The sequence below is a fragment of the Rhinichthys klamathensis genome, unplaced genomic scaffold (assembly GCF_029890125.1).
Source record: "Rhinichthys klamathensis goyatoka isolate OS25496 unplaced genomic scaffold, OSU_Roscu_1.1 h1tg000011l_1, whole genome shotgun sequence".
Taxonomy (NCBI): Eukaryota; Metazoa; Chordata; class Actinopteri; order Cypriniformes; family Leuciscidae; genus Rhinichthys; species Rhinichthys klamathensis.
Genome location: NW_026606564.1, coordinates 4,256,419 through 4,400,597, shown reverse-complemented (window position 1 = coordinate 4,400,597; position 144,179 = coordinate 4,256,419). Strand labels below are relative to the sequence as shown.

The 144,179-nt window shown below is 38.8% G+C and overlaps 10 protein-coding genes across 11 annotated transcripts; 5 read left to right on the top strand and 5 right to left on the bottom strand.

The window, feature by feature from the left end:
• The first annotated feature begins 12,065 nt into the window (after positions 1-12,065).
• On the top strand, positions 12,066-19,611 carry pter (phosphotriesterase related). The gene is made up of 5 exons (XM_056264514.1): positions 12,066-12,139; positions 13,825-14,269; positions 15,488-15,753; positions 17,669-17,809; positions 19,382-19,611. Exons 2-5 carry the CDS (start codon positions 13,838-13,840, stop codon positions 19,590-19,592), a joined length of 1,050 nt encoding a protein of 349 aa, XP_056120489.1. The 5' UTR covers positions 12,066-12,139; positions 13,825-13,837; the 3' UTR covers positions 19,593-19,611.
• A 4,314-nt stretch (positions 19,612-23,925) lies between these two features.
• On the bottom strand, positions 23,926-26,251 carry c1ql3b (complement component 1, q subcomponent-like 3b). The gene is made up of 2 exons (XM_056266802.1): positions 25,476-26,251; positions 23,926-24,394 (listed from the first exon to the last, which is right to left on the bottom strand). Exons 1-2 carry the CDS (start codon positions 26,031-26,033, stop codon positions 24,215-24,217), a joined length of 738 nt encoding a protein of 245 aa, XP_056122777.1. The 5' UTR covers positions 26,034-26,251; the 3' UTR covers positions 23,926-24,214.
• Positions 26,252-46,970: 20,719 nt separating this feature from the next.
• Positions 46,971-68,046, bottom strand: gpt (glutamic--pyruvic transaminase). Its single transcript, XM_056264431.1, is given in 13 exon segments — positions 46,971-47,319; positions 48,579-48,691; positions 48,780-48,935; positions 50,071-50,245; positions 50,891-51,027; positions 51,214-51,293; positions 53,103-53,346; positions 54,747-54,880; positions 55,348-55,456; positions 55,682-55,771; positions 67,159-67,348; positions 67,816-67,832; positions 67,834-68,046. Coding segments are annotated over 13 exon segments (1,725 nt in total). The 5' UTR covers positions 68,023-68,046; the 3' UTR covers positions 46,971-47,228.
• Positions 68,047-73,337: 5,291 nt separating this feature from the next.
• fuz (fuzzy planar cell polarity protein) lies at positions 73,338-74,835 on the bottom strand. The gene has a single exon (XM_056264464.1). The coding sequence runs from the start codon at positions 74,722-74,724 to the stop codon at positions 73,453-73,455; it is 1,272 nt and encodes a 423-aa protein (XP_056120439.1). The 5' UTR covers positions 74,725-74,835; the 3' UTR covers positions 73,338-73,452.
• A 4,253-nt stretch (positions 74,836-79,088) lies between these two features.
• zgc:92744 (uncharacterized protein LOC436846 homolog) lies at positions 79,089-83,057 on the bottom strand. The gene is made up of 3 exons (XM_056264501.1): positions 82,838-83,057; positions 82,532-82,607; positions 79,089-79,392 (listed from the first exon to the last, which is right to left on the bottom strand). Exons 1-3 carry the CDS (start codon positions 82,916-82,918, stop codon positions 79,352-79,354), a joined length of 198 nt encoding a protein of 65 aa, XP_056120476.1. The 5' UTR covers positions 82,919-83,057; the 3' UTR covers positions 79,089-79,351.
• Positions 83,058-84,295: 1,238 nt separating this feature from the next.
• selenot1a (selenoprotein T, 1a) lies at positions 84,296-90,386 on the top strand. Its single transcript, XM_056264490.1, has 6 exons — positions 84,296-84,470; positions 85,865-85,975; positions 86,192-86,318; positions 86,986-87,073; positions 89,478-89,644; positions 89,871-90,386. Exons 1-5 carry the CDS (start codon positions 84,340-84,342, stop codon positions 89,600-89,602), a joined length of 582 nt encoding a protein of 193 aa, XP_056120465.1. The 5' UTR covers positions 84,296-84,339; the 3' UTR covers positions 89,603-89,644; positions 89,871-90,386.
• A 1,925-nt stretch (positions 90,387-92,311) lies between these two features.
• On the bottom strand, positions 92,312-104,875 carry LOC130097552 (glutamate-rich protein 6). Of its 2 annotated transcripts, none has more exons than XM_056264444.1 (12): positions 104,582-104,875; positions 103,534-103,592; positions 103,162-103,275; positions 102,980-103,072; positions 100,564-100,733; positions 99,908-99,963; positions 99,205-99,374; positions 98,871-98,953; positions 95,023-95,178; positions 93,148-93,370; positions 92,713-92,995; positions 92,312-92,603 (listed from the first exon to the last, which is right to left on the bottom strand). In XM_056264444.1, the coding sequence occupies exons 1-11, from the start codon at positions 104,610-104,612 to the stop codon at positions 92,735-92,737; spliced, it is 1,416 nt and encodes a 471-aa protein (XP_056120419.1). In that variant the 5' UTR covers positions 104,613-104,875; the 3' UTR covers positions 92,312-92,603; positions 92,713-92,734. The 2 variants fall into 2 exon arrangements, with proteins under 2 accessions (XP_056120419.1, XP_056120427.1); XM_056264452.1 differs by having other exon boundaries at positions 103,162-103,272.
• A 2,810-nt stretch (positions 104,876-107,685) lies between these two features.
• Positions 107,686-117,734, top strand: wu:fi34b01 (cell surface glycoprotein 1). Its single transcript, XM_056267331.1, has 4 exons — positions 107,686-107,913; positions 115,268-115,390; positions 115,572-115,687; positions 115,764-117,734. The coding sequence occupies exons 1-4, from the start codon at positions 107,703-107,705 to the stop codon at positions 117,732-117,734; spliced, it is 2,421 nt and encodes an 806-aa protein (XP_056123306.1). The 5' UTR covers positions 107,686-107,702.
• An 8,858-nt stretch (positions 117,735-126,592) lies between these two features.
• On the top strand, positions 126,593-135,118 carry zgc:153615 (uncharacterized protein LOC777747 homolog). Its single transcript, XM_056264476.1, has 7 exons — positions 126,593-126,701; positions 127,830-127,948; positions 131,408-131,525; positions 132,384-132,584; positions 132,744-132,867; positions 133,138-133,231; positions 134,966-135,118. The coding sequence occupies exons 1-7, from the start codon at positions 126,672-126,674 to the stop codon at positions 135,054-135,056; spliced, it is 777 nt and encodes a 258-aa protein (XP_056120451.1). The 5' UTR covers positions 126,593-126,671; the 3' UTR covers positions 135,057-135,118.
• A 4,255-nt stretch (positions 135,119-139,373) lies between these two features.
• Positions 139,374-141,700, top strand: zmp:0000001127 (interleukin-12 subunit alpha; the record flags this gene model as incomplete). Its single annotated transcript, XM_056267319.1, has 6 exons — positions 139,374-139,535; positions 139,907-139,993; positions 140,960-141,001; positions 141,083-141,199; positions 141,294-141,335; positions 141,430-141,700. Coding segments are annotated over 6 exons (570 nt in total), but the record flags the coding sequence as incomplete, so codon positions are not given.
• Between the last annotated feature and the right edge of the window lie 2,479 nt (positions 141,701-144,179).

Below are 144,179 nucleotides of genomic sequence, written 5' to 3'. Positions count from 1 at the left end.
AAAGGCACTCTCTCGCGCTCTCTCATAACAAAGTGTAACGTTACACGATGTGACGGCTACATATACACTCACCGGCCACTTTATTAGGTACCCCATGCTAGTAACGGGTTGGACCCCCTTTTGCCTTCAGAACTGCCTCAATTCTTCGTGGCATAGATTCAACAAGGTGCTGGAAGCATTCCTCAGGGAGTTTGGTCCATATTGACATGATGGCATCACACAGTTGCCGCAGATTTGTCGGCTGCACATCCATGATGCGAATCTCCCGTTCCACCACATCCCAAAGATGCTCTATTGGGTTGAGATCTGGTGACTGTGGAGGCCATTTTAGTACAGTGAACTCATTGTCATGTTCAAGAAACCAATTTGAAATGATTAGAGCTTTGTGACATGGTGGAAGTAGCCATCAGAGGATGGGTACATGGTGGCCATAAAGGGATGGACATGGTCAGAAACAATGCTCAGGTAGGCCGTGGCATTTAAACGATGCCCAATTGGCACTAAGGGGCCTAAAGTGTGCCAGGAAAACATCCCCCACACCATTACACCACCACCACCAGCCTGCACAGTGGTAACAAGGCATGATGGATTCCTGTTCTCATTCTGTTTACGCCAAATTCTGACTCTAACATCTGAATGTCTCAACAGAAATCGAGACTCATCAGACCAGGCAACATTTTTCCAGTCTTCAACTGTTCAATTTTGGTGAGCTCTTGCAAATTGTAGCCTCTTTTTCCTATTTGTAGTGGAGATGAGTGGTACCCGGTGGAGTCTTCTGCTGTTGTAGCCCATCCGCCTCAAGGTTGTGCGTGTTGTGGCTTCACAAATGCTTTGCTGCATACCTCGGTTGTAACGAGTGGTTATTTCAGTCACTGTTGCCCTTCTATCAGCTCGAACCAGTCTGGCCATTCTCCTCTGACCTCTGGCATCAACAAGGCATTTCCGCCCACAGAACTGCCGCTCACTGGATGTTTTTTCTTTTTCGGACCATTCTCTGTAAACCCTAGAGATGGTTGTGCGTGAAAATCCCAGTAGATTAGCAGTTTCTGAAATACTCAGACCAGCCCTTCTGGCACCAACAATCATGCCACGTTCAAAGTCACTCAAATCAACTTTCTTCCCCATACTGATGCTCGGTTTGAACTGCAGGAGATTGTCTTGACCATGTCTACATGCCTAAATGCACTGAGTTGCCGCCATGTGATTGGCTGCTTAGAAATTAAGTGTTAACGAGCAGTTGGACAGGTGTACCTAATAAAGTGGCCGGTGAGTGTATATACATTCTGGATTCACTCTGCACAGGACAGAAATATGACATGTTAAAATAGTAACGAATTTAAAGCAATGTAAAGGCAGACTAATAGAATAATAGAAAAATATTCAAATATTCTGTGTAAGTGATCAATCTATTAGTCATCCTAGATCTGTGATTTATCATGTTCATAACATATAGTCATATTAGCCAATAACCAGATGGAAAATAATGTTTCTTCTTTTTCTCTCTTTTCCCTGTGTCAACAGGAGCTAACTAGCTCAAAGGCTCTTTTAAGAGCCACAGCACTGAGCATATTTGGCTTTGTAAGTATATGTTTTGACTAACTATCAGATGCATTATGTGATTAACATTGTAATGCATAACTTGCAAGGGCTCTACGCTTACATTTATTTTTAGGAGCACTTGTGTAAATCAAGAAACATTTCTGATTATTTTCAGTTGTACACTTTTTTTTTCAGGATTCTTTGAATAGAAAGTTCAAAAGAACAGCATTTAAGTTATCTGAAATAGAAAGTTCTACTGTTCAGTCAGTAATTATTTTTTATTTTTTTGGTTGTTGAATAAAATTAATACTTTTATTCAGCAAGGATGCATTATATTGACCAAAAGTGACAGTAAAAATATTTGTAATGCTACAAAAGCTTTATATTTCAGATTTAAGTTTGAAGGGCTATTAAGTTACTCAGTGTACCTTTTACGTAATTGTACATTCAGGCAATTAAAGGGATAGTTCACCCAAAAATAAAAATACTGTCAGTAACATGTTGTAAACTCATGACCATTTCTCACACATTTTCTCTGTTTTTTTTTTGTTTTTGTTTTTTTCAGATCAGCCATCAGTGGTTTACCGGTATGGAGGCCAGTCAAGACCAACTGGGATGCTTTTTCATGCTTCATGCTTTTTTTTTGCGTATTGTCATGATCTCTGCTTTGATTTGTTATGAATTCAGATTTGAATTCTCCTTTTGATTCTAAACTGAACTCAATGGCTCTGCGAATTGGGTAAGGGACAAACATAAATTACTTAATTGGGGAATTTGAGAGATGAAACCATGCTGATGACCTGGGTCTGTGGTAGAGTAGTGAGTTTGATGTGTTATTAAAATCAAGGTTCTGTGGGGTGCGGACTGATGTGGCAGTGAACCCGAGGTTACACCGTGAGTCAGTCCTAGAGCTTCTCCTGTATGATTTTAGGGAAAAATCGGGTCTATTGGATACGTCCAATATATTTCTTAGGCGCGCCGAAAGAACACCACAGACACAGTATAATCACCATGGGAAAATCTCAGAGTTGTGAAAAATATGATACGCCGGTGTTTTGTCAGATGAGAAGTTTATCTATGTATCATCTTTTTACTCTTTTAATTAATTTTATAACTGTATCGTATATCTCTTTTAATTCCTTATAAAACTGTTTTAAAGTGCCCCTATTATGCTATTTTAAAATTTCCTAATGTTGTTTTGCAGTCTCCTACAACAGGTTTAGATGCATCAAAGGTCAAAAAACTGTTTAATTTTCTCATAATATACATTTGCACATCACCACATTTTTCAATGATTCTCAAACTACTCGTCAGATGAATCAATCTCTCTAAATCCCTCCTTTTCACCAGCTATTCTGCTCTGATTGGCCAGAATGCTCAGTCTGTTGTGATTGGTTTACCGCGTACAGCGTGTGTGTCGAAAACAAAAATGCCCATTGCCACCGTAAACTAAACACAGTGACGAACAATGACGTCGATTTTACCATATCAATCCGAGCGCGAGTCCAATAATGAAACATTGGAAGTAGGGGTGTCCATGGTTAACCGATTAACCGTTGAAAATTGCGTCACCGAGTGAAACATTTTGCTCGGTTAAGTGGCGTCAATGGCGTGCATTGAATTTAGTTGTAATACATTTTTGCACCACAAGAGACCGCCAGAGCGCTCCCAGACATTTGTAATGTCCACAAGAAGTAGTCATGACCAGTTTTCTAATATGAAGCGGGCAAAGAAAAGCACAGCGTGGGAGCGCTTTAAAATCGAGAATGACGGGGCAAAATGCAAGTATTGCAATGCAGTGCTTAGATATACTTCAAGTACAACCTCGTTGTTGTACCATCTCAACAGCCAACACCCGGGCATCATTATGGTGTGTTTACACCGAACGTCATAGAACGAATAGAGCGTCAAATACGCGTCTATCGCGTCTAGTTAGACGCTTGAACATTCGCTCGAGTTCAAATTTTTCAACTTGCGCGGAAGACATTCGCGGCAAACGCGTCGCCCAATTCGCATCATTCGCAACGCCCGACGCGAATGATGCGTCTATTTGCGTCTTTGCATTGACTTTGTATGTAATCACTCGCGCAAATAATTAAATTCGCGTTCGGTGTGAACACACCATAACTGCTCTGTCCTTACCACTGCGTTTTATTTCTATAAATTAATTTCGTTTCAAATGTGGTCCAACCAGTTATTAAAGGTGTTAAAAATGAACTACCCCTTTCTCGTGTGTCTGTATCTCGGGGTTGCGGCGCGCACACTATGGTTAACCGAGTATTAACCGCTAAGGGCCTCGGTCAACGGTTAATGAAAAACTTGAAAACGTGCAGCCCTAATTGGAAGAACTCGTTATTCAACCCGAACCTCCATCACAAGGACGACTCGAGCAGGACGTTTCTCAGTAATACACTACTCAGTTTGAGGTACATTGTGAGATGTTGCAACTGTAATTCCTCAGCATCAGCATTAAAGGGTTAGTTCACCCAAAAATGAAAATTCTGTCAGTAATTACTCTCCCTCATGTTGTTCCAACCCCGTAAGACTTTCGTTCATCTTCGCAACACAAATTAAGATATTTTTGATTAAATCTGAGAGCTGGATCACTCCTCCATAGGCTTCTATCGGATTGAAACTTGCCGGGCCAGAAACGCTGCGCAGTTACACTACGTGAACTAACTAGAGGCCCACAGAGAAGGAAATGAATAGGTGAATAAAGTTTTTTTTTTTTTTTTTTTTTTTTTTTCGCACAAAAAGTATTCTCGTCACTTGATAAACTTAAAGTTGAGCCACTGTAGTCACTCTGACTATTTTAACGATGTCTTTAATAACTTTTCTGGCCCGGCAAGTTTCGATCCCTTAAAGGTTCTCTAAGCGATCCTGGGTGACGTCACTTCTTGTTGACGTTCGAACTATTGTCAAACTGAACGGAGGCAAGCTAGACCCTCCCTCCTCCTCATCCGCACACTAACCCCCCAAACCACACCCCCAAACCCTTCTTGTCGGTCATTGGCTGGAACAGTTTGTTATGTTTCGGGGAGCGGGTCGCTGCAGTTTGTTTTTGTTGCTGTTTGTGGAGCCTGGGCTGTCTACAGAGATCGCGTTTCTTTACAGTGTGTTCAGGGGACAGGCAGCCAGCGGATAGTGAGGAGATGTTTGCTGTATGTGACAAAAAAATGTTTTGGCCTAAAAAACGCGTGACATCGCTTAGAGCACCTTTAAGAAGCCTATGGAGGAGTGATCCAGCTCTCAGATTTAATAAAAAATATCTTAATTTGTGCTCCGAAGATTAACGAAAGTCTTACGGGGTTAGAACAACATGAGGGAGAGTAATTACTGACAGAATTTTCATTTTTGGGTGAACTATCCCTTTAACAAGTGCATGTCCATCAACAAACCGATTATTTTACTTGTACTTTATTTACAGAGTATTTTTCTAATTTATTGCGATGAACACATGGAAACTGTATCAATAACAGTGGATACATTAGCCGAGCTCTAGCGTGAATGACTGATGTAACATAAAACAAACCTTGCTCCATGCTTAATCTTTCCTCAAAGTAGTGAGAACGACAGACAATCTGCATTAATAGACACAGTTTTAGGTAATAGTGGCCCACAGCTGATCAGCAGAAGTATTTCAGTAAGACCAGTTAGCAGGAGACCTACACAATATAAAACTCAAAACTAAGTATTTGAACACCATCTTTCAAGAGCAAGCGGTTCTCGAATCCTGCATTGAACTCAGAGATTTGAGAAGCAGTCGTCAGTAAAATAAATGGAACACAGCAAAAGTTTAGGATTATACTGCTGTGCTATCATGGTAAAGATGAATTTTAACCACTGATTCTTCACATGCTCGTCCTTGAGTGGTGAAAAAAAAACTGGCTTAACGGTCACATTGTAAAGCACAGCTTCTTCTCGACATGATGCTGTCCAGCATCCACAGGAATCAGCTGCAGTGTTTGAGGTTCAAGTTTTCCCTGGTGTCTGTGCGCGCAATAAGTGGGCGGGCAATATGCTAATGTTTCATCTTGACGTCACAATGAAACGGCTTATGACTCGTTTGAAGAACGATTCATTTCATTGACTCAAGAGTCGACTCTTACGTTTGAAAGACAATAACTTTATATACAGTGCACTTTCAGATTTAAAACTTTGCAGGATGTTTTCATTCACTTAGAGCTGTGTTACACACTACATGAAAGGTAATTTTCAAAAATCCATAATAGGGGCACTTTAATTTTCCTTGCTTTTATTTTGTGATTATTTTAATTCCTTTCTTTGTAAAGCACTTTGAATTGTCAGTGTATGAAATGTGCTATTTAAATAAAACTGCCTTGCCTAATGTTGCATCACAATGTATAAAATGGATGTAATTGATTGTGACAGTGAATAAAGAATATGCTGATGTACATGGAATCAAGTCACATTTTTGGGAATTTATTAAATTCAATAGCATTCATGTAAAATATAAATTAAAGTAAATTTACTTTTTCATTCTGTAAAAATAAAGTGCAGTAATGGCAATATACTGTAAAATGAAAATGTGGTAAGGGCATCTTACTGTAAAATGAAATTACAGTAAGGGCATCATACTGTAAAATTAAATCGCGGTAAGGGCATCTTACTGTAAAATGAAATTACAGTAAGGGCATCATACCGTAAAACACATTTACAGGTAAGCTACTGTAAAGGGGAACTTACAGTAACTTACTGGCAATAGTGCTGCCAGTAAGTTACCGCAAAAATACAATAAAATGTCTAACAGTGTACACAGGGAACAATGGTCTGTAGAGAAATATATTTTAGTATCAGTTACACACAAAACTGAAATTAAGACCTATTTAGCTCACCTGCGGTGTGGGAAGTGTAGACTCACCACACAGTTCTCTATGAACCTGGGGTCTACCACCATTACATGCCTGAAAGAGGCACTCTCACTGACCAAGCCAAGGCGGGCCATCAGAATATCGTTTTCCACTCATCATGGGCCCAGCCTCAGGCCTGATGTAAGAAGCGCCTGGGGAGTCGTGAAAGCGAGGAGAGGGCTAAGAAATAATTATGCCCTCAGGGGAGGTGATCCATCATTAACGATGTGTGCGTTTGTGCTGGATGACCTCCCTCAGATCCCTCTTCTTGCGGGAGTCCCACCTCTTCTGCGACCTACTCCTCCATGGAGGGCTCTCTGGCCGCTTGTCTGGGCGTGGAAGCGGATCTCAGCGGTATGCAAGTCCCAAATGCAGCTGAGCGCGCCTTCGCCCCTCTCTGAACTTTCCAACCACCGCCTCCACGGAGGTGCTGAAAAGTTCGGAGGGCAAAACCGGCGAATTGAGGAGAAAGCCCTTCTCTTTCTCCCCGATATCGGCCAGGCTCAACCACAGATCTCTCTCCGTGGCCACCATCGCCGCCATCGACCGGCCGATCGAGGCTGCAGTTTGCTTAGTGGCCGGAGAGCAAGACGCAAGATAGTTCGCAAACGTCTCGTTGATGGGCGGCCTTGACACAAACCCATGTTCTCCTATCCCCACAACATCAGAGAAACTAGCCCGCTAATGTCGGTGGATACGGGCCGAATATGGGTTCTTCCATGCCCTCTCGATCTCCGTATGGAGATCAGGAAGGAATGGAAGGCTCATCTGAGCTGGTGGTTTATAAACCGATCATCAAGCCTACCGCGAGTGATCTTTCCCCTAATGCGCTGTTACGGCAACCTCAGCCTGCCCGCAGCGCGATCCATGACATCCACCAGCATACATTGGGCAGAGTGGCTCCCTCGAGAACTGCCGGTGCATGCTCTCCACCCAAACAAAAAACGCACATCTCGTGTGTGTCACCCAGCGTCAGGTATCTTGGGCACGGGTCTGCACACTTCTGGAAGCATTGCTTAGCTTTCTCAGTGCATTTCATTTTTATTTCTTACCTTAATCTCAAGTGCTTACAGACAGAACAGTCCCTGAAGACAAAAACGGTGATTGTTATGTTTGCAAGGCGCCCTTTTATACTTCCGGGTTGCACGTTAATGGAGTCAGCGGCTGTCGCCGGTCAATATGATTGCCGTGATTTGATAGTAATTTCAGACACCTGTTCCCCAAAGCGTCATCGACGCAGAGCGAGTTCTCTTTCGTAACGGAACAAAAAAGCCAGCGCCTGTGAGTGGAGCACGATCAACGAGTCGCACTATCCTCAATCTACCCCCGTGGGCTGTGCTCGCAAAAGCAGGCACATGCAATTCCATTAAAATGCCCGCGACACAGTTTCATGCACAGATATTTTTAGTTTCATTTTTTAAGTGAAGGTCAGGTTTGAACAAAGCAAATGAGAAACTAAAGATTTTTTTTATTGGAGTTGGTTATGATTATTTAAAGGTGAACTAAGTAACTTTTTTACCTTAACCGAACAGCTTTGGAGTCATTGTAATGTTTATATTACTGATTTCGTGTTGAATGGTGGTCGTCTCGCACCCCGCTGGTGCCTGTGAGCCGCAAAACCACCCTTGCAACTTGTTAGGAAGTATCGTGTGATATCAGGTCTCGCGAGGTAACGAATTGCTTTACGGCAAAAAACAGATCTGATAAAATGAGCATCAAACAGAAATAACCCGGCGCCGTATACATGTGGTGTTGGGCGCGCGCAGCTCTTAAAGGGGCCATACCTTATTTCCACTCATTACAGCGTCCATCCTACTGAACAGGTACCGGTGTACAGGGGGAGGGGATCCGGCCCTGAGTGCGAGCCATCTCTGCGTGAGTGCTATTCACGACAGTACAAGTACTCCACAGCGACTCTAGGGGTCGCTGTTTGACAAAAACGTAATTCTTACTGAGTGCTGCTTTAAAGAGTTAAGTATCAATCTTTAAATGTGTTTTGTTCCAATGATTCCCACATAAAGTAATTGGTTCAAATCACTTACTGAAACAATCTTTGTCATAAAATACACTTGTCTGTTAACAATGACTTGACAGTTTGAATGTTCTTGTTCACTTTTATTTATTTTGAAGATCAAGATTCCTGATCTTGACTTTGGCATGTCCCACACGCTCAGCTAACTTAAAGCTCCAGTCCGTAACTTTTTTAAGTTAAAAATGATCCAAAATAATTATATTAAAAAAAACTTATTCTGCCAGTGGTCAAAACTATCTGCTTGCCATAGCTAGATTCAAAACGGTTAGCTTGTAATAATGATTTTAATTCCAGTGGTACTGGTGAGTTTCCGCGGGAAATTCGAGCATGTCTTTGCGTCATGACGTCACACCCGTACACATAAAGAAGGAGTTTCGGCTAGCCGGCTATACTGCGCGTGACGAGATGTTTAGATGTATAGGCTTTTCTCGCAGCACTTTACATAATTAAACTTATGGCATCCAGAAAGATCCAAACAACAATCATCAGTGTCAACTGGAGATTCAGCAGTTATAAAACCCAAAAGACTTCGTACTTCGGATTTAAGGTGGCTAGAGAAAGAGAAAGAAACCGTCTCATGCGAACACAAGGATTTAAACATCGGCGGGGCTTTTAAAAAGTGTGTGAACTCCGTGTTTTGAAGGGGTTCGAAACGGAAGAAGAGACGGCTTTTTTCTGCTGAACAAGTAAGACATTTCAATAGTTCAATCGTGTAACAGTACGTTTTCTTAATTCACAGTTATGGAGTTTCCTTTGTTGGGCCTTTCTCGTTTTGCTATTATGGAGAATATCAATTCTGAACTACGCAGGTAACCATAAAACACATTAAATTTAACATTAGTCACGCAATGCTGATGTTGTTAACATGAACAATTTGAGAACAAAGTAGGCTATAATTTGCACGGTTGCTGTAAATCATGTTGATTAAATCTAACGAAGCTTATGTCGAATGCTTTTTCCCCCTTAGTTGGTCAGAACAAAAATGGATTTTACTTACTTGTTCAGAAGACATTTTCTTATTAGAATTCTTATGTTGGTCAAACTTTCAAAAAGTGAATCTGTGATTCTGTATGCCAGTATCCACACAGCGCGGTGACTGACAGCAGCACTCGCCTCAAAGCACTGTGTTCATCCGCGCTGTTTCATGCCGATTTACAACCCACGTAAAGATGATAATTCCGCGAATCACTGCAGTTACAGATTTCGAACAGAGAGATGGCGACAAAGAGGAAAAAATACGGACTGCAGCTTTAAGTGAGTGTAAAAAGTGACACAAAACTAAAATATATTTTTTTTAATTCTTATTTCTCTCAACAAGTTTTTTGATAAAAGAAGTCAATTTGATCATTTATATGCTATTTTCATAATAATATTAAAAATATATGTAGGCTACACATGTATGTTTAGTTTCATTGGGTTGGGGTGCCGTGGGAGAAAAAAAACCGCTACAAAGGGGTGCCATGCTTTCAAAAAGTTTGGGAACCACTGTGCTAGAGGTAGTAACAACTAAAAAGGCCCCAAAAATATCTGGCCTGCTTCACTCACAAATGTATGAGGAAGCTTCTGCCTCAAATACAGCTATTATTTTATCTTTTTTGGCACAGCATAAACTGAACTCCTCTCTCAACACTTCAGACGTGTTATGGGAGAACCACACGCTGATATGAATCTCCCAGTCTTGCGCCAAAGATTTGCATAAAGTGTGATGGGTCACAAGTCTATCAGGCAGAATAGAGTGATTATGCTGAACTAATTCACACCCAGGGCTGCAGCACCGTGTCAGCTTTGAATAATCTTCTGCATGATGCTTCTACAGATGAGTCAAGATAAACTTTATCCACCAATCAAGTGCTTTACTCGCTTGTTCAGGTGAGATACAGAAGTTTGTCAGAATATAGAAAACGGGCATCAAAGAGATGGTTTTTCTTCTAAGGTGTTTAGACATGGGCCAATTTTAACCGTCAGTAATTCCACTCAAATGAATGAATTATAGGACTAGATTGTGCAGTTAACTGTATGCAGCTGCTGGAATGCTAAGGCAATACGAATGTACAAATATTTGTAATGCCAATAAAGCAACTAAAACTGATTGCCATTCACTGATTATTTTATAATTGACATGTAGGCCTATAATTGCCTGTGTTGGACTCGCCATCTGTCCAGGGTGTTTCCCAGACACTGGGATAGACTCCATTGGCACTTTCCAAATAAATTATTATATTAACTGAGTTTAAACAATTTCCTTCTGGGTATAAAAACTGCATGTTTAACAAAAAGTGTCCCACTTTACCTGAATTCACCCTAATTGATTTTAGTGATCTCGTATTATTTGAGGTAGGGTGTCAGTTGTTAATTTTAACCTGAAATTAGGCTTTTCACCCCAAAATTAAAATCGTTTAATCGCCCTTGTGTTGTTTGAAACCTGTCGCTTTCTTTCTTCTGTGGAACACAAAATATATTTTGAAAAATGTTTTTGTCTGTGCAGTGCAAGTCAGAACACTGAAACATTTTGGGGTGATCTATCCCTTTAAATATAGGCCTACACTTATTTTTGATAAGGTCTTTGGTCTTCTTCACACATGTCAAATATATCTGGATTATTCTGTGATTTGATTGACATCCTCAGGGCCAGTGACTCATTTGGGCCATTGTTCAGCCGAACCACATCTTCAAAAATAATGTCTGATTATAATGAGACCTCAGATTGTTCCAGACATATATTTTAGTCTTTGAGGGGCTTTTTTGTTATTTGATGTGCCTGAACCTGGATTGCATTCTTGCTAATGGATTATAGAGCAAAAGCTGAATAAGACTAATAACAAATCAAATAAATATTAGGGAAAATCAGATTACTGACCACTTAAACATCTTACTAACAGTGTGCAGGCTTTTTATAGTTCCACAGTGGATGAATTAGAAGTGACATGAGACGCCAACAGCTGTTTGGAGTTGGAATTTGCAGTTGGTTGATATTTACTAGTCATTCATGCTCTCTCTCAGGAATAATTTTGTACATGAATCCCTGGTCAGATAACTCCCCAGGACCTGTCACTATTAGTTAGATCAGACTTGTACAGAGAAAATGTATTACGGCTCAACGTGCCACTTTAAAATCATGGATCAATGGTTAGATCAGGCTTATACGTGCACTTTGTTGCATACTAATTGCTTTTCCCAATACGGGAAGCAGGTTTGGGTTAGTCAGTTGATTTGATTGTAGAATACAACTTACCAAGATTTCTGATATCCAGGCTAACACATATAGCAAATTGTTTTCATTGGGCTGTAAAAATAGCATAGAAATGAAATAATGTAGAAGCACAACAATGTCAAACTAGTTCTTAAAACTGGCTCTTGGTCTAAGCTGGTTTAAGTTGTTTTCCTCCATGGATTCCCATGCAAACACAGCAATTATTGGTAAAACATATTCTACTTGTAACCAATCACAAACATAGCCTGGATTTCAGCTTCATAATGATACATAGTTTCCAAATGTTATGTTTCATAATAACATGCTTTATTTCTTTATGGCTGAGTGAGGGTGTATTTTCTGAATCCTGATTTCCACAAAGGGCCCTTATATAATAAGGTCACTTCTCAAAAACGGCAGTGAACAGAAAGGGGCGTGGCATAAGTTCAAAGTTTAAAAACAGGCTACAAGATTCTGTTTAAACAGAACCGCATCTTCAAACTAGAGGTAGGGTACTGCATTCATTCTTACTTATTTAATTGTAACGTTACTGTTTTAATTATTCTGTTTTCAGTGTTTAAATCTGAATGTGAAAGCTGTCTCGCGATATATGCATAAAATCGCGAGAATGTATTTGCTCCGTTGTCAGTTCTGGATCTGCAGACTCGAAGTTGAACTCACCTGCAGGTCTTGTTTTTCCACTCTTTGTTCTATTTCAATGTTTAATAATGAGCATCAAATTGCATTAGGCCGTATGGTTTTAAAATAACAGCTTTCGTCTGTTTTGTGACTTTTAACGGTTGTTATTGAGGAAGTCTCCCAGTCCGTGCGTGCAGTAGTCCTGTGCTCAGTTTATTTTAGAATGTCAATATTATGAACACGGTTGCATCTTATTTTGCGCATGATTTTAAACTAACTTTAAATGTTGCAGCGTTAAATAGACAGCAGGGTTTAGTAAACCAGGTATTAGGACTGTTAAAAATCTCGACGGCACGTGCATACATCTTCATGCATGCATTTGTTTACATGCATTGCAAGTGCATTTACTTCTGTAATCCATATTTGGAAATAGTAAACAGCATTAAATGCATGTTTGCAACGCAATGTCTGTAGTCTTCAATCAGTGCAAAGTTCGAACCAGCAAGGTGTGTCTAACCCGTTAAATGAGACACAGCCAAGATGAGTCATTTACAGTAACGTTAGCCTACAGATTTACACCAGCCAAGCATTCACTTCTTCTTCAAAAATGCAGTTCTTTCTTTCTTGTTTAAATAGAGTTGGAGGGGCGAAATTACCAAAATCTGATATCACAATATGAGTCATTTTATTTCACGATAAATATCATGATAGTTATTTTTGCATTAAATGAGGTTTTAATGATATTAAAATTTGATACCATTGAAATTTCATAATTCTCACCATTTTCAATAACATTTATAACTAATACTAGCCTAAAAACACTCTCAAGCTGTACTGAAGACTTGTAAACAGTGATAAAAGAAAAAGCTAAGCAAACAAACTACAATAGAACAAAGACACAAATGAAATAGATCTACCTGAAAAATGTCAAGCACTAGAAATAAGAAAAACTACATAAGATGTATAGTAATCAAATGTATATATATATATATATATATATATATATATATATATATATAAAAAAGTGTAGTCTTTACTGTGTAAATGAACCCAGACAGCAACATAATGACGGCCCAGATCCGGCCCACATCTGGGCCTTGTGGAATCCACGTGTACCAGATTCGGGCCGACACTATGTTGCTGTCTGGGAAATATACATTTATTCTTATAAAAGTTAGAAAAGTGATTCAGTCGAGAGCAGTGACAGATTTTCTGAGAATTATATATAATTCTCAAATTATATACAGTATGCAAATGTTTCTTAAATATATACATGCATGTGTGTATACAAAATAATTAGACACTGTACACACACATATATATATATATATATATATATATATATATATATATATATATATATGTATTATGTAAACAAACTTTTATTTTGGATGTGATTAATCGTTTCACAACCATAGTCCAAAATCTCTACCGGTTGACAAATTTCTACCGGTCAATAGTGTCTACCAGTATTTCGCCCACCCATACTTTCAATCAAATTTCACACTGTCCGAACAATATTCTATTAATGAATGTAACTGTTTGTTGGACAGGATCACCGAAACCATGTCTGAGCGTAGCGGTAAGGTGCAGACTGTGCTTGGTCTGATCGAGCCTGATCAGCTGGGCCGTACCATGACACACGAACACCTCACAATGACGTTTGAGTGCAGCCACGTTCCCCCAGCACCTGGAGATGAGGGTCTCGCCATAGCTCCCATTGAGATGAAGCATCTCCACTGGTTGCAGCAGAATCCATACAGCCACCAAGAGAACCTGCTGTTGAATCAGGAGATCGAGGCGGTGAAGGAAGAGTTGCTGTGTTACCGTAAAGCAGGAGGAGGATCCATAGTGGAGAACACCACCACTGGCATCAACCGAAATCTGCCCGTTCTGCGCCAGCTGGCGAAGGACACGGGTGTGCATGTCATAGCTGGAGCGGGGTACTACGTGGACGTGACCCACTCTGATGAGATGCGAAAGATGACCGTTGAGAAGGTTGGAGCGTGTGGTATTGTGACTACATCGCAAAACAAAACAGATGCCTTTTCTATTTTTAGAATGATGGAAATAGGGGTGTTGATGTTGACAAAAAAATTATATCTTGATTCTAGGATTTTTTTGATAACGACATTAGTCGATATTTTGACTAATTTGATATTACAGGCCTGTCGTGGACAGCGGACTCCCAAAGAGTTTCATATTCTTCATATTCTGTGCGGTGGTTAATTCACAGCAGTGACAGAAATTAACTCTTTTTTTTTTTTCATCTTAAACCGATTTTCAGAAGCATTTTTCTCTTATTAGATGTGTACATCATCTTTTGAGTTAAATTCTTACATTTATTACAATGACGAGACACTATAGCCTGTTCAATCCAATTAAATCCGTATCAACGAAATCTATTTTTGCACACTGAAGTGAAATAGAAGCTGCATCTTAAGGAGCATTTAGATGTATTTGCACTGCTTTTTGCAAAAATAATACTGAGATTAATAATTTAAAGATAATTTTTAGAAAGTTGAAATATATTTTTTAATGAATTGGCTCCTAAAACCACCTGTAGGTAGGTCTTAATGAGTGAGTCTTTAAATTATTCCTTAAACCGATTCGTCTGATTCATGTGAAATTTCTTGAGTAGGTATTTTGAGTAAGTAATTACTTCACGGTCACTAAAAAAGTATGTTCTATATACTATGAATATAATCTGGACGCACTACATGCGCCATGTTGTCATTATCATGTGACCTTCCAGCGTCAGTTGCGTCGCTTCACTGCCATTCACAAATCCTCTCCCGTGGCCTCATGGGATAGTAAAGTGTTCATCAAATAGTGTTCCGAATCTCGCTGGAAGAAGTCGGTCATCCGGGTACTTTTTGTCTACTCTTTTACGAGTACTTTGAATTCGAACGTACTTTTGTCACTTATTGTTTTTCGCCTACTATGTTTTCTACTACTAATGTATAGGGAAGTATGTGATTTTTGGATGCTGCCTCTGTCTTTATGAATATATCATTGAATCATTCAGGAACGAAACACCACTGTGTGTTGCTTACCACATTTCTGTTAAGGCTTTATTTGGAACTGCACTTTTAACTTTAGAATGAGACCAAAACAACAATTACGATATTGTCATAAACAATATATATCACACACCCCTAGAGGGAAATGATTTGTTCCCATTTCTCAAATGTGTCATCTTTTTTTTCCCACAAGCTTACTGACATCATTGTCAGCGAGGTGCTCCATGGAGCAGACGGCACAGATATTCGCTGTGGCGTGATTGGAGAGATCGGTACCAGCTGGCCAATCACAGAGAGTGAGAAAAAGGTCCTGCGAGCCACTGCTCACGCTCAGACTCAGCTCGGCTGCCCCGTCATCATCCACCCTGGACGGGACACAGCCGCTCCTGGAGAGGTCATCCGCATTCTGCAAGAAGCTGGTGGAGATATCTCCAAAACGGTCATGTCTCATCTTGACAGGTAAGAAGAGGTGGTGTATGAAACATCTGCACACTGGAACATGTGCCATAAATGGTTCCTATGAGGAAGAAAACCACAAAATATTACCAGCTGTCTGATAACAATATGTAGATCAGGGGGTCTCAACTCTCTCACCAAGGCAAAGTACAATAAAAACAGTAAAATTGTGACGTTTTATTACAATTTAAAAGAACTGTTTTCTGTTTTAATATAGTCTTCAGTGTCACATGATCCTTCAGAAATCATTCTAATATGCTGATTTGGTGCTAAAGAAACATTTCTAATTATCAATGTTAAAAAAACGTCGAAAAACTACTTACTGTTTTTGTGGAAACTGTGATACTTTTCCCCCCAGGATTATTTGATGAATAGAAGGTTCAAAACAACACCATTTATTTGAAATAGAATTTTTGATCAATTTAAAGCATCCTTGCTGAAGTATTAATTTCTTAAAAAAGAAAAAATTCATGCTGACTCAACTTTTGAATGGCAGGTTAAATCAACTTCTTATATCTTCAACTTATATCTCACAATTCTGAGAAAAGATGTCATAATTGCGAGATTTATAACACAATTCTGACGTTATAACACGCAATTTTGACTTTGTCATGCAATTGCAACTTTATATCACACAATTCTGACTTTATATCACGCAATTGCAACTTTATGCGCAATTTTGACTTTATAACTCGAAATTGCGACTTTATATCTCTCAGAATTGCGAGATGTAAGCTCGCAATTGTGAGATAATCTTTTAAAAAGAGATTTTCTTTCATAAAATGTTTTATTCTGTGGTGAAAACAAGCTTCCATAACTTCAGGCACTTTTGTGACCCAGGGTTTGTTTTTTGTTCATATGAAGGTCACAAAAAAATGACTACTTGTTAGTGGTACTGTGTCAGTAAAGAGATTGAGATATGAAATATGTAGGAGGTGGTGGAAATGACTTTGTGCTGGTGGATTACTAAATGTTCATGAGTTATAGAAAAAAGGACAGAATTTCCTGTGATGCATGCATGTCCACTCTTGGCCGAAGTAAGTGGACAAATTAAACTAGAGTGCGAAAAGTGTTTTTTAAGGGATGGACAAAAGTGTCTTGTTGAAGAAACTCCTGTACATTATACAATTCAATAACAGGCAAATTAGATACTTATTTTACACTATATTTACAGTTCACAAAACCTAATGTTTCGGTTACTTTTCACAATCATCTCATTTATTTGAGGTTTATTAATTTTAGAGAATCAAGCAATAGAGTGATTTTTTTGTAAGCCAACCACCCTGGTTCCCTCGACAAAACCCAATAGGATTTTACTATTGGCTTTTGGATTATTGCAGAAAATAACAAAAGTTTATGATTCCTATACAATTTGTTCACGATGATAATCTTCACAAATTAACCCAACTTGTATTAAAATTAGAAGCCTAAATACAATCGGAAAATATAAAAAGCTTAACATAGGCTATACACAGTACGAATTACACTACGGTCAAATGACTTCAATATCACCACCATTAAGGCACATTCACATCAAGTATGATAACTATAATGATAAGTATATTAGTGTCCACACCAGTGGATGATAACGTTCTGTTTAATATAAGTGCTCACACAGTTATGTAGTCAGTTATTCGCAAGCTCTTCAAAGTCGGGTGGAATTTGATAGCTGGGAAAAAAAAGTTGTTCTGAAAGTGATCTCGTTCTTCTCCGTCTTTTTTGTTATAGTTGTACTTGCTATTCTCATAGAATCAGAATGAGTATAGAATGGAAACAACAGTGTGAAAGGATAAAACGTGAATATATCTTGAGCTTGTTTACCACAGAACCGGAAGTGCTAAAATTGTAACTTTGTATCTGGATTTTGACCTACAAAAATATGTCCTGCCTTTAACGCTCTATTGTGTGTCCCTTTTAGAACCATATATGATCGTCAAGAGCTTCTGGAGTTTGCAAAGATGGGAAGCTACCTTGAATATGACCTCTTTGGCACAGAGATGCTGAATTACCCGTTCAACCTTCGTGTTGACATGCCCGGCGACAGCCAGAGAGTTCAGAAGTAAGTATCTGCCTCCAACAAGCACGCAGGCATTACATTAGATGGGTCATAAACATCTGGCTCGTTTTCTTTTTCTGGTTATCAGTACAGTACATGATTGTGGGTGTGTTTACACTTGTAGTTCAATTCGCTTGGTTCGTTTAGTCCGGAACCATCTTTTCAGAGGTCTCGATCCGCTTGTTTGGTGGCACCGGGGTTCAGATGGCAGCGTTCACACTTATTCAAATGAACCGCACTAATAGAGCAATCGCACCAGGGTTCGTTTTAATCAAACCAAACATGGCAAGTGTGAACACACCCCACCCTGTGTTTCTTTAAACATGCAAATTTGATTGATGCACAGATTTAATGAGACTATCCATTGTATATACTATAGGGATGCACGATGATATCGGGACAACATCGGTATCGGCCGATAAAAGCTTAAAATGACCATCATCGGCATCGGCCGATATGAATATTTCTGCCGATGAGTCTTGCCGATAGGGTGGCGTGTTTCCTATGCGCACGTGACGACCGTGAACGAAGCATGAGCGCCAGCAACTTAAACTTCCAACTAGGGGTGTGCCGTGCGTCTCACGGTTTTTGATCGTGGGCGATTAAAATGTCTCCACTATCTGCTTTTGAAGAAAAATCATAGTATCGTGATTCGTGCATTCTATCAGTTCAATTCTGGCGCCTTCATCTCAACATACTGTACAACGCGACGTACATTCACATCACATGTAAACGCAGAGGTAGAGTTACACTCACGGGACACTGCAATTCACAAAAGTTCATTGTTTGCATGTGCGTCAAAGTCTTGCTAGGTAAACATGTCATTCACGTGCTGATGCGCTGTTCTAACATCCGCTTTTCTGAGCGCGTACACCCGACGCTCACAGGAACTAAAGCCTGTCACAGCGCCTGCACACTGGACTAATCTTTCGAGTCTTATTGCGCTGATACTGTCAAATACACACAAGGTTTACATAAACAAAGTTGGTTATGTCTAAAGTGAAAGCAAACAGAGAAAATCTGCTTGTCAAATGCGTGTATATTAGACGCGTCGCGTTACTCGCGTGCAGTTCTTAAAGAGACAGTAATAATATTCTGCCGCTTGTCTTTAAAGAGATACTGCACCCAGAAATAAAAATTTTGTCTATCTAATGTTGTTTCAAACCTGGATTCATTTCTTTCTTGTGCTTAAATATACGATGGAAGTCACTGGAGTACAGCAACTGTTTGGTTAGCCACATTCTTCCAAATAACTTTTATAATTTCAACAGAAGAAAGAAACTTGAGAGAGTAAATGATGACAATTTAAATTTTTGGGAGAACTATCCCGTTAATGTTAATAAAACAACAAAACAGAGGAAATCACTCACTGCTCTTGACTGAGAACATTAATAGAAGCTTTAATAAGCTTTTTTTGCACTTAAAAAAAATACAAATATATCGGTATCGGTATCGGCATCGGGCAAAAATAGTTTGAAAATATCGGCATATCGAATATCGGCCAAAATCCTATATCGTGCATCCCTAATATACTATCAACAGATCATTGAGAGTCATTTTGTCTTGTTCCACCAGCTTAGCCTTTCTGATCAGGGAAGGTTATGAAGACCGAATCCTCATCGCCCATGATATCCACACCAAGCACCGACTGACCAAGTATGGCGGTCATGGCTTCTCCCACATCCTGAAGAATATTGTTCCCAAAATGTTGTCTCGAGGAATCACTCAGAACCAGGTGGACAAAATACTGATTGAGAATCCTAAACACTGGCTGACCTTTAAATAAATCAACTGCCTTAAAGGAAGATTTACTTCAAGTTAGCATACCAAAAATTGATTTCTACCTTTAATTGTTGTCCAAATGATTGTGGTGCTAAATTCCATACTTAGTGAATGTTAATCCACGTAAGATGTCAAAGTTGGGACCCATAGATCACAGTTAGGTTTAACACTAACTAGACTTAAGAGGTTCAAATATTCAAATCAAATATTCACCAGGCTTCAATGATTAAAGTTCTCTCACCACAACAAAAGTGGTTAAAATAAAAACATGGCTCTGAGTCATAGAAAATATGTGCTTTGTTTTCTTTCATGAACTACCAAAGAGAATACTATTAAGTAATTAGACTAATAATTAAACTCAGGGAATCACAATGAAAGTGTGGTATGAGCAGAGAAACAAAGGTACTGGTGCTATCAAGGTAATAATTAAATTAGCTTGTGAAAAATTCATTATTAATCAATCACACACTAATAATGTGCAAAATGTGCTTTCTTATATTGTGTAGCTGCAAACGCCTCAAACAATTAATGGCAATATCACGCTGAATGTAAAGATGCCCCTTTACAACAACTGAAGTGTGTTGTAGGTTATAAGTCAGTTATGTCTAAGTTAGATTGCTTGCCGTACATCTAAAAATTGAAAGGTGTGTGTTCTGACAGGTCATTGTGTAGGACAGAGAGGAGTTCCTCTGGAGCAGGTGGGCGCTCACAGTGACTCCTCTTGTAAAATAATGACACTGTCAGTTGCTCTGTTCCTGTGTAACAGCAAGGTAATGTTAAAAAAAATCATGCCGTGTGGCGCACCCATAACGTTCTTATTAGATGACGGCATATCAAAACATCTTATCCCGTTTCCTTCCGTTTCAAATGAAAGTGCTCCTATTGTGCTATTTTAAAGGTTACTCATTTTGTTTTGGAGGCCTCCTACAATAGATTTACATTCATCAAATGTTAGAAAACACTTTAATTTTCTCATAATATACATTGCACATCACCTCATTTCTCAAAGAGTCTGAAAACGGTTCATTCGAAGATTCATTCTCTCTAAACTCCTTCTTTTCAAGAGCTTTCTCTGCACTGATTGGTCAGATGGTCCAGTCTGTTGTGATTGGTCTACTCTGCTCTGATTGGTCAGATGGCTCAGTCTGTTTTGATTGGTCTACTCTGCACTGATTGGTCAGATGGCCCAGTCTGTTGTGATTGGTCTACTCTGCTCTGATTGGTCAGATGGCCCAGTCTGTTGTGATTGGTTCACTCTGCTCTGATTGGTCAGATGGCCCAGTCTGTTGTGATTGGTCTACTCTGCTCTGATTGGTCAGATGGCCCAGTCTGTTGTGATTGGTCTACTCTGCTCTGATTGGTCAGATGGCCCAGTCTGTTGTGATTGGTCTACTCTGCACTGATTGGTCAGATGGCCCAGTCTGTTGTGATTGGTCTACTCTGCTCTGATTGGTCAGATGGCCCAGTCTGTTGTGATTGGTTCACTCTGCTCTGATTGGTCAGATGGCCCAGTCTGTTGTGATTGGTCTACTCTGCTCTGATTGGTCAGATGGCCCAGTCTGTTGTGATTGGTCTACTCTGCTCTGATTGGTCAGATGGCCCAGTCTGTTGTGATTGGTCTACTCTGCACTGATTGGTCAGATGGCCCAGTCTGTTGTGATTGGTCTACTCTGCTCTGATTGGTCAGATGGCCCAGTCTGTTGTGATTGGTTCACTCTGCTCTGATTGGTCAGATGGCCCAGCCTGTTGTGATTGGTCTACTCTGCTCTGATTGGTCAGATGGCCCAGTCTGTTGTGATTGGTTCACTCTGCTCTGATTGGTCAGATGGCCCAGCCTGTTGTGATTAGTCTACTCTGCTCTGATTGGTCAGATGGCCCAGTCTGTTGTGATTGGTTCACTCTGCTCTGATTGGTCAGATGGCCCAGTCTGTTGTGATTGGTCTACTCTGCTCTGATTGGTCAGATGGCCCAGTCTGTTGTGATTGGTCTACTCTGCTCTGATTGGTCAGATGGCCCAGTCTGTTGTGATTGGTCTACTCTGCTCTGATTGGTCAGATGGCCCAGTCTGTTGTGATTGGTTCACTCTGCTCTGATTGGTCAGATGGCCCAGCCTGTTGTGATTAGTCTACTCTGCTCTGATTGGTCAGATGGCCCAGTCTGTTGTGATTGGTTCACTCTGCTCTGATTGGTCAGATGGCCCAGTCTGTTGTGATTGGTCTACTCTGCTCTGATTGGTCAGATGGCCCAGTCTGTTGTGATTGGTCTACTCTGCTCTGATTGGTCAGATGGCTCAGTCTGTTGTGATTGGTCTACTCTGCACTGATTGGTCAGATGGCCCAGTCTGTTGTGATTGGTTCACTCTGCACTGATTGGTCAGATGGGCCAGTCTGTTGTGATTGGTCTACTCTGCTCTGATTGGTCAGATGGCCCAGTCTGTTGTGATTGGTCTACTCTGCTCTGATTGGTCAGATGGCATTGATGGGTTGGCATTCCAGTACAAATTGGTGATGGAATTGGCAATGGAAATGAAAGAGATTTCTATCTTTACTCTACTCTCTCATAGCCTACGAAAGGGATACGAATTCAGCACAAACACGTTGCGCAATAAAACTGCGCGATTAATCGTTGAAAGATTACGATCTCGATTCAAACACCCACTCGATCTTACTCCTACTGTAGATTCGGCTCTGTCTTTTAAACCTTTGACGAGTACGATCACAACGAACATTCAAACGCTGAGCAAGAGAGAGCCGTTGTCATGTATAGTGTGAAACGGCTTCACAAACAGTCCACAGTATCATAATTTCTGTTACAGTAATTCAAATTGTCACAGAAATACTGGGGAAAGTAAACACTGATGTCTACGGAAGCGATCAAAATAGAGTAAATCACCTTTTGAAAGTAACTTGATGCTTCAAATAAAGATTGTATGAATTACATCGTTACACCAGTAGGTGGCGACAAGCGACTGTTAAAAATGTGTGTTTGTCATTGAATTGTTCATTTAAGAGATTTGATTCATCCAGTAATGAACAAGTGGTGTCTTTATGAGCGAGTCAATGAATCATTCACTCAAACCAATTTTTTTTAAAATGAGAAATTCATAAAAATTGATTGAATATATGTTTTATATAGACTGCAGCAACTAACATTTTCTGATAATCTCTGTAAATGACATATTATGTTTAGTTGTCTATTAAGAATTGTGATCTCTATTTAAAAAGTGATTCTCTGAGTAAAAACAGCATCATAACCTCATGTGATGAAACGGGTTGTGAGGAGGGGGGAGATTAACTCATTAATCTGGAGAAAAATGAAATTAGAATCAGCAGTTGAAATTGTTTCAGAGAATTCTTATATTATAGAACTAAATGTTCAGGTAGCAGCAACGTGTTTTTAAAAAAAATGTCTATGGTAACATTCTTAAAACAAAAAGCTTTATAAAATGATATACATCAAATTTTAACCATTGTTTAAGAAAAGGGATGAGTCGATATTATTATGTATTCTAAAGACTTTTATTATCCAAATTATTTTAGAATGCACTAGCTTCCTTTTCCCTTAAAACTGGATTCACCTTTAAATGTGTTTAATATTTGTTGATTTTCAAAGAACTAAACTGAGAGGCATCTGAAAAGACTTTGAAAGTGAATAATGATAAAATAATAATAATAAAAATCTTCCCAAGAGTCTGTCCGGTAAATCTCAGCCATTTCCAGCCCTGTATGTTCAAAACATGAAGTGAGACGGGAGTTGCTGACGACTCGTTTCGGAAGCTCAGAATCAGTTCTTTCTTTTAGGAGACAATAATTTGATTTGGTGCTCTTTAATCTTTAAAACTTTGCAGACCTTTCACATTCACAAACGGCAATATTTTCCAAAAAGCACAATATAGGGGCACTTTAAAATGAGCATTTGTCTGATTGCTTACAAAACTAATTCCCTTTTTTTTTTTATTATTATTCTTTTGTGGATCTAGACGAGGATGTTTTACAGCAGCATTTAGTTTAGTGCTTTTAAAGCGAAAACATTTCTAAATAGTCAAAGATATTCATCTATACATGTAGGATGCTTAGTATTATAGGAAATGTATACACGCATACAAATCATACAATATATTTTATTCACATTTTGTTTGATGACACTGCACATACCAGACAGTGGTAATATTTTTAAATGAAAACATTGATATAAAACAGTATAGAATTGTGGTTTAAATGTGACATTCAGTGTGTGAAGAATGAGAAATGATTAAAGAAATGCCATCTGAACCGTTTCCGGGCTAATATCGTGTTTTCTGGGACAGCCTCCTCGGGTCAGCCATGTGTCGGTGTACGGTAGGCACATGTGGAATGGAATGATGATTTTCTGCTTTCTGCCGGTTAATCTCTCAATAAATATACTACAATCACCAGTGTTACACTGTAAGATTTGTTTCTAAATCACAGTGACTTCTCTAAAAACTAATTTGCGTGTAGTGTGTGTGTTCACATGCTTGGAGACGTATAGTTCTCAGCCGGACGGTCAGTTGCTGTATCCTTCACAGGCTCGAGGGGGTCCACTTTTTCGTGTCCTCCGTGACGTCAGAACGAGGATCATCTGAAAGTGCAGTTTCTTCCACAGGTGTTAATCGGCGTAGACCATGAAGCCTGAGAAGGTGCTGTATTTGTTGTTGTTTCCCCCGTGGGCTTTACCTCCGTCTAGTTTAATGTAGATCTCGTCTCCGGGCTCCAGGTGTAAGATCACACTGTTGCTGGCGTAGTCGTAGTTCTGATCTGCATCCTGCGCTATCGCGCTGGCACGCACCTGCAAGGAATATATATATTTTTTAAACTCATGAGAAAAGTGCACATTAAGTTTTGACTTCTTGGTACTTCCAAAGACTTCAAACAACATTCTACCCATGGAAGTTTAACGTTATTCTCTTAAGACAAGAAAACACAACATTTCAGTTTGTCCACTGAAGAAGGCATGTTTGTAAAAAATTAAATATTGCTGATGCACAACCTGGATTTTTTTTTTTTTTTTTTTTTTGCAATATCACATGTTCCTGAGAACAATATGTATATAATATATAGAACTTGTTTAATAATTAATAATGATCTAATCATTATAATATTCTTAAGACAAAATGTAAAGTAAATAGTGAAAAATATCAATTTAAAATATATATATTGTTCCGACTAGTTTTGGTGTGTAAGAAACATTCACCTTAAAACAATTACATTAAACATTTTAGGTACATATCAAAACATAATTAGTAAAGCTTAATTTTTTTCAAATAATATTTACTACTAATTAGTGCTGTCAAATCGATTAATTGCATCTAACATAAAGATTTTTGTTTACATAATGTGTGAGTGTGTATAGCTATTATTTTTATATATATTATATGTCATGTGTGTGTGTGTGTGTGTGTGTATACATAGTAAATATACACTCACAGACATAAAATATGCAGTGGCTAACATTTGAAGTGGATCAAAAAAGTTCAACAAAGGCAAGACAAGAACGGTTATTCAAATTCATGTAAAACTTTGATGAAAGGTTGTTGACTACTGTATATAAATATATATATATATATATATGTGTGTATATTTACACACACACACACATTATGTAAAAAAAAAATGTTAGATGCGATTAATCGATTTGACAGCACTAAACGAAACATGCTTAACTTATTTTTAAAACATTGTATGCATGTATGTATGTATGTATATATATATGTATTTATATATATATATATATATATATAAATATATAAATTTATATAAAAAAAAATAAGTTAAGCATGTTTCTTATGCACCAAAACCGATTCGTTGACTGCTGAATAAAATAAATGGGCTATAACACCTGCGTACTGACAGCTGGATTTATGAAATACCTGATTATTCTTGCACAGATCAGCCCACATGCTCGTCCCGTCACCGCCTCTCATTAATACGTGATACACGAAAAAGTAGATCCCCGGGATGGAGCAGGTGAATTTACCGCTCGAGGGGTCATAGTGGTTGCCCAAGTTAGTGACCACATCATCAAACTTCAGCACCTCGTATCCTTCGTGTTGCTTCTTGAGTCCTGCGTAGAAGGCGATTTTGGGGACGGTGCTGTACGTCGCTGCGCTTATGACACCGGTGACTCCGGGCGGACCGGGTAATCCAGGTGGCCCTGGTTCTCCTATGACCCCCGGGGGACCTGGAGGTCCGGGCGGACCCGGCTGACCCCTCGGACCGATCCTTCCTGAGCGCCCTGGCTCTCCTTTCGTACCGCGGATGAAAGTTGGCGGGGACTGAACTAAACTGTTGTCCGCCGGTGCTGATGATGGAGACTTCGTTCCGGACGAATCGCACACCATGCGGCACGCGCCGAGCATCTCGTAGCGCGGGTCGGATCCTGCCGCGCTGACCAGCACCGGGATGAGGATGACCAGCACCAGCACCATGACGACACCCAGCACTCCCGTGGCGAGCACCCGCGCTCTGACGCCCAGTCTCGACAGCACCGGGCGCGCCTCGCGCTGAGATTTACGCGCAATCGTGCTCGGCGCAGAAGCGATGCCCAAATCTAAAAAAAATAAACTTCCCTGCTGCTCCAGAGAAAGTCAGTTGACTTTGCTATGAAGACGTTATATAATTCCTGAACTGATGTAAACGTCACCTGAACGAAGTTTTAGTTTGTATGGAGAAAACGAATGAAAGTTAAACACTGGAGAAACAAACAGAAATGTGTGTGAGAGAGATGTGCATTGCATCCCTACTATCTCACCTGAGGGAGGGAGGGAGGGAGGGTGGTGGTGGTGGTGGGTGGGTAAGTCGTGAGAAAGAGAGAGAGAGTGCGCGCGCACGTATCTTTAGATTGATGCGAGACAAAGTGGTCTAAAATCAAAAAGTAAACCCATTTTTGTTAGCTGCTTTTATAGCCAAATAAGATTAATGTTAAACTGTGAAATCAGGACATTTTTCTTAAATGTCAAGTTGGAGTTAAGTGTTGTTAAATGTGTTTTAGATAAATAAATGTAATTTTTTTTTTTATTCAATTAGCCTAACAATAATTTGACATGTCTTACATATTTGCAGTTTCATGAATTGTGTGTATAGGCCTACTGAAGTTTTGGGGTCAATAATTATTTTTAAAGAAACTAATACATATTCAGTAAGGATGCATTTAATTAATCAAAAGTCACAGTAAAAACATTTACAATGTTACAAAAAATTATATTTAAAATACATGTTGTTCTTTTGACGTTTGTATTCATCCTGAAAAATAGGTATCACGTTGTTTAGGCCTATAACAATATTAAACAGTGTTCAACATTGTAAATAAGAAATGTTTTGAGCACCTAAACATGTGTAGGCCTACACTAAAAAAAATGCTGGGTTGTTTCAACCCATGTTTGGGTTTGTCCATATTGTAGGCTATTTCTAAATGTCGGGTTTAACCTATATATTTTTTACTCATTTGATGTTGATTATCTTTAAATTGATTATGAAAATGACATGATACATTGACCTGACATTATGATTTTCTAACTGGCTTTGACATATTTTCAGCCTAAAGAGTTCAAAAGAATAGTCAAACATTCGCTCACATTTAATGATGCACAGATATCATTAAAACCTTTTCATTTATGGAGTCAGATGAAATAACGAGATAATACATGAGAAAATGTATTTCATTTCATCAAATTACTTTGGCACGCGGAAAGACAGTAACACGCAGAGACCTTCACGCGCTGCCGCTGATCAAATGCCGCCATTGGATCGATCGAGCCTTACAGTGTTCAACATTGCAAATAAGAAATGTTTTGAGCACCAAATCAGCATATTAGAATTATTTCTGAAGGATCATGTGACACTGAAGACATTGCAAAAAAAAAAAAAAAAAAAAAACGATGTAGAAATAAAAAGACGATTAATTTAAATATATTTTAAGTTTATTGTAAAATATGCATATATATGTATAAAAATGTAAGTATTTTGACAGCATAGCAAGCCTTACTTGAGGTGCTTTCACACCATGTCGGAATTACGAGTTTCCGACTTGTAAAAAGCGTTCACATCCTCCTAGAACTCATAATTACTACTCGGAATTTCCGGAGAGCTTCAACTTGTCCCAGATCCTGACTGCTGCTCTCTATATGGATGAATAAATTATATTTTGCAATATCTTAAAATAGAAAACAGTTATTTTAAATTGTAATAATATTGAACAATTTCAGTGTTTTTACTGTATGTTTGATCATAAATGTAGTGCATAAGAGCATACACAACTACAAAAGGTGCAAACATTCATGATCCGTGTAAATTGTTATTCTGCACATCCTACAGTAACAGTTTCTCCCAAAGTACCCATAAATCAGCTTAAAAAATGTAATCAATTTCACCCATTCAGAGTGATGGAGCACCTTAAAAAGTCCCACACATTGTCATCTTAGACATTAATATCAATATGACTCACAGTGAAGTTCTCACCTCGTCAAACTGAAGCACAACAGGTATTTGTGAATGAGAGAGAGATCTACTGCCTTTATTGAAGATTATTACACCCTTCCCTGAGAGAAAGCTCCGGCCTGTAAGAAGGATTCATTAAAACAGAAATAATATTCATTCAGACTTTGACAATAAATCATAATAATATCCACAGAACATTCGTACACGTGCCATATCTCATGTGAAGAAGCATGATAGCATGAGAAGCTCACTGCTTCACTCACACCTCTTGTAGTGTATGTACACAGACAGACACAGATGCACCAGTACACACACACACACCCTCTCTGAGTCAATGAGCTTGTGTCCTGTCTTGTCCTCTCCAGCTGGCATTTTCAGTGGTTTACTCCACGTGATTGGACGATCACTGCTGATCATGAGTCACATGTCATCTTCATGTGCACCGCAGTGCTCCAACAGACAAAAAAACATCAAGCGACTTTTTCCAATAATATGTATTTACTTGTATCACACTATACCGTTGTGTTGTATATCTAAACGCATAGGACAAAAGTAAACAGATGTTCAATAAGCAATGCTCTCGTGTCTACTTGTGACCTCAAATGAAATCAAAATGAACACATGAAAACCCTTGGGAAGATTGCGCAAGATTATGCAATTGTTTGTTGATTGAAAAGCAGACAGGCACAATGTGGAGCTCTCAATGTTTTCTCGATCTTGACGATTGAGCACTTGAATAATCCCAGCTCAATCATGACAGCTCAATCATGACAGCTCTCTGAAAACTTTTAGCATATTGATGGTTATGACAATGTATTTGCTCTTCACTATTTGGTGTGCACTTTGAAAACAGCCAGTGCCTTCCTGGTACACGTCTTTTTCTCTCCACCTTTTAGTGCCAATAAGCAATTTTTGGTGATCCAAATACAATACTGAATTGTCTGACTTCAATGTCAATGTCTGTATTTTCATGTTTGTCCACAAATAGATCTGAATGGACATGCAGCTAATAGTCAAGTCACCTTCATTTATATAGCGCTTTAACATTGTTTCAAAGCAGCTTTACAGTGATAATACACTCTAAAAAACGATTCGTTGGCTGAACAACCATTACTTATAAAAGTTATTAGATTTAACACAAAAAATTAAGTATTCATAACTTTTCAACCTCTACTTAACATATTTAGTGTGTGTAACACAAAAATATAAGTAACTAGGTGAACTTAAATGTATGCATAAATAAAATGAAAAAACATAAGTCATGTCAACTACTATAATAATTGCTTCAAAATTAAGTAAATCGAGCATAACATTTTAAGTAACTATACGAGCCACGTGATATGCAATTTCCCGTGATGCCTTTCCAGCCAAAAATTGGAGCCATTTTGTGAAGCACATATGTGAAGACGCTGAAAAGAGGTAAGCTTAACTTTTTTTAACTTAAGGTACACTCAATCGTTTATTGCATTTTAAACTGAATTTCAGAATTGCTACGAATTTTGCATCAACAATTAGAAACGTGGTATGAACACCTATGTAGTCTATAAGTTAATGTATGAAATGAGTGACTTTACACGAGAGTATATTTGAATTATTAAAGGGGCATTATGCAGAAATCCCGTTTTTGTCAAACAGCGACCCCTAGAGTTACTGTGGAGTACTTGAATTTAACGTTACTGTCGTAAATACCACTCACTCAGAGCGTGACATGCCTGTTACATAGTATACAATAGTACATTGTGTTTAATTTGTCGTTTAATGAGATATAATATATGTTGTTAGTGGTGAGAATTTTCACGTGATTAAATACATAGATCCGACAATTTTAATGGTCCAGAGGCAGAACTTTTGCCAAGTGTGTTAGAGGTTCTGGGTTCTAATCGGTACTAGCTAGTAGTATAGTTTATTTTCCTCATCAAAACCGATTGTTTATTAGTGGTTGTATTTCAAGCAGGGACATGTTTTTTGTGCATTAGGTTTTGTGATTTCACCATAACAAAATATAGAGAGTCTCTCAGTCCCCGCAACGGATTCAGGCGCGCGTCACAACAAAACACTTATCTGCACCACTGATCGCAGAGGCAACGAGCACTTTGGTCACTTGATTTCAAAAATAACACATTTCAGATCGCCTCTTATTTAACAAACGAACGAAATGAATGCTCTACTAGAGTTACCTGGAGATGTTTTATTTGTTTGTAATGGTAACGTTACATCCGTGCCGCGAGAAGTTTCAATGGGGACATAGCACACCCGCAAATTATGCCTATGCTCGTGTCCGACTCCTCGCTCGGTCAGTCTGCCGTTTCCTCTTTCTCTGTTCCTCCGACAATGCTTTCCTAGCTTTCTGCATCTTATATGCCGGCTCAGCCATGACGATAGTGTGACAAACTCCATCCATCTATACCTTGTTCCTGTGTGTATGTGTGCAGTTGCCGTAAAGGAATATGTTACATCGCGAGAGCTGATATCACGCGATACTTCCTGACGCGGCCCGCCGCACCGAAGTTGCAAGTGAGATTTTTTCGCTCACAGGCACCAGGGGGGGGGGGGGGTCGAGACGCCCACCATTCAACCCGAAAGAAGTTATATAACCATTTCAATAACTCTGAAGCTGTTCAGTTAAGCTAAAAAAGCTGCATAGTGTCCCTTTAAGCGAGTGTGCTTCCATCGAATAGGCTATGTCAAGTGTTTATAGTAGTCACAGTATTTATTGTGTTTTTCGAAATATATGACCATGACGTTGGCACGTATGCATTAATGGTGTGTTCACACCGAACGCGAATTTAATAATTTGCGCGAGTAGATTACAAAGTCAATGCAAAGACACGAATAGACGCATCATTCGCGCCGGGCGTCGCGAATGACGCGAATTGGGTGACGCGTTTGCCGCGAACGTCTTCCACGCAAGTTGAAAAATTTGAACTCGAGCAGATTCAAGCGTCTAACTAGACGCGATAGACGCGTTTTGACGCTCTATTCGCGTTCGGTTTGAACACACCATAAGAGGACAATTCGGACGGCGCTTTCCCCCACGGATAAATTCGTAGGCCTACTTTATTAACGAAATGTAGTTGTCATTTATTATATGCAGGCTATGATTTTTTTTTTTTTACTTTGCATATTTACAAATTCCCATATATTCTGTTCTCTAAAATCTATAAATGGATCGCGGGAAAGGGGGGCGGCCAGGCCTTGGGCGCGGGTTAGCCTACTGGTAACGTTCGTTAACATACAAATATTAAATTCGAAAACACATTGGCTACAGCTCCGTGTGCACGATTTATCATTAAATAATGGCGATCTTGATTCAAACACAATATTATTCCTAAATGACAGCTACAACCCTGTCTATTAAACCTTCAAAATTATTATCAAAATAAGTAAATACCCTTTAAGCAAAAGTTTGGCTTCAAACAAAGATTGTAGATCTTTATTTACTGTTTGGCTATTCCAGTAGTGACTGACTGACTGACTGTTAAAATGTTTTGAAGAGATTCGTTCAAAACCTCTGGACAAAAGTCTTCTTTAATTAACTTGTTTTGTTTAAATTAATAGATATTGTTTAATAGACTCATTTTTATATTTATAGGCATTTAATAATGGACTAATTTGTAACATTTAATTATTTTTTTTTATTTTTTTTTTAGATATATTTTTGATAACCAGAAAAAAATGTGTGTATATATACACACACACAAGATTGTTTAATATTTTTAAAATAAGTCTCTTCTGCCCACCAAGCCTTCATTTATTTGATCCAAAATACAGCAAAAACTGTAATATTGTGATTATTATTATTATTATTTTTACAATTTAAAACAACTGTTTTCCATTTGAATATATTTTAAGATGCAATTTAAAAGTTTTGGGTCAATTAGAACTTATTTTTTTTAAAGAAATAAAATAAATGAATACTTTTATCCAGCAAGTATAAATTGATAAAAACGTGACAGTATAGACATTTATAATGTTGCAAATGTAAGAGGCTGTAAGAGATTTATTTTATTTTAAAATATAAAGGTACATTTCTTTCTCATTCTGTGTTTCAATGCAATTGATTTTTTGAAACAGTCTGAACAATAACAAGTGATGTTGCAAGTAAATGCAGATTTCCTGTTTTTTTTTTATGTTTTTTTTTATATACTCATAGGAACGAAGAGGAACTGGAACATCTCACATTGAGGATCATCACGAAAGGTGGCTCAGCAGATGATCCTTCACAGACTGGGGTAATGCTGGAAGGCATAGAGGTGATGAGTCACGAACGCTGTGCTAAGTGAGCTGGTCGATAGGAATTACGTTTGTGAAACTAATTACATGGAAATGCATGAATTATATCTGTTTATTAAAATAGTTTCTTCCGGAAACAACGGACCATATGAGATTCCAAGTCACAGTTCATCTCACTTAGCATGGCGTTCGTGGCTCGACTGGTCGAGACTGTTTTCCAAGATGGCTCCTGCCTGTATACGCATAATGTACTGTCTATATTAATTATCTTCTTATTAAACTGTTTGTACACTTACAAAGTTCTCAATGCTTCGGTTTGCATGTAGAGACCCTCATTATGCTACCGTGTTAGTGTGGGGCTATTTTGAGCCTTGTTAGTGGTATTAACTAGCGATTTTCTTTTGCTTATTCTATGCCCCATATACTAGCGTTATAAGCTAAACAGTTTTTAGAGATAAAACTCTACGTACATTCAATTATCATGAAAACGCATCCCAGAGAACAATCAACTCGGTAACCATGTGGTAATTACCCCTAGGTTCATTTTTCACCGGAATTGTCCTTTAAGAGGTTTTTTGTATGTTGCAAAAGTAAATATTGGAAAAATGTAAATCTTTTGAGAAGTGTTGCAAAGGTGTAAAAGTGACCTGTTAAAAGTGATTTTCCATTTGTCGATTTGCCACATTTTGTTACATTTCATGTGTGGTTTCAGGCTTTCAAGCCTTTGGCAAAAAATAAAAAATAATAAAGTTAAATGCTTTATTGTGTGTGATTTGCATGTTTAATATATTTTAAGACATTGAATGTACTGGAGCAGTGCAGTTAGCAGACCAATAGCTGAAGATCTAAAATAAGTTAAAATGGTTGGTTCAGCTCATTTAATTGTCTTATTTTTATATACAAATGGGCTTAAATGTTAAGTTAACAGAACTAAGATTTGTTTTGATCTCACATGGCCTGCACTGTGTTGGATTTACTTAAAATGTATATGCACCATTTTTGCATCATACTTTTTAAGTAATCCCAACTTGGAATTATTTTACATAAAATAAACAAGAAAACCTTTGTTATATGTACTTAAATATTTGAGTTCACATAACATTCTTTACTTAAAAATATATGTAACGTGATGCATATATTTTTAAGTAAAGAATGTTGCGTGAACTCAAATATTTAAGTACATATAACAACGGTTTTCTTGTTAATTTTAAGTAAAATTATTCCAAGTTGGGATTACTTAAAAAGTATGATGCAAAAATGGTGCATATATATTTTAAGTAAATCCAACACATCATTTTTTAGAGTGTAGGAAATTACAGTAACAGAGATTGTTTTGGCTTTACAGCAGCTATAGAATAAAGTTATTGTTTTGATTGATTCACTTCCGTTGCAAAGATCATTAGTTATTAACTTAGTGGTCGCTAACACGACACCGTTCTAACAGAAAACCCCTAACGCGCTCCGACCCGCTCATCCGCACAACAACAGCACCTGGTGCCTAATATAATGAAATTACTCTGGATTCCATTCATATGAATGAATGAGGCATTTATATAGTGCTTTATGTACACCCAAAGCGCTTTACTATCATATCGGGGGTCTCTCCTCAACCACCACCATGTCGTATGTCGGCAAAGGGTCGGTCAAGCTTGTAAAATAATACTTTTCCCATATTTCAGTGGTAAACATGCAAAAACATCTATTTTACATTCAACTTAGTGCCTCAAACAAAACTATTAAATCTAAATATCCATATGCTGATCATATCATTAGTGTAAAAAGTGATCAGGTGACTTTACTTAATTTTAAGGCATCAGGTTTCCTCACTTTTTTAAGTAAATAAACTTTGTGTGTAATTGAAAAAAATAAGTTATGTCAACTTGACAATTCCAAGTTACTCGGGCAAGTAGAAATAACTAAAACAAAAGAAAATGTGTTGTGAGAACTTTTTATTTTAAGTTGGACTAACTTATTCTAATTAAATTGCAATTACTTAAAAATGTCAATCTTCTTAACTTAAAACGAACACGTTTTTCTGAGTTTTGTCTACTTAATTTGAGGAATCCCGTTGCCTTAAAAAAATTAAGAAACCACATCTTATTGTATATGAGTACTTATAATTCACTTGTGACTGATTTGTTGTAATCTCATTTTATTGATTTATTTGAAAGTGTAGGCTTTTACAAATCTTAAAAATATATCAAATTGTTCAAAACTGTTTATTCCTTAAATAAACTGCACAAAAAACACTTCTCTGAGAAATAACATTTTAAATTGTCAATCTGTAATTACTTTAAATTTCAATTTATTCAGAAAAGGAAAGATTTTATTCAAAGCTATACATACCCTTTGACTAAGTGAGAAAAAAAAATTACACTAAAACTCAGAAAGTTTTGCTGCTGACGATGTAAAATACATAGATGCTGGTCCCCTTAAATTGAAATGTTCCTCATACCTGCAGGGTAATGCATATAAGTTCAAACAAAATACATAAATCAGCAAATTAGAATGATTTCTGAAGGATCTTGTGACACTAAAGACTGGAGTAATGATGCTGAAAATTCACCTTTGATCACAGGAATACATTATATTGAAAGACATATACAAATACACTGTAAATATTTATTTTCATGATTTATCACAACTTTTTTCCTTTTGTCAAATCAACTTAATGTGGTTCAGATAACATATAATATTTAGAGTTTCTGTTGATTAAACCAATCTCCTTTTAATTTCAGGGAACTCAACATTTTAAGGCAACCTGATAACTTACTTTTTTTAAGTTAAACCAACAATATTTTTTTTACTGTGTAGATTTGAAATCGTAATAATATTTCACAATATAGTGTCGTAAAAACACTAATATTGATAACTTGTAATCTTGGTGAGCCAGAGCATACACCGCTATTACAAAAGGTGCAAAAATTCACATTCAAACAATATCATATTTATGTTCAACTCACTGCCTCAAACACAACTCTTGTATCTATTATATAATTAGCATATAGGCTATTAGGGAACCGTGACACATCGTTTTCCTACTGATAATAGATATCACATTTCAAGGCAATAGCAGACCAGTAAAATCCAGCTGATGGCATGAAATCAAAATCAGCTACATTTACAGTGCCTTTGAATGACTTAAAGTGATTCATTGGCTCAACATCCATTACTTATAAAGATAAATAGATTAAACTCAAATATTTATATATTCACAACATTTCAAGCACTACTTAACATTAAGTCTAGTGTATGCAATGTAAAAATGTTAATTAAAAGGTGAACATAAGCGTATGCGTAAAGTAAATGAAAAAAACGCAAGTGACATCAACTAGCATTACAATTTGGTTAAAATGAAGTAAACCTAATATGCAAAAATCCTATCCAGTGCAATAGTTGTGTGGAATACTGCCTTTTCATGTTTGGAGCTTAACAACCCCAGTTTCATTCAACACCATTACAGGTGCATGGAAAAATGTCCTGGACATTCAGCTCAAAATATATTTTGTATCACAAAAAATCAACAACAAAAAAACACATGGGTATATCCTTGTACAGTAAGTGGGGTGTCATTAAGTAGATGCTTTCCCTCTATGTTTCCAGCTACCTCAAACGTCGTGCTTCACAAGCCACGACCTCTCCAGAAGCTTGTTTTCTGTGGATCTCTGTGACTAATTGTTTCTATTGTGGTCTTTGTTAAGTTTGTCACCCGGCAGGTCTGTGGCACCGGGCCTGAGCCAGAATGGAGAGAGCAGATGAACAGAAAGGAAGAGTAGGTGCGACCACACCATCACCCCCTCAAAGCATGGCCTCTCACTGCGCTGCCACTCACTCCTGCCGAGGGATGATTAACTAGACTTATGTAACCAGACAGTTCTTTACTTACTTTAGGACATTCACACACCCTATGCAAGCATAATTATGGATTCTTCAAATTTATTTATTTATACCAACAGTGGCAGTTTTGGCCAGTGGTGGACGAAGTAGTTGAGTAAATGTACAGATACCCTTTTAAAATATTACTCCACTAACCTATTCCTTTTTAATTTGATCTGAGTGGAAGAACAAAAGTACTTGTTTTTATATGTACTTAAGTATTAAAAGTAAAAAGTACTGATTGGTGAATTGGGGGTGAATTGGGGGTGAATTGGGGGGTATACTGTACTAGACACAGTAGGTAGCACACGTACATCACGGATACGTCTATCTGGAAGATGTATTTTTTAGAGTGTTTTCTCCTCTGCAATACGTCTATAGGACGTTTCCTGTCGGATGTCAAATAGACGTTTAGAAAATGTCTTTAAGATGTTTATGATTTAGAATGTATGTAAAACTGACATCTTAAAGATGTACATCATTATGAATTATTATAAATTGCCAAGTAGCCAGCACTAGTCAATAAGTAACATTATACACTTAGACCATCAATGCCAATGAAGAACCTTTATTTTTAAAAGTGCAGTTTGAGAATCATTGTTCTTTGAGTATCCACAAACATGATGACATATTAGCCCCTTTCACACAGCAATCCCGGTAAATTACCGTAAAATTGCTAGAACGACTTTACCGGTAAATTCAAAAATGTGCTGTTCACACAAACAACAGCGTTCTGGCTTTTTACCGGTAACAGACCATTCTCACATCAGTTCCAAAATACTGGTAAAGTCCGTCAAGATGTCATTAACCAGACGTTTATGCCTTGTTTCTGAAGAAGGCTAGTTATTTTATCATACGTGACAAATCTCTTCATCCGCCCAGAGGAGGAGAAGCGCTTTAGTTTTGGTATCACTCCAATTTGAAGACGTTTGTAAACAGTGCAGAGTTAAACTCGTTTTCAGTGCACCATTTTATGAATGGCCCAGAGCCGTTGCTCTTTCAACGGCTTCTGATTGGCCCAAATCACTTCTTAAGTCAGCGATTTCTGACCTCATACGTGCAAAATACCGGTAATCTTCATTCCGGGTTCACACAGCACATATAGGCCTACCTTAATTTACTGGTAATGTTACGACTTCCCTTACTGGTCAATCGCCGGGACCACACTGATAAAAATGATTTTGTGGAATGAAGCAGTATTTACACGGTTTTATCATTGCTTTTGTTGTTAGGATTAACTTGCCATTTTGTGACATTTGGAGTTAATTTTGTACTCAAAATGACACATTCAAACACAAAAACGATCCATCAAATGTTACCGTTCTACCAGGTCTCTACGTTCACGAGACGCGTTATATATGATTTATAGATTTGGTGTCTCACACAAAATCTATTATTTTATTTACTAATATATTTGTAAGCAAAGCATATACTTAATAATTATGGTATAATTCAATGTTATATTGTTTGAGTGACATATATTGCAAAGGAAACTTCAACTAACTAAATACTCAACCTTTTACTAGCCAAGTTCAATTTGCTAGTTTTCTCTGTTAATTTCACTTAACTTAGTTAAGTAGAGTTTACTTAATTCCATATGTGAAATTTTACTTAATTTTTCTTTGGCAAGTTTTTGCACTCATATTTTTTAAGTAAATTTTACTTATTGTTTTTTTTTTTTTCAGTGCAATTTACCGGTATATTTGAAAAGGTCCTGTTCACACATAATCTTTTACCGGTAATTTACCAGTATAGGCTGTATGTGTGAAAGGGTCTAGAATTTTCTATATAAATTGAATGACTGGAAGAACCACCTGGACTGGTTTGAATAATAACTAATTGTTTATTCCACAAGAAAAGGACCTTGTTGTTCTAATACACAGATTTGCCCGCTGTTGCTTTGTAAAGCAGTCAAAAGGGCTTAATGATTATTCTCTGCACCTTTTAATTAATCCTGAAACTGAAGCAAACATCGAGTTTGTTGACGGAGACATATGGACTGCAGAGAGTGTTTCGGCACAGTTGACAAATCTTTGAGTTCACCAATCCTGCTCAATAGATCTAGTCTAGTATTGATCAATTACTCTGTACACTCCTCAGACAGCAGGGAGGAAAAGTATTGGATAACCTTGATAAGAAAGAGATTTATCACAATCACCACGGCAACCCTGATCATTTTCTTAGTGTATTTCATTAGCGTTACATCTACATATTCGCCCATCCACATTCTTTCACAAGTGGGTGTGCTATTGAAGACCAAACTTAGAGAGATCTCGGTTAACTTTGAAATACTGTGGCCTTAAATAACACTTTTGGGTACTTTAATCACACTTGAAGTTCCACAAACAACTTTTTTGCAACGTTTTGAAATGTATGATTGTGGTATAATTCTTACATAATGAAATGACACTCATACACTGTAAATATACAGTATATATTAGTGCTGTCAGATCGATTAACCACGATTAATCGATCTGACAGCACTAACATGGTAGCAACATTTTAGGTTTTATGGATTTAACTTAAATTTACATTTAAAAAAAGCATATTTAATTAACTGATATAATGTTAAAACACCAACTTACCAAAGCACTAAAATCTGTTTTGTACATTTATAATACATTGACAACAGGTAGTAATGAGAAAAACAACACTTAGACTCAAAACGCATTAAAAGTATTTTTTTCCCACGTGTTGAGGTAATTGTTACGAATATACTGTATATGGAAGATGTACAGTGTCACACACACAAACACAAAACACCCGCATGGTAACACACATGACACTAAAATAATGCAATGAACATTTATTTAACAACATAAGATGTAGCATAAAACCTACATAACTGATAAGAAAAAAAACCTAATAAGTAACATCGAACGTGAAGGAAATCTTGGAGCGTCTATTTACACGTTTTCACTGTGAATTATAAGATGACTGTACATTTAATAGTATTTTACTATAAAAATATACGAAACTTACCATTAGATTTAGTACAATTTTACATTAAGGGAACTTCACTAGCATTTTTTTTAATACCATTAAAATTACGATCTTTTTTTTTTTCTTCTTCTTTTTTTACAGTGTATGTTTTTAAATGTGTTTTTAAATGTGGTTTACAAGTTCAGATTTTTAAAGTCAGGATTTTAGTTATGAAATAAACCACTTATTTTTTTAAACAATAAAACTAATCTTCACAGATGAGCTTCTCTTTCTAAAATGCCTTTCATATTATGAAGCAAATATTTAAAGATAATGCAAAAAAGAAAACCAGTACAATATCAACAACTTGTTCCAAGATGCAGTCAGCTTTGTGTCTATAGGCACTGGAGTTGTTTGTGCTTATGTAATGGGTGAACATGCTCAGAGACCCTACTGAGTGTTAGCGGTTCAGGACTGGCACACGTTCACACCATGTCTCTCTCCTTCTGCTGTCCGTGACAGAGGGGAAGCATTACTAATCTGCCACAAACAGAGCAACAGAGACTCTCAGAGATGAAGAGCCAGAGGAGATATAGAAAAACATGTATATGGAAGAGAGAAACTAGCATATAAACCAGTATGTAAAACCACTTTTGTTCTGCTCTGACAATGAGTCTTTCTCCGTATTACCGAGCAACATTTCCATGAAAAAGCCTAAGCCTATAAGCTGAATCACACTGCGGTACAAATTTCAAGTCCGGGACCTAAAATATATTCTGGAAACCAATCCATGATATTCATGAGATTCCAAGATTCACATGGTGCATCATATTTAGGTACTGAAGATCAATGGGAAACTTGAACTTGAAATGTGAGTTTGAAAGGGGGAAAAGAAAAACCTTGAGTGTGAGGCTGAGGTGCCAGTTTTGAAACCCACCGAACAATGGAGCTACTGATTGGCATTTTGCTTTTTGTGACTGCGTACCAGAGGGTTTGTTCTCGTAATGGCAAGAGCCTGACTAAATGCATGTCTTAATTGTAATGTTTAAAGGAACCACGCTGAGAATGGGAATGAAAGCAAAGAGAGTGACTCAAAGGTGAGAAAGCATGAACGATGGAGGTTGAGACAGCGTCTGGAATATAAAACCAAATCTCTGTGGTGTTTTTACATTGTTGCACTTGTTTAAAATGATAGTGATTAGACACACTTGTGCATGCTATCGTGCTATGCATTTCTGATGAATTTTTATACAGATGGAAAATTAAGGCATATGAAGTGTTCCGGTAAAGACCTTTTGTATGTTTCTAGCGAATTGTATTGTAATGTGAAATAGCCTCAGGATTAAAATGATGCGTTTCTGTTTGGAGTGCAGTGTTATGAATGAATGATCAATCACATTCCCTGACATGAAAAATATATCCATCATCTATACATATCGATATACTGTGGGGTCCAAAAGTCAGATCACTACTGAACTTGATTTTGAATTTTTCTTATTTAATACATTTTGTTTATAGCAATTTATCAGCACAACAATTTGAGTTAAAAAAACTTAAATCTAAAACTAATCTAAACTTAAATCTAAAACTAACCCTGTTTACTTTAATGGCAGCAGCACTCAAGCTGGATGAACTCGGGGTAAGTGATTCTTCAAATATCATTTAAATATAATGTCATGAAATAGTATGAAGTTACGTGTCTCCTATCAAAAAAAAAAAAGCAAGCATACTGTATGCGTAATTTGGGATGGCAGCTAATTTGAATAAGAAGTAACCATTGCCTTACCTAATGCAGCAAAACTACTATAATCAATGAATCTTTTTAGCCTACATAAAGTCTACACTTTGTGTGTTATAAGTTAGTTTTTAACAAAAGGACTCGCAAGCGGATTTTAACTTAAAAACACTATCTGATTGGCCATTGCGTTCAACAAATCAACGGATATGTGTTGTGATTGGCTGCATCGCTCAACGCTGCACAAACACATTGTAAATAGAAACCTTTGATGCTCTCAATGGCGCAAACACCAAATCGGTTTCCCAAAATGCTATTATTATGGAGAAGGCCCTAGACCAGGGCCTCATTAGAGAGGAAAAAGGCAAGAAATTGTTACAGTTAAAAAAAAAGAAGATCCAAATATTGTATTCCATTCAGATTACATCACAGGAAATATCCAGTATTCAAAAAGGACATCATTGGGCTTGAGCCTCTCAAACTGACAGAGGACAAAATTCAACACCACCTTTCCCAGGATACAAGAAGTAACAACTGTCTTATATCTTACATAGGTCAATAGTGGTTATCCATTTAGCTTGTCCTAGGCGATCAATCAGTTCATCAATCCTGGGTGTTGGATAGGAGTCGAATCTAGAGACGGAATTAAGATAACGGAAGTCCACACAAAAACGGAGACTGCCATCCTTCTTTGAAACCAACACCACAGGACTACACCAATCCCTTCGAGAGGGTTCAATGATGTTCATAGTCAACATTTGATCCAGTTCCTCTTTTAGAGAGGTCAAGAGCCGTTCAGGCACACGATAACTCCTTCGTTGAGGTACTGCTCCATCACAAAGTACTATGTTGTGCTGAACCAAACTAGTTCTTCCAGGAGTCTCTTTAAACACCTCTGGGCTACAGAGACCTTGAACGTCAGCCTGTTGATGTAATGACAGATGCTGAAGGTCCAAAGTAACATTAGAAGGAATTGCCAGATTGTTCACAAACCTCCTCTTCATCTTCCACCCGGCAGAGCAATTGGGCCTCCACTCCGATATCTGACCTCTCAAGCCACGCTTTTAATAAGGTAATATGGAGTACCCGTTTGGATCGGCTCTGCCCTGGTAAGGCAATCTCATAGGTGGTAGACCCCAACTTCCGAATCACCTCAAAAGGTCCTTGCCATTTAGCCAGTAGCTTACTGTTGTCACTAGGCAGCATCACCAATACCTTGGGTCCTGGCTGAAAACTTCTGGCTCTGGCCTTTTCGTCATACCAGGTTCGCTGTCGACTTTGAGATTCGATCAAATTCCTGTGAGCAAGTTGTGTCATACTCTCAAGCCTTTCCCTCATTTGGAGGACATAGAAACAACACTCTGGGAGCCAGTGATCCTGTGGCCGCCTTTCCAGGTTCCCTCCAGAAGGGCCAAGGGTCCTCGGACATCCCGGCCATACAGCAGTTCAAAAGGAGAAAACCCTAAGGAAGCCTGCGGTACTTCCCTGTACGCAAATAAAAGATAAGGGAGCCATTGGTCCCAATCGGCCCCAGTATCATTAACAAATTTGCGTAGCATTTGTTTAAGGGTCTGGTTGAATCTTTCAACCAGCCCATCTGTCTGTGGATGGTAGGGTGTAGTCCTTATGCCCTTTATCCATAACAACTGATACACTTGTTTTAATAGTTTAGACATGAAGTTCGACCCCTGATCAGTCACTATGGCCCTAGGGAAACCCAATCTAGCAAACAGCTGAACAAAGCAAAGAGCTAAATTCCTAGCCGTTACTTTCTTAAAGGGATACTCCGCCGTTTTTTTTCATATTAAACTATGTTATTCCCTTAACTAAGACGAGTTGATACATACCTCTCTCGTCTCAGTGCGTGCACTAAATCGCTCTGTCTTGTGGTGAAACTTTGATAGCACTTAGCTTAGCCCAGTTCATTCATTAGGATCCAAGCAGAGAAGCGACCAAACACCTCCACGTTTTCCCTATTTAAATACAGTTACACGGGTAGTGTAACTCGACCAAGAATGGTGACACAAAATAAAACTTTGCGTTTTTCTAAGCGTGTAAAATGGATAACTATGATGTATGGCGGAATACCATAGCAAGTGCTTGGGAGCTTGTCCCTTCTGGACTTTCCTGACTATGGTACCCTTGTGCCTCTCTGTACAATGGCCCAATCTCTAAATCATCCTGTTGCAATTGGCCTATATCTGGCAGGACCACAAGCATGATTTAAGCTGTTCAGAGAGGGGTTCTTCAACTAAAAACTTGTTATGCTTTTTGTTGACAACAGTGTTTTGGGGGCCTGTAAATGCAAACTTCGGGTTTCAAAGCGCAAGTTTTTGAAAATGATACCGTTATCGTCTCCGTGTAAACTACAAAAACATAAATCTGTGAAAACGGTGATGGCATGCACATGCATACTACGTGTTCAGTCTATAGGCACGTAGTGTTTCTTTACAAAGTGACATCGCCATCTACTAATACCAGTGTTTTAGTCGTTTTCACAATACAAAACTGTCCTGTAAATTTTCTCTCTGTGTGATTGTCTAAGCTGTTCTTTAAGTACTTAAAGGGTTGCCAGTTAAAGAATAATAGCAACACCATGTCAAGAGAATCTCCTCCTGCCATGAATGTCTATTTAACATATAGGAAACAAATTCACTTATTTGTTGTGAATGTATTTGTCACTGAATCGTTCATTCAAGAGATTCGTTCAAAAACGCTGATTCATCCATTAATAAAGTAAGTGAAGTCTTTGCGCTAGAGTCATTAATTTTAAAATTAATTAAATATTTTTTAAATTGCAAGAATGCAGTCATTAACATTTGGTCAGAATGTCTTAGCTAAATTAGACAATTTGTTTATTCAGAATCGTGGGAGAATCGTGAACATTCTGGATGCGGAACTGTGATGTTTAGAACATTCTGGATATTAAACTGTGATGTTTAGAACATTCTGGATATTAAACTGTGATGTTTAGAACATTCTGGATATTAAACTGTGATGTTTAGAACATTCTGGATGTGTGATTGCCTTGTGCCACACTAGGAGATTAGATCTCAGTGCCTCTGCTGTCTCTGTCACTCCCTGTTAAGACAAGCACATCAAGATCAATCATCCAGCAGCGTATAGAGGCGGTCTTCAGGTGCAAAGACAAAGGCAGCGGGCGGTACGAACAAGATGATACTTAATTAAAAAGCCGAATCTGCTTCCCATCACTAATACGGGCTGACAGAGGTCAGGGACGGTATGAGACGCCTTCAAATTGAGATAGAGACTCACTAGGACAGGGCCTGGATTTTCAACCCGGGATTTCCAAGACCAGCCTCTATACAAGCATATTATCAGTGAAATTCAAATAAATAACAAACGTTCTAGGATCAAACTTAATAGGTAGCCTACTACAGCTAAAAAAAAAAAATGCAGCATACAAATTAAAAAGTGAAACAGATTAAAATGAATAGTTAGGGGTAAGGCAGAGAAATGAGATGCAGCCTTAAACTACGATATCTTTGTCCACAGTATAAAACCTTGATTTTGTCTTTATGGCCTTTTTTATTTGGAAGGGAGGATTCTTACCTTTAAAAACAGACGGATAAGTCTAAATGTAATTTTGACAGGAAAAACGCATAGAATATATAAACCTAGCACGGCAGCACATAAACATTTATATTACAACTATTAGGCCTATCTGTTTTGGAAATGATAGGCTACAGTAGGCCTATGTGGATTCACTTTTCCTCTCTATAAATGCGCGTGCGTGTGTGAGAGAGAAAGCACGTGCGCTCTCTGCCAAGTGACAAATAAAGACACTGATGCGCTGCTTTAAATAAAAAGAAAATTTGCGCTATTAGTTTATGCGATTATCAGTCACGCAATAATGTAACAAGCATTTTCCGCGTGAATGTAAAGTAGGTTATAGAGAGAAAGCTGGCGAGAAGTCATGTGGCTCACCACGGTATGCGTAATATAGCCTATGCCTAATAATTATAGGCTATTTAATATTCATAACCGCTACAAAGAGCCGTGATGGCCACTCAGAGCCTGCTAGACTAGAGGACTTAGTAGACTTTTATCATCTTTAAATCTGCTTTTATTCCCCTGTGGAAACACAGAAGACTGTTCCCTTAACAGATAAATTGGTCACACACCAATCACTGGTCTTATATACTTGGCAATGTTTCTGTGCAGATCTGCCATGTCAGTCGTTCCTGTGATGTTGATGTTCTACACAATTTCTCAGATGAGACAAAAATAGAATTTTTAATTATTTATTTTTACTTGCAGAACCTAATGTTGTGCTCTATTGAACGTTTCGATTTCACGTCTGTCTCTGTTTCTGGAACAATCTCTCTCTATCCGCTATACAGTTTGTTCAGGTCAAAAGTTTGGAATAATTATGATTTTTTTAAAGTATCTTATGCGTATCAAGGCCTCATTTATTTAATGCAGTAAAAACAGTAATGTTGTAAATTATAATGGGTGTTTTCTATTTGAATATAATGTATTCCTGTGATCAAAGCTGAATTTTCAGCATCATTACTCCAGTCTTCAGTGTCACATGATCCTTCAGAAATCATTCTAATATGATGATTTGATGCTTATGGAAACATTTATTATTATTATCAATGTTGAAAATTGTTTTTGCTGCTTAATATTTGTGGAAACTGTGATATATTTTTTCAGGATTCTTTAATGAATAGAAAGTTCAAAAGAACAGCATTAATATTATAAATGTCTTTCCTGTCAGTTTTTATCAATTTAACGCATCCTTGCTTAATACATATCCAGTTTTGATATTAAGCATCAAAAACTATTTTCAACATTGATAATAATCAGAAATGTTTCTTGAGCATCAAATCATCATTTGATTTCTGAAGAATCATGTGACACTGAAGACTGGAGAAATGATGCTGAGAATTCCTTCAAAAACTTTTTGTCTGGTGGTGTGTATATATAATATTTGTGGCATTGCATTTACCAAACAAACTTTTTGTTGTTGTTGTTAAAAATATTGGTAAAAAAACTGCTGCAGTTAGTTGAAATGAAAGCACTTCTAACAGAGCGCTGACGAGAGCAATTAGCTTTTAAAAGTTTTGAGATGTGAAGTTCTCAAAGTGCATCTCATCCCATTATGTCTCTTAACTCATTAACAAAATGACACCATCAAAGAATGGAGCAGTTGGGCTTCTCAGTAGTGTGTGTGTGTGTGTGTGTGTGTGTGTGTGAGAGAGAGAGAGAGACAGAGGTGTTACAAAACAAGGCTTCAATTCAATTCAAAAGCATGATCAAGTGTGATTTGTAGTGGTGTGTCCTCTAGTGGTGAGTAGCTTGCACAACAAAAACAGCACACTGCACAAAAATATTAATCTATACTGTATTATATCTGCCATAAAAATCAATCTGTTATTTACACATACAGGAATGTGATTCATGAATACATTTATAATTACAACTGCCACAGAGCACTGAAGAGAAACCAGTGCAGAATCATGTCTCTTGAATGCCCATTATTTTCATCTTACTATTCACGGACCACAATAAGGCCCTGTTTACACCTGGTATTAAAATGCGTTTTGGTCGATCGGGTCACAAGTGGAGGACGCTAAATACAGGTGTAAATGGGGTCTAAACGCTTTGAGTTTGTCCACTTTCGACCACTTCCAGAGGTAGTCGAAAACACATTAGACCGGATTGCTTTCGTAGTGTAAACGCTCATGTGGTCGAATGAGTTTCGAACAGCCACAAAAGACCATCTACTCTCCGTCAACTGAGTAAACTAGCGCGCTAGCCAGACGGGATTTAAACTTTGTCGGCTGGAGAACCAAGTTTGTTTTGAAGACGGAAAACGTACCAAGCACAATGTTCTCTCACCATTCCTGATTTCTAACACACACTCAAAGCGTTCGCCGTGATCTGAAACTTAAGCTGTTGCTCTCAGGGTTTTTCCATTGTCTCCAGGTGCGTTCATATGAAAATTGCGTGGGCTTATTTTGTCCATTAGATCGAAAGATCTGAAAAAGACCACACATTTCCCCGCCCATAGACCCTCCCCTCGAAGAAATCAGGACAGAAGTGGTTGAAAGTGGACAAAAGAGACAGATTAAGACACCAGGTGTAAACAGATCGACCTCAACGCATCTTTTTCATCTTCAACGCAACAGGAAAGTTTTTAAAAAATGTCAAATCAAGTCTTGCTATTTCTACCCTTTGCATGTTAAAAGTCCATAGTGAGAGTTTTATAGTGTACTCGTTCATCTTTAGCTACTAGGCATAACATTATCCATTGGAAAGGTTGCAGATTAGTGTCCATCAAGGCTCAAGAGATTATTTGGCCACATCCTGACCAAACATTAAGAATTTGAAAAATGTGTTGTAGCACTTTTAGTCAGTCGGTTGTGGTAGTAAGAGCTGGGACTGAACCGGGTCAAGCAAACTGCTGGGTGAACGTCTGATGGAACTCCTTCAGTTTGTGGAGCATAATCTTGAGCTTGTCTGTTGGAGGAAGGATGGTCATCCTGGTAAAGAAGAGGAAATTCAACAATATTATTGGTCTGCCTGCATTGACACCATTATAGGAGAACTGAACTGAGCTGGACAATGACATCACTGTTTTCTCCAGAGCGGCTGTATAGATAAATTAACTAAATTAATAACTTTTTTACAACAGAAATGAACCATCACTGAACTTACTTAAGCTGGACTATGAGAATATTTTCTTCTAGATCTGCCGAGGCTATCTTTGTTGCGTTATTTTCCTGTTATCACTGTAAAGCTGCTTTGAAACAATCTGTATTGTGACAAGCTCTACATAAATAAAGGTGACTTGACAAAATTACATTTTTTCATTACATACAATTTTTAGCAAATATTGCATGTAGTTTTTCAATTATAATCATTTCAATTATATTAATTGAGAAGCTACGAAGCCCCTAAAGGGACAATTATTATATATTTTTTATATTATATTTAAAAATATATATATTTCAATGCTTTTGCGTTCTCTAACAAAACTTGTGTTCCCTGAGAGACTTTACATTCTCTCGCAAAACTTTTGTAAAAAAAATATATATATTTTATGAATTTTGCAACCAAACACAAAGTTTTTTTGTTGGAACCCAATACTTTTGTGAGAAAACACCAAAAAATATTAAAATATAATATTTTCTCCGATCTAATATTTTTTTCCCCATCATCATGTCTCATGGACTATTTGCAAAAAGAAAATAATAAAAAGGTGTGTGGTAATTTGTAGCTTCTCAATCACAATAATTATAGTTATATTAAATGAGCAGATACCTAGACTATTTGCAAAAAAAATAAAAAAATATTTGCTTATGAAAACAATAACTATCTGTTATACATAATTTATAAGTAAAAACGTTGTGGGTGTGAATGTTTTCTTCTTTCTTTCTTTCTTTCTTTCTTTCTTTCTTTCTTTCTTTCTTTCTTTCTTTCTTTCTTTCTTTCTTTCTTTCTTTCTTTCTTTCTTTTTAACAAATATTCCATATTCCATATACTCAGCAGCATGTCTAATAAATTTGGCATAAAATGAAAAATACCTATTATTTTTTAATTGCATATTATTGATATAATTGTGAACAATTTATCCATGTCGGACTCCTCCAATCATGTAGTCTGCTTAAACTCCGCCCCTTTTCTACAGTCGACAGCAAGCTCGCACTCGCACTCAGTTTCACGACTTTAAGAGCTCACTACTTGTATATTGTGTGTTAACGATTCCCTGTTCCAAACTCTTGAGGACAAACACACACACCTGAAGTGGTAAGTGCCATCTCTTTGACCGAAACCGCTGCCAGGAACGAGACAGATCCCGGTGTCCTCCAGAAGTTTCATGCAGTAGAACATGTCTGGAGCCTGACCCTTCGCCTGTATTCACACACAGAGAAACAAGCCATGAACTAAGTCAATGATACCGTTAATCAGAAGACATAAAGAACATGTGACACAAAGCGACCTTGGCTTCGTTGATGGCGCGTTGAGGTATGGTGATCCTGGGGAACGAGTACATGGCTCCCTGCACAGGGTTACAGCTGATGCCTGGCACCGTATTCAGAATCTCCTCGGTCAGTTTGGCTTTTTCAGCCAAGGCACTCAGAACGGCTGTTCGCTCCTACACAAGACAGAGGAAGAGGAATAAATAAAGGAAGAGACTGGGACACTAGCCAGTACGTTTAACTTGATTAAACACAGTTAATTGGGAACAAAATACCCAGCCTTTTTTGCAGAAACCAAAGAAACATTGTACAGCAGTTGAATGTTTTCTTTTGAATGACATGTTTTTTGTCCACATAATAAGTCAATGGGGGTTTTGACCAAATTGACTTGAACACCTGAAACATTCTTTAAAGGAGCTGTATGTAAGATTGTGTCCAAAACTGCTACTGCAATCACTTTCAAATTACTGTAGAGCGGTGTATCCCCTCCCCCTCCCCCCTGACTCGAGGTTGCCAGATAGGCTGCAGGATCCAGCAGGAATGTAGTCTGCTCCAAGAAGTGGTAACTAGAGCAGAGCTGGCAACCCAGATCCCGCAACACTACTGACTTTGTGATTGGTAGATAGGTGGAGGGTGGAGCATCAGACCAAAACACAACATGACAACATCAACATCAGTTGAGGGCTGCAACTTCACTTTTTAAATGACAATATCGTGGCCGTACTACTGTTGTCAGTGATATAAGTATTTGAAATGAACATGATTTCTTAATGTCTAATGACATATCAGGGCCATTTTATGATTAATTGAAATAAATTTCTTACATACAGCTCCTTTAAAATATCTTGTTTTTTGTTCCCCAGAAGAAAGACAATGAGTCTCATTCACTAACTGTGCAGATACGTACAAATGTTTTCACAAACAAATCACAATTCATCAGTAACTTTCATACTAAAATTTATACTACATTTTTTTTTTTACGAAAAATAAATTAGGAACAACTGAAACTATATATACAATATCTATCTATCCATCCATCCATCTATCTGTCCGTCCACCTACCTAACTACCTATCCATCTATCCATCCATCCATCCACACAATTCATGTGCATACATACATTTTTCGCAATAAGTTCTCCTGTGCATATTAATACGAATAATCCACTTATTTATCCAATAATCCAATTGTTAGTGATTGAATGAGACCCAATGTCTTGGAAATAACTTTTCCCGTAACCAGAGTTGTACACCAGCAAGTTAGTTGGTCTACTCTCGTCTAGAAGTGCTAGAAATTGTAAAGAGGAAGGCACCTTCATGAACGTCTGGTAGGAGGGTTCTCCGGGCTGAGGGCAGTTGACCACCAGGTCCATGAGGGCTTGACCGGGCACAGGTGGGCACAAGCGCACTGACACCAGCTTGGAGAGCTGAGCCTTAACCTCTGGGTCCATGTTGATGACCTCCATGTATCCCCCTCGAAAACCACATCTGAAAGTGTGTTCATGTACGTTAGAAAAGAAAGTATGTTATATGGATTGGATGAACTTGGTGCACATGGAATTCTACATTGTTATCGGATTGTTTTCTGTGCACAAAAATACACTTTTAAGCATATCGTTTCATACATTGACAACTTTTGTAAATACATTTCAATCATTACAACTCTTGAAATAGTTTCAGCATGTTATTGAATATGGCAATATTAGTGTATTTGTTGTTGAGACAATATGTACTTGGTACTGCTAATAGACATATAGACACGCTGCAGTGAGTATGTAATATCTGTTGCATTAATAATAGACATATATAAATCCTGTAGCAGATCTAGACAGGTGGAGCTGGGGAGGTGGAGGGTTTCAGAGGAACTCTGACTAACCTACAGCAAACACTGAACCAGACTATTTAAATGTTGAGCAAGCAATCTCATTGGCTGCAGTATCAGCAGAGGCCAATCAACTTGTACATGGAGTTATGATGCGATTGCTTGCAGATTGCATTAACCTATCAGCCTGCGTCCTCTAGAGTTGACTGAACTAGATATGTATACAATACATATGTATACAACAGAGCCAGGTCCATACCAATGCAATGTGTTTCCCTGTGAAATGATAAACCTGACGGATGTGTACTCACTCTCCCATGTAGCACTTAGAGGTGGAGTGGAATGATACCAGCTCTATTTTCCTTGAATACTCTGAACCCATCTCGAACAGCACTTTCTTGAAGGAGTGAAACTCACAGCCCTCTGCGTATACATTGTCCTGATACACCTAAGAAACAGACGCATAGTAAAAGAAATGTTTAGCGCTGAGCAAGTAGGGTGATAACTGCATGCGTTAAACCCTTGTATGAAAGTGTGCACTTCTATGACTGTAGATGCTGATATGATGTGAATACAGATTTATGGTATGATATAAGATGGTGTAAACACCATATGACCCCCAGTATTAACTTACTTCATCAGCCATTAGGAAGAGGTTTTCTTTGGCTGCAAATCGAATTACATCTTCAATACATTGTCTGCTTTGTACCTGACCTATTAAAAAAAGAAAGAATGGACCAATAAAAAAAAATCAGCTATAGGACAAGGTGAGAAGAAAAACGGGCAAGTTTAATTAAATACTTCAAAAAATACAATCTTGAAAAACTTTATTTATACCACATTTTGGTTGACTACACTGTTTAAAAGTTTGCAGTCTGTAAAGTTTTTGAAAGTAGTCTCTTATACTCACGAAGGCTGCATTTGATCAATAGTGAAAACAGTAAATATTGTAAAATGATATTACAGTTTAAAATAACTGTTTTCTAATTGAATATATTTGAATATGTTATTTTTTCCATTGTTCAAAGCTGAATTTTCAGCATCATTACTCCAGTCTTCAGTGTCACATGATTCCTCAGAAATCATTCTAATATGCTGATTTGATGCTCAAGAAACATTTCTGATTATTATCAATGTTAAAAAACATATGTGCTGCTTGATGTTCTTGTGGAAACCATGATACATTTCTTTCGGGATTCCTTGATGAATAGAAAAGCTATATGTAATACTGTTACATTTGATCAATTTAAAGGTGAACTATGCAGGTTTTTTACCTCAACCGAACAGCTTCGGAGTCATTGGAATGGTTATATTACTCTTTTCGGGTTGAATGGTGGTCGTTTCGCACCCCCCTATCGCATGTGAGCGGAAAAAACACACTTGCAACTTTGAGCTGGCGGGCCGCTGGCCGCAGCATCAGGAAGTATCGTGTGATATCAGGTCTCGCGATGTAACGAATTGCTTTACGGCAAAAAACAGATCTGATAAAATTCTGATAAAATGAGCATCAAACAGAAATAACCCGGCGCCGTATACATGTGGTGTTCGAGGCGCACATACAATACAGACTGCCGACAGTTAAACAGGGCGCGCGCAGCTCTTAAAGGGGCCACACCTTATTTCCACTCGTTACAGCGTCCATCCTACTGAACAGGTACCGGTGTACAGGGGGAGGGGATCCGGCCGTGAGTGCGAGCCATCTCTGCGTGAGTGCTATTCACCACAGTACAAGTACTCCACAGCGACTCTAGGGGTCGCTGTTTGACAAAAACGGAATTCCTGCATAGTGCACCTTTAATGTATCCTTGATGAATAGACTATTAAATTATTTTTAAAAAAGCTTATTGACCTAAAACGTTTGATATATCAAACGTACGCATCGATTTGCGGCGAAAGAGTAACCCCTGACCTGACGCATTGACGAACGCGGAAGCGGATAGAGCAAAACAAAACACCAGTCACAAAGTCTAAAGCGGGAATTTTTAAAGAGAAAAAAAGAATGATTTCGATATAAGAGAAGAGGAGCTTGAGTTTGTTGCCCAGCCTTATTTGTTTGAACCGCGAGAGGCGTCAAAGCTTACGATACTCCTACACCGTACGTCCTACATCGCGTCAGAAGTTACTCTTGTGGCGTAAGTCGACTTGCGTTCGGCCGTCTACCGGAAGCTAGTTATTCTAGTTTTTAAACTTTTAAATATGGATATTTTTCTTACAAAAAAACTTCTTTCTTCAGAAGGCCTTTAGTTTTGGATTACTTTTATGATGGATGGATGCGCTTTTTGTAACTTTAAAATCAGGACCGCCATTCACTGCCATTATAAAGCTTGGAAGAGCTAGGACGTTTTTAATATAACTCCGATTGTGTTGATCTGAAAGAAAAAAAGTTATATACACCTAGGATGGCTTGAGGGTGAGTAAATAATGGTGTAGTTTTCATTTTTGGGTGAACAAACCCTTTGACTTCACCGCATTGCAGATGATCAATTTGAATTTGTTCTTTTGAAAATGATCTTAATGGTTTACCAGTGGGGTTGCCGGGGTTGATGATGCACAGCACACGGGGGTTGCAATGCTCTCTGGCTGCTTGTAGAGATCGCTGTAGCTCACTTATGTCTAGGCTCCAGCACTTCTCCTCATTCAAGTAGTAATTCACCTGAACGGCACCCAGCTCTGCTATAGATGCAGAGTACAGAGGGTACTGAGGAATAGAGATCATGACCCCCGTCCGTGTACGACCCTCCCCAGTCGTCAACAGCTTCAGTATGGTCTAAAAGTCAACAAGACAAAGACAATGTGTGTGAATAAGAGTGAAAACTAGATTTCCTCAATTAAATGTGAGAGGTGCATGATGCTAGGGGGAGGCAGGTGGTTGTTGGGGCCTTGTTATGTGGTTTCTACATGGCTGTTTACAAGACCAAGTCAAAAGAGGCACCCCAAAATTCCTATGATATTCTGGCCCCTATATGTGTCTCAATTACCCCTTTTCCACCAAAGCATTTTGAGAGCCGGTTCGGAGCCGGTGCCTACTCGAGAACCAGATCTTTGTGTTTCGACAGCCAAAGAACCGGTTCTCGGCCAGGAAAATTGGTTCCAAAGCGGCACCAACTCTTTGCTGGACTAGAACCGTTCTTTTACCACATCATGCTTACGTCGGGGGCTGGGGGCGGGTTACTGTGAACAACAACACGACGGGAATGGGAAAGCTAACATGTATGGCGACATACACAGTGACGTAACGACGTCGTTCGCTGGGCTCTCTAGTCAGTGGAAAAACAAACAGGTTCTGAGAAGGTTCGCAAGTTGAACCAACTTTGAACCAGCACCAGTTTCCGAACCAGTTCTTTTTTGGTGGAAACGAGGTAAATGTAAGGCTATGGGATTTTTTTCAAATTAAAATCTTTAGTCTGATTGCTTTGGAAGCTTGTTTTCAGCTATGGAATAAACTTTTTATTTCACAATTCTGACATTTTTCTCGAAAAGGCGAATTTATATCTCCCAGCTGTGAGAAAAAAAAAATCAGAATTGCAAGTTATAAACTCTGTTTTTGCAATAAATAAAGTCCAAATATGCGAGATATTAACTCGGAATTGGAAAACAAAACAATAAATAAAAAACAAAAATCAGAATTGGAAGTTGTAAACTCGCAATTGCGAGAAAAATGTCAGAACTGCGAGCTTATATCTCACAGTTACATTTTCTTCTTGCAATTCCAAATTTCTATCTTACAATTCTGAGAAAAAAAGTCACTTACACTTATACATTTATATAAAATGTAGTTATTAAACTAAAAAAAAAAAATACGATTTATAAAAGAACAGAATTTGAAAGGCAAAAAAACTTTTCATTTGAAAAATCGCAGGTGCTATTTTTTGTTCACTCTACTGATGAGTTGACATATGGAATAATAAGTATACTGGATAAAGTAGAGCAGAAAACTGGTGGACTGTCTCTTTAACTGACATACTGGAGCGGTCACCGTGATTTTGCCAAGTAAGACATGTTCCTGGATCAACATATTTTGTTGATCCTGGAACAGTATTCCTGTCCGAAAACAGCCCTAACCCTGCTATCCCTACCCCTAAATCACGTTCACCAACTGGAGCAGGCTGACTGAGTCTTACACAAGTTAAGTGTACAAAGAACTGTGTTTGCGTTTGCCTGACGTACCACAATGCCGTCACTGGCTCCTGTTGTGAGGTAGATGTTATCAGGATCAGACGGAATACCGCCGTCACGGCGCTGAATGTACTTCGCAACATCATGCCTTACACAGTCAATGCCCTGACTGTTTGTGTACGCACCTGACGAACACGAGGGAAAGAGCAAAGGGAGGTGTGAATACGGGAACAATTTCATATTACAGAGCCTTAAAACCTCAGATGACTTTTGGACACTGACTAACATCAGCACTTTAATCAGTAACATCCCTGAGTAGATTGAGTAACATCAGCTAGTTCAGCAGTCAACAATTAATAGAGTTTATCATTTTATGTGGGATATTAGGTTAAAAATGTACATATACTGCATGGATAAGGGAAATTGTGTGTCATGTAACTGGTCACCATTTCTTTCTTTCTTTTGTAGAGCACAAAAGATGATATAACCATTTAAGAGATGATAAAAGATTATTTTATCCATTTAATGAAAGTCAATGGGGTCCAAAAAAAAAAAACGGAGCCCACTGGCTTTCATTATACAAAAAAGTAAAAACATCATTAAAAATCATCTAATATTTCATGTCAACTCCCATTATACACAAATCACATACCAATGCTATTCCCTCCACATGATTGCAAAATACGCCTCGCTCGGTTTTTGGCATCCTCTGGAAACTTGTTGTCATCAAGTAGTGTTGGATAAGTACACAGTGCCATCACCTTGAAAAACAATTCAGTCTTGAGGCCATAAAAACATCTAGAACAAGCTAAGCAAAATGAATAAAATTAAATAACTTGGCTATGTGCAAAGTGGTCCATCAAAACTGTTGACTTTGGTTAATGCGTGGAACAGCTGAAAGTGCAGTGGACCTGAAAATGACTGGAAAGGACTAGAATAGATCATTCATTGAGACTCCTATCAGCAAAAGAAGAAGAGTCGGCTACCTGTCGAAAGAAGGTGATTGGCCGTTGCCCCATAGCGTGAGCATCGCCGATATTGGCTTTAAGGACCTCTTCAAAAGGCTTCTTGACCCCCTGAAATGGAGTAAAATATATCAAACAAAATGTAAGAAAGCAGACAATGATATCTAGCATAGATGTTATTAGTCATGAATAGAGTTGAGGTTTGAATACAGTACACAACTTTTAAAATCTGAACAGATTTTAAAACACTGCGCATCATACACTTGCCAACTTTGTAGAAGATTAAAGAGAAAAACTGGGCATTAATGACTGAGGATCACACAATACCATATACTTTCAAGTCGTTCCCAACACAATGAACTCACACAGACACATGAGTATATTTACATTACCAATAGCCGCGTTTCCACTGCCGGGCCAGGGCCGAGCCGTGCTAGTGCGTGCCAGAGCCAGTCGCGCTTCCACTGTCACTTCCGGGGCTTGATCGGGGCTTACTCGGGGCCAACGGCCAGGATTTCTGGCACGTCGAATACCTTGGGCCAAAGCGGGCCAGCTTGGGCTAGAGGCGTGCTCACGGTAAAAGGCGGAGTTTATCGGTGTTATGGAACGTTATGATCTGAAGCAAGATGCACATTTCACTTTTTTAAATCGCGCAAAATAATCGCTGCTCGAAATGGAGAATCGCCTGTACTGGTCTGTAGAAGATACCAAAGCTCTTCTGAGCATTTGGGCAGAAGAAAGTGTACAACGTCAATTTGACGGCGTGTGAAGAAACGAAGACGTTATAAAATACATCGATGCTGAACTTTCTAAGCTAAGCATTCAGCGAGCAACGCTTCAAGTTCAGGAAAAAAAAAAAGTTGCGGGCGCAGTATTGTACAAGGCGATTCAAACGCACAATGGACAAAGCGGAGCTCAGAGAAGGAACTTTCCAAATTCCATGGTTCGACTTGATGGACACCGTCCCTCTGTTAATGGTGACTCGCGAGACAATCTGGACACTATTGCAGGCTGCAGCCACGGCCGGTGAGTTAATATACATGCTATCTTCCTAACTTAAAAAATAAATAAATTCATAATACCCGCTGAAATGGGTCGGGTTGGGGTTGGGGTTGTATGACGTCTGATCCAGAAAGGCGTGTTAGGGGCGGGGTTTAGGGCAGTGCTGCGGGGCTACTGGCCCGGCAGTGGAAACGCAAGCCCGGTGCTTGAGGCCCGAGGCCACTGGCTCAGCTCGGCTCACTGTTAGCCCTGGCCCGGCAGTGGAAACGCGGCTAATGAAAACACTATGAGTTCTAAAATCAGCTCAAAATATCTTGGTGGAATTTGAGGTATGCTTGGGATCATTGTAAGGTTTAATGAGGCCCAAGCTTCAGCTTCCTCACTGATGGCATGAAGTTCTCTCCTAGGATTTCCTGATACTTAAATGAATCCATCTTGCCTTCCACACGCTGCAGGTTTCCAGTGCCAGAGGATATAAAGCAGCCCCAGAGCATCACTGAGCCCCACCATGCTTAACTGTAGGCGTGGTGTTCTTTTCAGCATATGCTTCATTCTTCTTCCTCCAGACATACCGCTGATCCAAAGGGCCGAAAAGATCCAATTTTGTTTCATCGCTCCACAGAACAGAATCCCAAAACTTGGCTTATTTATATGATTTTGAGCAAATTGGAGCTGACTTTTCTTGTGCTTTTGGGTCAGTAGTGGTGTACGTCTTGGAGTTCCGGCATGCGTTTAGTACGGGCCTTCCTGTGCAGCTGAAACCTCAGTGCCTGTTGCCACCAAGTCTGGCTGCAGGTGTTTTGCAGTCACTCAAGGGTTTTTCTAACCTGCCTTCTCAGAAATCTGGTTGCAGCCGTTGATAGCTTCCTTTTTCTGCCCCATCCAGGTAGTGTAACCACTGTTAATTTAACTTTGAACTTGCAAACTATGCTTCCAACTGTGTCTCGGAACATTTCGGAACATTGCCTTCACTATCTTTTTGTATCTTGATTCTTGTTTGTGAGGGGCGATGATATCTTCTCTTAACTTTTTGGACTATTCTTTTGTCTTGCCATCTTTCTAACAATGCATTCAAATGTGACACTCAACAAACCAGTTCAAATATGCAATGTGTTCTAGCTCAAGTACATCTGGTGCAACTAAGAAGCTTGTTTTGCAGATTTGTGCTGTTGTGAGAGATTCTATTCAGGGGGTTGGATCATTTTTAGACAGCAGAAAATCCAGAACTAACATTTTCATAGCTTAATGGGAACAATAGCAGAACGTTCTTAGAACATATTTGTGTTAGCTGGGTGTGATGCTAGGCTTGGAGAATTGCTAAGGTGTTCTGAGTGGTTGCCAGGGAATCCAGGGTAGTTGCTAAGTGGTTGGTAGGGTGATATGGGTGACCAGGTCAAATGTGCCCACACACAAATCTCTATGATATGGCTGAGGTGTGAGTTGAATGGTTGGGGGAGGGGCATTAATATTCATGATGAAAGCTCTACCTGATTGGTCGGTGAGTTTTGTGACAAAACCTTTATTTAAACCTAACTTTGTCTGATCAGCAGAGGGTTAAAATGCTGCAGTGCTTTTACATGCCTTATGGAGAACAAACAAGCAGCAAGGGTCAGTATTCCTGCTGATGGCAGGGGTTCACCCAGTCCCCTTCTGTGTCCCATTCTTTCTGTTTACTCATTTCAAAAGCACTTTAACAGAGTGGGCAGCTGAAGCTTCACAAACAACCTCCCTATCGCTCTCACTGCATGCTGATTGCAACACACAACCACCTTGTTTTTCCAAATATGTTGCCGAGTCCTCTCCGGTGTGGAACACGTGGTTCTGACAGGGTTAGATAACAAAACCTGTTATAATACTGTCATCTGATTGTCAACAAAAAATGATTGCCTGCTTAAGGAAATGATTCAAGAAATCAATGATTCAAGAAATCAATGATTCAAGAAATCAATGATCAAAGATGGAGTGAGAGTCTATACAAACATTGAATGTGAATGTGTGGGAAACAGACAGACATTAGATCTCTTCAATAGCTCAATTGTTGCTCCTAAACAGCAAAGAGATTAAATGGAGAGCAAATGAAGACTTAACCCCATATCTGCCTCATGCAGAGTTTAAGCCGAAATCCCTGTTATATTTCAATCTGCGCTCATATATGCCAAAATATCAATGTCTGTGATAAAAGTCAGAGTTTTCAGTATTAAGATTACTGATCAAATTCTTCCAAAACCAAATTATCTGTGCTTTGCTATGCACTTTTGTATAATTGTCTAATTTGTGGACGGATAGATTGTGTATCAATTTTTAATTTTTTTTAGAAGAAACATCTGAGGTACATTTGATGCTTACATAAAACTCCATTTCCTTCGCAATGAAAGAGCACCGAGCAAACTGACAATTCATGGATAATCCATTAACTTTTATATAACCATGCGATCAGAATTTAACAAATTATTCATTGTAAGTAAAATGAATATAGCACATAAATAAATAAATAAATAAATATAAATTAATTAATATAATATAATAAGGTAACACTTTATTTTGATGGTCCACTTTAGACATTTTACTATAATTAACTTTGCAAGCACATGTCAACTAACTCTAATTAGAGTATTAGTAGACTGTCAGACTGTTAGGTTAGGGTTAGTAGAATAAGTGTAAATGTAGTTGCAAATTTTCCTATAGTCAGTAGAATGTCTGTAGGGGAGGATCAAAATAAAGTGCTAGTAGATATTAAACAGGCAGTATACTAATACTCTAATGTGAGTTAGTTGACATGTAGTTGCAAAGTATAGCTAGAATGTCTAAAGTGGACTGAAAAATGAATAACATGATCTTGCAGTCGGTTGTGTAAGGAGTAAAGAGCTGACAGTCTATATGAGTCAGCATTTCTGCAGCTGCATTCTCAACTCTATAAGTGTTTGATAGAGTTCTTTGGTAAATCATCTAAAACACTACTGTAGTTGTCAAGTCTGTATGTAACAAATGTGTGAGAACATGAATGTCGTGTCAATAAGTGAGAGAATATCACACACCTAAGAGATGATGATAATGGGCTGTCCTACAAACAAGATACGTTACAGACAAAATGCATGCGTTATAAAATTACGATTAACCAATTATCTAATCAACCAATCACATGGCAGTTGGTTCAATACATTTAGGGGTGTGGTCCTGGTCAAGACAATCTCCTGAACTCCAAACTGAATGTCAGAATGGGAAAGAAAAGTGATTTAAGCAATTTTGAGAGTGGCATGGTTGTTGGTGCCAGACGGGCCGGTCTGAGTATTTCACAATCTGCTCAGTTACTGGGATTTTCACCCATAACCATTTCTAGAGTTTACAAAGAATGGTGTGAAAAGGGAAAAACAGCCAGTATGCGGCAGTCCTGTGGGCGAAAATGCCTTGTTGATGCTAGAGGTCAGAGGAGAATGGGCCGACTGATTCAAGCTGATAGAAGAGCAACTTTGACTGAAATAACCACTCGTTACAACCGAGGTATGCAGCAAAGCATTTGTGAAGCCACAACACGCACAACCTTGAGGCGGATGGGCTACAACAGCAGAAGACCCCACCGGGTACCATTCACCTCCACTACAAATAGGAAAAAGAGGCTACAATTTGCAAGAGCTCACCAAAATTGGACAGTTGAAGACTGGAAAAATGTTGCCTGGTCTGATGAGTCTCGATTTCTGTTGAGACATTCAGATGGTAGAGTCAGAATTTGGCGTAAACAGAATGAGAACATGGATCCATCATGCCTTGTTACCACTGTGCAGGCTGGTGGTGGTGGTGTAATGGTGTGGGGGATGTTTTCTTGGCACACTTTAGGCCCCTTGGTGCCAATTGGGCATCGTTTAAATGCCACGGCCTTCCTGAGCATTGTTTCTGACCATGTCCATCCCTTTATGGCCACCATACCCATCCTCTGATGGCTACTTCCAGCAGGATAATGCACCATGTCACAAAGCTCGAATCATTTCAAATTGGTTTCTTGAACATGACAATTAGTTCACTGTACTAGAATGGCCCCCACAGTCACCAGATCTCAACCCAATAGAGCATCTTTGGGATGTGGTGGAACGGGAGCTTCGTGCCCTGGATGTGCATCCCACAAATCTCCATCAACTGCAAGATACTATCCTATCAATATGGGCCAACATTTCTAAAGAATGCTTTCAGCACCTTGTTGAATCAATGCCACGTAGAATTAAGGCAGTTCTGAAGGCGAAAGGGGGTCAAACACAGTATTAGTATGGTGTTCCTAATAATCCTTTAGGTGAGTGTATATTATGATTATGTCAGTGTTGCAACATTTTAATAAGAAGTGTTCAAATACCTGCTCATAAAAATGTAATATGAAAGTGTACTGCTGCAGCCAGAGCAGGTACTTACATGACCAACAGGAATGTGTAATGAGGGGAAAACAACACGATCTCATGAAATGAAAACAAGTTGGAGAAGAATATCACAGAAGAAGGAATATCATGCAGGTTTGGAATGGCATGAGGGGGAGGACCCGATGGGTGACCTGACTCCACCAAAAACAACATATTTCTGGATCAACATTACAATCAACCAAGATTTGAGGATTTATGTCAAGGTTTACAACCAGGGTTAGGTGCTTCTACATCAGTGTTATTCACCTTTCATTTCCTTCTGATTTTAGGAATAAGTTATGGTAGGGTTAGGGATAGTGTCAGGACTAAAATGTCTGACAGGAATGTTATTCCAGAACCAACAAAAATATGTTGATCCAGGAACGTCTTACTTGGTCAAATAACGGTGACCGTAAATGATGACAGAATGATGGTCAGAATGAACTATCCCCTTTAAAACTCCTCAAGCTATTTTTTCTCAGCTAGCTAAAAAAAATACATGGTTTTTAAATAACAGTGTTTACTTTTATTTCTTACTTCTCCTTTGGATTTGAGTTATTGCTACTTTTAGAATTTGTCTAATTTTGCTTAACATAAAATAAGCAGTGTTGGGGAAAGTCACTTTCAAAATTAATACGTTACAATATTGCGTTACTCCCTAAAAAAGTCTCTGCACTGCCACTTACTCACAATTTCTCTCAGCGTGGGTACAGGCGAGGAGTTAGTCAAAACAGAGTAACTTGTGTTGCTTATTTGAAATATATTTATTTACATAGCCGTTGTCAGACCACTGAAATTACTACAAACCTTATTGTTGTGAAATCTAATAGCCTACATGAGGAGGGGATCAAGGATTCAGTCAGATTCACTGAATAAAAAGAGTGTGCATGTCACTGCGTGTTTAACTTCAATCAAGCCTCACAGTCATCTTAACAATAGGTGAGTAGTACACACCAATATTTTGTTAATTCATAAATACAAAGTTTTGGCATGAAACTCTAGATGGCACAGGCTAATAGCTCCATTAATATCTATCTAAAGTTATCTATAGCTGATTGGTTCTTGCCGTATCAGTAGCCAATGAGCTCGCTGCTCAACCTTCAAATACTTGGGTAGCATTTGCCTTAGCAGTGCAGAGCGCTTCAGAAACCCTCCACCTTCCCCAGCTCCACCTATATAGATCTGCTATGGGTAATTCATGTAAGCTATATTGTACAGCAGCAGCGTGTCTTAGATGCTCACACAGCAGCGTGTCGTGTGTGTATTGGCAGTACTTGCACTGCAGCAGCAGCAGTGTAGCAGATCTATTCCATCAAGACCAAACATATCAACATTGTCATATCCATTACCATGCCAATCACTCCGAGAGTTGTCATGACAGAAAAGCCTTTCTTGCTAAATTTCCTGCAGGTTATATGTGTGGGAAGAAGAATTATAGGCTCAGTGTATGCACTTGATTACGGCTCTTTCATTGTCTAACATGTCATCTTGTTCCTCAGGCTCCAGCTGTCTGGAATTCAACAAACAACAGCGGTGCTCCCAGTAGTTGGTACGGACGGGACTGGATTGCAAGCTGCACATCTGTTTCTCACTAGAGTTAGACTGAGTCTCTGTCCAATAGAACCAAATGCATCTACCATAAATCCCACTCCCCCCAAAAATACCTAAAGTTTTATTTCTCAACCCTTCACCTATTGGTCGGGAAGGGGAGACGATTCTAAATGGCAGCCAATCAGAGATAGCGGTGTGACTACCGCCCCTAAAGGAATGACAACCTTTAACCCTGTTTGAGCAGAGGGTGGATGGTTTGTGTTAAAAAGAGGTTTTCAAGTGTAAAACTTGAGTCACGCTGACTTTCGCAGTATGAAGCATGAGGGACAGTGGGTCAGATTTCACTAAGCATTCCTGTAGTTATTACAGCTGGCCTTTCCCTGCATTATCACATAACTGCCTTTCATTTAGTCAACATGTGTCTGATGATCTGCATTACAGATTTATAGCAGCTTCTACATTAAAGATTGAGCAGGGTAAAAAGGTCATGACAAAAAATGCAAGGTAACTAGCGAAGCGCATGATAAACATGTCAAAAGAACTGCAAGGTTAAAGGATGTTTGAAAATATTTGTATATTTTTTTTGATAAAATACTGTAGAAAGACAGACATAGACATAAACATGTATGGAAGGATGGATAGACAGATAGACAGACATGGATGGATGGACGGGTAGATAGACATGGATAGATGGAGGGTGTTGGAAACTCAGAAGGAAGACCATGAGACTTGGATGAATCTTCAACAGGGTTCTTTATTAAGAGTGTGCCGTTTCATAGCTGCGGTCATCAAGTCCCACTAAAGAAGCTGTATATTTATACATATTTTAGGGGGCAGTCCTTACAAGTAGAGACAAAGCGCCTGGGTGACCTTAAACAAAGGAGTCAGTTATAGCAACCCACCCCAGACTCTAGGGTGTTACCACTCCTAATCCAATCAGCATAACTATTCAAAGAATGGGACAGGGGCTCCAAGAGCCATTAAAGACAAAAGGTGAGAGTCTCAGTAATCTGACTCATTTGACTTACAATAAAAAGAACAGAACTGGCAGGAACCTCTTGCTAAAATATTTGCTTAACAGAATCATTCATCTGATATCATGATCTTTACCTTAAATTCTAAATACTATGTACTTCCCCTTAGTTTTTCATGTGATGTTATGTCAGAATGTAGGATCAGCAGATCTTAAACAGATTCTTAAATTTGTAATCCCACAATGGATGGGAGACCCGGGTTCAAATCCACTGTGAGACACAAATGTGTCCCTGAGCAAGACACTTAACCCCTAGTTGCTCCAGAGGTGTGCGACCTCTGAAATATAGCAATTGTAAGTCGCTTTGGATAAAAGCGTCAGCTAAATGAATAAATGTAAATGTAAATGGATGGATAGACGGACATATGAATAGACATGAATGGATGGAGACAGGCAGACAGACAGATAGATATGGATGGATGGATGGATGGATGGATGGATGGATGGATAGACAGGCAGACAGATAGATAGACATGGATGGATGGATAGACAGGCAGACAGACAGATAGATATGGATGGATGGATGGATGGATGGATGGATAGATGGATGGATGGATGGATGGATGGATGGATGGATGGATGGATGGATAGACAGGCAGACAGATAGATAGACATGGATGGATGGATAGACAGGCAGACAGATAGATAGACATGGATGGATGGATAGACAGGCAGATAGATAGACATGGATGGATGGATGGATGGATGGATGGATGGATGGATGGATGGATGGATGGACAGACAGGACATGAACAATGAGAATCTGTGGGGAATCTGTATCAAGACTGAAAACATTCAAATCTAGTTTGAAACCACCACAGAATAAAATGTATTTGTGTGTCATAGCTTGAGCAAATGGTCATAACACACACTAAAATGCTATCAGTGAATATCTATTCTAGCACGCATCTGATTGGACAAAGAATAGTCATCAAAGTATTCCCAGGAAAGGCAGATTAGAAATGTTACACCAACTTTTAGGAGTAGAACGCAGATGGACACAAAACTAACACAACTATTTTAAAAAGGCTCAACATTTTCATTTTCATTTAATTTAACCCTTAGTTTAACCTAAATTAGTCATTTTAAGAACAAATGCAAATAATTTACAGTAAAGTGTTCAGTGGCCGTTAATGAGTTTTTTACTGAATGAATAATGCATCTCAATACTATAGAATTATACACTCGCTCTCTTGCTCCAGACACATTTATGTGACCTCAGTTTGGACTTTACTTCACCAAATAATCATTTATAAACATAATATTGTACTATGTATGTCAGGGGTGGCAACTCTGCCGCTCGAGGTCCACTGTCCTGCAGAGTTCATCTAACTGATTCAAACAGACCTGTCTGTGATTTTCAATAATCCTGCGGACGTTGGTTAGATTTGTTCATGTGTGATTTATTAGAGATGGAGCTGAACAATGCAGGACAGTGCACTTCGAAGGCCACCTCTGACATAAGTTCATTTGTACTTTGTAACTGCATGGATACTATGTAATTTTTGCTTTTGCAATACTGTTATATTTTACATACCAAAAGAACTTTGCTGAGAGAAAGACGAAAAGAGACAAAAGAGAATTGAGTATAATAGAGCTGTAAGACAAGTAAATGAAAAAAAAAGTAAGCAGGAAGAGAAAGAGAGATTTGTACAGTATTAGGTGAAGGCCACCTTTGTTATGGATGTCTTTCCCAGAAACCTAAAACCACAGGACCTAAAAACAGGTGCCAAGTCTAAAACAGAGTGCATATTCTTTCCTATCAAGAAATCCCCCAGAAGATTGTGCTGAAAAATCGTCTTGGTTGCATTGTTACAACATATGGAAAACAGTTGCACAGTATTTTTATCACAGCAATGAGAGTAGGATGTTATGATTAAATTCTTTCACAATTTAACTACCATGGACACCTTTAATACTCATTGTTCCTGCGGTCTCTAGCAGTGTGTGTGTGAATGTTGTCACTGTGATCGCTGGGAACCTTGCATCTTAGCAAATACCTTGTGGCTTAGGGGCGAATTTATAGTAATTATGTAAATGACAGTTTCGTACTTATTTTTCACAGTGTTTACAGTGCCCTTGTTACACGTTACATAGTTATACACTGTAAAAAAATTATACGATCAATAAGTTATGACAACATATGTTTTTTACATTGCTTTAACTCAATTTTCTACGTTTTTAAAACTAAGTCAGTTTAATGCAATTTAAATTGAAATGACTTAAACATCCAAGTTGATTGTACTTAAAAATTGAAGGCAGGAACTTTTTTAAATAATAATAAATAATCATTTGTTACATTTATATAGCACTTTTCTGGGTATTAATAGTAAGTATGCATATTAGTATATTAGTATGCAGCTTACATGGAACTCACCTTAACCGAACTGAACTGTAACCCTAAACCATAAGAACATGTAGTTCAAATGTAACGTAATTATTGCTTTTATAATGCATTTTCATTGTTTACGACTGAAAGTCACAGGCTCTGAGCCAATGGTAAAACAAAAGAGTAAAAAGTGCACATGCATTCCGTCATAAATGTAATATGGAAGGAAATATGTCAAAATCCAACGTCAGATGTTATTTTACAACAGTATGGGAACAGATGTTTGACATCTAATATAATTTCCATTTGCGTCCGTTCTTGGAAGGTCTCTTGCCTAACAGCCACCAATTTAAAGAGTGAGGTAAAGACTTGACAAACAGAGATGCTCTCTGTTCCCATGACAATCAGTGCTGACATCAAGGGCATGACCTCAGAGTTAACTACTACTGCTCTGAGCATCACTCATATGGACAAAAGAAATGGGGATTGCTATGAGATGTCAAGCCAAAATAACTAAATGAGTAACAAAGAGTGGACTTTATCCACTAATGAGTGATGCCAGTCTGCTTTACAAACACTGACCTAGAAGATTTTCCAAAAAATGGAGAATAGAGAGTGACTGATTTTCAACCTACTTTTAAGTGTCTGCAACAGGAAAGATCACTAGAAAAGTAAAACTGACCCTTTTTCAGTATAGAAATATGTATGAAGAAGGACTAATCTGGGAAGTTCAGAATGCACTGTTTTGTCAAGTAACCTAAAACATACCTAACGAGGTAAAATGGTTCCCTTTTTAAATTATTATTCGTGTAGTTATCAGGGGCGTTACACACAAATAAACATTCCCGTAAATGGGCCAGAAATAGCCAACGTTTTTTTTTTTTTTTTTTTTATGTGTAAACAACATTATGTAGCCTACAGTTTATGCCTGGCAACAACAACAACAAAATCAGCAAATTCAGATAATGAAAAAACACACTTTTTAAACAAATTTGACAGCATAGCTCAGGACAGCATCAGTTCACCGACTAGTTTTCCCTTCAGAGCGAAGGTCGCATTAACATCCAGTTATACGGTCTTGCTTCCAAACTATGCGCAAGAAAATGACGGGATGTTAGCAGAATTGCAACCCCGACGTACAGTAACATAAACTTTAGTTCAATGCATAACGTTTTTGCGAAGATGAAACAAATACTGCTCATACCTCCTTCAGTTCCTTCTCGATCTGCAGCGCTCGCTGAACTATTGGCCCGCGGACCGCGTAGTCAACCTTCTTCACGTTGGGGTTCATGGTATCAACGGTGAGCACTCTGCCCCGATGGGGTAACGCTCCATTTTCGGACATTTTCTGCTGTAGATGTTCGCTTTGGGCCGCCGGGGAAGCAGAAATATTCCTATGCGGAGAAGAAAGGGAAGGCAGCGGGGAAAGGTTCAGGACCCAGTTTGGAACCTTGGGGTACACCGTCGCGTAAGCCTCACATCTTCCCAATTTCAAAACCCTCACGCTTCTATTAGAAAACATTTTATAAACAGGTAAAGCACAACAAGATTAAGAGGTAGAACTTAAATTTGGGTTCTTAAACTTTGGCTTTCCACGCAGGTTTCGCTGTTACGCGCGTAGTAAAACCTTCAAAGATCTACTCGCGACGACCTTTGGACTGCATCAGATAGTTCAAGATTTCATAAGTACAAGCACTGCTGGCCCCCACTAAATCCCCACGCCTCTTTTCTTTTTTTTTTATCTACGGGGCTCATAAACAGTAGCCTATATTCAGTGTTCCCATTATCTTTTCCATGACCGCCACCCCTTTTTAAATGGGGTGTTTTATAGCCAGTACCTCCTCCAGACTGTATTACGCACCAGAAGTGTAGAAAGGGAAGCCTCTTGGGTTGCCGAGACGACAGACTGCAACGATAAACCAGTGTGAAGTGTCTGATGCAGCTCCAAACTTTGACCCGACCAGTGTAAAACTTCCATGCACAGTGAGCGAACCTCCTCCCATTGATAACTGGGAATAAAGTACGTCAGCTCCTCCCATGTTGACAAGGCTCTGCTTGTGTCTTGCATGAGAGATTAACAAGCGGTGCGATCACATTACAGGGCTGTGTGTTCTTTGACAGAGTGTTCCGCAAAAGGAACCGGCAAACTTGAGGAAATAGTAGAGAAATTGGAGAAAAAGCTAAGGGAGACTTGACAAGGAAGGATGCGTCGAATTGTCATGTGATCAGAGACCATGCGTTTCCAGGCAGCATGTTGTTCATTATTCAATCACTTATTAGAATATGGGAGAGGAGTTGCTAAAGAGGGGAATATTATGGGCTGGTAATTATAAGGTTTAAAAGTCCAACGTTATTAAATTTATAAGTATAATCTTTAAAGTTTGCTGTGAGTCATTTAAACTAATCTTTTTAAATATTGTCTAGTAGAACCTCAAATAAAAAATATGAAGTTGAAATTGTTTCAATTATTTTAATGGGTTAACGTAAAAACATAATTTGCCATGACTTCTGATCTCCTTGCATGCAGACAGTGCATGCAGTTCACATCTTTCTTATTATCTTAAAGTCCCCCTGTGGTGAAAATCCAGTTTTTAATGTTGTTTATATGTCTATGTGGTGTTTTAATATGATTTAAGACAAACCATGTGCAAATTCTTAAGTCAACTCCATTGCTGAGTATTTTCTCTTTAAAACTGCTGTGAACTAAAGACTAAAGAAATCACTATGGGGGGGGGCTAATTTGCATATTCATTGAACCCCGTATGATAAATAAGGCAAGGGTGTAGGTTACATTCAAGCTATTTTAAGGCATAACGATTTTTTTTTCAAGGAAAACACATTTAAAATGTAATTCAAAGATGAGTTTTAAGGGATACAATAATTATTATTGACTATAGGGGGACTTTAAGATATTTGTGTGATAGATCATTTTAAGCCATTTTAAAAGTTATTTTTTTAAGATATTCATCTCATTTTTAAAGTCAGTTTCATGTAATTTAAGTTGAAATGACTTACACAGCCAAGTTGATTGTAAATTTAAGGCAGCAAGTTTTTTACAGTAATAGATAGATAGATAGATAGATAGATAGACACAGACAGACAGACAGACAGACAGACAGATAGATAGATAGATAGATAGATAGATAGATAGATAGATAGATAGATAGATAGATAGACACAGACAGACAGACAGACAGACAGATAGATAGATAGATAGATAGATAGATAGATAGATAGATAGATAGATAGATAGATAGATAGATAGATAGATAGATAGACAGACAGACAGACAGACAGACAGACAGACAGACAGACAGACAGACAGACAGACAGACAGACAGACAGACAGACAGACAGACAGAGATTGGCTAAACAATGTAACCCAGCTACATTCAGACATGTCATCTTGTCATTTCCAGAGTTCAATGATTAGTCAAAAGAACACACACAAGTCATATTGCAGTCATAAAAGCATGCCGGTGACAAGCAAATAATGTCATTAAGTTTGCATCTTAAGGGCAGAAGCATGTGACCAACCATATTCAGCATAAAGCACAGAACAAATCAGTCCTGATATTTGTCATTTCCTCATTACTCCAGTGCGAACTGCTCATCTAGAAATTGTGCATTTGAGGTCCATTATTTATTCACAATTGCCAAAGATCAATTCGTGTGGACTCGGTGATAAATGTATCAGCTATTTTTTATTCCTGTTTGATGCCAATTTGGGTTAAGTCACAACAGTGTGTTGTAATAGTATTAATCAAGGTGGCTTGACTCATTTCAAACAGGGTTAATAGGTAAATATAGCACAGCCCTTCAATAAAAGTGTGTCTTAATTGCATGCATGTACTTGTAGAGACATTATCTTATCTAATGCACTAGCTTAGAGATAAGATTTTTGGGTGAACTTTTTTTTTTAAATGCAGTATAATCTATAATTCCCTTTATTATACAACCATCAACAGGCACTCAGGTGGCTAATAAAAATGAATACGAAGTTGAACCTATTAAGGACACAAGGCAATGCCTGCTGCTTTTATTCTGTTCTGAAGGCCTCATGGACTTCGGCACTGATCCTCAACAAACTCGTCTCCATACCGGCGTGATGACTCCGACCTCCAACTAGATGAACTGAATAAATATTGTGAATGTTCTGATCCAATCTGACTTCTGACCTGTAATGCTGCCTGAATCATTATCACACACTGTTTGTTCATTGGCCAGAGGAGAACTGCATTATTTTCATGTTATCGCTGTGAAGGTGCTTTGATACAGTCTGTATTGTAAAAAGCGCTATATAAATAAAAGGTGACTTACTTGTTATATAATGTCTGATCTAATCCTCAAACTTGTTTTAGTGAGACGAGGGCTAGGCAGTTGTCAGTACAGTCTAAGGGGCCCCATAGACTTCCATTGTAAGCACATTTCTATCAACACATTGTCTTTGCAAACTGAGGCATGTCACAGATCTCATCTGGTTTTGAACCCGGATCATTTCTTTTAAGCAAAGATAATGAGACTGGGTGCGGCTGAATAGTTATATAAAACATGGCTTCATTTTTTTTTAACCATTTATAGAGCTTATTGACTGTACTGCAACGATATTTCAGCTTAGTGAAGATTGACCTTTGACTGCGGGAGTGACTCAGGAATAGTTCTCCGCCAACTGCAGACAAAAGTTTAATTTGTTAATGGTTAATTATATGTGAACAAAAGAGCAAGGACTGGACTAAAATAAGAATTTTATGAGAAAAGCTTAGTTGCAGAAACCCATGGATTTCTTAACTAGTACATCCAATGAAAACAGATATGCTTCCTTTTACACTTCACGCATATTCAACTTTACTTTGTCATTATCTCTTTTTTTTAGTGTCTCGATTGTTGGGTGTAATGCTGGTTAAAGGGTTAGTTCACCCAAAAATGAAAATGATGTCATTAATGACTCACACTCATGTCGTTCCAAGCCCGTAAGACCTCCGTTCATCGTCTTCAACCGGAACACAATACAATGCTGAATAAAGTCGTAGTTTTTGTTATTTTTGGACCAAAATGTATTTTCGATGCTTCAAAACATTCTAACTAACCCACTGATGTCACATGGACTACTTTGATGATGTCTTTATTTCCTTTCTGGACAAGGACAGTATACCGTACATACATTTTCAATGGAGGGACAGAAAGCTCTCGGACTAAATCTAAAATATCTTAAACTGTGTTCTGACGATGAACGGAGGTCTTACGGGCTTGGGACGACATGAGGGTGAGTCATTAATGACATCATTTTCATTTTTGGGTGAACTAACCCTTTAACTTTGGTGCAGGTTGTACAATGCTACTTATATTAAAAACAAGATATAAGTAGGCTATACTATTAATTGCCTAAAATGTTCGTGCAATGACACTGGCTCACAGCCAAAATGCTGTCTTTATTTAACCTGCTTATACAGCGTGTTTAAGTACGTCTTTGTCTACTCTTGCGTAAGACTGGTTTTCCTGCCAAGACGGAACACGGGATAAAACACCCTGCAATAAAACAATCTGGAGAAAAGATCTCAAAGAAAGAGTGTAGGACACCACTCTGCACAAACTTCTCTCCTCGCTTCTCTTCGCATCCCCCTCTTCTTTCCCCCTGACTCAAGTCACTGAAAGGTCACTAAGAATGTTGATATAACACATATGATGTATCTTGTGAATCACAAGATTGTGAATCTATAGTTTTTTTTACCTTTCATGTTTGGTATCATTTTAAATGTCTCAGTGCGATTGGTAAAATGGTCTCAATTTCACCGCAGTCACTTATATTATGAGAAAGATTGAAAGGAGAATTGTGTTCTACTGTTGTGGGTGGTGGGGTCCCTTCAAGATATCTGATAATCATGTCTCCTCTCCCCCAAAACCAGGTGCAAGCCTTTGGGGCACATTTCTCCCAAGGTTTTTTTTTCTCCATTCTCTCATCTAATGGAGTTTGGGTTCCTTGGGGACTAAGCAAAATCTCATAGAACACGCATTATAGCTGTTTGTGCTACTACATGTACACTAGTTTAATTTATTTTTAAAACACACGACTGCTTTACTGTAAGTGTTGTGTGCAATAGCACTAAGGTTAAAGGTTGTTGTGCATTCTAGACCGTGTGACTTGTGTAAAATTTGAATAACTGTAACACTGGAATTGTTCAGCAGTTTCAAGTTACATGTGAGGCTGCTGAATTTGTTTGTCTAGTACGTGGAACACTCTGGATTCTGCCGTTGGGCTGACAGGTGATCCTTACACTTCTTAAAAAAAAAAGAAAAAAGAAGAACGTTCCTGTTTTTTGGAACGTAATAAGACTGGCCGGCAGAGGGAGTGGTTACATTGAATTCCACTGACTTAAAAAAAGAATTCATAAATCTGATTCATGCTATAGAACACAGAATGATTTTATTTCCAAAAAGCAAAAATCTAAAGATGCATTTCAAACAATATGTATTTATTCACACCACTAATTAACATTAACACCACTAATAAACTAATTTATTCGCCAGTGTCATTAAGTGAATATTAACATACACAGCTTTCAAACATGCATCCATGTTCAGTAACAATGACAAATCAAAGGTAGAATTTGGTCTCACAGTGTGAATGCTACACATAAACAGTCATACAGTAGTTAATAAGTGCTCCATATTTTGATTCAGAATCTTGTTTGTTTAAAATCCCGTTATTCTAGCTCCAAATACTTGTACAAAATGCTATTGGCAACACGCAAAATAAGGTTCAATTCATTAATGCATTATGCAAACTACATTATACACTGTATTAATCTAGGTTAATGTTCACTGAACATCTTAAAAAAGTTATTTTAAGTTATTTTATTGTGAACAAACCTTAATTAACAATGAACACTTTTACAGTACGTATTAATCTAGGTTAATATTAATTTACAAATCTGCTATTGTTCACTGTTAATTATTGTTCAAAGTATTAGTAGATGCAGAAATTAACATTATAGTATTATAATGATCATTAGATTAACCAATATTAATAAAAAATGGTTAATTTATGATATCTAATGCTAACAAATTGACCCCTGTTGTAAAGTGTTACCAAAAAAAAAAAAAATCTCCTTTTGATTAATATGCAACCAGGCACAAGCTTAACCATGAAGTTAAAGGGATAGTTCATACAAAAATGAAAATTCTGTCATAATTAACTCACTCTCATTTTGTCCCAAACCTGTATGTCTTTCTTACTTCTGTGAAACACAAAATAAGATATTTGGCTAAATGTCTTGGTGGGGTACAATGAAAGTCAACGGGATTCAATGTTGTTTTGGATAAAAAAACTAAAAAACTAAAATCTTCTTTAGCATTTCACAGAAGAAACAAAGTCAAACAGGTTCTGCAACGACGTAGGTGAAAAAAAATGACAGAATTTTCCTTTTTTGAAGAGTTTTCCCTTTAATGCCAGATCCGCTGGTACCCGGTTAAGTAACCCATACAGGAGCAAAGTGATGTGTTAAAAAGCAGTCGCAGAAGTAATCGCTGAGAGAGTCTGTGTAGCGACAGTACGCAAGGCGAACGTCGGCACAGAGAGATCCATGAGGAGGAAGAGCTGGTGTTGGGGACTCTGCAGGCCGTAACACTTACACTCCTCAGTCACAAGGTAGCACTGCACGGGGACGTGGGTGAATCCCTGAGAAAAATCCTCCGAGGCTGACGAGACTGATGTCTCCTGCGAGGTGAAATATCGAGTCACGGCAAAAGTGTAAAAAAGGCGAAGGAGCTCCAAGCGCCTTCCGGATGAAAGGAGAGGCGTAGCCTCCGCTGGAGCTCCGCCGCGGACCCGAGGGCAGACGGTGACCGCGCGTCGAGATTCGCGGTTGATGAGCAGAAGAGCCTGGACGTCCCAGCGAAGGCTCACAGACGGAGGAAGAGTGGAACGGTCGGCCTGCTCCAAACAGCTGCGTAGATTCTCCACCAAAGTGGACCAAAAACGACTAACGAGCTCATTCTCCGCCTTGTACAAAGAGGGTTTGGGTCCACAGAGGACGCACACGTGAACCCCGGGGAGGAGTTGGAAACCGAGCAAGCGGATGGCGACTGTGGGACTCCCTTGGGGCAGGAAGACCGGGTAGTCACATGACGATGCATTAGAAAGTGAGTGCATCAGGATTGAGAGCACAACAACTTCCTGGGAAGTCAGTCGAGACCACCACTTCTCCGTGGCCTGTGCCACGCGCCCGCGCACTAGCAGGCAGCCGAACTCGCTCTCCGCCGCTTGGGCGAAGGAGTCCAGGGCGTCCTGAAGCAAGGCGGAGGTGGAGGGAAGCAAGCAGTCGGCGCATCGCGTCAGATCTCCCATAAAGCCCTGCTCGTCATTGACACGCTCCAAGAGCAAGTCGAACAGGCGGTAGCAAGAGCGCAGCTCTCGCTTTAACCGCTCCACGTTGCGTATGTTCGCCAGCTCGTCCTGTCCCAGGACCAAGACCATGCAGTTCCACACGTTCTCCAGCAGGCGGCGCAACTGCAGCTCGCTGATGCCGGAGCCCCCGCCGCCACTCACCGCGATCAGCATCAGGCTCTCCTGGAAGACCTCCCAGACCACACGGCTGCCCCGATCCGTCTCGCAGCTCGATAGCTGAGCCCCGTGGCCCGCGCCGAACATATGGACGCCGTTTAGGGAGCCGACGATGGAAAAGGGAAGCTGCTTGGTGGAGCCGCGTGAGAAGAGAGGGACCCCGCTGGAGGCTGTGAGGCACAGCAGTTGGAGCGTTTCTGCTTGCAGCATCGTGAGTGTAGACTGGGCCGGAGAGTGTGTCTAAACACCAGTCAGCGATGAAGACATCGTAAAAAGCCTTTAGGTGCAAAGACAAGAAATGAACACATGAGAACTTCAGTATTGGACATTCAAACACCTGCATTGAACACCTGTGTAGGGTAAGATGGGGGAATATGCAAGAGCAATGTGCGTTTACTTTTAGATTGTGACATATTTGGATATAAGTTTAGCATGTAGAGGGTCATTACACATCAGTCAATGTGTTTTTAAAGGAGTAGTTCACTTTCAAATTAATATTAGCCCATGATTTACTCACCCTCAAGCCATCTAGGTGTATATGACTTTCTTCTTTCAGACGAATACAATCCGAGTTATAAAACAAAAACGTCCATCCATCCGTCGTAAACGAACTTGTGTTAAATATTCATATTTAACACGTTACAAAGTAAAATTCTAGCTTCAGGCCAAGCGCAGGCCTTGCATAAGTTGCGCTTAGACTTAGGCTAAGTGGAATCCGTATGTTCGTGTGGCCGGAACTTGAAGCTAGTTATTTTACTTTATAAAGTTTTAAATATGAATATTTTTCTTACAAAAAACTCATCGTTTTGCTTCAGAAGGCCATTACTAACCCACAGGAGCCGTTTGGAGTTCGTTTAAAATGGATGGATGCACGTTTTTGAGCTTCAATCTGTTGGTTGCAATCCACTTCCATTATAAAACTTGGAAGAGCCATAATATTTTTTAATATAACTCCGATTGTATTCGTCTAAAAGAAGAAAGTCATATACACCTAGGATGGCTTGAGGGTGAGTAAATCATGGGCTAATTTTCATTTTAAAGTGAACTAATCCTTTAAGGGAAATAAAGAGTAAGGGAAACATTTGTTATTTTAGTCCTCATAGCACAAAATGGAAAAAAAAATACGGAAGAAACACTCCTGGGTAAACTTTTGCAGAATGTATAAATTACATGTTACGTACAAATTACATACGGCCACCATATCGGTATCGGCCGAAATATGTTCATTTTTAATGTTATCGTTATCGGCCCGATAAGAAAATTTGGGCGATATGTTAAAGCCAATAATAAATGGATTCTTTCCTTCCGCTTAGAAAGGTGATGCTCAGATGCGCACTGTTCAATGTTGAATTGCTTGAAATATGATTGAAATCACTTCAAAAAAGGAAAATACAGTTAAGTGCAACATGTGCAGCGCAAGTCTGTCATATAGGCTACATAAAATTATAATTACAATATATTAGAATTGTGTGTTTGGGACATGGCTTCTAGTGGTGAGACTTGTTTTTGTAATCAGGTTCTCAAAAATTATATAAAAAATTGGATTTAGATTTTATATCGATAATATATTGGTTAATATATAATAGACAATATATATCTGCTTTCAAATATAAAGAATTATCAGTTATCGGCATCGGCCAAAAATTTCATATCGGTGCATCCCTAATATATATATATATATATATACATACATACAAATATATATAGACACACACACACATGTATGTGTGTACCAGTCAAAATGTTTTTTTAAAGAAGTCTCTTCTGCTCACCAAGGCTGTATTTATTTGATCAAAAATACAGTAGAAACAGTAATATTGTGAAATATTATTACAATATAAAATAACTGTTTTAATGTTTAAATTGTTAATGTTTTAATGTTTAATGTAATTTATTCCTGTGATGTCAGAGCTGAATTTTCAGCATCATTACTCCAGTCTTCAGTGTCACATGATCCTTCAGAAATCATTCTAATATGAAGATTCACTGCTCAAGAAACATTCATTATTATTATCAATGTTGACAGTTGTGCTGCTGATTTTTTATTTGAATTATTATTATTATTTTTTTCGTGGAAACCATGATACACTACCATTCAAAGGTTTGGGGTAAGTAATATGTGAAAAAAAAAGATATACTTTTATTCAGCAAGGATGCATTAACTTGATCAAAAGAGACAGTAAACACATTCATACACATTCAAATAAATGCTGTTCTTTTTACCTTTCTATTCATCAAAGAATCCAGAAAAAACGGTTTTTGACCGGTTCTGTATTTTCAGAGTAGCAACACAATGAATTCAGATTGAATGATTTCACTCAATAGGTTGTAATGAAAAGCAAAATTGTCTGAGATGTAACTTAGGCTACATCTAATTAAATATCATTTTACCTCAATGGCCTAATTGTAATATTTTCACTTGAAAACAAAAAATACTCTAAAATCTTCATTAATGTGTCCATAATTCATTAACAAGTAGACAGAGGAATTGCTATTCAACATAATACAACGTTTTCAAAATGTACTTGAGCCCTGTTTTTTTTTTTTTTTTACAGACTAATAATACAAATAATAATAATGCATTTTATTTAAGGCGCCTTTCAAATCACTAAATCACACAAATGTTGATATCCAGATGAAATGACAAAATTGAGAAGAGAACATGTTGTTCATTAAATGTGCTGAGGTGAGATTGTGTGTCATATAATGATCAAGAGAGGGAAATATGGTCATTTTCCCCCAGCTTACCCGGCTAACTGGGAAATCTGGTCCTCATGCAAAACAGACACGCAATCGTTACACATCTGCGACAAAAATTATGTGACATTTGTTTTTTGTCAGTGTAACTATGCAAACATTGAACTAACCTGCTAATGTGAGCGGACACATTCACAGACTGCTGTAACCAGCGTAAGTTCGCTTAAGTTTGACCAAAGGTTTTTTCATACACGGAAATGCGGAGCTAACGGCTTGAGTTGGTAACTGTTAATAAGAAAATTAATTAATTGTTTGTCTTGCCTGAGTCGTAAACTTCAGGTCTCCACAGCAACATCTCTGACAACAGTTACAGCGGTTCCCCTCTTCTTCGTGGCCAATGAAAGTAACAGAGAACTGATGGACCCGTAGCGCCACCTTGCGGAGACTCGAGTAGCGTCAAGCCAGTTCCCCTTGCTTCGGTTTAGAATTACTCAAACTGAACTACAAGTAAATGTTTATGTTTAATGTATCCTTAATATTTCATTATACTTTACCAATCCTGAACAGTTTCGACAGTCTTGAAAATTAAAAAAGAACTTAAATTTGAAACTATTTAACTATTGGTGAAAATCATGATTTTAATGTTGTTATGCGGTGTTTTTAATATATCAAACTATGTGCAAATTCAAGTCAACACAATTGCTGTGTATTGTCTCCTTAAAACTGCAGTGAACCAAAGAAAGTCTCAAAAAAGCGGTTTGAAATCGCTGGTGTTTCTGACGTCACAAACTACCTTGTAACCAATCAGGTCAACGTGTGATCGTCAACGAGTGGATCTCTGAGCTGGCGTGAGTGAGTGGAGGCGGGGCTAATTTGCATATTCATAGAACAGCGTATAATAAATGAGGCAAGGGTGTAGAGTTACATTCAAGCTATTTTAAGGCATTTATTTTCCAAAGGTAAAAACGTTTAAATATGTAATTTTGGTGATCAAAGATGAGTTTTAAGTGATAAAATTATTGACTACGGGGGGACTTTAACAACATATCTCATTTTCAGCAATTCTTCATTCTGGTATCAAGTCACAACTGAAGGATTTCTTTAAATTAACAAGAACTAGCAATCAAAATCCACACTGAAGATTGCCTTATTTCTACTGTCTGGATGCTTTACTAGAAGGGAGAGAAGAACAGCATAATACCATGTTCATGAACAATATTGCTTCTATAATCAAATACAACGGTCTTTCAGTACTGAACATTTTAATTTTTACAAACACTTACAAAACGTTACTTGTGTTGGAGCAGAATTTGTTCCACACTGAAGTTCAAGTATTACTTAAAGGGATAATTCACCTAAAAATGACTCACCCTCAAGTTATTCTAAACCTGTATGAGTTTCTTTCTTCTGTTGAACACAAAGAATAGTCGACGGCACGCATTGGCTTCCATGGTATTTTTCTACTATGGAAGTCAATGGGTGCTGTTAACTCTGTGGTAACCAACATTAACCTTTTATTTTACATCCAGCTCTTTGTTTCTCTTCCTCCATTATGCTATCATGACACATGACTATAACATCATCTGAGAAAAAACTCATTTTATTACAGTAAAGAGTACCACTATGTGCCAGAGAACTACATTATCCAGGCTGAAATTTCATATTCTGGAAGAAAGGAGGCAGCTATTAAATTACTAAGAAAACAAGTTAATTAATACGAGGTGTGATATAGATGAGCTGACTGGCTTTTCATTCAAAATATCCTGTGGAAACTACAAAATGGTTGAATGTTTGGGGGTCCCAAAAAAAATAAAAAAAAATAACATAAAATCAGTTTTGCACAATTATTTCAGGAATGATCGAGAAATCAGGCATCACTCCTTGCGACATCAAGATTTTTTTACATTACATCAAAGAATAGATTGACAGAAGATAACATTACAATTGATCGGAATGCAATTTTATGGCTTTTTGATTTTTTTTCTTCATTACAAAGGCACCAGAGAGGAATGACAGAATCGTTGCACCTCACAGAAGAAGATAAATCAATAAAATCAACAAAAAGCCTTTCAGAAAAGCTCCTTGGGTGCAGTATGTGGAAGTGGCGAGGAGTGGAGAGTTGAGACATCACTGGTCCTCTTTACATGCCCATTCGAATGCTCTGAATGATCTGGAATATTGCTGAGGAGAGACACAAAAACAAATAAAACAGTGAAGCTCAGAGTGATATTGCAGCTTTGGAAAAAATGAGGAGAAAGAATATTGATAACCTGAACTTTGTGAAGTCAAGGTTTATAACAACATAAGTGCAAGCTTTATAAAGGGCCATTTTTTTTTCTCTCACTAAAGTAAACAGATTTTTCCCAAAGAGTGTCATCTTTAACAGATGCTTTCTGGATCTAATCAGATAAAAAGATTGCAAAAGATCACAAAAGTTAGGGCAGGCAAACAGAGAGCAAGATGACCCCGAAAACATGGGACGAAAATGGCATTCGTTCAATGCAAACAGATTCCCAAAGGACACGGGGTAAAGAAGAGCCTGCTAGAGCTGGAAGAAGCCCGTGTCAGAGCAAGTGCCACGTCAAGTCCAGATGGAGCCGTTATGACTAAAGCGCAGGAGTTTTCAAATCTTAACCCATTGTGAATTGTGGTTGCATCGCGCACATTATGGAGAATCTTCACCGATTTTCTTCTTTCCAATCTCAAACCTGCACACACACTACAAGATTTGAAAATCATGGCACATCATCACACACTACAAGAAATTCTTAAGATTACAATGCCAGATTTAGCATCTCACAGGGAAGTGGATGTAAACAAAATGGATGCGGTGTCGTGGCGACTTGCTGTACACATTATATGAGGAGACATTATAAAGGCAGTCGTTCCTCCGTCGCCATTGTCCACCAGACCGTTTAAAGGGATACTTCAGGATTTAGCATTAAGCTTTGTATTAGTAGAAAACCTGTAGTATTTTCAAATTACCATGCTTTCCACCCTCATATCCCCCTGAGACGAGAGATTCATGTATTTTTTGTCTGGAAAAAATCCTCCGATGACGCAAAAAACGTCATTTTGCGTCATCGGAGGATTTTTTGGCCAGAGGCTAAAGACTACAGTCAGTAGTAGGGGCTGTCCCGCATGTTCTCAACCCGCCCATAGAGGGTGGGATCTCACTCACAGAATGTACACATAGTGTCAGCCATCTTTTTTTGGAAGCTAAGCTAGCAGGCTCTTGTTCTGTGGAGAAAGCTGAGTAGTAGGGGTTACCATCCTCTTTTTCCCGGACATGTCCGGCCGTCGATATCCGGGATTCAGCTTTTGCTTTCTGCAGCTGAATTCATTCCGATTGGTGAATCTGAATGTATTGTTTACATGAACGCTAAACAAGTGATCAGTTGATGTGCGTTTTAACATTGCTAAGAAAATTCCCGCTCCTCCGTGAGAGATACGAGACCGGTGCGTCTCACAGGTGTCGCTCATCAGTAATCACGCCACCGGCCTTGCGCCGTCCTCCCGCGGCCCTCAGTCTCGTCCTGCTCGCCACAGTAAACATAATGAATGGCGACTGTAGAACGCAAAAGCCGAATCCCGGACATTTTGGGCGATCTCGAAACCCATTTTCGGGCAGACTCATCACGGAGACTCACTAGTAGCCTAGCCTCAGGCTAGAAAGCTCCAAATTTAAAAATAATTTCACATTTCTTCTACATAAATGACCCATTTTAAATACACATTCATCTTTCCAGAGGTGAAGTATCCCTTTAAGGTTAGATCTGTAAATACCGAACATTACTAGATAATCTGGGCCGAACATCGGAACCAACCGGTGCCCTGGATGTAATTTTGTCTCTGGATGTCAGGAGGGGTAAATCGAGCATAAATCAGCCTGAAACACCTATAGTCTGAGCTCGGCTTAAACTACTGTATGTCTTAAAAACAATGTGTAGATCTGAGCCGGCTGGTAATGAGATCCATTACTCGAGTACAAGATACGGACTTTCTTACATATTGTTGTGACGTATATCCGAGTGAAAGCTTCTTGAACAAGAAAAAAATTAGGCCGGGACTTGATTTTGTCCATGGTGGCTTGCTATTGGTCGATCTCATGTGAGTGACAGGTTGTCCCGCCCTCATGCCAGTAAACACATCATCAGAGAAGAGAAGAAACGGTTCAAGAGGGAGGGGAAGTTAAGTCTGTGGAATACTTGATTTTGATAGGTCAATCGCAGTAATACATCCAGCAGTATTTTATTCCCTGATAACAACCTGTAACACAGGCTCATCCGGGTTACTGTCACTGAAGTCGGTAATTACGCTTGCTAGGAATGTTTTTTCGTCATGGAAGTTTTGCATTTGGTGAGCTAATAAAATATTTGAGTTTTAATCAATATTTTGTGTAGTTATTTAATTCTGTCATCCGGTCTCTCTTTGTTTCATGGAAACGCAGCTACTGTCATTTTGCGACTATTGTTTTGTACACTATATGGGTTATTATAAAATAACAAACAGGTAAGATTTTAAAACAGTTTCATCTCATAACAATATTTCTTATCCTCATTATTATTTATGTGGTGAAATGCTGTGTAATAAGTGGCATGACTGTATACCGTATCCCTTAAATGTCCGTCTAGTTTGAACTTGCCATGCTAGCAACTTGCTCTCTCCGCGGAAGCTTTGCGTTTAAAGACCTAATAAAATATTTAAAATCAAGTCAATATTTTGTGTCTGGTTATTTACTTATGTGGCAAGTAGCCGTGTAATAAACGGGATAATGTACTTCCAGACGATTGTTATAGCAGAATAAACCCCTTCAGGCTGATGCAAGACTCCTGATCACTCTGTCAGGGTTTATTCTCCGATAAAAAACAGCTGGATGTACATTATCCCGACCCTTACACTTTATTTTTTTTATCTACACGGATAAATCCTTTATGAAACTGCAGTATTCAATTTAAAAAATAAAAAAGAATTGTACTTTTTGATTTCATGGTGTTTTTAAGCAGTGTTGTTGGCAATGTTCTTCAATGCTGTTTTGAGAGTAGCAACACCTGCAAATCCACGTGTTGTACCCCAAATGAGCAGATAAAGTCATGCTATCAGTCCAGCCTTGTCCATGTAAATAGTGTGCATTATTATCTCGGCCTTCACAAGGTTTCACAGTGCGAGTGTGCCAAAAAAAGTTGAGTGGAGGTCGGCTTCGTCTACATATCTCTGACTCAATAAAAAAGTGCAACACCAGCTCGTATAAAAACAAATGGTATTCAAATTAACGTGGGTCTACGGCATGATAATCTTTAGAATTGGTCATTTCACTCACCTGAGCCGCAAACAACAAAGATGAAGAGTGCCAAGAGCCACGGTCCCACCGACACTTTCTCATCACTCACGGTTCTCTGTGTGAATTCACATTCAAATCAGTTGCAAATTAATCGCGCATTATTTAATAGTAGTAGTAGTGCAGTGGGCTTCAGCATACTGCAGTATAAGGACAGTATTTCACTACAAAGAAAGATAAACCATAACGCCTGATATTATTAAAACCAACCAGCCATGTTAGCACATTACGTTAAGTTCATTTCTCTTCTGCGGTTACACTGTTGAAGATCGTGAAGAGACGTCATACCGTCGATTTGACGTTGCCTCTCTGGGTGATGTTTTTGCTGTGTTTCTCGTTGGCCATACGAATCCTCTGTTTGGCGACCATCGTTGCAAAATGCTGGTGTGTTGTAAAAAGTGAGCTGGTCACAGTCACAAATATGACGAACACAACACAAACTACTAGTGAGGATGAAGAGAAAACTACGTCGATTTTTGTCTACGTCCTCGGAATGTAAGCTCCGCCTACACCGGAAGAACGCAAATGGACTCATGATGATGCTCTGGGTCAGGGCCAGCCCGCTTTTTGCAAAACGCTGATAATAAATGTCAACGCTAAATTACTTTGTAAATTATTAATCATTTACTAAGTTTATTAAGTTCAAGTTTATTTACGTTTTTAAAATTCGGTACCGTCCTTTCATAGTGCGGTCATACACATATAAATAGTTCATATTAATCAAGACCTTGGGTTGGCAGCCTTGGATTCTTGCAAAAAAAAAAAAAAAAATCTTGGATGTTTTTTTCTTTTTTTACATTACATGTCAATTAATGGATATGAGGCGTAAAACAGTGTAACATTTCTAGAAAAACCAAAAACAAATGCTGATATCCGGTTTGTAAACGATTTGTTCTTTTGAGTCGAATCTTTTTAATGAATCGATTGAACCGGGTTGCAAAACCAGCTTGAATTGGGACTGTCCCAGTGGGTATTGGGCATAGCATAGGTATTGGGACAGGCCTCTTTCACGATTCGGACGGAATCTGAGATTTTCAGAGAACAATTCACAGACTTAAAGAACCTTCTCTTTCGGAGTCGAGAAGCGAGTTGATTCACTGTATGGTTGATGAAACAATGTGTATGCGTTTTAATGACTTTATGTTAACTACCAGTCGAAAGTCTGGAATAGTTAAGGTTAAATTGCACAATATTAAATTGCACAATGATTGCACAATCACAATATTACTGTTTTACTGTATTTTATCAAATAAACACAGCCTTAGTGAGCATAAGAGACTTTTTTCAAAGCATCTTAATTATTCCAAACGTTTGACAGGTAGTGTTGTTTGCAATTAACTAAACTGAGACAATTGAATTTACAACTAGATAAAAAAAAAGTTTGTCAAGATGACGAACTTTGATGTTGGCTTGAGAGAGCCTGTCAGTATCCCATTTGTAAAATCTTGAAGTTTGAAGACTAAGTTTGAATTAGTTTTAAAAGCTAGAAATTTGAAGGTAGATTAAACATCGGTAAACATTAAACAAAAAAAAGGCCAATAAGAGACTACATAAAAAAAAAGAAGAAAAATAAACCACGTCATGACGCAATAGCGTGAGGACGCAAATATCTTTTTTTAACCAGTTCTCTGAAATGAACTGTTCAAAAGAACCGATTCGTGGAAATGAGCCGGGCTTCCCGTCACGGAACGAACCAATCACAGCGTCGCTTTTAGGATTACCCGTATGAAATTCAGCAGTCTGAGTCTACTTCCTGTCTTCAGTTCTGTAACTGATCGTCGTGGGTGAAGATGCGTTGGTTGCCTCTCTCGGTGATAATAATATGGGCCTGTACTCTTTACAGCGCCTCTGCGGATATCAATGGCGTAAAGAAGATGAAGATGCATTTTGCCGCCGGTCCACTTCTTAAATTCCAGATTTGGTGAGTAAGAGTTTGGACACTTTAATGGCGCACGGCTTCGGTCCCCGGAACAGGCCGATGACTGTATTGTGACATTGAGTGTGTTGATATAGTAGCACAGATTAACCTCGCAGATAAACTGTACTGTGATAGTATGCTCAAACAAGCCTTAATTTGTCTCATATGGCACACGCAGTCTGGCAAGTAACCTCAGCAGGATGTTATAATCGGCCAGTAATCTGGTGTTAAGTGGAGAGCTCTCATTTGAGCATTAGCCCAATAGTGGATCTGTCTGTGTGCTTCGCTTTTGAACCGCTGCACGTTAAATAAATGCTGCTTTTATTGATTTATAAAGCACATTCGATGCTGCTATAATATCTTGCATCCATTGGAAGGGCGTTTATCACAATCTGAAATGGAAATGATTGTTCATATTCGAGGTCATTTCGGTAACGATAACTATAGGCTGCACCGCACTGGTCGATAAACGAGTAATCAACCGATAGTTATAAAAGATACTGAATGAAAACAAACATAACACAAATTGTGGTGAACTTTATATATATATATAACGTTATATATATATATATATATAACCGTACTGAACCATGAAAATGTACTGTACTTTTTAAATATAAATTATTGTTGTTAAATCGATTAATCGCATCTAACATAAGTTTTTGTTTAACTTGCATAATAAATGTGTGTATATTATTATAATTATACATGTCTCTGTGTGTATATACTGTATACACACACATTTATACATGTGTATACACAGACACACACATATACACAATTTATTATCAAAACAAAAACGTTTGTTAGATGCGATTAATCGATTTGACAGCACTAATATAAATATGAATATATGAATTATACCTTGATCATTTATGTTACTTTGTAGTGCATTAACTAATGTAAAGAAATACAACTTTTAAAAATGCAAAAATGTTTTTGTAAATGGTGAAATTAACAAATGAGCAATACTTGTATTAACCTTAGTAAATGTCACCAATGGAAATTTAATTGTAAAGTTTTAGCATTTCATATAAATCCAAAGAGTCATACTTAAAGATGGCCATCTTTAAATATTTACACAAAGGCCATAGCGTTGAAACACATACTGTATATTGTATGTATACTCCCACACGCTATTTGCTTCTATTTTAGAACACTTGATTATCTAATCAAAATATATATTACAGTGACGATAAAAAATAAAAATAAAATCGAATGCGTTTCTGATTTGTTAAAGTTTCTTTGGTTCTATCGGTGCAGATTAATCGCAAAACCGATTAATTGTCCGAGCTCTAATTTATATAGTTACAGCACCACAGTGCAGTTGTATTTATCACTCTGTAAGTGAAGCAAAGGCTCTGAGGTGTGTCTTCATCTTGTTTGTTTTGTTTCAGTATCTCCTGAGGGTACAAGCGGGTGTTTGAGGAGTACACGCAGGTTTTGTACCAGCGGTACCCAGACATCCGCATAGAAGGAGAGAACTACCTTCCAATGCCTCTCTACAGGTAATGGCCCACACAACACTGCTCATTGTTACAGTCACGTTTGCGTTCCTTCTAGCCTCGTGGCCTGGAATGAATGTATAAATAAAATCAATGACAAAATAATTTATTACATTTTTATTTCAATTGTATTTATTCATTTATATATAATATTCATAATATATGTGTTTGTTTGTGTATAATTCATTCTTTTTAAAGTGTCCTTTTTCTTCCCTCCAGGCACTTTGCTTCCTTTCTGTCTATGTTTAAGCTGGTGTTAATCGGAGTGGTCATTTTGGGGAAGGATCCATTTGCTCTATTTGGCATGCAGGCTCCAGGCATCTGGGTTTGGAGTCAGGAGAATAAGGCAAGACCATTATGCCCGGTACACATTGTACGATTTTTGGGCTGTCCCAGCCGAAAGATGACCGATTTCTGTGGTCGTGGCTCCTAATCGGTGGTCCAGTGAGAGAGGTTACAGTCTTTTGACCAAAGATGGCCTGCGATAATGTGTTTGCTGCGGCGACCTACGTCTACTGACTAGCCAATGAAAATGCAACACGAAATGGCGTATTGATCGATGCGACATGTAGCTAAAACTACTTGCCTCAAGCTCCATTTGTCCATTGTCATGCCAAGTTGGCCTCTTTTCCCTAGCCATGGGGGAACTCAACTGTAATTTTCGGAGAACTACGACTTGTAACCAAGCTATTTTAGTACTAGGTTAGATGGAAGATCCAACAGGGGTTCAAATACAAACTTTTTTCCCCCATGGACCTCATTAGTCTTTAACTTCGTCACCTCGGTGTTGTCTGCAGTGCTAGGAGAGAATGCACCCGAGAGACCAAAGGACAAGCCTCATGTTAATGTTCACCTGACTCTCAATGTGCCATTCCTGAAATGTAGACGAGGACGATTTTAATCTTCAGCATTCTTTGAATTTTTTTAAAAAGTATTCAAACATTAAATATGTACAGTACAAGCAAACTAGCTGCAGCAATGCTTATTTGATGGGATTTGTTTCTTTTTGTTAGATATATGCCTGTATGATGGTGTTCTTCTTCAGCAATATGATTGAAAATCAGTGTATGTCTACGGGTGCTTTTGAAATCACGCTCAATGGTAAGTGTTCATTTTAATATTTCAATGTATAAAATATAATGTATATTATTGTTTATAATAGTTATTGTTGAAATTATTAGAATTATTGATGTTTTATTTGTATTATAAATAAAATTTGTGTATATAATATTAATTTACCTATACATAAACTTAGTAAAAATGGATAATTGAATGATTATAGTTTAGATAGCGAAAACGAGATGGTCCATCTCAAGGGGTTTATCCTATTTAATAAACTTATATGAATGAATAGAAAATCCCTGTTATGACCCCTTTCAGAACAACATAACTCGACCAAAGACATTCAAACCCTTAAAAGGGATAGTTCACCCTAAAATTAAAAAGAAGTCATCGTTTACTCACCCTGGTGTTTTAATGCCATATGCCCTTCTTTCTTTTTCGAACTAAATCCCGCTTGTTAATATAATGGCAGTGAATAGCGACCAGGCTCAAGCTTTTTAAAAACGACACTAAAGTATCACAGAATAATCCCTTGCCGTATATCCCAAGTGTTTTTAAAGGGCTGTACGGTTGGGTTTGGTGCAGTCCAGAGATTGAACACGGATACTTTTTTTGGGGGATTTCTAGCCGTTGAATTTCATGTCTCCTATTAGAGTCTCATAAACGTGCACGTCATGCAGCCATGCACAGAAGACCAATGGGCAAGGTCAGGATTTTTGTTAAATAATACGTACAATTTTGGTTTGTTTTTCACCAAACCTTATCGTATAGTTCCAGAACACTTGGGATGTGACGCGTCTTTTTTAAAAAGCTTGATTCTGTTCGTTATTCACTGCCAGCATATGGCCGACTTTTGTGGTCCAAAAAAGAAAGAAGGGCATACGTAGGGCTGGGTATCGTAACAAAATGTTCGGTACCGATACCGATACCTTGACTTCGATACCGGTTCCTGAACGATACTTTTTTCGATACCAATTTTATGTAACCAGGTTTTACAATATAACATTACCTAATTTTTTTTTCAGTTTGTTGACTTTTTTACACTCATATTTTGAGTATGTAAAAAAGCACCAATGCTAAAGTTTTCTATGTTTCCTAATCATTTAACAACATGTATTCTTTACTTCAATGAGCTCATTGTTTCTGCTTTAACTTAATGCATTAATTAACGATGAAACTGAATGAAAATTAATTGAAATGCATTACACTGTCACCTCTGATAACAGATCACTCTAAATTGTAATTTAGACATGCATTTTCTGTAAAGCTGCTTTGAAACGATATGTATTGTGAAAAATGCTATACAAATAAATGTGAATTAAATTAAATATAGGCTACTGGGGGGCGGGATATATACCTGCACGTGAAGCTTGCCGCAAAGCACTGGCAAAAGTAGCCTAATGATTATGGATGTGGAAACAATAGCAAGGAGATATTTTAATTGTTTATTAATGAACAAGTGTTTACTAATGGTGTGTTCACACCGAACGCGAATTTAATTATTTGTGCGAGTAGATTACATAGTCAATGCAAAGACGCGAATAGACGCATCATTCGCGCCGGGCGTCGCGAATGACGCGAATTGGACGACGCGTTTGCCGCGAACGTCTTCCGCGCAAGTTGAAAAATTTGAACTCGAGCTGAAGATTCAAGCGTCGAACTAGACGCGATAGACGCGTATTTGACGCTCTATTCGCGTTCGATGTGAACACCATTACTCTCAAGTGTGTTTTGTGCGCTTCAGTGCCTAGATTTACCGTGTTGCCGGTCTTGGCAGCAATGATCTTGTCGAAAATATTGCATCGCGTGCATCTGGCATCGAGTCTGGCACATGACATAGGTACACTTTGGATCATTTCCACATATTTTCTATCTATCTGGGTTGGGACGCACGCTTACACACACACACACACACGCACACACACTGCAGCCTCACGTGCGACGAGCCGCGTCTGGGCAGCCGCGTAAACTAGTGTTTTTCCGCCACAGCCAATCATGCTGCATGCTTATTGTTTCACTGACGTTGACGAGATTAACCACTTAGGTACCGAAATGTGGTACCGAAAAACAAGACATGTTTCGATACTCGGTAGTATCGAGGCAATTCGGTCGGTACCTAAAAAGTACCGAACTCGGTACCCAGCCCTAGGCATACGGCATTAGAACAACACCAGAGTGAGGAAATGATGATTTTATTTTCAATTTTAAGGTTAACTAAACCTTTAAGCCTTTTTTATAGCAAATAAAATGGTGCTAAATTATTGTTTATCAAATCAGAAGAATTCGAGGTGTTCACTGTTTATCATGCAGGATGTTGACATCTATAGAGAGTGGCTGCATGACGGTTGCCTATTTCAGTGGTTTAGTCTGGCGGAAGTGACAAATGCTGTGGTTGCACTATCACTATGGTAACACTATTTTTGGGTTGTTTTTTTCTGGTTAGATGTTCCAGTTTGGTCCAAGCTGGAGTCCGGGCACCTGCCTTCCATGCAGCAACTAGTTCAAATCCTGGAGAATGAGATGAAGATGAACGTCCACATGGACACACTTCCACACCCTCGTTTGTAACCTTGCCTCTGATTCACTGCATGGAGCCTAGGACCCCTCCACGTATGTGGAACCATCATAACCTTACTAAATGTTCAATGAATGTCTATTGTTTAAAAAAAAAATTGCAAGTGTTGGGTCAGTAAGATTATTCTGAAATACGTCTTGCTCACCAAGCCTGCATTCATTTAAACAATACGAATGTTTGCCTAGGTTAAAGCAGATGACAGTTTATTTTTATCCCTCTCTCAGCCTTATTAATTCTCTTCTCTCTCATATTCTCTTTTAGTTTTGTGGTGAAGCTCTCCTACGGTTGTGAGGTGACGTTTATGACGGTTTGCGCTGAAAGTAGATCCTCTGCTAGCGCACACCCGATGCTCCGCGTCGTCCTCATCGAGCCTCTCGGAGATGCACCTCCTACAGACGCTGGTGCGGGATTCATGGCAACAACAGTGGCCATATAGATATGACTAGCCCATCTCTTGTGCAATAACTATTTGGTTCAGGATATATGCTCACAAGGAATATGTAATAAATATTTTCTATTTGAGTTCAGTTAGCTCAGTCAACTAAATTTACTATGGCATATTTTCCTTTCTTTTGATTCTACTGTATAGCTAAACCCTGGTCTTTGTTTTATGTAATTAATAAATAGATATGAGAAGCTAACTTATACACCCATCCCTCATCATGATAATTTAACTTTTAAGTGACATTAATTATATTTCTGAGCCCTGGTTTTTTTATATTGCTTTGTATAGCTTAAAATGTTTAGAAAATTGAAAATAAAATGGAATTAACAGAATATTGTGTCTTTATTGGAAATAAAGCAAATCGTTTTTAAAACATTTCAAACAATATAAAAAAAGAAAGACGAGAAGAGTATTAGCTGAGTTGCACACTATATTACATATAAAGGTTGAAAAATAATTTACAGTGAAAATGATGATTCAATGATGCAAACTGTTCATTTCGGCTGAACAGCAGCTCTAAAATAAATAAGTGTCATTGTTTAGCGGAAGTCAGTTCTGTTGTAAAGATCATCGAGTATTAAATTAGTTGGATTTATCTATCAAGCAGTTAAGCAGAAAAATGTGATGTCGTCGACCAGCTCAGTTCACTGTAAAAAGTGATCAGTTGACTTAACTGTAAAAAAGTTAGGAAAACCGTTGCCTTAAAAGTATAGGCTATGGAAGGCTATGAAACCTCCTTTTATATAGCACCATGTATATGACTAATACGTGTATGACCAATCTCTATATATGACCCCTGTGAATAAATGGTTTCAATGAATACAAAAGAAGAAATGCTTTTAATCAGTCTCGGCCTATGAGAAACCTTTGAAGTGAAAATGCAAAGACTTATTTTTGTGCTTCCCGAAATAAAACTGTTTAAAATCTCTATCTACATGGTTGCAAACTTCAGTGCATTGTTGAGCCTGTCTAAAACATAAACCTACAGTAAAAGAGACTATAGAGCCTGTGGACAATAATAATAATAGTTGTAATAATTTTATGCATGACACCCCCATTGGTTATTTAGGTTAAAGAAGCTATCCTTGTATTATAAGAAAGATTTAGGTCGATCCTGAAGCATATATGAATAGTTACCCAAAAACAAATATAAAGTTCTGTAATGAAACTCTAGATGGCACAGGCTGATGGGTCCTACACTCAATCTGCTTGGATCACGTCATTGTCTTTAGGGCACAGCTGATTGGTTCCTGCTGTATCAGTAGCCGATGAGCTCACGGGCTCAACCTTCAAATACTTTGTAGTTGCAACGCGCTTTCAGAAACCCTCCACCTTCCCCAGCTCCACCTGTATTAACTGAAATCGAAAAGAATTTGATTATACCTGACATTTTTGGTAACATTAGTAAAATGTTTAGGTAACTGTTAAACTTTGATCAATCTAGGTTCAGGTAACTAAGTTCAGTTAACTTTGATTAATCTAGGTTCACACTAAGGATGATAACTATAACTGCAGGGTTCGACATTAACGTTTGTCCAGGACAAGTGGGTTTTTTGAAGGAGCAAGTGAAAGAGAATTTTACTTGGCCGACCGGACAAGTAGCCTGATTAAAACTTAAGTGACAAAAAATAACTAGGGAGGCACCGAAACCCGAGAAAGATTCTGATTTGATTACATTCAGTGTAAACAGTGATTTATAATGGATATTCTATTTCCGGTAACAATGTCAATCTGTTGAGGCTCGCTGCCTGGCCCTCTGTGAGACACGTTCATGGAAAAAGTAAACCAAATATGCATATCACAAACATGTATATTATTTGCGGGCATCAGGGAGACACTATCAATATGTGGGAGACTCCCGGATCTTCCGGGAGAGGTGGGATGTCTGCAAATGAGCGTAACAGCACACAAACAGAAACTCACAGTTTAAAAACATACTGAGGAAGAAATTCAAAATGTTGAGTTTTATATTTATAACATGTGATAAAATATTGTAACACTAGCAAGGGAGCTGGTTTGACATATATTATCACAATTGCAAATGTTACATTGATTTTATAGTTCAATAAACAAGTAGTTCATATTAAGTTACTTACATTTTAGACACAATATTGACTGTTTTTGTTCTATTTAAGTTATAGTCCTCTGTGTTTCTGTGATACATCTCGAGTGAGCTTCACTATGTGCTTATTTTATTCAGATATAAGTCATGGCATGAGGGTGTGATAAATGTCGACATAATTTTCATTTTCGGGTTTACTCTCCCTTTAAGATTTACTTTCTGTGGTCACTTTTGATGGTGAACCTCTATTTATTGTTAACTTTTTTTTTTTTTTTACCAAGTTTGTTAAGGTATGGTTACATTTACCATTGATTGACATATTTAAGCAGGCAATTTAGCAGTCGTTCCGATAAGAATCCAAGCGATTGGAATTTCGAGTGAGGGCGAGAGATTTCCCCACGTATATTTATTTCTCACTGGGTTTAAGTTGCTCACGCAAATTTGTCACATTGGTCACAGCAAGCTACTTGGTTTGAAAGTGACTTCTGTGTGAGCTCTGTGCTTCATAATCGCAACACTATTGACAATAGACAATGGAACTTTTTTGACCATGAAATTTCGCTCATGTGACTGCACCTTTAATTAAGCGAGACTAGCATGTCTTGCGTGAGTGTCAGTTCATGGACAGGCCTTCAGACAGCGCTGGATAAAGGCCTTGTCTGGCTCTTCCATTTGTACTCTGTGGCTCAAACTCCGCAGCCTTCGGACCAGCGAGTGAAGGAAAGGTGGAGGTCTGATCCTCAAATGTGTGAGGCTGGATGGAAAGGCTTGGCACTGCTGTAACCGTATCAGAGCCATGTGAAGGCCAACTCTGCATGCCAGAAGTACTAGTTCCTCTTTACACATGAGCGGTTGAGGAGGAGTGTTGTGTTCTTTGGACTGTAAGCAAAGACACGGCAGACAAAACACTTAGCTGGACCAATCTGAGTTGAGTAATAAGTGTGACGCATCAACAAAACGTCTCAAAACTCTCATATGAATAGCTAAAATCGGTGATCAGATTAAAAGACAGGACTTGTGTACTTTCTTACCGACTCACAGTTGCCTACTCTGAACCTGGCTTGCTGTCCTGAAGCAAGGAATGACACAAACACCAACTGTTGGTTAAGAACCCGGACCCCTATGTTTCTGTTGAGCGACAGAAAGAGTGGTCTCAGGGGTGTTGGTGTTTGAGCCGGGTCTGTCCAGCTCCACATTCGGATCCTTCTCCCGCTCTCATCTAGACTCCGCCCACCCCAAGCACCCATACTCAACCTGCACCACAGGAAACAAGAGCCACGTCACAGTTCACCGAACTTTATATTATACTACAGTTTAGCTATATAGAGTTCAATTCATAACGGGTTAGTCATCATTTACTCTCACCCTCATGTCGTTCCAAACCCACAAGCCTTTTGTTCCTCTTCAGAACACAAATGAAGATATTTTTCCTTTAAGTCCATCTATGAAAGGGTTAGTTCACCCAAAAATGAAAATTCTGTCAGTTACTCACCCTCATGTTGTTCCAACCCTGTAAAGGTGATGATACATAGGGCAACTTTTTGGGCAATGTTGCCCTCAACGGGCAACCAGATGAGACACAGGGCCCACGACCGATATAAATTATCCAGATATACATTTATTGCCCATTTTCAATGGGAAAGTGCCCAAGCAACAATCGCTCGGCTCACCCTCATGTTGTTCCAACCCTGTAAGACTTTGATAGCAAAGAATGGAATATATTTTCTTACATCAATCTGGTACAATATTATTCTATTCAATTCAATGTAACAAACAAGTTAGATCAAAAGTAACCAAACAGTAGTACTAATTATGGTTTTCAGAATCAGTAACAGACTACAATTTGTAAGTAATAAGAAGTAAATAAAAGCCTAAATTTAATATGTTCATCTTATATCAATCATGTGTCTTTGGAAGACTTGTATTAAACCGCTTGATTCATATTGGTTTTACAAATATTTGATTGCACTTTATTTTACAGTACGTGCACTTTTAATGTACTTATAGTGCACTTACTCACAAAAGTAGTGAGTAGTGTAAGGTAACTACATGGGTTAAGTTATGGTTTAGACTGAGGTAGGGTTCAGGTTAGCAGAACAGTGTCATTCCTACAATAAGTACATGGTATGTTCATGCGAAACAGGACTGCAAAATAAAGTGCTGCCAAATATTTTGAAGTGTCAATGTTTTGGTTTTGTGGACTTGCAGTGGAAGGACCAAAATCTTTCAGGTTTCATTAAAAATATCTTCATATGTGTTTTGAAAATAAACAAAAGTCTTAGGATTTGGAAAGACTCATGGGTGAGTAAATAATGACGGAATTTAAAATGTTTTTATCTTTGGGGTGAATTATCCCTTTAAAGTTCAAATGTATTAGTGTATGTAAAAATGTAGATTAAAAAAATGCTGTAAAAGCATTTATTATTTATAATAAATTCATTTTTGGTTCATGATATCTAATGTTATATGATATCTAATATATCTTAATAAATATTAATGTTCCCGTGGTTAGATTCTTGGCCCATCTGTCTAACGGTATGTATTGTCAAATAAATGTTGTCTTCCAAATAGAGCGCTGCAGGGATGATGTATTTTTGTAGGCCAAAACCCAGATACGAGTTAGCATTATAGCACTTCCGGTTCTATCATCAGTTTTTAGAAAGGGTTTTTGGTTAGACGTCTAAAATAAGGCCTGTGGTTAACATATATACACATTCAAAAAAACATTTCTCATATCTTCTTTTGTGTTCCGTCAACGACATGTGGTGAGTAAATGATGACAGAATTAAAAATTTTGTGTGAACTATCCCTTTAAGGTTTCAGACTTTCCCCTCCTCCCCTAGATCAAGAATCAGTCCATTTGAGATATTCAGATTCGTGTCAGTGCAATAGCAATTCAACCATACCAAATGCTGCCGTTGCAATGGTAACAAGTGGCTCTGCCATTAGACTGAAAGAGGGCTCTGACTGGGCAAAGAGTCGTCGTCATGTCATCCTGTACTATACAGATCCTTTCCTTCTTACAGATGAGAATGATGATAGCCAAGTTTCCTGAAGGATAGCTATTGACATGACAATAAGGACAATTAACAGCAATAGATAATAAATTAACTAATTTTCAAATTACTGTACAATCATCTTATCCTAAGGTGTCAAACCCTGTGTGGATGCATCAAGATACCACCACGCAAAAGTTTTCCATTACCAATGTCATTGAAGAAATACCCAATTTTTTATAACGATATATAGTTTGTACCACAATCCAGCCTCTTTTTTTTTTTACATAGTTTATAGCCTTTATAGTTAGTGTCTTTTAGTGAAATCTAAAGTCACACTACAATCCCAGATATTACTAATTACTCATTTATACCTGTAAAGCCTGACATATGAAATAATAGTCTGAATTTGGACAATGGAGAATAAGGAGCTCAAACTTTAGGAGGAAAAAACACCTACATTTTATTCAGTGGCCCGAATTGAGCAAAAACATGCAATTAGATGCAGTTGCTGATATTTATGTGACCCAAAAATAAGATGAAATTCTGATAGCTTGTAATGTAAATCACTTACTCTTCACACAAGAAGAGCTGCTCTGACTGCCTGAACTGGGCAGAGATCTAGATATATACTCTTAAGGCCCGAAAAGGGCAGAGTAAATGTAACTCCTGCTTGCCCTCTGAAGCAGGAAGAGCAGAGAGAGTAATGACCTGTGCTCTGAACGGAGTAGAGAGCACCTTAGGTATATAGCCGTGTCTTGGTTTGAGTACGACTTTACAGTAGTTGGGCCCAAACCCAAGGCAAGACGCACTCATAGAGAGAGCTTGCAAGTCACCCACTCACTTGACCGAAGGAGGTATTTAGCGAAAGGAGCCGCAGCTCGGCTGATTGGAGCTGCTCGAATGGAGGGCCCTAAGGACTGTAGACAGGTCCCATGTTGGAATATTGAGGGGGACGAGGCGGGTTTAGCCTTCTGGCCCACTTCAGAAAACTAACAACTAGTTCTTGCCTATAGACTGGCCGGCCACAGGAGCGTGGTATGCTGCTATGCCCACCATGTAGACTTTGAGCGTGGAGAGGGGTGCACCCCTTGTCCAGCAGCTCCTTCAGGAAAGACAGTACCAGTGAAACCTCACAGGACATCGGGCTTCACTCTGGACTGTGCACCAGTCAGAGAAGACAGACCACTTAAGGGCATAGCGGTGTCTAGTGGATGGGGCTCTAGCCTCAGAAATAGTGTTTAGGACTCTCGCGGAGAGGTCCATAGGCTCCTGTCGAGGGGCCAGACAAGAAGGGCCCACAACTTGGGTTGAGGGAGCGAAATCGTTGCCTTTGCCTGAGGGGAATTGGCCACGGGGCTTTTGCAAGCAGCTGCATCAACTTGGGAAGCCATGACTGGTTCTGCCAGAGAGGGGTCACCAGAAAGGCTGCACGTCTGTCCTCCCTGATCCTTCTGATGGCCTGAGGGAGCAGCGCAACCAGGGGAAAGGTGTAAAGGGGAAGGCTGGACCATTTGTGGGCCAGCGCGTCCCTGTCCTTTGAGATAAATATTGGACAGTGAGAGTTGTCTTCTGAGGCGAAGAGGTCGACCTCTGCCTTCCCGACGATACTCCAGATCTTGTGAACAGTCTGGAGATAGAGCGTCCATTCACCTGAGGACACGTTGCACCAGGACAGCATGTCTGCCCCTTGGTTCAGTCTGCCCGGCACATGCACTGTTCTTAGTGAGCGCAGGTTGCGTCATACCCATGAGAGAAAGCGTCTCAAAGAGGCCTTGATCTGAGCCCACCTTGGTGGTTTATGTAGGACACCACTGCCATGTTGTCCGAGCATATGAAGACATGGTGCCCTTTTCAGGTCTGGTAGGAAGGTTTTGAGGGCTAGAAAAAGCACCAGCATTTTTAGGCAGTTGATATGTAGCCATTTCTCGGTGCTTGACCAGGAGCCTTAACGTCGGCCTGCCCTCGCACAGAGCTTTCCAACCCATTTTGGAGGCATCTGTAGAGACTGCCTTCCTTCTGGAGATCAACCCCAAGTCCACGGCGGTCTGGAGCTGAGGGTCCTTCCAAGAGGCCAGGGCCATGAAACAGCCGTGGTTTACCTTAATACTAAGGTGTGTGAGACACGGTGTTTCAGCCAGAACTGCAGGGGCTGCATGTAGCAGACCCCGTGGAATTACTAATGATGTGGACGCCATTAGGCCCAGCATCCTCTAAAAGGCTCTGAGGGGGTGATGCAATGGCTGGAAGAAAGTGAGCTCTTGGTTAAGTTGATCCTGAATCCCAGGCAATCCAAAAAGCTGAGGAGCAAGAATCTGTGAGTGTCTAACTCGGCCTCTGACTGGGCCAATACGAGCCAGTCATCAAGGTAATTCAGGATGCACACTCCCTTCTGCCGCAGAGGGGAGAGCGCCGCATCCTTGCACTTTGTGAAAGTGTGCGGTGCCAGAGACAGTCTGAATGAATGGACAGTATACTGGGAACGGCAAGCTCACGTCCTCAACAAAAACATAATTTTCAGTTGCCGAGTCAGTTGTACTCAGCTGCAATGCTGTCAGCACTGTGCTCTCTCTTGAGTGCGAGCATCACTGGGGAATCCCCTCGCTGCAGGGAGAGTGAGCCACTCGGGATATGGACCGGCATGAGCTCACTTTTCCTGCGAACTCAGCCCTGCGACTCCATTGTTTCTTCATCTCATGCTTCTGAGAGGGAGAGAACGAAGGGGAATGAGGGGAGGCTTTCTTTATGGAGAGTGGTTCGCTCTCGCAGGGAGGCGAGGCTCGCACTCTCGCAGTGAGAGCGTCCGTCTTTGATGAATGCGGCTGGGTGTGGCCCTGGCAAGCAACGTGCTCAGGGGCGCAACGTTTTAAAACAAACGCCAGCGAAAAAAGATGCTCTTTTAGAGAAAAAGTGCAGTATGAGTGAACCATATCAATAGGGAACCATAATTGCGATTCATCTTACTTTGTTTACAACTAGCACATGCTGATGACGTTTTATTCTTCTATACTAACTTGTGGCTTAGCCTATGATTTAATAGATGTCATCATTGTACAGTTTACATACATGTCGTGCCCTACATACACATCGCCTGACAAATATGTCTTACTAAGATATTTAAAATGTTTAGTTTTATGATCAACGCTATGTAATTTTTATTGTGAGGGCAAAACATATAGGCTAATGCAATGCAATGCAATGATGATTGAGAGCTGAACAAATAAAACAAAAAGCCGGATGTACCATGTTTGATACTCACTTTGTATCATGACTTTTCTAAAAAAAAAATATATGTATGGATAATTAAGTAAAGCTAAGTTGCTTCGGTCCAACAAGTGTTCATCTTGAAGTATTACTAACAATATAAAAGTTATTCTTATGTGTACTTTATAAAAATCAGCAAAGACGTGTACCACAACCTGAAGGGTACATTTTTTAGAATTTAACTAAAAGGGCTTTTATTTTCTAAAAATATAAAGTCAATGAATACATCAGATGACAGAAGGCATGTAGTAAATTGTGTACAACAGGTTTTTCAGCAAAGTTTTGATCATGTTGATAGTTTAGAAGCCTTGGAATTTTGCATATCAAATATAATACAGTAGGCTATGAGCATAGCCGCTTTCACACAGCTATTGAAGTTGAAGTTTATTATTACCCATTCTGTTTGTCATATTTGTCTTTAACACTGGTGACATATTGCTACTTAAAAGTACCCACATACTGTAGTATTCCATAGATTATAGCTAAAAGGATACAAAACTTGTGCAGAACCATCTGGAAACACAGTAAGAAATTTATCTCCATTAGAATAGTACTTCTCCAAGAAACTTGAATTGTTCTGAAAAAAAAAGAGACCAGATGTTTAGTTTAAGGACCTCATTATGGAAGCTTGATCCACCACGGAATAAAAATAAAATAAAAAATAAATCCCATAATTAACTTGCATTATAATTAATAATATAAACTCGCAATTCTGAGAAAAATTGCGAGAAAAAACATTTTTATTTTTTATTCCGTGGCGGAAACAAAGCTTTTTCCATACCATGATAATACGACTTTCTAACAGAGTCAATTATTATGGTCAGTTACCTGGTGATGAGTTAAGCCAAACTCAACTGACCCCAGCGCAGAAGACTTATCATGTGTCCATTGTCCGGAGATCTCGTCCACATGCATGTACTCTTTAACTTTCCAAAGATCCTTTTTGGGTGCACAGTTAGAGAGACGGAAACTGATAACTGAATTATCATGAGGCACATCTGAGGAGAGAAATTATTAATTTACCCCCTCAACATGCTGTCACTGAATGATATCTTAGTAACACACACACACACACACACACACACTTTAAAACTATCAAATTTACAGGGGGTTGAATAATTTTGAGACTGGAGAAGTCATTAAAAGTTGCATTTTCAGTTGAATTTGGGAAAACACTTGAAACATTTGTTGTGTTGAGCTATTTCAATTACTTTTGTTAGCAACTGCAAACAGCTGAAAGTCTGTAAATGTTGCCAATAAATCTGATTTGCAATGGCGGTTGAATAATTTCAACTGTATATACAGTGTATATATTCCCCATACAAATGTATTTTAGTAGACTTGGAATATTGTCCTATGGACCACTTTTGTGAAATGGTGACTATGCACTGAAAGGTAAATTCTAGTCGTGGGAGTAAATAATGTCAGAATTTTCATTTCTGGCTGTGAATATTTATTGTTGTTACTGATCCATCCATGGGTAAATTGTCAAACATACAGTATGCTCTCACTCACATATGTGGATACTCACCGTTCTTTGATACCAATAAACTGGAATGAGCAGCTCTGTCATATCTCTTTCTCTCTCTCTGCTGCTGTCTGAAACCAATCCAAAGGAATGAAAAGTATAAACAAAATCACATATTTCAGTTTTCATAACAACATGCTCAAGTAACAACACAGCGAAGTGCTTATGCCATGTACACTGCCATTCTAAAGTTAGGGGTCAGTATTTTTTTTTATTTTTTTTTAATCGTTTTGAAAGAAGTCTCGTCTGTTCACCAAGGCTGCATTTATTTATCTAAGTACAGTAAAAACAGCAATACTGTGAAATTATATTATCATTTAAAATAATATTTCTAAATATATCTTAAAATGTAATATATTCCTGCCACGTAAAAGCTGAATTTTCAGCATAATTTCTCCAGTCTTCAGTGTCACATGATCCTTCAGAAATAATTTTAATATGCTGATTTGCTGCTCAAGAAACATTTCATATTATTATCAGTTGAAAACAGTTGTGCTGCTTAATATTTTGGTAAAAACCATGTTTTTTTCAGGTCTCTTTTCTACTTTCACTTTTTTGTTCAATTTAATGCATCCTTGCTGAAATAAAAATGAATAAATAAATATTCATACTGACCCCAAACCTTTAAGCAGTAGTGTGTAGTACTGTACGAATCAAACCTGTGTTTTCCTCTTTCTCGTGCTTTATCTTGTAGCTCTTCGTCCTCATTGATGAAGGGGTCATCTAGTCGAGCAGGTCCGATTGACTGTGCCTCAGAACGTATCATAGACAGATGCTTTTCATGGACCACAATCTCGAACAACTCTCTGTAGTTCTCACAGCAGAAGTCCTGAAGTCCAATTAGACATATAGATTCAGGAAAAGTGTTGAAGCAATAAGGGCAGTGTTGGGGTTTAACACATTACAAGTAACGCAAGTTATGTAATCAGATTACTTTTTTCAAGTAACTAGTAAAGAAACACATTACTTTTAAATTTACAACAAAATATCTGTTATTGTTTTTAAATAAGTAACGCAAGTTACTTTGTTTTCCCATTTATTGACTGACACCTCTCCTGTCCCCATGTTGAGAGAAATCAGTATAAAGTAAAAAGTATAACGAGACTAAATGTGAGCAGGCATTTATTCATCTCAATTCCACAAAAACAGATTCAGTATTCCTCAAAATGAAAGCATTAGGAAGCATTAGTTTTCACTGTTATGCTGATATATAGCTCTATATTTCCTTGCGCCCCGACAAAACGTACCATTTCACAAAATTAACGGAATGCATAGCTGATATAAAAGACTAGTAATTTCCTACTACTTAATTCTGAAAAAACAAGGATTTAATTATTTAATTTAATCTTTGATCCCAATCTTTCATTTGAAAGTCACGTGTCTAGTATCTGTATATCCGCATTATTAAATACTGTATATGTAAACTACGACATATAATCTCAATGACAAATGCGAAACAGTTGGTTCATGCGTTCATGACATCAAGGCTAGATTATTGTAATGATCTTATGGGTGGTTGCCCTGCAGGCATAATAAACAAACTCCAGCAGGTCCAAAACACAGCAGTAACGCCGGTTTCACACTGCACGCGTTAGCAGAGCGTAAGCAGCGCGTATTTTTTCCGGCGCCCATGTTAACAGATTAGAGCATTCACACAGCACGCAGAGGCGGCGCGGCAGCGCGTAGCAGGAGCAGAACAGGAGCAGCAGTGCCGCGATCGTTTCGGCGTCCTGTCTATTTTTGCCGCGCGGCTTACGCTGAATTAAAGTGACAATGCATTTATCATGGCCAAAATACACAGCAGTTTGACCCAAAAGCGCATTGGTGATATCTATTGTGTTTTAAACAGTCAATCAAATGACCTTCATCAATTTAAACAGAAAACAAAGTAAAAAAAAACAAATATGAACCAAAAGTTATATAATATAGCCTATTAATTAATAAAATAAGCTTCTTGACAAGTCTTTTCTCTTAAATGTATTTGAAAACGAAATAAAGCAATGCCAACTTACCCATTATAGAGTACTTTGTCTGTAAACACGCCGCGCGTGTCAAACGCTGCCAGTATGAAAGCAAAACGTGTGTGTCCTGCTTCCGCTCACCGTACGCACTGCTCCTGCGCTGCTTACGCTCTGCTAACGCGTGCAGTGTGAAACCGGCGTTAGAGTTCTTACTAACCAAGAAGTATGACGATATTAGCCCGGTTCTGTTAACAGTGCATTGGCTCCCTATTAAATCGTATACATTTTAAAATATTGCTGATTACTTACAAAGTACTAAATGGTTTGGCTCCCCATTACTTGAGCGAGCTCTTAACGCATTATAGTCCTTCAACGTCTATTGCGTCAACTTCAACGACTATTACAATCTCAAAATTCTGGCCAGTTGATAATACCTAGAATATCAAAATCAACTGCAGATGGAGGATCTGCACCTTGACGACCACAATGCATGATGTAGTCAGCCGGATCCGGGCCGTATCTAGATCAGATGGTGGACCTGCGCCTAGACACGACCACAACGCATCCCTAAAGTGTCAGCAGAGATTGTGTCAACTAGACTCTCCCCTGTGAAGCCCACATCGACACGACAGCCATCGGCACTGATCCTCAACAAACCCGTCTCCATACCGTTGTGATGACTCCGACCCCCCCCCCCCCCCCCACCCCCAGCACATTAATCAACACTGAACTTACTTATGCTGGACAATGACACTATTTCCTTCTAGATCTGCTGTACAGCCGAAACAAACTCTGTTGCATTATTTTCCTGTTTTCACTGTAAAGCTGTTTTGAAACAATCTGTATTGTAAAATGCACGAAATAAATAAAGGTGACTTGAGTTGACTTTACTTATATAAACAAAAAAAAACTAAAAACAAGCAAGCCCAGCACTGGTGAGAAAAAGTAATGCAAAAGTAAGGTAATACTTTACTTTCCATAAAAAGTAACTGCCCCAATTTGTTACTTTTTTTTAAGGAGTAACATACTATTTAAACGCATTTCAATTAAAAGTAACTTTCCCCAACACTCAATAAGTGTTTGTCTCGGCTATGCCCTTTCTCAAGAGACGAACCTCTCGAGTCTCCGCAAATCCTAGATCCAGAGGAGGCCAAGCTTTCAAACCACAGAACTGACAGCATATTGGAGAGTCCCGTTGAGGTTGGGGCTGGGTAAAACACAAATTATTTATTCAAAATAAGTAATTTTCTAAGATGTTACACTTTTAAAATGACAGAAATCAAATGAATAGGCAACCTGTTGACTGTACATCCTCTCTTGGGACTCTCTTTTGTATCTTAGGACTCCTGGAAGCCCATTACAGAGATCTGGTGAGGATTCCAGTGTTTGGAAATACTCCTGCTCCATCTGCTGGACAGTACAGAAAATGGTGTGGAGAGACCATTAGGGTGAACTGGATAAGAGAAAAGGCATGCATTTTTAAAACACTACTAAAAGTGTGGTGTGGTGTGGTGTGGTGTGGTGGGATGGGTGGGGTTGGGGGACACATCATCTTGTTGTACTGAAATGTTTAAACATAATAAAGAGACTTATAAGTGATGTGGGAAAAAGTACAAAAATAATAATTTAAAAAAGCTTTCAAAAATGATCAGAATAAATGTTTCTTACACATTCAATATATTTGATCAGTGTTCCGATCTCTGAATCCATCACTGCAGAATCAGCATCTGATAATGTGAAAAGTAACTTGAATATGCACACAATTATAACAATCTTTTATGGGTCTGTGATGCACATCATCTAGTATTATTTTCGTGTTTTAGTTAGATGTCTTAAAGGGATACTCCACTTTTTTTGGAAATAGGCTCATTTTACAACTCCCCCAGAGTTAAACTGTTGAGTTTTACCGTTTTTGAATCCATTCAGCCGATCTCCGGTTCTGGCGGTACCACTTTTAGCATAGCTTAGCATACATCATTGAAGTGGACAAGACCATTAGCATTTCTAAAAAAAAAAATGACCAAAGAGTTTCGATATTTTTCCTATTTAAAACTTGACTCTTCTGTAGTTACATCGTGCACTAAGACCGACGGAAAATGTAAAGTTGTGATTTTCTAGGCTGATATGGCTAGGAACTATACTCTCATTCCTGCGTAATGATCAAGAAACTTTACTGCCGTACCATGAGAGCAGCAGGCGTAATGATATGACGCAGCGCCTGAAAATAGGCTACCTTCCGTCAACACAACGGAACTATTTTCTTTCTTTTTTTTTTTAGAAATGCTAATGGTCTTGTCCACTTCAATGATGTATGCTAAGCTATGCTAAAAGTGGTACTGCCAAAACCGGAGATCGGCCGAATGGATTCAAAAACGGTAAAACTCAGCAGTTTAACTCTGGGGGAGTTGTAAAATGAGCCTATTTCCAAAAAAAGTGGAGTATCCCTTTAACATCAGAATATAAGAAAAAAATGCAATTTGATCTGTTGTTTATTCTTGCATGCCAGTTTAAAATATTCCACTTTTTGTCTCATTAGATTTTCTTTAGCTCATTGATATCACATTGATGAGGTGTCGAAAAGGGTTTTAAAAAAACTTTTTTTTTTAAAAGTCACTTTATAACTGTACAAACAACTACAAAACTTAGCAGGTTTCTGACAAACAACACTCTAAATTCTAAACAAAGTCTGCAAAAGATGATGAATTCACGTGCTCACCTGGCTGAAAAGTCTTCTCTTGATTTTCCATTTCACATGGGTATTAATGTTGGCCTATGACTTGGAGCAAATGTTCACTAGTCCAATGTTCTGGACTAGTAGTTTCTTGTACACTGTATTGGAAAATTACTGTTACTGAAAGACTGTCTAATAAAGTTTTATTCCGCTTTGTCACACTGATCAAACCTGATGGAAAGAATAGACCATTTGAATTGTTCCACAGCAGTGCATTGAAGGCATGCACCCAGTTCAGTGTTGATGGTATCCATGGATATTTGAAAGGAGTTGTCCAGCCTGTAATATCAAACTCTGCGGGAGACCGCAGTGTCCAGACAGACCTGAGTGCTGAAACACCAGAAGCACATCGTTACTCAAGTGGAAGTATAGATACTAGGGTTTAAAAAGACTTCTGTAGAAGTTGAAGTATCAACTCAAGCTTTTTACTCAAGTAAAAGTGTAAAAGTAACTGGTTTCAAAACCTCTTAAAGTATAAAAGTAAAAGTAATGAAAGGAAAAAAATGCCATTAAGGACAAAAGCTTAGGCCGCGCCACAGGGGCCTATAGTGCACTACCACCTTGTTAAAAAACATTTTTCTAAAGGCCATCACTATAACGTTATATTAAAATGTTAATGTTGAAAAATTTGGGATACACTACCTGTTTCAGCCGCATATATGCCCATAGAAAATTAATTTCAGTCCAATTTCCATTTTAGTAAAATGCAAATACATTAAAGAACCATATGTGTGTACTACTGAGCATTAACATGTGTTTCATGGAGCGGAAGATATGATGACTAGTTGCCTATAAGTATTGTAATGGTGCAAAATGTCAAACTTCAGAGGCATGTTATCTTGGAATGGTAATGGTATATGTTTATACTTCTCTCTAAAGGCGTAGGTTTGATTTTGAGATTGGTGGGGACTGGGGACATTCACAGAAGCGGAGGAATCAGGAAATTAATAGGATAATGTATTCAGGTTTTTAGTCTATATTGACCTTAACAATACGTTAATTCATTAATTCTGTAATGTTACAGGTAACTAATAAAGACAAGGAGGCAGTTTAACAGAGACTTAACCTTACTCCGTTAATAGTGCAATGCAATTAGTGCAATACTGTCTTGTTCCTTGCTTTTTGAAGAAGCAAACACGTCTGCATCTTTCATTAAAAGGATATAGTTCACCCAAAAACGCTGCTGAACACAAAAGAAGATATTTTGAAGAATGTCAATAACCAAACAGCTGACTGTAGCCATTGAATTCCATTGTAGGAAAAAAAGAATACTATGGAAGTCAATGGCTACCATCAACTGTTTGGTTATCGACATTCTTCAAAATATCTTCTTTTGTGTTCAGCAGAAGAAAGAAACTAGTTTGAAACAACTTGAGAGTGAGTAAATGATGACAGAATTTTCATTTTTAAATAAGTGAACTATCCCTTTAACAGAAATTAACTGTTGGCATATATGTTTTGCATCAATACTGTCAAGTTTGTCCTGTTGGACTCGACACACAGCAGTACTGTCAAGTGTCACTTGTGACCATTGCATTGAGACATGTTTTCAGGGTCCTAAGTGCACTAAAACTTCTTTCAGTCCAGCTGATGAGACTGGGATGACAAGGTTTCAACTTGATCAAACAGGCCTCTCATTTCAACAGACCAAGCAATGTTATTTTTTTTTCATATTTTATGGGGACTTTCCATAGACATAATGATTTTTATACTGTACAAACTGTGTATTCTACCCCCTACACTAACCCAATCACAGATAACTCTCTGCATTTTCAAAAACATCACTTAGTCTGATTTATAAGCTGTTTAAAAAAAAAAAAAAGGATTTCGGATATTGCCATCTTTATGGGGATATTTTGATCCTATAATAGAGCTAGGGTTACACACACTCACTCACACTCTCTCTCTCTCTCTCTCTCTCTCTCTCTCTCTCTCTCTCTCTCAAACACACACACACACACACATTCTCGATTATGTTTGCCACTTATTACAGTATACTATATTGTAAAAACGGCTGTCCTCAAATCAATATTTGACGCGATTTGCCCCGTATTCTTGAGCAGAAAACTGTTGATTTCTCCCTCACTTACCGCATATAGGTTTCCTAATTAATTCCTTCGGATGAGTTTTGCGCTTCGCACAACCAAATGAAACAGCCTCTCACAAGTTAGAAAGAAAACACACAAAGCCAATCAGTTTAGCGATGTTCAGGAGGCGGGACTCAGATCTATCCGTTTGTGTAATTGGTCATTTTTTGAACGATGACAAGCCGAAATGAAAACAAGCCGAATTGAAATAGGAGAAACAAACGAGGCTATTTTTAAAATGTAAGGAGTAGAAAGTACAGATAATTGCGTGAAAATGTAAGGAGTAGAAGTAAAAAGTCGGCTGAAAAATAATTACAAAAGTAAAGTATAGATACCCAAAATTTCTACTTAAGAAAGGTATATTTGTACTTACTTACTTACCTTTGTGATCTTTGCACAACTATTTTTGCCAATAACTCATCTATAGTCTATTTTATTTGTTTTCTCTTACTTTATGTTTGTATTTTATGTCTAAATATCCATCACAAAATGTAAACCTAGTCAGGACACAGTAGCAACTCCTAGCAACTGCAGCAGGGAAATAACCATCCCTGCAACCGGATACAACACCTTAGCAACGCCTATGTGCATGGGACCTCTAACGTTACAAATTCAAACTTTTAACAACTGTTTAAACTTTCAGGACAGGTTTTATTATGCCAACAGATTGCTATATTAAAATATATTTTTTGTTATTTAAATATAGGCTACACACGATAAAGCTGTAAGTATCTTAATAAAGTAAGACATAACCAGAATAATTTTTTTATTTGTTTGCTCATTTGCGGAATCAGGCTTCTTAATGTAAATAACGCTCGAAGATTAGATTTTGGAGGACAGAGAGAAGAAAAAACACAGGCATTGAATCTCGCGTGAGATGGATCTGGCAACTTGAAGTGGGCGTAACTTGAAGTGGGCGTAACTTGAAGTATTGCAGGCTGGAGATAACAGGTGCGATAATTAACGTAATGTACAAATGCTAAAAAAAACACATGTCACTGGAACACGCACGTAGCAGAATGGCGTATGGGAAAATGCGGCAGAAACTGTTTGTTTTTTTCACATGCATTATTTTAATAGAGTGCCGAAGTGTGCTAGAATTATCTGGAACACAAGAAGCAAACGATGGAGGGAGCGGGATTATATCAGAACAATCTATGTCAGACCACGAGGGAATTGTTGAGTCATTGGCTAATTTTGAGCACCTTGGTGACGACCCCAGTGTCGCAGGTAGGCCTATTGGTCGCTTGGTTTAATTTCATTCATGTGCTTGAGTCCAATGTAATGAAGGGGGAATTCCACAAGTGTTTGCAAAGCCTTTCCAGTTTGTTTTATTTATTTACTTATACTTACAGAGATGGCAAAAGTACACGCATCAAGTAGAAGTAGCTAGCCTACCTCTGTTTAAAGAGACTCTGGTAAAAGACGGACTAATTTTTTTATATTTTTATTTTTTTACTCCGGTTAAAGTAAAGAAGTATGGGCTGAGGCTCTGACATTAAGTAAAATTAACATACTCATTACTACCTGTTTTAGTGTCACACTGGTAACTGGACCTCACATCATATTAATACATTTAATACAAAAGAACTTGCAAGTTCATTTCAAATTTTGTTAGTTGGCCTACCTGTCAATATTTCTATCAGCATTTGTCTCCGGGACTGTCTCCAACTTGTTGCAAAATAACCACCTCATTGATTTTTGTTTGCACATAATGTACATTTATTTCATTAACATTTACAGTATTACATTATGACCATGTGTTATTACAATCACTTAAATACTCAAATGTACGTTAAATGCTACAAAATGATTGTTAAAAGGTTAAGTGCAGTTTTTCTCTTTATTCAAGTCCAAACTGGCACGAAGGTTTTCAGTCTGTAAATTCAATAACATGAAGTAAATTTTGAACATTTTATGCTTATAGTCTTTTTAAAAGCTTAAACTTTTCTTTGTGTGTAAACTGACACATTTAACTGCTTATCAACCAAGGGATGTAATGGTGTTGTCAAAGGTACCATCTTGGGTATGTGACGATACCAGCATTTTTACCCTTTGCAATTTGAGCACTGTTGAATGGTTTCTTAAACTAGAATTCTGATTGGCCATTGTGTTCACACACTCAAAATATGTCTGTGATTGGCTACAATGATCAACACTTCAAAAACATGTTGTAAAAATACATCTTTGACTCTTCACCGAGCGCTTGCACAGATACATACGGGAGGCGTCTATCAGCGGATCCCTAATGTATCCACTGATAGATGGATCCGCTGATCGATGCCTGCTTTCAAACGCTCCCATGTGTATGTGTAAGCGCTCCGAGAAGAGCGTAAACTTATGTTTGTCCCATTAATGGTATAAAAGCCGAAGTGGGTCCACATGGCTGGGGCATCTATTTGACTCTCACTGCTGTCCACCATCCCGTTAAAAACGTTTTCTTAGGCTAGTTAACTTGTTCCCCTCATTCATGTGCTGAGCGCTACCTCTAGGAGCCATGAAGTAGCGATGCTGTGAGCAGGGACCTATTTAGAGCACATTATTTTATTCATTATAATATCTATATTTGGCTCCAGCGTATCTATTCTCGTATTGAAAACAATATTGCCCTATTGATATTTTGTCCCACCCCTAGTGGTTATCATTGTTTAACTATAGTAACCATGGTTTATGGTTTTGTATGTGATAAACCGTCATTATTTTTTGTAAGGTGTTGTCTGTAAGGGGTATTGCTAAGTTAAATAAGAAGTAAACAAAGTCAAATAAGTCAAGTCATCATCATTTATTTCGTTAATGGAGATTGTTTCAAAGCAGCTTTACAGAGATAAACATACAATTTACGGTAACAGAGATTGTTTTGGCTTTATAGTGATTTTTGAATAATGTTATTTCCAGCTAAAGTTAGTTTTGATTGATTCACTTCCAGCAAAGTTATCATTTGTTATTACATTAGGGGCCACTAAGACGACGGCGTTCTCTCTAAACAGACTTTAAACGCGAACCTGTGACCTGATGGCGTTCACATGCGCATTAAAAATTGATTCTATAGTTATATTAGTTTGAATATGTGCGCAGGTTTGTAATTTCCCTACAAACCATGCCTAAACAAACTACTTGTCTTGCCTATACATTTGATAAAGAATTTTGTTTTATTTTATCACTTCGGGGTACGCGAACCGGATTTTCAACAACGCTTTATCTGTAGAGTGGGAAAGGGATCCTCCATAGGGAGAGGATAGTTGACACTTCAGCACTGCATTGTCATCGGGTCCAGGCGAATCTCCTTTGTCAGATCTGGATACGGCCTGGATCCAGCAGGTTGCTGGATAAACAAAGACACTAAAGTTAGCGTAGATCCCATTCTTCTTATGATGTAACGAGTACATCAGGATTTAAGGGAAGTGTTCCCAGTTCCGGCTGACCTAATCTATGCAGCGTAACATTATATTATAGAAGTCTATAATGTGTTATGTGTATGCCAGGTCAAATAGATGTGTTTTTAGTCTAGCTTTGAACTGACAGAGTGTGTCTGCTTCCCGGACAATGGTAGGAAGACTGTTCCAAAGTTTTGGTGCTAAATAGGAAAAGGATCTACCGCCAGCAGTCGTTTTTGATATTCAAGGTATTATCAACTGGCCGGAATTTTGAGATCGCAATAGACGTGAAGGACTATAATGCTTTAAAAGCTCGCTCAAGTACTGTGGAGCTAAACCATTTAGTGCTTTGTAAGTAATCAACAATATTTTAAAATTTATACGATGTTTAATTGGGAGCCAATGCAGTGTTGACAGAACCGGGCTAATATGGTCATATTTCCTGGTTCTGGTAAGAACTCGAGCTACTGCGTTTTGATCTAGCTGTAGTTTAAGCGTGCAGGGCAACCACCCAGTAGAGCATTACAATAATCAATTCTTGATGTCATGAACGCATGAACTAATTGTTCTGCATTTGTTAATGAGAGCATATGGCGTAATTTAGATATGTTTTTAAGATGGAAAAATGCAGTTTTACAGATACTAGACACGTGACTTTCAAATGAGAAATTGGTATCAAAGAGTACACCCAGGTTCCTAACCGACGACGAAGACTTAACAGAGCAGCCATCAAGTGTTAGACAGTATTCTAGGTTATTACGTGTGGAAGTTATTTGTCCAATAATTAGAATTTCTGTTTTTTCAGAATTTAGTAGTAGGAAATTACTAGTCATCCAATTTTTTATATCAGCTATGCATTCCGTTAATTTTGTGAATTGGTAAGTTTCGTTAGGTTTTGAAGAAATATGCAGCTGAGTATCATCGGCATAACAGTGAAAACTAATTCCATTTTCCCTAATGATATCTCCTAATGGGAGCATGTACAGAGTGAACAGCAACGGTCCTAGTATTGAGCCTTGTGGTACGCCATACTGAACTTGTGATCGATAAGACATATCTTCATGTATTGCTACAAACTGATAACAGTCAGATAAGTATGATTTAAACCATGCTAATGCAATTCCACTAATGCCAACATAATTTTAGGATCAAATGCAGCACTAAGATCAAGTAACACTAATAGAGAGATGCAACCGCGATCGGATGATAAGAGCAAATCATTTGTGACTCTGATGAGAGCTGTCTCGGTACTATGGTACGGTCTGAATCCTGACTGAAAATCCTTGCAGATATCATTTCTTTCAAGAAAGGAACACAGTTGTGAGGATACTGCTTTTTCTAATATCTTTGATAGAAAAGGCAGATTTGAGATCGGCCTGTGATTAACTAATTTTGTATGATCAAGTTGCGGTTTTTTAACAAGCGGTTTTATCATAGCCAGCTTAAAGGTTTTTGGTACATATCCTAGAGACAAAGACGAATTAATGATAGTAAGACGAGTATCTATGACATCTGGAAGCATCTCTTTCAGTAGCTAGTCGGTATAGGGTCTAACATACAAGTTGTCGATTTAGATGAATTAACGAGTTTAGAAAATTCTTCCTCTCCTATGGCAACAAATGAATAATTTTCCTCAGGGAGACTACAATGCACTGCCTGATGCGATACTGTGGTAGATGGTTGCATAGTTATAATTTTGTCCCTGATATTATCGATCTTATAAGTGAAGAAGTTCATAAAGTCACTTCTGCTATGCTGCTTGGACACTTCTGGGGTTGAAGCTTTCTTTTTCGTTAGTTTAGCCACTGTTTCAAATAAATACCTAGGATTATGTTTATTTTCTTCTAGTAGGGTTGAAAAATAAGCAGATCTAGCAGCTTTTAAGGCCTCTCTGTAAGCAATCGAGCTCTCTTTCCATGAAATCCGAAATACCTCTAGTTTAGTTTTCTTCCAGTTGCGCTCCATTTTTCTGGCTGCTCTCTTAAGGGCCTGGGTGTGCTCGTTGTACCATGGCGTTGGACTATTTTCTTTAATCTTCTTTAAGCGCAACGGAGCAACTGCGTCTAAAGTGCTGGAAAAGAGAGAGTTAAAAGTTTCTGTTGCAATATCGAGTTCTTTTAAGCTATCTGGGATGCTGAGATGGGATGAAACTGATTAGGAAGATTGATAAAGCAATCTTTAGTGGCAGAAGTTAGGCTATAGGTCTAACGTATTTATAACACGGAGTCGGCTTTGCAGCCCTGGCTAAATGTAATTTACATGAGACTAGATAATGATCTGAGATGTCATCGCTCTGCTGCAGAATTTCAACGGCATCAACATCTTTTCCATGTGATAATATTAGATCTAGAGTATGATTACGACAATGAGTAGGTCCCGACACGTGTTGTCTAACTCCAATTGAGTTTACAATGTCTTTAAATGCCAATCCCAATGCATCTTTTTCATTATCTACATGTATATTAAAATCACCAACAATTAGTACTTTATCTGCAGCCAATACTAATTCTGATAGAAAGTCCGCAATTTCTTTGATAAAATCTTTATAGTGGTCTGTGTACATTAGCCAGCATAATTCTCACATGTGATTCATCGTTTACACTATATATTTTTACATTAAGAACCAACACTTCAAAAGAAGTATATTTAAAACTAGATTTCTTAGTGGTTTTGAAAATATTACTATAAATTACAGCAACACCTCCCCCTTTGCCTTTCAGACGAGGTTCATGTTTATAACTGTAATCTTGTGGGGTTGACTCATTTAAAGTAATATAATCGTTTGGTTTTAACCAGGTTTCTGTCAAACACAGCACATCTAGATTATAATCTGAAATCATATCATTAACTATGAGTGATTTTGGAGTAAGGGATCGAATATTCAGCAACCCAAGCGGACACCACTCAGACAACCAACCATTGAGCGAACACAATCTACTAACTATCTCATCACTCCTTCGAACAGGAAGGGGGCCAGAGCAAATTACAGTGCCTGACATCGTACTTGCGAGTTCACACACCTCTTTAATATTAATTTTGGTGATCTCCGACTGGCGGAGTCGAACATCATTAGTGCCAACATAAATATTGATCTTCGAGAATTTACGATTAGCATTAGCCAGCACTTTTAAATTTGCTTTGATGTCAGGCGCTCTGGCTCCCGGCAAACATGTGACTATGGTGGCTGGTGTCTCTATTTTCACGTTCCGTGTGATCGAATCACCAATAACCAGGGCACAATCAACAGAATTCTCAGTGGGTGTTTCATTGAGTGGGGCAAATCGATTTGTTATGGTAATCGGAATATGGTAATATGAAAATGGAATGGAAAAGGTGTTTTTTGATCTGTGACTAGATGTTTGTGAGGATCAGTGGCACTTTTGTACACATGACCATCAGACGATTGCTTGTTCTGATAGAGGAACTGTTCACTGATGACATTGACCTGTCTTCAGATCGCTGAGTTTCCACACATTCAGAACGTTTTTAGTTTTCATTTGTATTTTGTCATTTGTATTTTGGTCTGTTTAATCGTTTTGAAAACTTAAGCGGTTGGGATCCACTGCAATTGATAATAAAGATGTCTTTTAGCATACAGTATTTTGAGTGATGATAGTTAAGCATTAAATTGCCAATAACTATTAGAAGTATCAGCCCATTACTAAGTAATCAAATACAAAACTACAATAGCCAGATGAAACTGACCTGCAATTTAAAGGGGTCATATAATGCCATTTTTGTACAAGCTAATATGATTCTTTAGGGTAAAATTAAAAGTTTGTAATATACTTTAATTAAAAATTCTCATTAGTATTGTAAGAAAACACTTATTTTACCTGGTCAAAAACAGCTCTGTTTGCAGCACGCCGTTTCAGTGCATATGACTTTAAATGATAATGAGCTTTGCTCACTCCGCCTCTCTGTTCTGCGCATACACCGTTTGTAACACAATAACACAATAACCATAACGGTTGTTCATTATAAACGTGGGATTATGAATTATATTGAGAACGTTGTACATAGAATGCTGTAATGTACCCTGAGTGTAAACCGACGCATTCATCGTGAAGCATGCAGCTGGCGATTTGCAAAGATTAATATAAATATTAATATAAAGATTAATAAAACGTTACACTCACTTTAGTTCTTCTGAAGGTTCAGCAGGAACACGAATAGGTTCCGATCCTTTATTCAGGTGCAGCTTCTCAGCAAAACCAGCTGATCCTCGTTTATAAAGCAGTCCACTGAGAAATGATTCGGCAAACATGAGAGCATTGACGTTGCTCGTGGGGAATATTCCCTTCGAAAACAAACACAGCCACTGCGTCTTCAGCGGTTCGGATTTAGGAAAATTAAAATGACTGCTGTGTTCGTTATTGCACCCAAGAACAGAACACCACAATCGCTTAGACGCCATTCTGCTCATAGACAGTGCTCCAGCATTTCAACAATGACCGCGCCAATCCGCGCAGACTATGATTGACAGGACGAGCGAGGGCGGGTCTGTGTTGAACCACTGCTGTCAATCAACAATCGCGGGAGGGGCGTCCGTTTTATTGACGTCACAAAAACGAACGGCTCAATTTGAGGCAGGGGGAAACATATAAGGAGATTAAAACAAAAACACTGGATGGATTTTTATCATTATATGATGGTTGTGTACAGGCACTGCCAACACACATTTCAGTACAATCAACTTGTAAAAGTGCATGTACCATTATATGACCCCTTTAAGTCCTAAACAGGGGTGCGTTTCCCGAAAGCATCGTTAGCCAACTATGGTCTCAAGTTCCGTCGTTACCAATAGAGTTCGATGGAAATTGCGATCATAGTTGGATAACGATGCTTTCAGGAAACGCACTCCAGATCAGATCAGTTTTGCCTCTCTGCTCCACCTGGGCACTTCTACTCCATTCTTGAGTATCTCGCATTGATGACTCTGATCGAAGAAACCTTTTAGTGGAGCCGCAGAGCTCGCACGAGCCGAATCGTAGTGCTTGCCAGTCAAGACTAGCCTATTCATGATTTATTAGAGATGCCACCAAATACAGATTTAATCTTTGAAAATGTAAGAAGTAGAAAGTACAGATATTTGTGTAAAAATGTAAGGAGTGAGAGTAAAAAGTGAAGTACTGATACCAGAAAAATCTACTTGAGTACAGTAAGTATTTGTACTTTGTTACTTCCCATCTCTGCTTGCTTACTTACAGGGCAACTAGTCAGTTCTTCTGAAGCAGCCTGGGATGCCATGTCTCCAAAATTGAGGTGTGGTGATGATCTCATGAAGTTGCAACTTAGTGGTCCAGAAGTAGCACAAATTGAGCTTTGTCGAGGTAACCTGTGAATGTATTTATTTGTTTACTAAATAATTTGATGCCAGCACAATATCTTAGTTTGTTGCATTAGTCTTTTACTGTCCCACTCAGACTTGACTTTTTTAATGTGAACTGCATAAATACAGGAAAAATCCATGTGGTTTAAGTCTTAATCCCCTTTTTTTCATGAAAATCACAGGTAATGGTGCACCTGTTCCCATTTCCAAGTTGCCACCTCACTGTGGACACACCATTCCCACTTACGGAGGTCTTGTCTATGCTACACCCTATGATGGATGTGGTATCATGCAACAGGTATTGCTTTTTCCATTCTACTTATTGTGAGCATAGCATAAGGTGGACCAACCTGGATGTTCATGATGCTTTTCAGGGAGGGAGTTATGTGATGCAGATGCAATGGCAGGGAAACTATGCAGTCATTTCTTGTCCTATGATCTCTACAACTGCAAATGAAACCTTCCTTGGTCCTCTTACTCCTGCATATCTGCAGATTCTACTGCCTCATTCTCCTCTTGATCACCAACATGGCAAACCAAAGCCTCCAGAGAAACCAATTCTAACCTCTATCCCCAGCGACACATCAGTTGCCCAAGCACCAATCCAGAAGCCTCAACTTCCAGGATACCCCCAGGACTTTTGGCCATATTACCATCAAGGCAAACCAAAATCCCCTAAGGAACCAGTTCTAACCTCTATCCCCAGTGACACATCAGTTGACCAAGCACCAACCCAGAAGCCTCAACTTCCAGGATACCCCCAGGACTTGTGGCCGTATTACTACCACCATCATCATCATGGCAAACCAAAGCCTCCAGAGAAACCAATTCTAACCTCTATCCCCAGCGACACATCAGTTGCATCAGTCCAGAAGCCTCAACTTCCAGGATACCCCCAGGACTTTTGGCCGTATTACCATCATGGCAAACCAAACCCCCCTAAGGAACCAGTTCAAACCTCTATCCCCAGCGACACATCAATTGACCAAGCACCAGCCCAGAAGCCTCATCTTCCAGGATACCCTCAGGACTTTTGGCCGTATTACTACCATCATCATCATGGCAAACCAAAGCCCCCTAAGGAACTATTTCCAATCTCTTTCCCCAGTGACGCATCAGTTGCTCAAGCACCAGCCCAGAAGCCTCAACTTCCAGGATACCCCCAGGACCTTTGGCCATATTACTACCCTCATCATAATCCTCGTCGTCATCATCATCATGGCAAACCAAAGCCCCCAGAAATACCAGTTCCAATCTCAATCCCCAGTGACACATCAGTTGCTCAAGCACCAGCCCAGAAGCCTCAATTTCCAGGATACCCCCAGGATTTTTGGCCGTATTACTACCCTCATCATAATCCTCATCATCATCATCATCATCATCATCATGGCAAACCAAAGCCCTCAGAAATACCAGTTCCAATCTCGATACCTAGTGACACATCAGTTTCTCAAGCACTAGCCCAGAAGCCTCAACTTCCAGGATACCACCAGGACTTTTGGCCGTATTACTACCATCATCATCATCAGCAGCAGCATGGCAAACCAAAGCCCCCAGAGATACCAGTTCCAATCTCGATCCCCAGTGACACATCAGTTGGTCAAGCACCAGCCCAGAAACCTCAAATTACAGGATACCCCCAGGACTTTTGGCCGTATTACTACCCTCATCATAATCCTCATCATCATCCTCATCATCATCATCATCATCATGGCAAACCAAAGCCCCCAGAGATACCAGTTCCAATCTCGATCCCGAGTGATGCATCAGTTGCTCAAGCACCAGCCCAGAAGCCTAAACTTCCAGGATACCCCCGGGGCTTTCGGCCATATTACCATTATGACAAACCAAATTCCCCAGAGATACCAGTTCCAACCTCTATGCCCACCACATCAGTTTCTCAAGCACCAGCCCAGAAGCCTCAACTTCCAGGATACCCCCAGGACTTTGGGTCAAATTACTACCCTCATTACCATCATGGCAAACCAAAGCCCCCAGAGAAACCAGCTCCAGCCATCCCCATTGCCTCCCCATCAAGCTCACCAGCAACATCCCAGAAGCTGCAACCCCCAATGTACCCTGGAGATATATATCATCTTTATTTGCAACAGCTTTATTCGCAATACCCAGTTCAACCTCCCAAAAACCCTACCATGCCACCTATAACTACCACCCCTCAACCCTGTACTACTACTGTAGCCGCTGAATGCATACCATCAGCCAACCAGCCTCTCAATGACCCACTCCAATACTATATACAACTTGGTTCAATGTTTTCTGAAAAAGACCCTATCGCACTTCATTTTGTGGACTTTTCAGAGATTGCAGCTGACTCTTTCCCGTGAATATTCAGAAATCGTTTAGTAATGGGCTGCACTTGGTTTTGAAAGATTGCTTCCTGCATTAATACTAATGTAGGTTGTGTGGGTGTATGTAGAGTGACTGCAAATTGGTTCCTACTCCTAACATCAACATGCGGGTGTCTGCTTCATTCTGTTATAATTGCCTTAAAACATTCAATAAAATTAATTTTTTGAAATGTACATTGCAGTTTCCTATCTTAATCCCAAGTGTTTTTTTATTATTTTTGTTTAAAAATCTGGTGTGAAATTAATGCCTAAACAGATCTAGTTCACTGCCTTTTTCAATTTCTGATACCAGGAAATGAACAGTGTTCCGAGTGATGGTTATTAAAATGCTTTTATTTTTAGCTCAACGATATATAAACTAAACTGAAAATGCAAGGGCTAGAACTATCAGCTCTGCAGCAGATATTAATATCCAAACTATAGTGAAAACTATTTATTAGCACGGTAACTTATATCAGCAGTTTAAGACCTTAAATTCATAAGCATATAACACAAGAACACTTCTCTTTAAAATACCAACAAGACTTTGATTACTCTTAAAACATAAAACTAACTCAAACACATCTAACTCAAATACACACACACACACACACACACACACACACTTTCATACGAGTTGCAGAAATTAAGTGAGGAAAGAATGAGATGATGAAATCCCATGTTTCTAGCACTATATGACATACACTTACAAGACATGACCTGAATGAACCATCAATCATTAATTTAACCCTTCTATCGTTTCTTAGGATGAGTTAAAATGAGTCCTTTGCTCAAAAAGGGATTGGCTGGCGGTCTCTTCGTGTCTGGATTGATGTCTTGGGTTGCCAACCATGTGGTGTGTTGGCGGATGGATGGAGAGTCTCGTGGATGTTTGAAATTGGAAGCGGGCTTTGCTGTTGAATCGTTGCCCGAAACTTTGCAGCAAAGCTTAACTTAGTTTCTTTTCCGTTGATAGTCTCAGTTCTAAGTAAGAGAAAGACAAGTTAGATGGCTTGAAAGACTTGCAAACTTTAACCCATGTTCTTCTAGGGTCTTTTTTCTACATGGCTACTCTAAAACGTCTGAATCGACTTCTAATGCTTCATTCGTGTCTTAGATTTAAACTCAAATGGCAGTCCAGCCTCTCAGGGGAGTTCTGACCAATTTGACAGTCTTTAGTTAAGAGGAGGCTGTTTCTCCTCTTTGCATAAATTACCTTATCTGTGATCTCTTACCATCCCACTTTAAGCAGAGAGTACAGAGAGTAAAGTTTAGTCATGATTTCTTATAAGAATACAATATATTTTACACGGGTTTCAATCAAGCCATCTTCTGAATTATGAGCATACAATCATAGGAAACAAGAAATACATTCAGTGAACCATCCAATAGGCTAATTATAATAATTGCATGAATTATGTATGATCTAAGCACAATAGTCACATATATCATATATATATATATATATATATATATATATATATATATATATATATATATATATATATATAGTAGACATGATATAGGATTATGCAGTTGAACTATGTTTGACTAAAAGTCCGTCTAGCATCGTTCTTTGGAATGATTTAATTTATTTTAATATGTAAAGTCTGAATCTCTGTGGGTTTAAAGCGATTTCAACCCTGGGGTTACCCGGAGGTCCTTAGGAAGAAAAAGGTCTGCTTTGCTCTGTCTCGGGGGTCAAACAACCTCTGGCGTTATCTTTGTGGGGCTCGAGCGGTGCCATCTTCGAACCAATCTGTCTTTTGCAAACTACCTAATGTTGGCAACGTTCTTCCTTTAGCTAGGCTCATCTCTTTGAAGCTTGCATGGCCATAAAGTACTTAGCTGGGTATGTTAGTTAGCTTAGACTGGCTGGAGCATCATTTAGGGTGCTAGGTTGTTGATTTGGGGTCTAGAGTGTTGAGTTTTGGGTGGAATTATGTTTGAACTAATCATCTGGAAGATTCATTTGTGTTTGGTTCGCCCTCAAATCCTACATAAATCAACACAAGGTGAGCTATTTTTTTTTAATCATGAATCAGCCTGTATTCTGCCCCATATAGGCTATTTCTCCATCCAAATGTTAATTTAAGTAGAACTGCTCTGCAATTAGCATGGAAAGTGTAGTTGTATTAAAGCGGATGACTTCTACTTTAAAATTCCTCATCAAATACTCCTGGCCACGAGGTCCTCTGTGGCCTACATGTTGTGTTGACTGTCTGTGGGAGTTCATTAGACAGAAGCTGGCCCTTGGCTCTTTCTATGACGATGGACCGGTTACCTTTACTGGCTGCAGCAAGAGCAGCAAAAACTGTCCATCCTCCCGGTTAGTGTGCGCTTGTGATCAGTGGCTTGATGTTGTGTGTCTTATGTAATGTTGATTGTTTTTAGTGTATAACTGTATTGACTGAGATGATATAGCTACAAGGCAACTCCAGCTCAGCATCCGAAACTTGTGTTTGAGGAAGTGTGCTGGCAAGAGCATGCATTAAGATGTGCAAGGCTGTTTCCCAAGCAAAGCAAGGGCAGTGGATGAGATAGGAGGCCGTCGAAAGGAGAAAATTCTCTCGGAAGGAACTATGTGGCATGAAAGCTTCTCAAATTAGTTTCATGTTTCGAGCCACCCATGGTGTCCTTCCATCTCCAGCGAACCTCAGCAAATGGTACGGGGGAGATCCTACGTACCCCCTCTGTTCATTTCCAGCTAACCTGAAGCACATCTTGGTTGGCTGCGAGGTAAGCTTGACGCAAGGTCGTTATACGTGGAGGCACAACCAGGTACTGAAGTATCTTGCAGCATCATTGGACTCAAGACGGACTTCCATCAATGCCCTACCTCCTCCATTATGTCTTTGTGCTCCAATAAAGTTGTTTGTGGGGGAAGGGGCAAGGGAGATCAAAGTGAAGACCTCAGATCCTGGCCAGCTGGGTGGAGCTTGTGACTGGAAGCTTTTAGCTAACTTGAATCAGAGGCTTTGTTTTCCACCTGAAATTGTAGTTACCAGTCTCAGACCAGACCTTGTGCTTTGTTCCTCCACATTCCGAACTGCGTATATCATAGAGCTTACTATACCCTGGGAGGATGCTGTGGAGGAGGCCTGTGAACGTAAGAGCCTTAAGTATGCTGAGCTAGCAGTCGAGGTGGAACAACGTGGCTGGAAAGCAAAGGTTTGCCCTGTTGAGGTTGGCTGTCAAGGACTTTGGAATCCGAGGCCAAGCCCATCGGCAAGCTGTTAAAGGAGAACTCCGGCGCAAAATGAACCTTTGGTCTAATTACACATTGTTACCTAGTCAACCGTTATCTGAGATTTGTTTTCATGATTATCGAATGTAAATAGTTTTCTCTAAAAACAGTTTAGCCTATAAAGCTAGTATAACACTAGTATATTGGGCATAGAGTAATGACAAATAAAAATCGCTTGTTAATACCACTAACAAGGCTCAAAATAGCCCCACACTAGCACGGTAGCATAATGAGGGTCCCTACCTTCAAACCGAAGCATTGAGAACTTTGTCAGTGTCCAGACAGTTTAATAAGAAGATATTTTATACTTACAGTCAACTTCGCGTATACAGGCAGAAGCCATCTTTGAAAAACAGTCTCTACCAGTCGATCTACGAACTACCAGTCGTTCTTGGGGTTGTACTCATCCTTCTTCCTCCAAACACGGCAAGTGGAGTTTAGACCAAAAAGCTCTATTTTTGTTTAATCAGACCACATGACCTTCTCCCATTCCTCCTCTGGATCACACAGATGGTCATTGGCAAACTTCAGACAGGCATTAACATGCGCTGGCTTGAGCAGGGGGACCTTGCGTGTGCTGCAGGATTTTAATCCTTGACGGCGTTGTGTGTTACTAATGGTTTTCTTTGAGATTGTGGTCCCAGCTCTCTTCAGGTCATTGACCAGGTCCTGCCGTGTAGTTCTGGGCTGATCCCTCACCTTCCTCATAATCATTGATGCCCCACGAGGTGAGATCTTGTATGGAGCCCTAGACCGAGGGAGATTGACCGTCATCTTGAACTTCTTCCATTTTCTAATGATTGCGCCAACTGTTGTTGCCTTTTTACCTAGCTGCTTGCCTAATGTCCTGTAGCCCATCCCAGCCTTGTGCAGGTCTACAATTTTTATCTGATGTCCTTACACAGCTCTCTGGCCTTGACCATTGTGGAGAGGATGGAGTCTGTTTGATTAAGTGTGTGGACAGGTGTCTTTTATACAGGTAACGGGTTCAAACAGGTGCAGTTAATACAGGCAATGGGTGGAGAAGGAGGGCTTCTTAAAGAGAAACTAACAGGTCTGTGAGAGCCGGAATTCTTACTGGTTGGTAGGTGATCAAATACTTCTGTCATGCAATAAAATCCAAATTAATTACTTAAAAATCATACAATATGATTTTCTGGATTTTTGTGTTAGATTCCGTCACTCACAGTTGAAAAGTGCCTATGATAAAAATGACAGACTTCTACATGCTTTGTAAGTGTAACCCATACATCACAATGTGTGATATGTTTGGAAAATTTAAGCCCATCCCAAGAGCTGTTGTTGACACGAAACTCTGCAGCTACCCTGTCCACTCTGTTCTTATTGTGAGGGAGTGTCTAGCTGTACCTATAAGTAGGTTTTCAGTCTTTTTCTCAGGGTCTCTGTCAACCCAGGAATCTTCACCCAGTGACCCCTTCAAATGACAGAACACTCTGCCAACTGCCTTGACAGTTTTGCAGTAAATAATAACTGGCAACATGGAGAAACCTTTTTCTTTAACATCCCTCACAATCCAGTCTAGGCAGTCCAGTGTATGGGCAGGGCCTTTGATCAGACCCAGTCTTATGTTTGTTCTATTTGGGCTCAGAGCCAAAGTAGTTGGATTGTCCATCTGCAGCTGTTTCATTACACTGGCTCTGGATTCCCGATCAGCAGAAGCAGTCAATGCCAGCACAGGTGTACCTGGAATATATGGAAGTACAATAAGCGACCAATAAGTAACAGTTAAATAAGAAATGATGAGAAGTATTGAAGACTAAAAGACTACTCTTTGTCTACGGCAGGGAGACCTGACTGAAATGCTGAAATGAAGTAGCCTGGGAAAACCCAGACAACTTCCGGCAAATTTAGATTTGCTCTGAAAGTTAGTCTGGCAAAGAGCTCATTCAAGCCTATTTCCAATCCGTCGAAATCGAGGCACCAATCAGAAACGTTGGGGCGGGCTTTACACGATTATGACAGCGCTGGGATTTTGAAACAGATTTTGTAGCCTACATTACAAAGATGGATGCCGCCGTCGAACATCACTCGTTCGAATCAGCTATCGCGTCTGTTTTAAGCGATTTGAACGTTTCCTTTTTGTTAAAAAACCGAGCAAAGAACAACACACAGATGTTTCTCCGCCGCTCTGCATACGTCATCTCCTTCATCGCTCTGATTGGTTTTAGGTCTATCCGCGACGTACGTTGGTGACGCCTCTCTGGAAATGATTTGTCTATGATGCTTTGCCAGACCATAACTCAGTTACAACTGAGAATGGTCTGGTTTTAACCAGGCTAGAAATGAAGACCTCTGTTTGTCAAATTAATTAACAACAAGGGGGAAGCAAGATTTTTAAATCTACAAGTATCATTTATTACTGTTTAATGACCGAACTGACATCTAAAAAGAATACATCACCTATAAGGGGTACAGTGACTACCAGTATGGGTATGGTGTGTGAGTACATACAAAGCAACACCCTTGTTTGATGCCAACTCAGAGATGGCTTTGACCTTCTGGTCACACTATTAAACTTGCATGTATCAATTCACACAGTAGCTGTATGCAACTGATTTCAATTAAAGTGGTGAATTAGACTAAGTGTTGAAAATATCGAAAACTGTACATAGCTATTGTTTTGGACATGCTTACCAGCTTGGGATCTAAGTTCTCCCAACTTGGCGAAGCTCTCGCGAAATGGCGTCTGCCCTTTTTGGACTTTTGAACTGTTTGTTATTCCGCTACAATGAGACTAACATTATGATTGTACTAAGTCTGAGTTCGCAAACGTACATCGATACCTAGGTACAATATATGTTTACAACATGATTCATATCACGACATTGTGAGTTATTTACTAAGTCAGACAGTCAGACTATCTCTTATTATTTGTAAGTAAGATGAACTTCATCCATGACGATACCCATTACGTTGGCTTGAAAAACATCAGAGCCTAGCATGTCCCTCCACTTCTTGTTCAGCAACCAGGATTTAGGGCTTCCGAAAAGGAGCTGGCAACGACCACTGGTTATGTCCATCTCGTCGTGCACGCCGAGTTGCATCGCCGTGATGCCCATTTCGGTTGCTTCTTTCACTTGGTCCTCCATGAGTGCGACCACAGGTGAAACAACAATGACCACAGGGTTTTCATTGCACCACATCTTCTTCGCGACCATCAGGGCCAGCTGATAAATTAAACTTTTGACGGCAAAAACATCTTTCCGATCGACAAATGCCTTGATCACGGTTCTCTGTTTCTCTTTTAATGTGCTGTCGATATCTTCTATAACAGACGCGATGGCGGAATCTACACATCTCAATTCTCCAGCAGAAGCCATCTTTGTTGTAAACGAATTCAACCCAAGCGCTCTTAGTGACGTAGGTGATTACGTTACTGTTGATCATCTGTCCATCTTCGTATAAAGCCCGCCCTGACAATTTGATTGGTCCAAACAGCTCTGGTTCAAGCATAGTTGCTCCACAACGGATCAAGTCCAAACTGAACTTCCCGACCTCAAATGTTGTGGGCGGGGCTAAGTTCGGTTGGCATCCAGGCTACCATTCCACATGGCCTCCAATGGCCTCCAGTTCGGTAATATTCTTGGGTTTGCGTGCTGCAACCACTGCCTTTAAATCCCACCAGAGATTCTCTATGGGGTTCAAGTCAGGTTACTGTGATGGGCACTGTAGAATCTTCTGCAACCAAGCCTTGGTGGAATTTGAGGTATGCTTGGGATCATTGTCCTGTTTGAAGGTCCAATGACGCCCAAGCTTCAGCTTCCTCACTGATGGCATGATGTTTTCTCCTAGGATTTCCTGATACTTAAATAAATCCATTTTGCCTTCCAAACGCTGCAGGTTTCCCGTGCCAGAGGATATAAAGCAGCCCCAGAGCATCACTGAGCCCCACCATGCTTAACTGTAGGTGTGGTGTTCTTTTCAGCATATGCTTCATTCTTCTTCCTCCAGACATACTTCTGATCCATAGTGTCGAAAAGTTCCAGTTTTGTTTCATCGCTCCACAGAACAGAATCCCCAAAATTCTGTGACTTATTTATATGATTTTGAGCAAATTGGAGCTGACTTCTCTTGTGCTTTTGGGTCAGTAGTGGTGTACGTCTTGGAGTTCCGGCATGCGTTTAGTACACGACTTCCTGTGCAAGCTGCCACCAAGTCTGGCTGCAGGTCTTTTTCAGTCACTCAAGGGTTTTTCTCAACCTGTCTTCTCAGGGTCTTTTAGTCTGTCGGCTTTCTTTTGCTAAATTTGCTTTTTGGGGGAGTTCTCTGGGTTCGGGCCAAATTCCGAGCTCGGAGCCCTCCCCTTGTACAGCACACGAAATATGCATTACCTTTACTCTATTTAATCATATGTTAATGTGAACTCGTGAAATTATGTTTTATTAAAGTTCTGAAGGAGCACCTTCAGATAATTATTCTAACCGACACCGGAGGAGCACGTTCATTTAATCAACTCAATTAACGAGACGAGGTATATATACAGCAAACTTGCCTCTGTTCATTGACAGTTTTCTAGCATCCTTCCTCCAACCCGTCTCCTCACTTCTAGTCTCGCGTAGCCAGACCTTCAGACTGACGGCTGAAGGTCTGGAATTCATAGCAGCTTTCTTTGGCCAAGGCCCGCCCATAAGGCCGTTTGACCGACATGTAAAACAACCAATTACAGATCGTTTCGTTCAGCGTCACGTTTCGGTGCGTGGAAATGTCCCCACAACAACAGACCTGCGTGCAACAAGTGAGTCAGCATAGAAAATCAAAGAAGGAAAAGAAAACTTCAAGAGTCTATGCCGTGAACCGCGCATACTTTTGAGAATCCTACGTTTAGCTGATCTTGATAAATGCTCATTGTCACTCATGTAAACACAACAGTTTTTCTTCCGCAATCACACGTCTGCGCTTTGTTTCCCGGCGGACCGAAAACAAACGCGACACTCGCGCCCCCCGGAAATCCGATAAAATTCAACCAATCAGATGACGATTTCGACATTCCTGAAGTGTTTCCAGTTAAGTGTACCATATGCATCAGACGTTTAGCCAACGTTCCGTGGGCGTGACGTCTGAGGCTGAGACTACCTCACTTCTGACTATTCCTATCCCAACCTGGGATGGGGGAGTTCTCTGGGTTTGGGAGAGAAGACGGAGCCCTCCTCCCGTACAGCACGGCAAATACGCATTTAATTATATGTATGTGTGAACTCGTGAAACCTGATTTGCAATGGGGGTTGAATCATTTTGATTACAACTGTACCACCCAGTTTTGTGCATTATGAAAATTTGTGGATAGATTAAATAGATTAATCTAGTGTTTAATTGATGCCAAAATACAGATCTAGTTCACTGCTTTAAAAAAATGTTTTTTTAAAGTCTATTGTGAAATTGATGCCAAAATATGGATCTAGTTAAATAGAAAAAATAATAAAAAAATAGATTAAAAAATCTAGTGTGAAATTGATGCCAAAATACGGATCTAGTTCACTGCTTTTTTTTTCTTTTCTTTTTAAGTGGCTGCGTTCCATTGTGAGACATTTGTGCTCTCCTTGCATGGTCGCTTGCACTCTCCCTCCTCCCCCTCTTTCATGTGTGTGTGATGCTGGTCTCAAGGGTGTAGCTCAGACACTGCAGTAGAAGGTAGGGCTTGGCTGCTGCACTATACGATGCGCTGAAAGATGGTGCACCAAGAGAAATGTGTTTACCAGGTAAGACAGGTCTATATTTTTTTTATAGTGTAAGCATCGGTGTGCTTTATATTGTGTGTGTACACACACTAGTGTATATTTGCAAAATCATGGTGTAAGAGGTGGCTTGAAGATTAAACTAATATTTTTCCGATAATAAGAAAGGAACTGCGCTCTGAGTGATAGATGTTATATTTCTTGTATATTTAGTTCATCGATATATGATCTAAACTGAAAAAGACTAAATTAAATAAATAAATAAATGCACTGCTTGAATTGGGACCAATTCAACCCATCCCACACAAGGTCGTATTTTTGGTGTATATGGATGGCTGTTTTTGCTTGGCATCTGCTAGTTTAATGGCAAAATCTCACTCATTAATAAAAGCAATCACATTTAGCTGTTTCCATTCCTCAGAATGCACAGGAAACCTGCTTTACAGATTGCTAATATATTACATCACAAGCTGAGCTATGGGTGTTTGTTACGTGCATTATGAATCAGCCTCTCTTCTGCCCCATAAATTTCTCCATCCAAATGTTAATCTCAGTGGAACTGCTCTGCAAACTGGCTGAAAATGAAAGTGAGCTAAAATAAGCATGTCTGTGGATATAGGAAGGGAAAGTTATTGAATGTCACAATAGTAGCCCTTACGATTATTGCAGAGATGAGTGCAAGGCATTTTTAAATATTAGTCATTCTGAGCACCATCAGAAGGCAACCGTGTTGCCATGGCAATGAACTGAGTGTAGTATGCACATCTGAGAGAACATTATTCTTACCAATATAACGTCATCAGGAATAGTCAGGCGATTATATATTTAGAATGTTTATGTGGGTATGTTTGTCGAGGGCCTCATGCGTTCTCTCTCCAGTTTTTTCTCTTTGTAATTTGCTGTTTGTTGATTTATATTGTACCTTCCTATTCACACTCCCACACCGATACCTTCTTGTCCTTGAAATCTAGCGAGTTGTTTACCCTTTAACACAAGCATCCAATAGACGTTGTGTTAAAGCGGATGACATCTTCTTTAAAATGCCTCATCAAATATTCCTGGTCGCGAGGTCTTCTGTGGCCTACTACATGTTGTGTTGCCTGTCTGTGAGCGTTCTCTTCATTTATTGAAGTCAACTGTGTTTGCGCTCAGGCCCAGAGGAACGAGAGGGAGTCCATTAGGCAGAAGCTGGCCCTTGGCAGTTTCTATGACGACGGACCGGTTACCTTTACTGGCTGCAGCAAGAGCAGCAAAAACTGTCCATCCTCCCGGTCAGTGTGCGCTTGTGTTCAGCGGCTTGATGTTGTGTGTCCTATGTAATGTTGATTGTTTTTAGTGTATAACTGACTGGGATGATATAGCTACTGGTATAATAATAACAGTGAAAACATTTTCAAGTATTTTAAAAGGTTCTGCTGAGAATATTTCTGTTATGACGAAGCATAATTTTTTAACCATGAGAACTGTCAAGTCACATTTATTTATATAGCCCTTAATACAATACCGATCGGTTTCAAAGCAGATTCACATTAATAAACATAAAAATAACAGTGTTAGTGGTTTAAAATGTATAAAGTTCAGTGTTGTTTCAACTCAGTTCTTCTTCCGCCACCAACTGAAGTAGAGTGTGAAGCATCGATAAAAAAATGTGTATTATGTTCCATTTCCTGCACTTATTTTTTTATGTTATGCAGTGTATGAGAACATATTCACCTGTTTCTGGGTCATTACACTTATTGCCCTTCCCAGTAGGATGTTTATTGATTTGATGTAAACTGGCAGTTGCCATTATCCAGTGAACGTGATTTAACCAAGTACTACATGTTCCTGGATCAACATTTGAGTCAACCAATCAGATTTAAGTTTACAGTTTATGTCAAGTTTAGGCTTACAGCCAGGGTTAGGTGCTTCTACATCAGTGTTATTCACCATCATTTCTCTCTGATTTTAGGGAAGGGGTTTAGGGATAGGGTTACGACGAGATATATCCAAAATCAATGTTTTAAAATGCTTAATGTACTATACCTTAATGTATCATTATAATACGTATAAAGTATGACGTTTCGTGTGTAATAATGCCGTTTCGTGTCTAAGCAAATTACGCTCCAAAACGTTAGGTGGCGTTACTCGGTTTAGAACGTAAGCTCCGCCCCTCACTTCCGGTCCTGGCGCTGGTGTTAGAACGTAAGCTCCGCCCCTTACTTCCGGTTCTGGCGCTGGGGTTCTGAAACTGGTGGTGCTGCGGGTCTGCAGCTGGATACTATTGGATACGACTGGAATGTTGTTCCTGGATCAACAAACTATGTTGTTATCTTGGCAAAATCACGGTGACGGCCATTATCCAGCTCAATTCAGCTCGAATTTGGTTCTAATCCGATAGTGTCAGTGCAGTTAAATGATCAGATGTCCAGTTTTTACCAGGACAGTCCTGTATTTAAGCTCTGTTTTTAGTGTCCCAATTTACAATGAAAAATGTTTTGTCCCACATTTCACCTTTCCTACAAAATTGTTTATAGCTAAGCAATAGAGAGAGTCTCCTGTCTAATCTAAGGTGGTAATTCATGTCATTGTATATTTTGGAGAACAAAATAACCATCCAATCACAATTCCCTATTGATAGTGAAGGTGTCAGTGAGAGCGTGTTAGATTAAAGGGATAGTTCACCCAAAAAATGAAAATTCTGTCATTTCCTCACCCTCAAGTTGTTCGAAACCTGTATGCATTTCTTCCTTCCAGTTAACATAAAATAAGATATTTAGAAGAATATGGGTAACCAAACAGTTGATAGACCCCATTGACTTCCATAGTACAGAAGGGAAAAAAAATCCCTTCAAGTCGGATGTTAAGATGTGAAAAAGAAGCATTCGTGTATTTAAAGAGAATCTTTAATAAAAGAGTTATTCATTCTTATATGTATCACCCGTATTATATGAATTATTAAAAAGGGAGTCTTGAATTCCACTCTGAGAATTGAGAAATCTGCTCACCCTAATTAAAATTGAAATTAGGCCTACTTTTAAACCACAACTAAGCAAGACAAAGGTGGCAGTGGCAAGGAAGGAACCCAGACTCCATCAGGTCACAGGAAGTGCAGGGCTTAACACACCTAGAATTCGATTTCAGTGTATAATTTCTGTTGTCTTGGGTAGTCAACCCAATTTCTCGCTTGACACCAGTCTCTACTGTGTTTTCACTGTTTGCTCAAACAAATATTTGACAGGAAAAAAGGGAACATTTTTACTTTGTTTCTATTTTAGTCTGGTGTGCTCTGCTTACCGTTTCATGTTTCGAGCACTTTGGGATGGTAGAAAGAGAGTCTGTTGTCTTTTCACGTCTTCTCAAGAATGATTTGGGAAAGGAATTCAGACATTGCTGATGTGGAGATGAAAAGATGTCGCAGAGAGTAAAAATACCAGCGATTCATCTGCAAAATAATCTTTCTGCAAAAATGTGCTCCTTAAGAGATCAGTGATCACTTTTAATTTATACTTATCTGTGGTCCAAGCATTAAGTGTTGAGAATGCTATTGTTTTCATCAGCATTAGTATTGCTTATTATACTTTCTTCTGCCTACATACTGAATGTAAAGAACATCGGAAATGGGAGAATATGAAATTTTGTGTTTATATTTTAATCTGCACTAAACATTTATATACAGTTATGTACTGTACAATTATTATTTGAACACTTTCTCTTAATAAAGTCAGAAACCTCATGATTGATAACTTACCATCTTATATATGTGGTTATTTTTTGCATCAGTCATAATTATACCACAAATCCATGGTTTGGCCATGTTTGATGGTGTGGGAGTTGCTGTTTTTCTGTGCTTTTCTCAATTTGCAACTACGTTAAAGAAGGTTCCTAGAAATTCAAGCAAAAGAAAGTCCAAAGAGGGTTAAAATTAAACGGAATGAGCATGTTTCGCCACAAAACTCTTTATCTTTGTTTACCTAATTACTTTACAAGAGATACCACAGATTCAGTGTCATACCAGTCTACAGGAGTAAACTCTGCCAATGAAGCCTTAAACTGTAATTATAGAATTACTTGAAGCAGTCGGTGTTTTCTTAAAATACTATTAACCACAAGATTCTCTTGCATTTTAAGAGGAAAGTCTTTCCGTGGGAAGTGTGTTTCACTGTGGTTCACAGACACTAAAAATAGATCTTTCACTCTTTTGCGGTTCAGTGAAGATTACACTTTTTAAACTTTTCTTTGTGTTTTTAAGCCGCTTGTTCTTCAAATTGTTCACGCCATGTGACTAAAATAAATGTTTTTTTAATTTTTTCACATGACACTGATAGATTGCCAATCGAAATATATTCTAATGCGGATCATTTAAAAGTCTTTGGTTGTATTTCACACCACTACAAAATAAAGTATCAATTTAGCATACTAAAACAATATTACAATGGAATTGAGTAAAATGGTAAAAAGCTGCATTGTTGTAGATGAACACTAACTTTTTTTTTTTAACAAATCCAAACATTGTTTTTATTATTATTTTTAATGCAAAAACATAGTCAGAATAGGCAAATCTTAAACGATGAATAGCAGTGAAATAAAAAGGTCAAAAATAAAATAATTAAAATAAAGTGAAAAAATAAAAGATGGATGGATGGATAGATAGTATCCATGTCTGTTTTGTATTATGAGCAGTATACCTGCAGAATATTTATTCATTCTTCTAAATCAGATGTCATGTCTCACCCTTGCTCTTTTTATAGGTTTCAGAATGGGGTGAATCTACAGATGTGTTTTGTGAATGACAGCAGCAGTGACAGAGACAGCGATGCCGAGGACAGCAGAACAGAAACCAGCCTGGACACCCCATTGTCACCTATGGTACATGGCACATTGAGCTTCAATGTCTATTACACAGAGTTCTGCATTTTGAAACTGAAACTTATGCAACTTAAAGGGATAGTTCACTTTGAAATTAATTTTTGATATGTTTTAGCTTACCTCAAGGGCATCCAAGATGTAGGTGTCTTTGTTTCCACAGTAGTTTTAATTTTGATATTTTTAGGTCAAACCGTTCTTGTCTGTCAGTCATATAATGCAGGTCTATGGTCACCACCTCAAAGAGCATGCACAGAGAAGTCCAAATTAAACATGATTTTATGACGCGTAAATGTAAGTACACATTGATGGCCTAAGACACGAAACGAGCGGTTTGTGTGAGAAAACGAACAGTATTTATATCGTTTTTACCTCTTGTAACCACAGCCACGTCCAAGTGATCTGAGGGCGCGGGCGCTTCGGTCTGCGCAAGCGCCGGAAGTGATCTCTCGCGGGTGTACGTCACTCATTGTTTACACAGAGATTTCAGAAGATATACAGGAAATCGCAGTGGAAGACGATTTTTATATATCAAAAGACAACGTTGAATTTTTTTTCGCAACCGCGCGAGAGATCACTTCCGGCGCTTGCGCAGACCGAAGCGCCCGCGCCCTCAGATCACTTGGACGTGGCTGTGGTTACAAGAGGTAAAAACGATATAAATGGTCGTTATTTATTATTATTATTATTATATGACTGCCAGACAAGAACGGTTTGACCTAAAAATATCAAAATTGAAACTACTGCAGAAACAAAGACACCTACATCTACGATGCCCTTGAGGTAAGCTAAAACATACCAAAAATTAATTTCAAAGTGAACTATCCCTTTAACTGAGCAGTTTTTGTTTTTACCCTATAGAGTAAACAGAGTTCATCTCTGTCTGACCGGGACACAGGAGAGGAAGACCTGGACTCGGAGGATTCTGAGTTCTGGCGGCTACAGCGGCGGCTGCAAGAGGAGGCACGTGTGGCTCTGGCTCTGGCCCGTCCCATGGCCCGCATGCAGGTGGAGGTGGAGAGACAGATTCAGCTACACCGCAGGTCCCCCGTGGCAGACCTGGTCAGTGGCACGAGTGTCCAAGAATAGTGCTGTCACATTTCTTTCCCAAAGCTTATTGTGTCCTCAAAGGGCGTTCACGTCACCTCAGAGCGCTTGCTAATACGAAAAGAAAAAAACACAATACATTTAACTTGACTCAAGTTTGTCCTTGTGCTTTAGTTACCACATCTGCCACACATCAGTGAGAGTCTAATGAAGAGGAGTCTGAGGCCTGTGGACCTGAGGGACATGAGTCTTGGTCAGTTACAGGTTATCACCAATGACCTGCACTCTCAGATACAAGGTGAAGACAGGAGATGGAAATATTCAAAATAAGCTATTCTGTTATAATTATTTACATAATGTTTCATTGTTTCATTATTTATATATATATATATATATATATATATATAGTTATCTAATTAATAACATCTAATTGACAACACATACAATTGTCAGTTTTTACCATGCTCTTCATATCTCTTTTATAATATGCAACAACCAGTGTAAGACAAACATATTTCGTTGTTGTGGTAATGGCAATAACGAGATTTGACTTGTAATTGCATTGCAGGTCTGAATGAGGAGCTGGTTCAGCTGTTGCTGATGAGAGATGAACTACACATGGAGCAGGATGCCATGCTGGTAGATGTGGAGGATCTGACCAGGTTAGGCCTGTAACCCAATCAAAACGCAGCTTAAAGTGCCCCTATTATGCTATTGTAAAGGTTCCTTATTTTGTTGTGGAGGTCTCCTACAATAGGGTTACATGCATCCAAGGTAAAAAAAAAAAACCCACTGTAATTTTCTCTTAATATACATTGCAGCATCACCTCATTTCTCACAGTGTCTGAAACTGCTCGATAAAGGATTCAGTCTCTCTAAAGCTCTGCTTTCTGCGAGGCAACTCTGCACTGATTGGTCAGATGACCCAGTCTTTTTTTTTTATTGGTTCACTCTGCTCTGATTGGTCAGATGACCCAGTCTTTTTTATTATTTATTGGTTCACTCTGCTCTGATTGGTTAGATGACCCAGTCTTTTTTTATTATTTATTGGTTCACTCTGTTCTGATTGGTTAGATGGCCCAGTCTGTTGTGATTGGTCTACTCTGCTCTGATTGGTCAGATGACCCAGTTTTTTTTTTTTTTTTTGGTTCACTCTTGCTTTGATTGGTTAGATGGCCCATTCTGTTGTGATTGGTCTGCTCTGCTTTGATTGGTCAGATGGACCAGTCTGTTGTATTTTGTCTACTCTGCTCTGATTGGTCAGATGGCTCAGTCTGTTGTGATTGGTCTACTCTGCTTTGATTGGTCAGATGGACCAGTCTGTTGTATTTTGTCTACTCTGCTCTGATTGGCCAGATGGCCCAGTCTGTTGTGATTGGTCTACTCTGTTCTGATTGGTCAGATGGCCCAGTCTGTTGTGATTGGTCTACTCTGCTCTGATTGGTCAGATGACCCAGTCTTTTTTTTAGTTTTTTTTTTTTAGTTTTTTTTATTGGTTCACTCTTGCTTTGATTGGTCAGATGGCCCAGTCTGTTGTGATTGGTCTACTCTGCTCTGATTGGTCAGATGGACCAGTCTGTTGTATTTTGTCTACTCTGCTCTAATTGGTCAGATGGCCCAGTCTGTTGTGATTGGTCTACTCTGCTCTGATTGGTCAGATGGCCCAGTCTGTTGTGATTGGTCTACTTTGCTCTGATTGGTCAGATGACCCAGTCTTTTTTTTTTTTTTTTTTTTTTTTTTTTTTTTTTTTATTGGTTCACTCTTGCTTTGATTGGTCAGATGGCCCAGTCTGTTGTGATTGGTCTACAGCTTACAGCATGTGTCGGAAACCAAACGTTCATTACCATATCTGAATTTCAGCTCCAGATCTTGCTCAGGACTTGATACACAGTGATAATAACAGTAACATTGGTGTCGGTTTTACCGTATCAATTCTACCTTGAATCCTCATCCTTTGGAAGTTCATGCAATGGATTTGCTTTCGCCGCACAGAAAACAGTCTCTTCTCGACATGATGTCGACAACATGAACCAAAATTTCAGGCCTCAGTTACAACTACATTGTTTGAGGTCAATCAAAGTAGACATTGTTCACGAGCAACCAAAGAAGACCACAGGCTGGCATTATGCAAATTTGTTACAAACATACGTGGGTTCGAATAGGGGGCAAGACTAGAATTACTGACAACTCATTTCAGGCAGTTTAGAATCATTTCTTTTTTTTTATGAGACAATAATTCCATTTCAAACTTTGATCTTTAAAACTTTGCAGACCTTTTACATTTACAGCTGTTTAACACTACATGAATTCATATCTAACTAAATTAGAGCCTACAATGAGTTTTTGATGAAATGATGTGTGCAAAAAAGATCTTTTCTTTCTTGTTTTTGAACAGGCATGCGCACAGCCAGCAAAGGCACATGACGGAGAAGTCTCTGGCCAAAAGCAAAGCAGTTTGCCACGGTCGCTGTGATTCTCCATTTTGAGGCAAACAGCACAGGGTCCAACCACTTGTGTTTCACTATATTATGAAGCAGTGTACTCGCTATAGAACCCTTTTTCAACTAGATGTGTGTGTTTCTGCCTATGTTACAAGCTTTGTGTGGATGTATGTCAATTATACATGCTGTAAGTGTTCATGCATGCCCGCACCTTAGCTGAGGGTTACACACTCACTTTTGAGGACGTCCTGTTGATCCTTCATAATGTAAAAGAATCATTCAACATGAATCAATCACTGACGGGATGGATCTGTTCCTGTGTAGAATGTCTGCTGGTTTCATCATGTACTGAATTCTAGGTCACTCCATATGGACCTTAATGGGAAACAACTATGAGCTAGTTCACCCAACAATTAAATGATTCTGTCATCATTTACGCACCGTCATGTCGTTTCAAACCTGCTTAGAGATATTTCCAAGAATGGTTTTTGTCCGTACATTGAAAGTCAATTGGGTCCAAAACAACATTAGACAAAACATGAAGCCATTTTCAAAATATCTTTTTATTTTCCATAGAATAAAAAAAAGGCTTATTCGTTTTAGGTGAACTATCCCTTGAACTATGGAAGCTATTTTCCGCCATGGGGGAAAATTTTTCTCACAATTGCGAGTTATAAACTTGCAGTTGTGAAAATTTAAGTCAGATTTGTGAGACAAACTCACAATTGCGAGGAATAAAGTAGGACATAGAATTGTGATATATAAACTCGCAATTGTGCGGAAACAAAGTACGACTTCTGAGATATAAACTGCGAGAAAAAAAGTTTATACCTTGTAGTTCTGGGGGTTTTTCTCAGAATTGTGAGATATACAGTAAACTTGTAATTGTGAGTTATAAACTCCAAACTGTGAGATGCAAACTTGCGGGAGAAAAAAAGTCTAAATTGTGAGATAAAATGTGGCAATTACTTTTTTGATTTTTTTTTATTCTGTGGCAGAAACAAGCTTCCATATCAAACTATAGTAAACTGCTTCTACTTTACTCTAGTTTTACACTGACGCAGTGTTTGCACTGGCTAATGTGCTGTGGATGGAGCTCTCCTACCTAAAACAAAGAAGTCATAACCAAACGTGAATTTTAGAATAATGTTATGTTAGCATTATATTTGTTTGAAGCTGCCTGGTGTGGTGGAAATGTATTGTGTTCACAATGAACTATAATGTGAGTCTTTTAAGAATGCCTATTTTACTTACTTTTTCTTCTAAATGTGTTTCCTGTTTCACAGATGTAAGTGACACACCATTCTGTATTCATACACAGAACTGTAAAAGGAAATCACGGTCAAATAAATGACTTAGCTAATATGGGCCAGTATGACATTGTTTTCATCTTCTAAACTGTCACAAGGCACGAAACACTCAACACCAAACAAGTGTCATTGTGGTTTGTATTAGGTCAGTCCCAAAAACGAAACTGCAAAATGAAAAAAATGAAGAAAAAAAAATGCAATAAATGAAAATAACTATGTAAAAAAACAGATCTCTCTTACTTCGAGTTCACTTCAGATCTCCGCAGAATTTTAACACAATAGTGAATCTGACAAAATAGCACTTTGTCAGAAAGTATTAGCATACAGCACTGACCCGAGAGTCGAGTAGTTCTACTTCCTTTTTGTGGCCAGATTACGCAGATCAAGACTGCACTCCCACTCTCTCCCTGGCAAGAGCACGGTACCACAATATTACATCAGTTATGACGTGTCTGCTCCACCAAATGAACACAAATAATAAGGAAAATAAAGGCAGTTAAGTTGTTTTTAGTGGGTTTTCCACTCTTGTTCAACACTGTGGCTTACAACAGCAATAAGGGAATGTGTATGAAATACATGGAATGTAGTATATTCATAAAATATATTAAAAATATGACTGTAAGGGCCTGTCCCTTACCGTTTTTTTGAATGTAAACTCAGTAATGAGGCATTTCCAGGAACTGCAACTTGTCACCTGCAAAAAAAAAAAAAAAAAGGGTAAAAAAGTCATGAAAGTTTTTTTCAGATATCAGCCTCTGTTAACGCTTTTCTTGATTTTATGTACATTTTTGAAAAACCCTCCAAATGACGGTATAGGAAAGCCTATAAATCACTGGTGCCAAAGAGAGGAAATGTGACAGTTTTACTTGAAATGTGACATTAAAGGGAAAAAAAGAGGAACATTCCAGTTTAATGCAAGTTAAATTATGACCTGTCAGAAGAAGAAACAGAAAATATCAAGGTTATAGTGACGCACCTACATGGAAATACATTTTTTTAATGCTTATAATTTCATAAAATCACTTACATTAATTTTTTTCTGTAAAACGTGTTTTTTGAGACCTACATAAATGATCATTTTTTTCTGTAAAATGTGTTTTTTGAGACCTACATAAATGATATTTTTTTTCTGTCGCTTTAGGATTTTTACACAGAAAAGCTATAATTTTATCACAGTGAAAGCTTGTTAACATGCATTATCTTTAATGAATCGTTGAAATTTTGGTCCAGATAATATATATTTTTAAATCCTTGTGCTATAAATGAGTAGTGCTCATAAGCGGCATTGTGATGAATAGCCGCGTGAAGCAGCTTCTCGAACAAGAGCAAATGTAGTTTGGGACTTGATTCTGTCCATGGGGAATTTATTGGATGATTGTGGTTTGCTATTGGTTGATCTCATGTGATTGACAGATTGCCCCGCCCTCATGCCAGTAAACACATCATCAAAGAAGAGAAATGGATGAGCCAAGAGGGAGGGGAAGTTATTTTAATTAAAGATTATGAGGGCACATGAATAAAAAAAATTTTTTTTAAAAAGAATGATGTGCACGAATAAAAAATGATTTATAATAAATACTGCAACATTCCATTCATAAAAATAAGAATTGTCAATTTTGATTACATGGTGACTTGCTAATTGCTAATAATAGTGATCTATGACATTGTATTATGTTGAATATATTATTTTTGTGTCTATTTGTAATTCTTTTAAATAATTACAATAATAATCATTTTTGTAATTAATGGGGTTATTATTCAGTATTTCCATGAATTAGATGTACATTTCAGACATCTTTGATTTAAATAAAACCTATATGTTAATTGAGTGAAATCATTCATTTAGCATTCATAGTGTTGCTATTATGACATATCTTCAATTAAAATATGGGCAATTAAATGTAAATGCATAAAATGCATAGATTTTTTCCCCCCTTTCAGATGAATCTTTGTCTGTCATCGGTTATTCAATTCTTATCAACTAAATTGTCAAAATAAAATGTTAAATACAATTCTTTATTTAGTATTTTAATTTAAATTACACTTTCAAAATGTATGGAAATATTAAGAATTACATCAGAAGTACATTATGAACATTATTTATTACTTTTACATAATGTTCTGATGTCAGAAGTACATCATGAACATCAGAACATTATGTAAAAGTATGAGAGTTTAATATTTTAATATGTGAGATCTATAAAACAACTAAATTAGAAAATGTAAATTTCCTATAATAACACATTGGCTGATGCATCATCATCGTCCTGCACATGCTTAACTTATATCTAACTGTTACAATGTAAAAGTAAATCCACATTGATCTTCTCCCATACTTGGATATGTCCCTACAACCTTTTTTCTTTTCCTTTTTGTTAAGAAAAAAAATAAGTTCAGAAATTCGTTTCGTTATCAACATTACCAAAAGCATACCACAAATGTTGTCAGACTGATGTTAACCTGGGAATTTTTTTTTATATTTATATTTTACTATAACAATTCGATACAATTCCTTTAGGACGTTACACCTGGACATCTCTTAAATGCAGTGTTTAACCTTTCTTTGCGTGTTTCTGCTAAATGTTTATGACTGTAAACGAGAATGCAGCTAAATTTAAAATGCTGTTAAAGTGACAGTAGGGGCTTTACTGAATAAGAAGGCTCAAGATTGTTATCCTGTACTCACACTGTTTGTGAAGTAGCCTATGCCTGCCTAAATCGAAACGTGCGTTAATTCCCAATGTATGCAAGCAGCGTGTCCTAAACTCCAGAACTCAACATCTGTAATACCACGGAAATTACAAAACACATGGGCAGCGGGTTGTTTTCATTTGAGTTAATGTTTCGAAAAGGGAACTCCCATACCTCCAAAAGATTTATAAAAGGACAAATCCTGATCCTAAGCACTAGAATGTGCAACAGCTGAACGCAACAATGCTGCCCAGGGTCTGTACTTGTAAGTATTACTGTTTTTAATGTACAAACGATCCCGGCTCTAGTGTAGCTATCCAATTTATCCTTCACGTTTTGTGAAATGTGATGTTGTTGTTTTGTTAAAGATTTGTCTGTACGCATCCTCCTGTGCCTCGCGCTGTGTCGCTGTGGCGTCGCCGGTCCGGTCGGAGCGCGTGAATCGCCTTTGAGCCTCACAGGAACGACGTGCAACGCGCTCGCGCGCTCCCTGCTCTGGAACGTGTCCACGGTGCTCGCGATGGTGAGTGACTGTTATTCAATAAACCAGCACATATAGCTAATAAACACACACTCTGGCTGAATTATCCGAAATGGTTCCCTAAACCCTCATTCACTATTCCCTAGTCCATTAACTTGAAGGAGTGAATAAAAACGAGTGAGTGAATTCGGACAGCGTTGAGCGTACATTGGTTGTACACCATGTTATTGCAGTGCAATGTGAGATTGAATAAGTGCACTCAATAACGTCCACTATGGTTTCGGAGTCCGAAATTCGGACACCACAAATGGATGTCCCCTCAAATAGTGCCCTATTTGAGGGTATGGGGGTATAGCCTCTCTCTCTCTCACACACACACAAGTAGTCTAATAATATTTATTATCCGCTTACAGGACCACTTGTTCAGCGGGTTCGACTGCACACAGCAAAACGCAAAGGTGCACCTCAGGACGCAAACGGTGGCTACCTGCACCCCGCAGGTAAGAGTGATGTCATGATGCTCTCATAGAGGAGCACACTTTCGAAATGATTTTTATTAATGATTGTTATTAGGGCCCAAGCCAAACGGGCGGAGGCCCTATTGTTTTACAAAGTATTATTATTATTTCCTTTCAAAGTTGCGGGTACTTTTGGGGCCCTTAACATGCTCAAAAACTCTTGAAAATGTGCACACGCTTTGTAATCGCGGTCATTAGGTCCAGGCACAAGTTGGACGGTCTGAGGCACACCCTTTTTGTATGTTTTTTTTTTTTTTTCCCTGATCTGTGTATGTTTTTTAGGGCTTTTGCACCTAAAAAGGGCTTTTACGGCATACGCCAGCCCAACAGGAAGTCGGCTATTATGGGCTGTTTGAAAAACGCATGCCCCTGGAATTTGATATACTACTCCTCCTTGGGGATTCATTCGCCACCAAACTCGAGAGTCTGGTCACTGCAGAGCCATGGTGGAGTGAAGTCCAGCTGCCCCTCTCTGAATGTAATTTGGGCGTAGTGGGTGGTGCTAGGATATCCAACCACACCCGAATCCTAGCCATAACTCCATCCCTCCACCTATTAGACATCCGGGAGAGGTGGAGCTGGATGTTATTTGGCACTAGAGGTCTATGCGGAGGACCAGTTTGGGTCCCAATCTATTACTGTTTAACATTGTGTGTAATACCAGAGAACACCCGGCCGTGATCAGAGTCACTCAATGCTGTGCGTGTGTTTTGTAACCTGCAACTTGATGAACTGTCACATTAATGTTTTCTCTGACGCTCAAATTGCGTTCAAAAGCTTATATTTTAGGTTTTCTTTATTAGGGTTGCTGCTAAATGTAAATACCAATGTATTCAAAAATCCTTACTGATCACCCTCCTTTCTTCATCACAGTTCATTCTTGATTGCTGAATTTCGGCATAATCAAAATCATAATTTGACGATTATTATTTGTTTTTCACTCAACAGAACGCCGACTGCGCTCACAGCACTGTCCGTAATATTGATGAGGTAAATTTAAAATCCATTCTTCCAATTCTTCTGTTTATTGGCTGCGTCTTTTGTCTGTTACACTGACATGTATCTTCGTAGAATGAATGCCTGAAGAGAATTCTAGAAGATCTCCACTACTATCGGGAAACATTTCAAGCCTACTCGAACCCAGAGCTCACCAAAACCGTCGTCAGAAGCATTGATGACCTCATGCAGGTACAAACACCTTTACTAAACTACTGTTAAGTTACTATAACTGCAAGGCTCTTTTTCAGTCAGTGATTATTCTTTCCTTTTTTCATCGTAATAGAACTGTTTCTCTGTCTCTGTAATGGACAACTCTCCGGCAGAGGTAAAACCAGTTATATGTTTATGTTGCTTTTAATACTTTTTTTTTTACCTCTTTGATGTGTAAGGAGGTATGATTATGTTTTGTTTTTCTTCAGGTGCCCATGGATCATCAAAACTCTTTTCAAGAGCGACTTAAGCTGTGCAAAGTCCTAAAGGGTTTCAACCTTCGGACAATAACAATAAATCGAGTTTTCAACTACATTTTGGCAAAATAGCAAGCTAGCAGTTGTCGCCGGCCGAGTCATTTTAGTTTACTGTTTCTAAAAGGAATGATTATTTATTATTACGTTATTTATTGTATTTAAGCATTATTTATTTACGCAGTAATTTATGAACTTTTGATTTGTTTCTTGCTGTTTTATTAAAGCTGGCCTTGCATTTCAGCAAAACTTTGTACTGGTCATGATTTTCCATAGTTAGATATAATTTGTTAATACTGCGATATAATTTGTCTTATAAATCGGTGGAAATATGAGCAAAGTCACAACAACAAACACAGATTCTGAGGTACATGCAACAAAATGGCTTCGACATCAGAATAATGCTGAACTGAAACACTTTTAAATAGTGCAAAGTTTTTTGGTGAAGTTTGGTGGAGGTTATTGCTGCCAAAGCAGAGTCAAACAATTACTACCTTAATAACGACCAATAAGAAAAGGGATTGCCCAGTTTCTTTCATCTGTTGAACACAAAAGAAGATATTGTGAAGAATGTATGTTGATAAACAAACAGTTGACGGTAGCCATTTTTTCCATACTATGGCAGTCAATGACTACTGCACTGTTAAAAAAAAACGTTACATTTACAGGAAAACCCTGGCAGCTGTGGTTACCAGAGTTTTCCTGTTAAAAATACGGTAGCAACGTTTTAGGTTTTACAACTTTTAACCATATAAAATTTTACAGCAATAAACCGTATGTGCCTATGGATTGGGGTGTCCCGTTGAGTTTAAAGCACTGTGTGACTTACTGTGTGTAGATGACTTGTGCCTTGCGGGTCTTTTTGTGTGTCTGTTCTCTCATTCGTCTCTCTACTGGTATCTGTGATCAAGAGTTTTATCTATTTGAAATAAAGTGTACCCCTTTCTGATTCAACTGACTGGCTGTTGAGAGGTTTTGATCACCGTAGGGCTGTTCATGAGGTTTATTACAATATAACACACACAACATATATTTTATAAAACGGTTAGTTCCAATCCTTGATTCTGATTGGTCAATAGCTGTGCTTTATTCACGATAAAACACGGCTATGACCGCTTCACCCAACGGTTCTATGTATCACTACACAACACCCCTAGCAACCACTCTTAGCAACTTAAACAGATGTTTCATCTCATTGATATTGTTCATTTAAAGCTAGAGCAGAGCATTGTGAGAGATCGAGTAAGCGAGTGTACCTGCATTTACAGTAGACGTAGCATTTTCCTTCAGGTCAGTCCTATATTCATAATAAAAAAATGCGTTTGAATGTCCGCTGCATATTTTGTCCTTTTAACAGTCATGGGGTTTTCCGTGCATAACGTTAGTCATCTGTCAGTTGCGTCTGTCTTCTCCGTGATCACAAGTTCGAGTCCTTTCAAAAGCCTTCTCTACAGACTCACTCACTCACTCACTCATAAAGACAGTCTTTGCCGCCATCTATTGGCGAAATAATATATGTAACTTCTGTTGCTGTTCACGTTCCGGGACTATTTTTTCCAGCGGAAGGCAGGCTTTTAGTGATTTTACTTCATGAAAGTTGCATAGATACATATTTTTCGGCTTTAATATTTTTATTGTGTGGCAACCGTTTTATAAAAGCAATAAGGTACTCGAGGCAAGTGCTGTATCGTGAATAAGTAACGGCTGAAGGGGTTGCAGGCACTCCGCTTCGCGTCGTGCCTAACAACGCCCTCCAGCCGTTACTTATTCACGATACAGCACAGCCTCTCGTACCTTATTGCTTACGTATAACACATACAGATACAACATAAAGACATAGGTAAACATATGTAGAGCATATAACAACAAACCAAACGTGAAAAAACGGAGCAGGTAGAGTTCACGGTGAACATAGGAACAAAGTTTTGGCAGAGGGTAAAGCTAGGTATAAAAATAGATCCCCTAAACTTTTTAACCTAAAGTTAGATTTGGCGAAATTAAACAAAACAGCTTTCAACTGCAGATAGGCCTATTGGTTATTTATCGTCTCAACCCTGGCTCACTAACAGTAACGTTATAACAGTCGACACCAAAGTTACACTGTCATAGCTAAGCCAGTGTGTGGTGAGCAGGATGGCCGAGGGACGTGAGAGAACGTCGCGAGGCCGGTGGTGCGATTGCTAATGAGCAGCACCTGTGAAGCACACCGGTCTCGCATCTCTCACGGAGGAGCGGAAGCATAAAGGGGGAGCGACGGAGTGGATGATCGAGTCAAGAGATACACCTGTGTATCCTCGCTCATAGCTCCTCTGGAAGCCTCCTCACTCCTCGATCCTCGCCTCCTCGCGGTGCAGTTAGAGAATTGAGATGTCCTTCAAGATGGCTGAGCTCGATTGGTTTCCGGGTCATAGGATGGAGGACGGAGGAGCGAGGAGACGAGGAGGGATATTGAGAAGCACCCCGAGGATGCACAGTTGTATGCTTTGCGGAAGTGTTTTACCGACTAAACGTGACGCACGTATAAATGCTCCTCCCCCTTCACGTTGGTCACAATCATTTTAATTTATACTTTACCATTGCAGTTTAAATAAACCACACATCTCACATATTTCAACAGGGTCTCTTGCTTTATTATTATTTATTACTAATTTCTTAAATAACCAAACTTCAACAACATAAGGGCAGATCCTTTGAGCACTGCTGAT

Coding starts and splice junctions, on each gene's coding strand:
- fuz (XM_056264464.1), bottom strand. CDS start 74,724: ATGCTGCAAGCAGAAACGCTCCAACTGCTGTGCCTCACAGCCTCCAGC.
- pter (XM_056264514.1), top strand. CDS start 13,838: ATGTCTGAGCGTAGCGGTAAGGTGCAGACTGTGCTTGGTCTGATCGAG. Junction 15,754..17,668: donor GTCATGTCTCATCTTGACAG/GTAAGAAGAGGT, acceptor TGTCCCTTTTAG/AACCATATATGATCGTCAAG. Junction 17,810..19,381: donor GACAGCCAGAGAGTTCAGAA/GTAAGTATCTGC, acceptor TTGTTCCACCAG/CTTAGCCTTTCTGATCAGGG.
- zgc:153615 (XM_056264476.1), top strand. CDS start 126,672: ATGGTGCACCAAGAGAAATGTGTTTACCAG. Junction 127,949..131,407: donor AAAAACTGTCCATCCTCCCG/GTCAGTGTGCGC, acceptor CTCTTTTTATAG/GTTTCAGAATGGGGTGAATC. Junction 132,585..132,743: donor GGTCCCCCGTGGCAGACCTG/GTCAGTGGCACG, acceptor CTTGTGCTTTAG/TTACCACATCTGCCACACAT.
- zgc:92744 (XM_056264501.1), bottom strand. CDS start 82,918: ATGGTCGCCAAACAGAGGATTCGTATGGCCAACGAGAAACACAGCAAA. Junction 82,608..82,837: donor GAGGCAACGTCAAATCGACG/GTATGACGTCTC, acceptor GAATTCACACAG/AGAACCGTGAGTGATGAGAA. Junction 79,393..82,531: donor CTTTGTTGTTTGCGGCTCAG/GTGAGTGAAATG, acceptor GTCTCTCCTCAG/CAATATTCCAGATCATTCAG.
- wu:fi34b01 (XM_056267331.1), top strand. CDS start 107,703: ATGGCGTATGGGAAAATGCGGCAGAAACTGTTTGTTTTTTTCACATGC. Junction 107,914..115,267: donor TGACGACCCCAGTGTCGCAG/GTAGGCCTATTG, acceptor GCTTACTTACAG/GGCAACTAGTCAGTTCTTCT. Junction 115,391..115,571: donor ACAAATTGAGCTTTGTCGAG/GTAACCTGTGAA, acceptor TGAAAATCACAG/GTAATGGTGCACCTGTTCCC.
- LOC130097552 (XM_056264444.1), bottom strand. CDS start 104,612: ATGGAAAATCAAGAGAAGACTTTTCAGCCAG. Junction 103,073..103,161: donor AGAGGATGTACAGTCAACAG/GTTGCCTATTCA, acceptor TGTTTTACCCAG/CCCCAACCTCAACGGGACTC. Junction 93,371..95,022: donor CATTGCAACGGCAGCATTTG/GTATGGTTGAAT, acceptor CCTGTGGTGCAG/GTTGAGTATGGGTGCTTGGG.
- c1ql3b (XM_056266802.1), bottom strand. CDS start 26,033: ATGGTGCTGGTGCTGGTCATCCTCATCCCGGTGCTGGTCAGCGCGGCA. Junction 24,395..25,475: donor ATCTGTGCAAGAATAATCAG/GTATTTCATAAA, acceptor TATTCCTTGCAG/GTGCGTGCCAGCGCGATAGC.